This window comes from Rana temporaria, chromosome 5 (genome assembly GCF_905171775.1).
Source record: "Rana temporaria chromosome 5, aRanTem1.1, whole genome shotgun sequence".
In the NCBI taxonomy this organism is placed as follows: domain Eukaryota; kingdom Metazoa; phylum Chordata; class Amphibia; order Anura; family Ranidae; genus Rana; species Rana temporaria.
Window position 1 is genome coordinate 423,247,511 of NC_053493.1, and position 144,179 is coordinate 423,391,689.

Consider the following 144,179-nt stretch of genomic DNA (forward strand, 5'->3'; position numbering starts at 1 on the left):
TTGGATGAGGGCGAGTAGGAGACTGTCGCATCATCAGAGCGCTGCGCTCATGCACAGAGCAGACAGGAAGCGCTGAGAACAGAGGGGAAGCATGGGACAACACAGCCCAGCAAGCCTCCGAGGGAAAAAAGGTAGAAAATGTTTAAAACGATTTGTAAGCAACCATACAATGCATAGAAGGCACATATACAGGCATATAGACAATGAAAAGGCATACAGGAAGAAGGCTAGGCACAAATACCTGAAAAATAGGGAGACCCACTGCCAGACTTTTAAGCTCATTTAGAGCTTGTGTGATGCCAGGAATTTTGCCGGGATTTAGCCCCTGAGACCACCAGAGCGGGGATCCCCCCATATAGCTCTATTAGAGACTGTACAGGGGGGACTTCCAAACAGGAGAGGCTGAACCTGCTGGGGCGATAGCGGTAGGAGGCAAGCTGTACGTCCACGTCCTTGTCAGGTGAGGATAAAAAAAGAGAATGATGCCGGGTGTCTCCTCTTCGAATTTATAGCTAACCAATCCTGTCAGGTTGTGGGGGCGGAGTCACAACCCAGTGTGTGCTGCCATGAATGCGTCAGGAAACAACGTTTTCCCCCACACATGGTCAATTAAAGTGACGTTTTTAAAAACGTCATTTTTTTTCATCACATAAAGTGATGGTGTGTACGCCGCATCAGAGTTAATATAGGAAAAAGGTGTCTCCACTGATGCTTTATCACCAATCCTTGTTTCCCTAAAAAAAAAAAATGTTCAAAATCCAATTGTCATTGGGCCAGAAACGGGCACAGACAGCAAAACAAATGTTACAGGGGTGATGATAACCAAAAAGCTTAAAAATAGATTTTTTGGCTGGAGCTACACTTACAAAATGTACCTGTTCCAAATTACAAACAGATTCAACTTAAGAACAAACCTACAGTCCCTGCCTTGTTTGGACCGCCTGTATACTGCTGTTCAGAGTATATAGGGCCTGGGGGCCCCACGCCTTTTATTTTTTTTTATTTGGGTGCGGGGTTCCCCTTAATATCCATACAAGACCCCAAAGGCCTGGTAATGGGCTGGGGGGTACCCATGCCATTTTTCTCAATGATTTTCATCCATATTGCCGGGACCCGACATTACATTAAAGCCGCAAGCAGTTTTAAATTACTTTTATTCCTTTGGAAATGTCATTTTGTGCAGGGACAGTTCTAAACACGGGAAACACACGCCACTTCACAGGCATACTATAGACACCCCCCAGGTACGATATTTAAAGGAATATTTCACTTTTATTTTTCACTTTAAGCATTATTAACCACTTGCCGCCCGCCCATTGCAGATTGACGTCAGTCTGACACCCCGCAACACCGATCTAGGTAAAGAGTCTCCGTCCAATCACGGCTGATCACAATGTAAACAGGAAAAGCCGGTAATCGTCTTTTCCTCACTCGCGTCTCTCAGACGCGTGTAGAGGAGAGCCGATCGGCTGCTCCTATGACAGGGGGGTTTGCGCTGATCGATTATTAGCGCAGCCCCCCCGAGGATGCCCACACTGGACCACCAGGGATGCCACTAGACTACCAGGGATGCCCACCACAGGTATGACACCCTAGACCACCAGAGATGACAATCACAAAAAAAGGATGCCAATCAGTGCCCACAGTGGATGCCAATCAGTGCCCACAATGGGCATCACTGATTGGCAGGCATTATTGTTTGGCACTGATTGGCATCCATTAGTACAACACATACATTAGTACGTTAGTGCCACCTATCAGTGCCCATCTATGCCCATCCGTGCCGTGTATCAGTGCCCATCCATGCTGCCTATCAGTGCCCATCCATGCCGCCTATTCGTGCCCATCCATGCCGCCTATCCGTGCCCATCCATGCCGCCTATCCGTGCCCATCCGTGTAGCCTATCCATGCCCATCCATGCCGCCTATCCATGCCCATCCGTGCCGCCATCAGTGCCGCATATTAGTGCCCATCATCAGTGTCCATCAATGCCACCACATCAGTGCGACCTCATCGGTGCCCATCAGTGCCCGTCAGTGCAGTACCACCAGTGCCCATCAGTAAAGGAGAAAACGTTCTTATTTACAATGTTTTATAACAGAAACAAAAAAAACGTTTTTTTCTCAAAATTTACGGTAATTTTTTTTAATTTTTTTTGCAGAAAATAAAAATCGCAGAGGTGATCAAATACCACCAAAGAAAGCCCTATTTGTGGGAAGAAAATAATAAAAATGTAGTTTGGGTACAGTGTAGCATGACGGCGCAATTGTCATTCAAAGCGCAACAGCGCTGAAAGCTAAAAATTGGTCTGGGCGGGAGGGTGTATAAGTGACCTGTATGGAAGTGGTTAAAATCACTGCTCCCGAAAAAACAGCTGTTTTTAAAACTTTTTTTACATTGATACATGTCCCCTGGGGCAGGACCCGGGTCCCCGAACACTTTCTATGGCAATAACTTGAATATTAGCCTTTAAACTTAGCACTTTTGGTTCGAGTACCATAGACTTTAACGGTGTTCGAATGTTCACGTGAACTTTCGGTCCATTCGCATGTTCTAGATGCAAACCGAACCGGGGGGTGTTCGGCCCTTCCCTAATAGCCATGGCAACACAGTTTCTCACTAATTAGGTAGAGGATGTTTTGGTTCATTTGACCCCACCTCACAAAAAAACTGTCTGGTTGTACCCTTGGAAAGTTTTCAATATTGGGTGAGTTCCTATTGTGATTATATAAAGATGCCAATAATTATTTGTTTGTTGATTTTGTAGGTATACAAGGCACTCTTTCTATGGTAGAAGATTGTAAAATGTCTCTACAACTGAAACTAAACAAGTACCTGAGCAGCAAATACAAGGCTGGATTTTTGACCATTTACAAGATGGATATGGAGCGTGTGAAGAATCAGAAGATATGGGAATATGGAACAGCAAAGGCTCATAAGAAAAACAAAGTGATCATGATGGTTGGTGAAACCGGATCTGGTAAAACAACCCTGATAAACACTATGGTCAACTACATCTTTGGTGTGGGCTGGAAGGATGAACACCGGATCCAGCTTATTGAGGAGAGTAGTGAGAAGAGTCAAGCCCACAGCCAAACATCGAGTGTCACCATCTACCAGATCCACCACGAAGATGACTTCCAAATCCCGTACTCCATAACCGTCATTGACACTCCGGGGTTTGGAGACACCAGAGGGATAGATCATGATGAGAAAATCATGAAGAAGATACGAGAATTTTTTTATAAATGCAAATTCACTGAAATTGATGCGATTTGTTTTGTGGTTCAGTCATCTTTGGCTCGGTTAACTCCAACCCAGTCATACATCTATGACAACGTTTTGTCTATTTTTGGGAAAGACATCAAGGATAATATAGTCTTCTTCACAACCTTCGCCGATGCCCAGGAACCGAAAGTTCTCTCTGCAATTATGGAGGCTGAGGTTCCATGTGCCAAATCTAAAGATGGAAAACCTGTGTACTTCAAGGTCAATAACAGCATGGTGTACGCTAATAACCGCTCCGATGAAGAGGACGACTATGCCTGCATGGCTCATGAAATAGAATGGAAGATGGGGATGAAAAGCATTGAGAAATTTCTTTTACACTTTTTGCCTGGATTAGCCAGTAAAGATTTAAGTTTAACGAAGAAAGTTCTGTCAGATAGACTTGCTTTGGAGGTCGTTTTGGATGGGCTTGTCCAAAAAATTGAGAAGGCAATGTTTAAACAGCATGAACTGAAAGAAACAGAGAGAAATCTGGAAGAACACAAGACGTCCATTGAAAGGAACGAGCTTTTTAAATTTGAGGTGACAGAATCTGTGAAAACAAAGATAGACTCTGAGACCGAATACTCAACCAACTGCCGGGAGTGCAGCTCCACGTGTCACCGAGACTGCCTCGTGTATTTCGACTCCCTGGTTTATTTTTGTGAAGTTTTTAACGTCAAGGGAACTTGTCGTGTGTGTGGACATAAGTCTAGCGCGCATTTTTCTGAAACGTCTTACTGGCAAACTCTTGTTGACAAAAAAATGAAAAGTTATGACGAAGTAAAAGAAATATATGAAAAAGAGGAGAAGATGGAGATGACCCCAGAAATGGTTCTCAAAAAATTGAAGGATGACATTAAGACGACAGAGGATGAGGTCCTGAAACTTATTAAGAAGGTGGCCAAGATCCTAAAACGTCTCCAGGAGATCGCCTTAAAGCCAATTCCAATGTCTGTTGTGGATTACATGAAGCTGCTCATCGAAAAAGAGAAGCGGGAAGGAAAGAGTGGATTCATGGAGAGAATTAACATGCTGGAAGAAACCATAAAAATATGTAATATTAAGAGTACTATTCACTCTGATGGAGCAGGTGCCAGCTTTGACACAATTGCCAATCTGGAGTAGAGAACAGATAGAAGACTGGTGGGAAAAATATGTTTATGCCTTCAGCTACCGTATTTGCCAGCGTATAAGACGACCCCCTAATTATCCAGCTAAAATGCTGGTTTGGGGATATACTCACTGTATAAGACGACCCCTCACTGTGTCATTATACATGCCTCACTGTACCATTATACATGCCTCACTGTGCCATTATACATGCCTCACTGTACCATTATACATGCCTCACTGTGCCAGTATGCCTGCCTCACTGTGCCAGTATGCCTGCCTGCCTGGACGATCTTCCTACCTTCTCCTGTCTGCAGAGTTTCTCAGGCTGCGGGCATCCATTATTCAAAAGCTGCGCCTCCGCCTCAGGCTGTTCCGTGATAGGCGGAACACTAATTTTCCCAGCAGAGCCTCTGTCCAGTGTTCCGCCTATCACGGATGTCCTCTCGTCCGAGGCCGAGGATGAGAAGGCATCCGTGATAGGCGGAACACTGGACAGAGGCTCTGCTGGGAAAATTAGTGTTCCGCCTATCACGGAACAGTCTGAGGAGGAGGCGCGGCTTTTGAATAATGGATGGCCGCCGTGGACAGACAGATACCCGACTTTTGGGGCATGATTTTAGATGCAAAAAGTCGTCTTATACGCCGGAAAATACGATACTTACTGTTTTTGTTTTTTTTTGTCTTGACTCATACAAAAAATGACAAAAAAAATGTTTTATTATTGCATTTTAGTTCAAATATGAGGTCCCCAGATCTCATATATAAGAGGACCTGTCATGCTTTTTTTCTATTACAAGGGGTGTTTACATTCCTCGTAATAGGAATAAAAGTGACACAATTTTGTTTTAAAGAACAGTGAAAAAATTAAAAATATAAAGTAAAATAAATAGGAAAAATAAAAATGTAAACGCGCCCTGTCGAGCTCGCATGCAGAAGCGAACGCATACGTGAGCAGCGCCCCGATATAAAAACGGTGTTCAAACCACACATGTGAGGTATCACCGCGATCGTTAGAGGGAGAGCAATAATTCTAGCCCTAGACCTCTTCTGTAACTCAAAACATGCAACCTGTAGAATTTTTTAAACGTCACCTATGGAGATTTTAAAGGGTAAAAGTTTGTCGAGCGGGCGCAATTTTAAAGCGTGACATGTTGGGTATCAATTTACTCGGCGTAACATTATCTTTCACAATATAAAAAAAATTAGGCTGACTTTACTGTTGTCTTATTTTTTTTTTATTCAAAAAAGCATATTTTTTCCAAAAATAGTGCGCTTGTAAGACAGCTGCGCAAATACGGTGTGACAGAAAGTATTGCAACAACCGCTATTTTATTTTCTAGGGTGTTAGAAAATATATATATATATAGGGCCAGATTCACAGAGGAAATACGCCGGCGTATCTACTGATACGCCGGCGTATTTTCAAATTTGCTGCGTCGTATCTTTAGTTTGAATCCTCAAACCAAGATACGACGGCTTTTGGCATCGATCCGACAGGCGTACGGCTTCGTACGCCTTCGGATCGTAGGTGTAATACTTCGCAGGCCGCTGGGTGGAGTTTGCGTCGTTTTCCGCGTCGGTTATGCTAATTAGCTGTTGTAACAGACCTATGTATTCTGCCTGGACATTTATAATCTTCATGCAGGGAGGACTACAAGGAACTGCATGGCTTGTCACAATTGGATGTACCACATTGTATTCTGAGCTCAAAGGGTTAATTGGACAAGGGTCTCTTTCACTGCTGAATGCTAATGTTCCCTTTGCATAGCTAATGAACTCTCTTTTGTGTAGGTAACAGCCTCCTGTGAGGTGTATGCTGATGGGGATTATGTGTGAGTGATAATTGTTTTAAAGGTTAATTGAATTCTATTGTCTGATCAAGCTAAGTTTAGGAGCCAAAACATCTAGCGACTGATTGGCTCAAGGGAATGTCATTATTTCAAAGTATGTGTATTGAAGCCCCCCCTGGGTGGGGGGGGAGTGTCATTTGTTTCTGTACAGTTTGTAACCAGATATAAGGAGGTAAAATGTGGCATTAAAAGTCAGTCCTGCTTGACTCTGCAAACGTAGCCCGTCTCGTTTCTTGAAAGGGCGTTCGATGGGATATACCAGCGGTACTTGCATATCGCAGCTTGCCAGGGAAAAGGACGTCTCCAACGGCTGAGACCCTCTCACTAGCCCGGGTAGCCGTTACATTGGTTGGCAGCACTGGGATGGTCCTTTTATCCAAAGAGCAAGTGCTGAATGGAGTCGCAGTACGCCAGGCTGAAAAGATCCACACTAAAAGATCTATTGGAGAGTCGTGGTAGGAGCGCCAGCAACAGACCACGGAGGGAGCTGATAGCTGACCTGCTGGAGCTGGACGAAATAGATGGATCCATGGAAGGAACGGAGCCCCTTGCACCGGTCAGCGAGGAAGATGTAATTACTGGGATTGTACAGCGGAGATTATCCTTGTATCCAGAAACGTCCGTGGAACTAATCAACCAGCTGTTCCGGGAAGCAAGGGAAGAGATACAAACAAAGAGGGGACAAGAACTGGAACTGGTAAAAGCGAGACAGCCCATTACACATGCAGCTCCTACTCCCCCACCCGTGGCTACAGGAAAGAAAATACCGTTCACGGCATTTAAAGCTTTTGTAGAAAGTGAGGAGGAAATCGATGGATATTTGGCGGATTTTGAGAGGCAGTGCTCACTACACCAGGTACCACCAGACCAATGGCTCACTATTTTGTCGGGGAAATTGTCGGGCAAAGCCAATGAAGCCTTTCGGGCTCTCGCTCCAGAGGATATTTTGCAATATCAGCAAGTTAAAAAGGCGCTGCTAACCCGATATTCCGTAACGCCAGAAGCCTACCGCCGGCGCATCCGGGAGTCCAAGAAGATGGCTGTGGACTCCCACATGGAATGGGCCAACCAGTTACAAAGGGTGGCATCCCTTTGGGTCCATTCGCCTAGGGTGACGTGCCATCACTGCAGCGACACGGGACATATTGCTCGTTATTGCCCTTTGAGAGCTACAAATAACAACTGGAGACGCACAACACCCAACACAGAGGTCACTCCATCACGTCCCTCTGCGGCCCACTGCCTGGAGACCGAGGGGGGCCCTGAGGAATGTCTGGGAATTTGGTTTGAGGCAGACCCAATACAAGCTGCCTCTCCGGATAACCGTCAGCATCACCGTCAGGAGGTACGAGTGAATGGACAAGTAGCACAAGGCCTAAGAGATTCCGGGACTACTATCACTCTGATTCAAAAACATCTGGTAAAGTCAGAGAACGTGTCCACTCGCACAGTTGCCGTCCGGGTCGCAGGGGGTGCTGTATTTCGCGTACCCACCGCCAGGGTGCACTTAGACTGGGGAGCCGGGTCAGGAAAGACCACAGTTGGTATCATGGACAACCTACCTGCCGAGGTGGTGCTGGGCAACGACATTGGCCCTCTGACTTCGGCTTATTTACCTACACCTGCTGCTGCTTGTCCCGTGACCACCCGCGTTGCTGGAATCAACCCGCTTGCTGCTGAGAACCGGGTAAGACTACCTTCCCCGACATGTACTGTAGATCCGGCACAATATCACAGTCTAAAATGGGAATGTGACAAGTTGGCCAGTGAGAAATCAGAGATGCAACGACACTACGTCATGTATTATGAGATGTCCCGTGGCTTGAACATTGAAGTGCACAAACAGGCGGAAATTGTCAAAAGATTAAATGGGATTTGCATCCAGGTGGTGCCGTATCTGTCCCAAGAGCATCAGCAACAGGTTTTGGGAGCCTTCGAGAGAGCAAAGCAAGTGACTGTTCCAGAACTGAATTCTATTATTCACCCTCACCATCAGCTACCGACCTGGTAAGCCAATGGGAAGGCCGACGGACTGTCCAGGCAAACTGAACTTTTACCTTAACAGCAGACCGGACATCCCCAAGTTGACCCAAAAAGGATCAATCCGGGTCTGCCGGAGTGTTCCACAAAAGGGGTGTAGTGTAACAGACCTATGTATTCTGCCTGGACATTTATAATCTTCATGCAGGGAGGACTACAAGGAACTGCATGGCTTGTCACAATTGGATGTACCACATTGTATTCTGAGCTCAAAGGGTTAATTGGACAAGGGTCTCTTTCACTGCTGAATGCTAATGTTCCCTTTGCATAGCTAATGAACTCTCTAGTCTCGTTTCTTGAAAGGGTGTTCGATGGGATATACCGGCGGTACTTGCATGTCGCAGCTTGCCAGGGAAAAGGACGTCTCCAACGGCTGAGACCCTCTCACTAGCCCGGGTAGCCGTTACAGCTGTTTACGGCGATCCACGAAGATACGCCCGTTCGTCGCATTCTCTTACGTCGTCGCTAGTCGGCTTTTCCCGTCGCAAAGTTACGGCTGCTATTTCATGGCTTAGATTTAGACTAGCCATGTTAAAGTATGGCCGTCGTTCCCGCATCGAATTTCAATTTTTTTTTTTTGCGTAAGTCATCCGGGAATACGAAAGGACGTAACGCACGTCGCCATTCAAAAAATTACGTCGGGGCGACGTCATTTCGCGCAAAGCACGGCAGGAAATTTGAAAACGGAGCATGCGCAGTACGTTCGGCGCGGGAGCGCTCCTAATTTAAATAATACACGCCCCATTTCAATTAGGCGGGCTTGCGCCGGACGGATTTACGCTACGCCGCCGCAAGTTTACAGGCAAGTGCTTTGTGAATCAAGCACTTGCCCGTAAAACTTGCGGCGGTGTAACGTAAATGACATACGTTACGCCGCCGCAAAAGTATGTGAATCTGGCCCATAATGTTTGGGGTTCTAAGTAATTTTCGAGCAAAAAAAAACAGTTTTTAACTTGTAAACACCAAATCTCAGAAATAGGCTCGGTAATGTAGTGGTTAAACTGGGCTGGTTTTGTCCAAGTAGCTTTATCAGCTTTAACCACCTAAGGACCGGCTCGCGTGGATATACGTCGGCAGAATGGCACCGACAGGCAAATTAATGTATATTTATGTCAGTTTGAATTTGCCGCCGCAAGCTCTGTGACCGTGCCTGCGGGGCTCGATGTCCGCCGGTGTCCCGCAGTCAAGTCACAGAGCTGAAGAACGGCGAGATGTCAGTGTAAAGACAACATCTCCCCATCTTCCTAGTGACAGGTCACTCCTCTCATCGGGAGCGGTGATCAGTGACGTGTCACTCGTAGCTACGCCCCCTTAACCGTTAGAATCGCTCCGTAGGACACACTTAACCCCTTCCTAGCCCCTTACTGGTAAACCCCTTCACTGCCAGTGTCATTTACACAGTAATAAATGCATTTTTATAGCACTGATCGCTGTATAAATGTGAATGATCCTAAAATAGCGCCAAAAGTGTCCAACGTGTCCGCCATAATGTCGCAGTCACAATAAAAATCGCTGATCGCCGCCATTACTAGTAAAAATGTTTTTTTTATAAAAATGCCATAAAACTATCCCCTATTTTGTAGACGCTATGGCCGGGATTCACATACATCGGCGCATAGTTATGCCGGCGTAGCGTATCTTCTTTAGGCTTAGCAAAGTATTCACAAAGCACACGCTCCCACTCGCTGTTAAAGATACGCTGGGTTTCCTCGGCGTAAGCCAGCATAGGAGGTAGTGGGCGTGAGCCATACTAATGATGGGCCAAGCGTCATAGAAATATTTAAAACGAACGGCGCATGCGCCGTCCCGTGGACGTATCCCAGTGCGCATGCTCAGAATCACGTCAAAACTACTCCCTAAGATACGCCGGATCACTGCCTACGGCGTGAACGTAACCTACGCCCAGCCCTATTCACATACTACTACGTAAGCGACGTAAAATACGATGGCTGTTCCCTGGTCCATACCTTTGCACGAATTGCGCCTCATAGATGGGGAATAACTATACGCCTTATGTAAGCCTTACGCAAACCGCGTATACTATGCGCCGGGCGCAACTACGTTCGTAAATCGACGTATCTCCCTCATTTGCATATTTGCAATGAGGCGGCCAGCGTAAATATGCGACCACGATACGCCGGCGTAGGAAAGTTACGTTGGTCGGATGAAGCCTATTTTCAGGCGTATCTAGTTCTGTGGGCACGGCGCAGAGATACGACGGCGCATAGTTACACTTACGCAGCGTATCTCGAGATACGTCGACGTAAGTGCTTTGTGAATCCGGGCCAATAACTTTTGCGCAAAACCAATCAATAAACGCTTATTTCTATTTTTTTACCAAAAATATGTAGAAGAATAAGTATCGGCCTAAACTGAGTTTGGTTATTTTTTATATATTTTTATATATTTTTGGGTGATGTTTATTATAGCAAAAAGTTAAAAATATTGCTTTTTTTTCAAAATTGTTGTTCTTTTTTTGATTATAGCGCAAAAAAAAAAACGCAGAGGTGATCAAATACCAGAAGAAAGCTCTATTTGTGGGGAAAAAAAGGACGTCAATTTTGTTTGGGTGCCACGTCCCACGACCGCGCAATTGTCAGTTAAAACGACGCAGTGCCGAATCGCTGAAGGGCTGAAGTGGTTAAAGTTCATGGGCCAGATTCAGATACAATGGCGTATCTGTCCGGCCCGCGTAACGTATATCCGATACGTTACGCCGCTCTAACTTTGGGCTCAAGTTCTTTATTCAGAAAGAACTTGCGCCCTTAGTTACGGCGGCGTAACGTATGTGTTGCGGCATAAGGCCGCGTAATTCAAATGGGGATGTTGGGGGGCGTGTATTTTTTAAATCTAACTTGACCCCGCGCTTTTGACTTATTATTTGAACGGCGCATGCGCCGTCCGTAAAATATCCCAGTGTGCATTGCTCTAAATGACGTCGCAAGGACGTCATTGCTTTCGACATGAACGTAAATTACGTCCAGCCGTATTCGTGAACGACTTACGCAAACGACGTAAAATTTCAAAACTTGGCGCGGGAACAACGGCCATACTTAACATAGGATACGCGGCACATACCCCTCATATAGCAGGGGTAACTATACGGCGGAAAAAGCCAAACGCAAACAACGTAAAAAAAAAAGCGCTGGGCGGTCGTTCGTTTCTGAATCGGCGTAAATCCTCATTTGCATATTCCTCACGTAAAAATACGGAAGCGCCACCTAGCGGCCAGCCTGGAATTGCAGCCTAAGATCTGACGGTGTAAGACACTTACACCTGTCGGATCTTAGGGATATCTATGTGTAACTGATTCTATGAATCAGTCGCATAGATACGACCGGCGGAACTCAGACATACGATGGCGTATCAGGAGATACGCCGTGGTATCTCTTTCTGAATCCGGCCCCCTGTCTGTAAAGGCAGGTGTCCCAATACTTTTGGTAATATATATATATTAATGAATACAGCGCTACATTAATCTATGTCTTTTATATCTTTTTATAGCTTTAAAGTCATCCTTGAAATTTTATTGGACTTCCATTTTTTTATTATAACTATTTCTATACTAACATAAAAATTTTAAATAATTATTTGGAAAACTTGAACTGGGAGATGAATATGATGATGTTTTCCTCTCACGCTGTTGTGTAGCACAGGAAATGGAATTGATAATTAGCGGCTTTGTTTACTAACTAGACATGTGCAATTTGTTTAGTTACGAAATTCGTCTTTTAATGATTTTTGACAAATTCATTAATTCCGAAATTAATTAATTTAACATTTCCGAAGTTTACGAATTTCCGGATCATAAAATTTTCGATTTTCCGAATCTTCAAATTAGCGAATTTCCGAATTTTCAAAATCCCGAAATTTCGGAAACTCGGAAATGTGAAAATTAGACATTTTGGAAATTCGGAAATGTAAAAAACCAAAATTTCGGAAATGTGGAAATGTGAAAATTCAAAATTTCGGAAATTCAAAGTTTGGGAAATTCGTAATTTCGGAAATTTGACCATTTCGGAAATTCGAAATAAAAAAATTAAAAAAATCGGAAATTAGAAAATTCAGAATTCGAAAATTGGAAAATAGAAAATTCAGAATTAGAAAATTTGAAAAATTGGAAATTAGAAAATTCAGAATTTGAAAATTTGAAAAATAGGAAATTAGAAAATTCAGAATTAGAAAATGAGAAAATTCATAAATTAGAAAATTCAGAATGCGAAAAAGAAATAGAATATTAAAATTTTCGAATTTCCAAATTCCGAATTTTCGAATCATCAAATTTATGAATTTTTTAATTTTCTGAATTTCCAAAAAAAGCACTAAAAACGAATTAAACGAAAATGAAAATGAACACATTTTTCGGCAGTGCACATGTCTATGACTAACTAGACTTTGTTTACTATCAGCTGATCTAATACTCTGATTTATTATGTAGTAAATGTAAAGCAATGTTGTGCAGAACTGATTATTACTATAATGTTCTCTTTTTTTCTGTACATTAATTATAATAAAATAAACACTAATGACACAGTAATGGAGCTGATTGTGTTTATTAATTTTCAATAGCGTTGTAAAATCCTCTCAGGCTTTTTGGACATTTTTTATTTATTTGGGGAGATTTTTTCCTTTGCTTCCCGTCCGAGAGACACAACGGGAAGCGGGAGACAATCTGAGAGACAGTTTTCTAACTAGACATGTGCAATTTGTTTAGTTTACGAAATTCGTCTTTTAATGATTTTTGACAAATTTGTTAATTCCGAAATGAATTAATTTAAAATTTCCGAAGTTTCGAATTTCCGAATCTTAAAATTTTCGAATTTCCGAATCTTCAAATTAGCGAATTTCCGAATTTTCAAAATTCCGGAAATTCGGAAACTCGGAAATTAGAAAATTGGAAATTAGAAAATGTGGAAATTAGAAAATGTGGAAATTAGAAAATGTGGAAATGAGAAAATTTGGAAATGAGAAAATTCGGAATTAGAAAATTTGAAAAATCGGAAATTAGAAAATTCAGAATTAGAAAATGAGAAAATTCATAAATTAGAAAATTCAGAATGCGAAAAAGAAATAGAATATTAAAATTTTCGAATTTCCAAATTCCGAATTTTCGAATCTTCAAATTTACGAATTTTCTAACTTCCAAATTCCGAATTTTTTAATTTTCCGAATTTCCAAAAAAAAGCACTAAAAACAAATTAACCGAAAATGAAAATGAACGAATTTTTCGGCAGTGCACATGTCTATTACTAACTAGACTTTGGGGTAGATTCACGTACGGGCAATTAGGACAGCCTAGCCTACTCTTTTTAGGCTACACCGCCTTAAATTATTTAGGTTAAAAGTGATTCTCAAACCACTCACCTTCAAATTTTAGGCGGCGTAGCCTAAAACGAGCGGGCGTAAGCGCGCCTAATTCAAATGACTGGGAGGGGGGCGTGTATTATTGAAATGAGGCTTGACCTCACGTTTTTTTACGTTTTTTACACTGCGCATGCGCCGGGCGACTACATTTCCCAGTGCGCATTGCGGCTAAGTAGGCCGTACGGGCCTATTGATTTCGACGCGTACGTAAACAACATAAATCCCGATTCGCGGACGACTTGCGCAAACGACGTAAAAAATTCGAACCTCGCGGCGGGAACGGCGGCCATACTTAACATTGTTATTCCACCTCATAGGTGGAATAACTTTAGGCGGCCTATCGCGTACGGAAACGACGTAACTCGACGGTGTAGGCCCGGCGTACGCTCGTAAATCGTCGGGAATCGGCGTAGCCCCTCATTTACATAATCTAGGCCGGCCGCAATGGCAGCGCCATCTAGCGGGCAAAAGAAACATTGCAGCCTAAGATAGAATGGCGTAAGCCGGCCTATCTTAGGTATGTTTAAGTGTATCTCTGTTTGAGGATACACTTAAACATAGGCCGGCTTAGATTCAGAGTTAGGTCGGCTTATCTGTAGATAAGCCGGCCTAACTCTTTGTGAATCTACCTATTTTTTTACTATCAGCTGATCTAATACTCTGATTTATTATGTAGTAAATGTAAAGCAATGTTGTGCAGAACTGATTATTACTATAATGTTCTCTTTTTTTCTGTACATTAATTATAATAAAATAAATACTAATGACACAGTAATGGAGCTGATTGTGTTTATTAATTTTCAATAGCGTTGTAAAATCCTCTCAGGCTTTTTGGACATTTTTTTATTTATTTGGGGAGATTTTTTCCTTTGCTTCCCGTCCGAGAGACACAACGGGAAGCGGGAGACAATCTGAGAGACAGTTGTCCCCACTACCCAATTTCCCCATTAGAAGATTTCCCCTTCTATTCCTGTTCCAGAGAATGAACCGATCATGTGTGGGCCCCATCGGTTTGTTTTCCATCGGTGAAAAAAAATAGAACATGTTTTAAATTTTTCCTATGGATAAAAAAACGATAGAAAAAAACGATCGTCTGTGTGGAAGTCAAAAAATCCACGCATTCTCAGAATCAAGTAGACGCATGCTCAGAAAGCATTGAACTTCATTTCTTCTCAGCACGCCGTAGTGTTTTATGTCACCGCGTTTTGGCACGGTCGGATTTTTGACTGATGGTGTGTAGGCAAGACTGATGAAAAAGTCAGCTTCGGGGGCGTGGCCGGACAAGGATGGCGATGGACGCATTCCTGTACAGCTCCGTCTAGCTGAATATAATCTGGAGCCATCCGTTGCCGGTATTACCGTCTCACTCCCAAAAACCCCACATCCGGATTCAGGGACTATTCCTGACTAACCCTATGTCAGTATTGGGGGGCAGGACTGCGTACCCGTCCATTGTAGTGCACCGGATCTTCCTCTTCATACTGTGGCGTCATCGCCATTTTGAGGCCTGCGGATCCTCTGAAGACCCCGGACTCGAGTGGGGATCGTGAAGCCCATTGAGCAGCATCCGCTCCTTTGTCCACCCAGGAAACTCCTCTCTGGGCAGGGAGTCTGATACGGGCACCAGCTCGTGGATCACAGCTCGGATCTGCACCATTTATTGGAGTCCCGCCGGCGCCATCCTGAGGCCTAAGGTACATAAGACGCCGCTATCGAGTGGGGCTGGGACAGCGGACCAAACAGGTCACCCGATCTCATCCACCAGGACTATACTGATTTGAGGGGGGTGTCCGGGACAATTATCTGGCCAGTGACTGGGGGAGGCCCCCATACTTACCATCAGAGGCCCTCAGGCGTCCTTTGGAATCTACCTACGGAGGTACCGCCGCCATCTTGCGGCCTACGCATTTACTTAAAAATTATTTAAGCCCTTTTTTGAGGTGATAGCCGATGTACTTAGCCACTATCCTTATATAATCCACCTCAGGAGACTAAAGCTCAGTGTGGGGACAGAGGTTCATCATCCAGCAATATAGTTACATGGGCCAGATAATATCTTGAAACACCTTCTCCTCAGAAGTCTCATGAAACTGTTTGCAATCTATGAGATTCATGATACCACACCACTGTGCAGGATTTAGGGTCTGGACTGTTATTGTTATTATCAATATCTGTTACCTATCTGGTGATTTTTCATTTACTGATTTGCTTCCTCACAAACTGGCTACCAGACTGCAAGAATTGATTGATTGAGACGCACTTTGGAATTCATCCATTGACGTGACAACGCCATCTTGTGGCCTACACGTTTATTACAGCTTACTACCATTACCCAGCTATTTTCTTGTAAAATACTGACGGTGTCATATTAAATCTAATTGTCTGGACACCACAACATTTTGCTACACAAATGGTCCAAAATACCTCAGTTCTGTGATGGATATGGGAACAGGACTGTAAATAACAATATTGATATCTGACAACCTTGTGGTGTTTTTTTTTTTTTTTTCTTTTTCCTATACTGAAGTATATTTTTATATACACTGACCACCTGGCTGCATTAAGAGACTATCCACGGATATCAAAGTTAGGCTACCGACTGGATACAGTTCTCAGTGGCTGTCATATACACCATCGGATTATACTATGATTATTCCTACAATGGAAATTCACTGAGATGTTCCTACACACCGTCCGAAGTCTGTCGACGAAAGAAGCAAATTTGAATCTCCCTAACCACTAGTAGGATATCTGAATGATATATGATTTATGACATTCTCATAAAGAAGGTCTTTTCCTTTGCTTATATACTCAAAGCTGGGTTTTGGCTGTTCGCGAGATTAACATCCGCTGACTGATGAGCGTGGCGAGAGTGTTCTACCTAAGGGAGCTGATATAGGAGTATACTGCAGATTTCACAATATATTGCTAATTGAGTCCTGTTATCGAAAATTTATTTTGACACTTCATATATATGAAGAGGAAACCAAAAAAAAAACATACAATCATCAAAGAGTTTCTTTATGATATGGACTCCCCTCCTCATACAAGCCCTCAGACATCTGTTGGGGATACTAAGTTTGACGAACAATTCTCGTCCCTTCTGCTACCCACCTCATCACCTCCTTCTCTGGGTTCAACTAAGCCTCTGGATTTATATCCTTCCACAATTGGGGGAGCTCTCACGCCTGCAACGGCTGACCACGTGATTCCTATTGGGACCATCTCTCAAGGTCCTATACAGGTAACTGCAAATACTGAACATGTTCCGGAAGCTTCTTTCAATGTTACTGAGCTATACAACAAAATATCTGAAATGCTGGAAAGGGGTTTAGCTCATACTGCTGAGAAAATCACTAAAGATCTTAGGGCTGACTTTCAATGTCTTGGCAACAGGATCGATTCTATAGAACATAAGTTGGATATTAACGTTTCGAAAACTGAACAACATGATGAACATATACATTTCTTGCAAGATCAACTGGAGGCTGCTCAGGATAAGATCGATGACTTGGAAAACAGGTCAAGAGGGGAGAATTTTAGGGTCAGGGGGCTTCCTGAATCCATTGTAGACGTTCACTCAGCAATACAGGACATTATAAAAATCCTTCTTCCATCTATACCTGCTCCAAAAATGGAACTAGACAGGGCTCATAGATCATTAGGCCCACTAAGAAGGGATGGCTTGCCCAGAGATGTGGTGGTCAAGCCTCATTATTTCTCCACCAAGGAGGACGTTATGAAAAGATCCAGACAACAGGAGAATCTCCAATACCATGGTGCTACAATACAAATATTTTCTGACATCTCACCATACACCATTCAGAGAAGAAGAGCGATGAAACCGTTATTGTCGGCCCTCATTGACAATGACATCAAATATAAATGGGCCTTTCCCTTCGCCTTAAAGTTCAATCACAATGCCAGGCACCACGTGATACATAGTCTCCGCGAGGGTGAAAAACTCCTACTTGATCTAAAAATTATCTCTCTTGAACCAGCTATGGACACTACTTCACCTCATCTACCATCAGGCAAGAGGAACACGCCTACTAGTCCAAATCCGAATCCTTGGAACAAGGTCAAATACAGAAAAATTGGGAGAGATCCCATCACCTGAATATTGAATAGACTTACCCAGGAAGTATCTCTCAGGATTTCTTTCTGACACACATTGTCTGGGATGATTTTTTAGAGAATCTTATTAATCGAATACCATTATTCTTGAAATTGTTTTATGATGTAAAGTTTAATTTGTCGACGACTGACGACGGTGAGGTATTGAACCTCAACTTACCTCTTGGAGCGAAAGTTTGTCGACCCAATGGGTAAGAATATAGTCCCTTTAAGGGACTATGCTAGTGTTTTTTGTTTAAATGAGGGAGAGAGGATCTTTCTCTTCCCTCATTCTAGGTCACGATTTGACCTTACACAAATTTGTAACTTGTTGTGCAGTATGTATTTTTATTTTTATCCTTTTACCTCTTCTTTCTATTTCTTTTTTTCCTTCTCACCCTCTTCTTCTCTTCAGCCTACCTGCCATTGCTCTCTTAATAGGAGTTACAGATGTTACCCTTACGGTCATGCCTAGACATAGTGGTTGACGAGACTTATGGCTGGATCAAATGATGTATCTAAACCCCTTAGTGTTGTTACTCACAACACTCAGGGGTTGAATTCTCCTATTAAGAGACGCAAAGCTCTTCAAGTCTACAAGTCTCTTCGTGTAGACGTGGTTTTCCTTCAAGAAACCCACTCCCCTAAACGATACAACCCCACTTTTTTGCATGCTCACTTTCCATTATTTTTTCTAGCTAAAGCGGAAAACAAAACTAAAGGGGTGGCCGTTTTGTTCTCCAGATATTGTAGTTTTAACTTGATCAAGGAATACGGAGACCCGGAAGGTAGGTTTATCTTGATAAAAGGTACACTTGATGATAAAATGTACACATTCATTTCTTATTATGCACCTAACAGAGGTCAGAAGCGGTTCTTCACTCAGATGCTTGATACCCTCCGTCCATTTATGGAGGGTATCATTATTATGGGTGGAGACTCTAACTTGGCTTTCGACATTGGGTTGGATAAATCCAAACCTAAAGCCGATAAGGTAATCAGACCGACTAAAATTAGTTTGCAAGTAGCGCGTATTTTACATCAATACAGATTGACTGATATTTGGAGGGAATTAAACCCCAAAACTAAAGACTATACTCACTATTCTAACCCTCACCATTCGTACTCTCGTATAGATCATATATTACTTTCCAACCATCACGTCCCGGCAGCCATTAAATCCGATATAGTGGATGTTTCCTGGTCAGATCACTCAATGGTTCTTCTGTCAATGAGGAGAGAGGATACTTCTCCTAAAGTATCTCATTGGACACTTAATAGATCTATTTTGAAGAATCCTGTCCTAATAAAGGATATTGAGCGATCTCTTCTGGAATACTTTGAGCACAACGATACAGATGATGTATCCCCTGAAACTTTGTGGGCTGCTCACAAGGCTTCTATCAGGGGCAAAATAATACAAGTGGCCGCTAACCTCAAGAAACAGAAGAATCAAGACATAAAAAGACTGGAAAAAAACTATTTAGACCTGTGTAGAAAACATAAAACTGATCCTCATAACTTTCCTACTCAGGCACTTGATGCTGCCAGATCTGCTCTGAACCTAGTACTTACGACTAAGGCGGGGGAAGACATGAAATGGACTGGAGCTAATTTCTATAAATTTAAAGATAAAATAGGTCCAATGCTAGCACATAAATTGTCACCTAGATTTCAATCAAGAACTCTCCCTAAAATACGGATGATTGATGGTTCATTCACCCTGAATCCTAGGCGGATAATGGGGGCCTTCCATGACTTTTATTCTAAGCTTTATGCTTCCACTGAGGATTCATCTTCAGAGAGGATGGATGATTTTCTTGACAATTTGAATCTTCCTAAATTGTCTGATATGCATAAAGAGGTGATGGAGGCTCCCATATCGGCTGAGGAAGTATCGTCAGTGATTAAGCACCTAAAATTAGATAAAGCCCCGGGACCTGATGGATTTTCAAGTTCATATTACAAAACATTTTCGAGCGTTTTGACGCCCTATTTGGTGAGATTTTTCAACCACATGACCGAGGGAGTTCCTATAGACAGACAACTCAATTTGGCTTATATATCGGTAATCCCTAAGCCAGAAAAGGATCATAGCCTGGTGGAAAACTACAGACCAATATCTCTTATCAATAACGATCTTAAAGCGGAGTTCCGGCCACAATTTTAAAAATAAAAACTTTTTAAATATGAATACCCCTGTAATACACAAGCTTAATGTATTCTACTACAGTTAGTCTGTAAACTAAGGTCCGTTTTGTTAGGTTGTTACAGCATTTAGACACTTTATAAAACAGAAATTGACTGGGGCCATCTTAAGTGTGGGCATCATGAAGCCAGACTGTATGACTTCCTGGATTTCAGCCTTGCACATGCTCAGTGCTGTACAAGCAGTGTAATAGATTTCAGATCAGGTTTCAATAGCAACGGGAGTGTCAGAGGAAGTTACCGCCCCTTATCTATGCAAACCTCTCCTCCCCTCCTCCCCTCCTCCTTCCAGGAACCAGTAAATATAATAAATAATTTGTTCCTGTGCAGATATATCTACATAACAAGATGATATATATCTCTTGTTATATATGTGGTGTGTATACATATACCAGACATGTGCACTGTCAATAAATTCATTTTGTTTAGTTCCGTTTCGCATTAGCCGTTATTTCGTATTTTGTGCCCGAAACTCACTTTGGATTCGTACGCTCGTAATGGGCACAGCAGGAGTACAGCCACAGAAAGTCAGCACACAACAGGGATGGTGGGCACCCTTCATGAGGGATTCCCACCATCCCTGCACTGAGTTCCCGGGTCTGTACACCCGCTGTGCCCATTATGAAGGGTTCCCACCATCCCTGTGCTAAGTTCCCGGGTCTGTACACCCGCTGTGCCCATTATGAGAGGTTCCCACCATCCCTGTGCTGAGTTCCCGGGTCTGTACACCCGCTGTGCCCATTATGAGAGGTTCCCACCATCCCTGTGCTGAGTTCCCGGGTCTGTACACCCGCTGTGCCCATTATGAAGGGTTCCCACCATCCCTGTGCTGAGTTCCCGGGTCTGTACACCAGCTGTGCCCATTATGAGGAGTTCCCACCATCCCTGTGCTGAGTTCCCGGGTCTGTACACCCGCTGTGCCCATTATGAGGGGTTCCCACCATCCCTGTGCTGAGTTCCCGGGTCTGTACACCTGCTGTGCCCATTATGAGGAGTTCCCACCATCCCTGCACTGAGTTCCTGGGTCTGTACACCCGCTGTGCCCCATTATGAGGGGTTCCCACCATCCCTGTGCTGAGTTCCCGGGTCTGTACACCCGCTGTGCCCATTATGAGGAGTTCCCGGGTCTGTACACCCGCTGTGCCCATTATGGGGGATTCCCACCATCCCTGTGCTGAGTTCCTGGGTCTGTACACCCGCTGTGCCCATTATGAGGAGTTCCCACCATCCCTGTGCTGAGTTCCCGGGTCTGTACACCCGCTGTGCCCATTATGAGAGGTTCCCACCATCCCTGCACTGAGTTCCCGGGTCTGTACACCCGCTGTGCCCATTATGAGGGGTTCCCACCATCCCTGTGCTGTGCTGAGTTCCCAGGTCTGTACACCCGCTGTGCCCCATTATGAGGGTTCCCACCATCCCTGTGCTGAGTTCCCGGGTCTGTACACCCGCTGTGCCCATTATGAGGGGTTCCCACCATCCCTGTGCTGAGTTCCCAGGTCTGTACCCCCCGCTGTGCCCCATTATGAGGAGTTCCCACCATCCCTGTGCTGAGTTCCCAGGTCTGTACACCTGCTGTGCCCATTATGAGGGGATCCCACCATCCCTGTGCTGAGTTCCCGGGTCTGTACACCCGCTGTGCCCATTATGAGGGGTTCCCACCATCCCTGTGCCGAGTTCCCGGGTCTGTACACCCGCTGTGCCCATTATGAGAGGTTCCCACCATCCCTGTGCTGAGTTCCCGAGTCTGTACACCCGCTGTGCCCATTATGAGGGGTTCCCACCATCCCTGTGCTGAGTTCCTGGGTCTGTACACCAGCTGTGCCCATTATGAGAGGTTCCCACCATCCCTGTGCTGAGTTCCCGGGTCTGTACACCAGCTGTGCCCATTATGAGGGGTTCCCACCATCCCTGTGCTGAGTTCCCGGGTCTGTACACCCGTTGTGCCCATTATGAGGGGTTCCCACCATCCCTGTGCTGAGTTCCCGGGTCTGTACACCCGCTGTGCCCATTATGAGGAGTTCCCACCATCCCTGTGCTGAGTTCCCGGGTCTGTACACCCGCTGTGCCCATTATGAGGGGTTTCCACCATCCCTGTGCTGAGTTCCCGGGTCTGTACACCCGCTGTGCCCATTATGAGGGGTTTCCACCATCCCTGCACTGAGTTCCCGGGTCTGTACACCCGCTGTGCCTATTATGAGGGGTTCTCACCATCCCTGTGCTGAGTTCCCGGGTCTGTACACCCGCTGTGCCCATTATGAGGGGTTCCCACCATCCGTGCACTGAGTTCCTCGGTCTGTACACCCGCTGTGCCCATTATGAGGGGTTCCCACCCATCCCTGTGCTGAGTTCCCGGGTCTGTACCCCCGCTGTGCCCATTATGAGGGGTTCCCACCATCCCTGTGCTGTGCTGAGTTCCTCCTGCTTCCTTCTTCCCCCAGCACAGCACATTGCCACCATAACATTGCCCACCGCATCATCCCCGGCACAGCACCCCGCATCGGCCCCAGAACCACAACCAGACCCAAATGTCAGTGCCCACCAGTGCATTATCAGTGCCCATTAGTGCGGTGACACCAGTTCATTATCTGTGCAGTGGCACCAGTGCCTTATATCAGTGCGGTGACAACAATATTAGTGCCCATCAGTGCGGTGACAACATTAGTGCCCATCAGTGCGGTGACAACATTATTAGTGCCCATCAGTGCGGTGACAACATTATTAGTGCCCATCAGTGCGGTGACATTAGTGCCCATCAGTGCGGTGACATTAGTGCCCATCAGTGCGGTGACATTAGTGCCCATCAGTGCGGTGACATTAGTGCCCATCAGTGCGGTGACAATTAGTGCCCATCAGTAGAGTGACAACATTAGTGCCCATCAGTGCGGTGACAATTAGTGCCCATCAGTGCGGTGACAACATTAGTGCCCATCAGTGCGGTGACAACATTAGTGCCCATCAGTGCGGTGACAATTAGTGCCCAGTGCAGAGTGGGGGGAGGTACAGATGATCAGGCATACAGAGCGGATCTCGGTCTGTGTAGATCTGTATGTGAGTACATTGATCTGTATCAGAGAACACGGATCGTAGTACAGCCCCGCCTCCCTGCACTAGATATGTAACACACAGTGCAGAGCGATGTTTCTATGTACAGGGAGGCGGGGCTGTACTACATTCGGTGCTCTCACATACAGATCTATCAGACAGAGTGAGATCCGCTCTGTCTGTCTGATGATCTGTATCTCTGTGCATCGGAGACAGACGGCGGGGGGGGGGGCGGCGGTGACGGACGGACGGGGGTAGTGCTAGGACGGGGGAGGAGTTGGAGAGGGAGAAGAGGAAGGACACCACCTCTATGGGCGGCACTGCCCTCCCTCCCTCCCGCCCCCCGAGATGTTCATCCACGGCTGCGATGTTGAGGCCAGCCTCCTGGGATTGAAGACACACATCTCCCAGGAGGCATAGCAGCGCTGGATGCGGCGGGGGGGGGGGGGCCATTCCGCCGCGGCGGGGGAATAAGACACTCAGGGATAAAAACGTGAGTTTTTAAAAGAAAAAAAAAAGACATCCCAAATGTATTTAAAGGGGCAGTGTTAAAACTAATGCTGATAAGTTGAAAAATAGGGTGGAACTCCGCTTTAAGATACTTACTAAGATAATGGCCAATAGGTTATCTTCTTTTGTTGGTCAGTATGTTAGTAAAGATCAAGTAGGCTTCATTACTGGAAGGCAAGGTCCAGATCAGGTTAGGAGAGCTATTGATCTGATTTCTGTACTGAACTCAGGATGGTCTGGGGATACTAGTCAAACGGGTATGCTTCTTTCCATAGATCTTCAGAAAGCATTTGACTCAGTGTCTTGGCCTTTTATGTTCAAGGTGATGAACCGTTGGGGGTTTGGCACTAAATTTCTGGGTGTCCTGTCTGCACTTTACTATTCCCCTGAAGCTAAAATACGCTTTCAAGGTATTTTTTCGGAATCTATTGAGATCCGTAGAGGTACGAGGCAGGGATGCCCTTTATCCCCCCTGATATTTGCAATTGTGATTGAATCCCTGGCTATAGCTATTCGTGAAAACACAAACATCAGGGGTGTTCGATGTGCCAAAACAGAACATAAGTGCGCCTTATTTGCAGATGACCTTTTCCTTTTTTTGACCACACCAGAAGCATCCCTGCCCGAAGTATATTCTCTTATGGACAAATTCTCTTTGGTTTCAGGTCTTGCTGTAAACATAGCCAAATCCAGGGCCCTCAATGTTTCACTTTCTGAGTCCACGGTTTCTCTACTGAAAGAACGATATAGATTCAAATGGGACGCCTCTTATATTAAATACTTGGGTATCAATTTGACCCCCAATATTCAGAATTTATATTTGGCCAATTATCCCCCTATGTATAGAAAACTTGAGAAGGATCTGAAAGACTGGGGTACTCAAAATATAGGTTGGATTGGTAGAATTAATTCGGTCAAGATGACTCTTCTCCCTAGACTTTTGTATCTCTTTCGATCATTACCCATACCGATAATAAAAAGTCAACTAAAATCCTTGCAAGGCAAAATTACCAAGTTTATTTGGAACAACAAGGGTCCACGCCTTCCATCTCGTACTCTCTATAACTTACCTGAACAGGGTGGCCTAGGAGTACCTAATTTGATATGGTACTATCAATCAGCGAGATTGGCGCAATTATCAGAAATTTTTCTTAAAAATGATTGTCCTGATTGGATAGATATTGAAGAACAGGCGATTCCAAATCTAACGATAACGAGGATTTAATGTGGAGTCCTATCAAGAATAGGCCTTCTATATTATCTCCGACTCTATCTCAAACTTTAGTTTTATGGGATTCACTTAAAAACAATCCCTCTCTAATCTCTAAAGGTAGGCCTTTATCGAATATTTTCATAGACCCATTCTTTACTTCTAAAATTGATAAAGATTCCTTTAAATGGTGGCATGATAAGGGGTTGTATCGTATAGGACGCTTCTTTTCACGTTCAGGTCCCCTTCCTGAACAACATTTTGTTGACAAGCTGGGCCTTCCTGTTTCAGAAAAACTAAGATTTTCTCAACTACATGACTACGCTCAAAGCCTATGGGATAACGACTCGATATCTGGACTTTTGATACCTTATGAAAGTAAATGTGATCAGGGTTTGTTCAGGAAAGGGAATATTTCAATTATAGATAATTCGCTTGCTACTAATAGCACCAAATTGCCTCATATGCTGGCATGGGAAAAGGAACTTAATAACGAATGGGATTTGTCAGACTGGTGTACGAATTATACCAGATCCATTAAAGGTTATGTGAATGTTTCTCTTATAGAAGCTAACTTAAAAATTTATACTAGATGGTACTTAGTTCCCGTTAAACTGACCTCTATGTATCCGACAACTTCTCCCCTATGTTTCAGAGGCTGCCATGGATTGGGGTCTATGATACATATTTGGTGGGAATGTCCCAAAATTCGGGGATACTGGAATAAGGTGTTCAATATAATCAGACGAGTCACAGGCTGTAACCTGCATCAATCTCCTACTATTGCTTTACTTAACGGAATGTTGCCTCTAACTTCCAAAGTTACCAGAAAACTCATCTTATATATTATGACTGGTGCCAGGATTACACTCGCAGCTGCATGGAAAAAGACTAATGTTTCCATCCTATATATGAAAAGAAAGGTCACATGGATTATGGAAGGGAAAAGGGTGTGCTCCATGTTGGATAAGTCTACTCTTTTCTATGAAATCTGGGAACCTTGGTTGAAATACATGGGGATAACTTATACTCCATGAAGGTTTTGAAGACATCAGAGTCTTTAGGACGATGTTGGTTGATGGCAGGCAGGCTACTTTTCTATCTCTCCTGACTTTCCTCCAGCTATTCTTTTCTCACTTCCTCTTTTGTCTTTTGTCATTCTTTCTTTTTTTCTTTGATTCTTCTTTGGTTTTATCTCATTGTTTTTTCTCTGGGGATAGAATCCTTAATATTTTTCGTCCTCAGTTTGTTTTATTTTGAAAAAAATAGTTTATGTTAAAGCAATTGAAGGATTCTACCAAACCTTTGGAGTTATTAGGTTTGATGGGGATTCTGAAAATATATTTTCGGATACCGGTGGGTTCCAGTATTAGTTATTGGAGGGAGGGAGGGATGATTGAGGGTTTTGCTCAGCCTCTAGGACACAGAAAGTTCCCGTTAGGGGTGTCGGAGAGGTTGATGTACTCCGGTAATCTTATCATTTAATTGTTATATGTAATTTGGTCTGGTACACTCATTTAGTTTTATCCTTTATATAACTAACTGTGTGGTAACGATGGACCTAGGAATTCCTTGATATATAGAAATATTCTTTTTCTCTTTCAAGTATAAATTATTACTTTGAAATACTTTATCCTTTTTGCTTATGTGAACTGCCTTACTTTCACCATATGGTGATGAGCATATGGGATAGTTAGATATAAGTGGCAGTTGGTAAGACAGGAATGATTGATATGAATTGAAATGTATTTAAATTATTATATTTCTGTAAGCTATTGACTTATGTCCTGCTATTTTAATACAAATGTATGTATTTATTTTATTGAAAATAAACTTAAATTTGAATGAAAAAAAAGAAAAAGTCAGCTTCATCGGATATCCGACTAAAAAATCCATCGGATTAGATTCCATCAGATAGCCGATCGTGTGTACAAGGCTTTAGTCTTTGTTATAATGCTCACAAGAACAAAGGGCCAGATTCACAGAGATTAACGTTACTCCGCGGCGGCGTAACGTATCCCATTTACGTAACACCGCCGCAGGTTTACAGCGTAAGTGCCTGATTCACAAAGCTCTTACCTGTAAACTTGCGGCGGTGTAACGTAAATGCACTCGGCGCAAGCCCGCCTAATTCAAATGGGGCGGGCACCATTTAAATTAGGCGCGTTCCCGCGCCGAGCGTACTGCGCATGCTCCGTCGGGTAAATTACCTGGCCCAAAGAAAATAAAAGTGGAGGGTTTGGGACTTTAAATGAGGCCATAGACAGAGTGGAGGTATATGAATCAAGGTGCATATTTATTGATCATAAAAATAGTAAAAAGACATATCAAAGGGAAGGATTACATAGAAAAAGACATTATAGTAAACATCATTCCATATTGGTTCACACAGTCATATGTATGTGTGTGTGAACTATGGGCACCAAGGGCCAAATCCTCAAAAGGGATACGCAGGCGGAACTGCTGTTCAGCCTGCGTATCCCTGTGCCTATCTTTGGAACTGATCCTCAGAAGCAATTTTCCAAAGATAGGCAGAAGATCCGACATCTGTAAGAGACTTACACTGTCAGATCTTAGGATGCAGTACCGCATCCGCCACTGGGGGCATTTTGTGTCGAAATGCCGCCTAGCGTATGCAAATGAGGACTTACGGAGATCCACAAAGCTTTTCAGCTTTGTGTTTTCTGCGTAAGTTTACGTTTGCATACGTAAAATTAGTTCTGCTTTTACAAAGTGTAAACTAGTAACACCTTGTAAAAACAGACCTTTTTTCCGATCGCCGCGATTTTTTTTAAATTTAGATTTTTTTAAAATTTAGATTTTTTTTTTTCGGCGCGTAACTTTTTTTTTACCCGACGCAACTTTATTGTCCCGTCGCAATCCACAAAGCCCGGCGTAACGTAATTTCGCGCGCTGCCCGTCGGGAAAATGACGTCACGAGCATGCGCAGTACGGCCGGCTCGGGAGCGCGCCTCATTTAAATTGTCATCGCCACCTGTAGAAGAGGACCGCCTTGCGCCGGAGACATTTAAGTTACACGGCCTGAAATTTCTAGGTAAGTGCTTTGTGGATCGGGCACTTAGGTAGAAATTTTAAGTCAGTGTAACTTAAATGGGAAAAGATAAGTTAGGCAGGATCTTTGAGGATTTGGCCCCAAGAGTATATATGTATATAACAACTTGTGCTAACATAATGGACTATTTGATAAGTAGATACATTGAATGATACATATATTTACAAGAAACATAAGAGCAGCCTGTGCGGAAAAAAAAAAAAGTAATATACATTTATATACAAGTATTGACATTATAGATGGTGAGTGGGTAAATTGCTGAGTTGATGGTATAGTATAGACATATATCTGCATCCCGAAAATGCCCGACGCGTTTCGTGTAGGCAAAACACTCATCAGGGGCGGATGTTTCACAGATATCTACAAAATATAATAATATGATCGGTATGATTGTAATTCAAGATGACAGGGAAAGGCATTGCGGCCCGACCCATATACTCACATAGGGTCACTTGAGATGAGGATTGGTGAATGTATAACCAGGATAATGGTCCGTCCCGGGAACTGAGGTGATGGAGCGGCGTGCCAAGGAGGGTGCATACACAGAGACCCCCCCCCATATATTTATGTGTCATGCACGGAGTTCGGGTTGCTGGAGAGCATAATAGCATAATAGCATCAAATGTTGTGCCGAGAGGGACTGCCAAAAAGAGTCTAAAATAAAGGGATGTATAATCAGTATATAGTAGTGGACTGAAAAGATCCATGAGAGTAGTATAAAACTAATAACATGATACCAAACACCAGAGACTGTGCTCATAGATGAGAATGGAATGCAAGTGTGGATCACAGCCAGGTAACCATAGAGTAGGGTGTGTAGCAGGTTAGAGGAAGACAGTGACAATCCCAAATCACCAATGACAATTGGTGAAGGATAATGAACGGCTAGCAGGTGAAAAAGTGACAGGACCTGAATAGGAACTTACATACATCCCAGAGAGAAATAGAGTACTGGGAAAGAGCATGGCGTCTCCAGTCTCAGAACACCCCGACTATGTTGGGGGAGGCACCTAAAGTACCCACCCATGCAGGTGCACCCTCGCTCCCACCAGCGTCACGCAGCACTGCGTCAACGGGGAAGGGTTCCAAACATCGGCGGTAGACACCATCCGAGGCGGGAGCCCATGTCCCTCAGCTGACCGGCTCTGATGGATTGACACATGCCTCACGTGATGGCGCCAATGCTGACATCACACGTGAGGCTGGATGCGTGGCGCCGATGCTCCCTGTGTACCCGCCCAACCCCCCATGTGTCCATCCCGTCTAGACCAGAGCGGGAGGGAGGGGGAAGGGGGGGTGTGGCGCACAGGGCGCATCGCAACTCCTGGGAAACAGGCACAGATTAGACCCTGGAATATCAAACCAGAGCTCAATCAAGACTTGGTGACACTTCGCATTGGTGCTGCGTGCTGTCATGGACACAAGATGAGCGTGTCCAGACAGCATGGAAAACCCAGAGGGGATACGTTACCTATCTGGGGGTTAGAACTTCACACATGGGTGGCAGTGGCCTCCATCCCTTATTACGAGAAAATAATTATTTGGGACTAATAATAAAGAGAGAGGGTGAATCTCCCCCAAGTGGGGGCTCTAATCCCTTCCACATGCTAGAAAAACACCTTTGGCATCACATACACTTTAGTTCCCAAAAGGATGTTGAGTTGATATGAGCCTTCTATTTGGTTCTGATCTCTATGACCCGTGCAATAGGGCTGCATACATATAGCCGGATTCACGTAGACTTACGCCGACGTATCAGTAGATACGCCGTCGTAAGTCCGAATGTGCGCCGTCGTATCTTTGGGCGCATTCTTAAAATGACATACGCCTCACTGTTGCCAAGATACGACCGACGTACGTCTCCTACGCCGTCGTTTCTAGGGTGCATATTTACGCTGGCCGCTAGGGGCGTGTACGTTGATTTACACGTTGAATATGTAAATGAGCAAGATACGCCTATTCACAAACGTACGTACGCCCGTCGCATTAAGCTACGCCGTTTACGTAAGGCGTTTTCCGGCGTAAAGATAAACCACCAAAAAGATGGAGCAGCCCATGCAAGGTATGGACGTCGGAAGTGCCGTCGTATTTTACGTCGTTTGCGTAAGCCGTACGTGAATAGGGCTGGGCGTAGGTTACGTTCACGTCGAAAAGCATTGAGTATTTGCAACGTGATTCTGAGCATGCGCGCGCATACGCCTTACGAACGGCCTTCATTTACATGGGGTCACGGTTAATTTAAATGTAGCCCGTCCACTACATGCCTACTTTGAATTAGGCGGGGTTACGCCGGCCCATTTGCGCTACGCCGGCGTAACTTACAGAGCAAGTGCTTTGTGAATACTGGCCTTGCCTCACTATGTTACGTCGGCGTAGTGCAAATAGGATGCGCTATGCCGGCCAAAAGATACGCGGCTCTACGTGAATCTGGCCAATAGAGTTCAGCCTTATAGGCTCCTTATAGGCTCCTATCTGACTTGTCTGTCTAGCAATTGTAAAATCTGCATTTATAGGCCCGGATTCACAAAGCACTTACAACGAGTTATCTGGAGATACGCCGCGTAAGTGTAAATATGCGCCGTGCCCACAGAATTAGATACGCCTGAAAATAGGCTTCGTCCGACCGACGTAACTTTCCTACGCCGGCGTTTCGTGGGCGCATATTTACGCTGGACGTATTTGGCGCTCCCATTGATCTATTCACATATGCAAATGAGGGAGATACGCCGATTCACGAACGTACTTGCGCCCGGCGCATAATATACGCGGTTTGCGTAAGTCGTACGTCCGGCGTAAAGTTATGCCCCATAAGGCAGGTGTAAGTCAGCAGCATCCATGCAAACCAGGGAACAGCCGTCGTATTTTACGTCGTTCACGTAGTACGTGAATAGGGCTGGGCGTAGGTTACGTTCACGTCGTAGGCAATGATCCGTCGTATCTCAAAATCGCATCTCAAATCTGCGGCAATTGTCGGCAATGGCACTGTCCTAATCAGTGCGACGCCGCATCTGCGATTTCAAAAAGTAGTTCCTGTACTACTTTTTGCGATTTCGGGCCGCGATTTACATTAAATTGCGGCCGAAATCGCGGCAAAATCGCAGCCGCGAAATCGCGGTAAAATCGCGCATTTTGCTACGATTTTGAATTCGCAGCAGTGTGAACCTAGGCTCAAAGTGATTTTTAACTGGTTTTGTCCAATTAAAAACACCTGTATAGAGTCAGTATGGCACCCAGCTGCGTTAGATCAAACCCTCCTCGTCCTGATAAGACTTCACCAACTTCAAGGATAACAGATTTACGACTTTGGGAGAATGAACTTTCAATAACCCCACCTTATGTGTTAGGTCTTATTACATAATCCTATATGTATGTATTCATATATTGGTTCCACAGAAAGGTACTGTATCATTTACATTATATATTTGCATCCAGTAAAACCTTGGTTTGAGAGTATCTTGGTTTGAGAGCGTTTTGCAAGACAGGCAACATTTTTTAATACATTTTGACTTGATATACAAGCGATATACTTTGTTATGTCTGTTTTTTCCTTTTGACAAAAAAAAGATATAAAATGTGAACAAAAAAAAAAGATATACAAGCGATGTCTTGATATAAGAGTAGCGTCATGTCACAACCGAGTATAAAATAGAAGAAAGGCACCTCTAAAACCGTGTACACACGATCGGTTTGCCCGATGAAAACAGACTGTTTTCATCAGACAAACCGATCGTGTGTGGGCCCCATCGGTCTTTTTTCCATCGGTGAAAAAAAAATAGAACATGTTTTACATTTTTCCTATGGATAAAAAAAAAAAACGATAAAAATCAGATCGTCTGTGTGGAACTCCATTGTAAAAAAAATCCACGCATTCTAAGGCCTCGTACACATGACCGAACATGTCCGCTGAAACTGGTCCGGCGGCAGGGCCGTTTAAAGACATTTGGGGGCCCCAAGCAAAAAAAAAAAAAAAAAAGTGACATTTCAAGTTGAGAAGCAGGGGGGTCAGTCGTCTTACCTGTATCCTCCGCCTCACACGCACACGCCGGCATATGTTGGTGTCCGCACAGGGGCCCCAGCAGGGAGGGCCCTTGCCGCATCGCTGCGTCCTCCTGCAGTCCGGTCGGCCGTGTACCATAATACCATAATCGCGCGGTACAGGAGTTTCAGTTTGCTGTTCCCGGGGCCGGACTGAAAGGAAGTAAACACTCAGTGTGTGCACTTCCGGTCAGTCCGGCTGGTAACAGGAACCTGATTCTCCTGTACCGCGCGGTTATGGTACACGGCCGACCGGACTGCAGGAGGACGCAGCGGTGCGGCAAGGGTCCTCCCTGCTGGGGCCCCTGGCCAGCTCGGGGGCCCCAGGCAAATGCTTGCGAGCGGTTCAAGCCTCTCTTTCAGATTGCTCTACTGCAGGGTAGTCTTCCCGGTCACGATTGCAGACTGATAGCAATGAGAGCCGGTGGGGAGGATGACTGTCTATGTGGATCGCTTTACCCCGGATGCCTGCATACTTAGATGTGCCTGCATTGATGATCAACCATGTGAATTGCTAAATGCTGTACCTTCATTAAATGTAACCGTATTGCTATACTTGGAGGTGCCTCTCTTCTCTTTTATACTCTGTAGCTCCATAAAGATATGGAAGAGTGAGTTTGGGGTGGAGGAACTTGACTGGCCTGCACAGACTCCTGACCTCAACTCGATAGAACTGGTTAAGGTCAGTCAAGTTCCTCCACCCCATGTCTTTATGGACCTTGCTTTGTGCACTGGTCTGAATCATTTGGTGGAGGGGGGGGGGGGGTTGTGGTGTGGGGTTGTTTTTCAGGGGTGGGGTTTGGCCCCTTAGGTCCAGCAAAGGGAAATCTTAAGGCGTCAACATACCAAGACATTTTGGACAATTTCATGCTCCCAACTTTGTGGGAACAGTTTGGGGACGGCCCCTTCCTGTTCCAACATGACTGCGCACCAGTGCACAAAACAAGGTCCATAAATACACAGATGAGTGAGTTTGGGGTGGAGGAACTTGACTGGCCTGCGCAGAGTCCTGACCTCAACCCGATAGAACACCTTTGGGATGAAATAGAGCGGAGACTGTGATCCAGGGCTTCTCGTCCACATCAGTGCCTGACCTCACAAATGCTCTTCTGGAAGAATGGTCAAACATTCCCATAGGCACACGCCTAAACCTTGTGGACGGCCTTCCCAGAAGAGTTCAAGCTGTTATAGCTGCAAAGGGCGGGGCCGACTCAATATTGAACCCTCCAGACTAAGACTGGGATGCCATTAAATTTGATATGAGTGTAAAGGCCGGTGTAACAACACCCCGAGTATGAAAGAGGTTAAAGTAGCTTAGGATATTCCATTCCAGAACACAAGGCAGCTACCAGACACTCAGAGGCGGCTCTCTAATTAGGCAGATTAGGCGCCCGCCTAGGCCTCGCACTGCCAGGAATGTCCCCCGTAGGTGTTCGCAGAATCCCAGGGCCGTCCTTAATGCGGGACCCGCGTTGCCTGCGGATAGTTTTCTCTGGCCAGTGGCGGGCTGAGCGGCTGAGCACTGCCTGGATGGCTAGGAGGTACACCCTTCCTCCGGCTCCTCCTCTTTTGCCGCGCTCTGCGGATCTCTGCCATGTGCAGAGCACAGATAATGTCCGCAGGTTTATCGGGCATGCAGCTCCCTAATCTCCTCTCCAGGATGGACCTGTAACCTGCCAGAGCTGGTGCCGCAATCATCGAGGAGCCAGTCGGCCAGTCTGCCTGGATAGGAGAAGCTCCGGTGGATGGATCCCCTCCTGGAGCCTGCTGCAGCCTGGCCGACTGCCCAGAGAGAAGGTGAGTGCCCGGCTGTGCCGCCCTCCTGTGTGCCAGGATAGGAGGAGCGGCAGGGGCAGCTGAATATGGAGGAATTGATCTTTCCATATTCTTTCTGCAGCCAATGAACGCCCGCAGAAGAAGCTCCTGCCCAGTGCTCTCTCGTCCCCCACTGTGCTGTCCAGTCTCCCACACCCCCTGTGCTCCCCCACAGTGCTCTCTGGTCCTCTCTGTGCTCCCCCATGCTTCCCCCCCCACTGTGCTGTCTAGTTCCCCCCCCCCCAGTGCTCCTCAGCTCCCCCCCCCAGTGCTCTCTGGTCCCATCTGTTCTCCCTGGCTCCCCCCAGTGCTCTCTGGTGCCCTCTATGCTCCCTGGCTCCCCCATGCTCTCCCCCACTGTGCTGTCCAGTCATCATCCCCCCATAGCTCTTCAACTCCCCCCAGTGCTCTGTGCTCCCTGGCTCCCCCACACTGATATCCCCCCACAGTGCTCTCTGGTCCTCCCTGTCTCCCCCCCCCAGTGCTCTCTGACCCCCATACTCCCTGGCTCCCCCAACAGTGCTCTCCAGCCCCCCAGAGCTCTCTGATCCCCCCGTGCTCCCTAACCCCTCCCAGTTCTACCTGCACCCCCAGTGCTCTCTGCCCCCTATGCTGTCCAGTTCCCCCCAGGCGTTCTCTGCTCCCTGGCTGCCTCTGTGCTTTCAACTTCCCCCGTGCTCTCCAGCTCCCCCCCCCCCCACAGTGCTCTCCTGCTCCATCCCTTTTGCTTTCCAGCCCCCACTTTTCTCCCTGGCTCCCCCCCATGCTCTCAACCCCACTATGCTATCCAGCTCCCCCCAGTGCTTTTCAACTCCCCCCCACCCCCCCTGTGCTCCCTGGCTCCCCCCATGCTCTCCACCACACTGTGCTAGCAAGCTCCCCCGGTGCTCTCCACCCCCATCCTCCCTATGCTCTTCTGCCCCTCCCCCAGTACTTCTGTCTGCCCCACCAGGCTCTCCACTTCTGCCAGTGCATCCCCCTAGTGCTCTCCAGCTCCCCCAGCAGGCCCGTCGGAACCCGACAGGCAAAGCAAGCATTTGCCTGGGGCCCCCAAGCTGGCCAGGGGCCCCAGCAGGGAGGGCCCTTGCCGCACCGCTGCGTCCTCCTGCAGTCCGGTCGGCCGTGTACCATAACCGTGCGGTACAGGAGAATCAGGTTCCTGTTACCGGCCGGACTGACAGGAAGTGCACACACTGAGTGTTCGCTTCCTTTCAGTCTGGCCCCAGGAACAGCAAACTGAAACTCCTGTACCGCGCGGTTATGGTATTATGGTACACGGCCGACCGGACTGCAGGAGGACGCAGCGATGCGGCAAGGGCCCTCCCTGCTGGGGCCCCTGTGCGGACACCAACATATGCCGGCGTGTGCGTGTGAGGCGGAGGATAGAGGTAAGACGACTGACCCCCCCGCTTCTCAACTTGAAATGTCACTTTTTTTTTTTTTGCTTGGGGCCCCCAAATGTCTTCAAACGGCCCTGCCGCCGGACCAGTTTCAGCGGACATGTTCGGTCATGTGTACGAGGCCTTAGAATGCGTGGATTTTTTTTCCAATGGAGTTCCACACAGACGATCTGATTTTTATCGTTTTTTTTTTGTATCCATAGGAAAAATGTAAAACATGTTCTATTTTTTTTTCACCGATGGAAAAAAGACCGATGGGGCCCACACACGATCGGTTTGTCTGATGAAAACAGTCTGTTTTCATCGGGCAAACCGATCGTGTGTACACGGTTTTAGAGGTGCCTTTCTTCTATTTTATACTCGGTTGTGACATGACGCTACTCTTATATCAAGACATCGCTTGTATATCTTTTTTTTTTTTCACATTTTATATTTTTATTTTTTGTCAAAAGGAAAAAACAGACATAACAAAGTATATCGCTTGTATATCAAGTCAAAATGTATTAAAAAATGTTGCCTGTCTTGCAAAACACTCTCAAACCAAGATACTCTCAAACCAAGGTTTTACTGGATGCAAATATATAATGTAAATGATACAGTACCTTTCTGTGGAACCAATATATGAATACATACATATAGGATTATGTAATAAGACCTAACACATAAGGTGGGGTTATTGAAAGTTCATTCTCCCAAAGTCGTAAATCTGTTATCCTTGAAGTTGGTGAAGTCTTATCAGGACGAGGAGGGTTTGATCTAACGCAGCTGGGTGCCATACTGACTCTATACAGGTGTTTTTAATTGGACAAAACCAGTTAAAAATCACTTTAATGAACATATAGGAATTCTGGGAATGAATACGTTTGTCTGGTTGTAGGACAGGTGTCAGATTTATGGTTAGTTACATTGACGTAGATCTTAGCAACCAATCATATCTAGGAGAGATGGCTAAGATAAGGCTTGTAAAGGTTTATGGCCCAGATTCACATACATTGGCGCATATTTATGCCGGCGTAGCGTATCTTTTTTACGCTACGCCGAACCAGCGCAGAGAGGCAAGAACAGTATTCACAAAGCACTCGCTCCCAAATCTACGCTGGGTTCCCTTGGCGTAAGCCGGCCTAGGTGGAAGTGGGCGTGAGACATGCTAATGAGGCGTGACCCCATGCTAATGATGTGCCGAGTGCCGGACAAGTACTTAAATTGAATGGCGCATTCGCCGTCCCGTGGACGCATGCCAGTGCGCATGCTCAGAATCACGTCAGAACTACTCACTAAGATACGACGGATCACTGCCTACGACGTGAACGTAACCTACGCCCAGCCCTATTCACGTACTACGTGAACGACGTAAAATACGACGGCTGTTCCCTGGTGCAGCCATTTGCATGGATGCTGCTGACTTACACCTGCTTTATGGGGCATAACTTTACGCCGGACGTACGACTTACGCAAACCGCGTATATTATGCGCCGGGCGCAAGTACGTTCGTGAATCGGCGTATCTCCCTCATATGTGAATAGATCAATAGGAGCGCCAAATACGTCCAGCGTAAATATGCGCCCACGAAATGCCGGCGTAGGAAAATAACGTCAGTCGGATGAAGCCTATTTTCAGGCGTATCTAGTTCTGTGGGCACGGCGCACAGATACGACGGCGCATATTTACACTTACACGGCGTATCTCGAGATAACTCGGCGTAAGTGCTTTGTGAATCCGGGCCTATAAATGCAAATTTTACAATTGCTAGACAGACAAGTCAGATAGGAGCCTATAAGGCTGAACTCTATTGGCCAGATTCACGTAGAGCAGCGTATCTTTTGGCCGGCATAGCGCATCCTATTTGCACTACGCCGACGTAACATAGTGAGGCAAGGCCAGTATTCACAAAGCACTTGCTCCGTAAGTTATGCCGGCGTAGCGCAAATGGGCCGGCGTAATTCAAAGTAGGCATGTAGTGGACGGGCTACATTTAAATTAACCGTGACCCCATGTAAATGAAGGCCTTTCGTAAGGCACATGCGCGCGCATGCTCAGAATCACGTCGCAAATACTCAATGCTTTTCGATGTGAACGTAACCTACGCCCAGCCCCATTCACGTACGGCTTACGCAAGCGACATAAAATACGACGGCACTTCCGACGTCCATACCTTGCATGGGCTGCGCCATCTTTTTGGTGGTTTATCTTTACGCCGGAAAACGCCTTACGTAAACGGCGTAGCTTACTGCGACGGGCGTACGTACGTTTGTGAATAGGCGTATCTTGCTCATTTACATATTCAATGTGTAAATCAACGTACACGCCCCTAGCGGCCAGCGTAAATATGCACCCTAGATACGACGGCGTAGGAGACTTACGTCAGTCGTGTCTTGGCAACAGTGAGGCGTATGTCATTTTAAGAATGCGCCCAAAGATACGAAGGCGCTCATTCGGACTTACGACGGCGTATCTACTGATACGTCGGCGTAAGTCTACGTGAATCCGGCTATATGTATGCAGCCCTATTGCACGGGTCATAGAGATCAGAACCAAATAGAAGGCTCATATCAACTCAACATCCTTTTGGGAACTAAAGTGTATGTGATGCCAAAGGTGTTTTTCTAGCATGTGGAAGGAATTAGAGCCCCCACTTGGGGGAGATTCACCCTCTCTCTTTATTATTAGTCCCAAATAATTATTTTCTCGTAATAAGGGATGGAGGCCACTAGACAGGGTTGGCAGTTTTCCCCTGCCACCCATGTGTGAAGTTCTAACCCCCAGATAGGTAACGTATCCCCTCTGGGTTTTCCATGCTGTCTGGACACGCTCATCTTGTGTCCATGACAGCACGCAGCACCAATGCGAAGTGTCACCAAGTCTTGATTGAGCTTTGGTTTGATATTCCAGGGTCTAATCTGTGCCTGTTTCCCAGGAGCTGCGATGCGCCCTGTGCGCCACGCCCCCCCTTCCCCCTCCATCCCGCTCTGGTCTAGACGGGATGGACACATGGGGGGTTGGGCGGGTACACACAGAGCATCGGCGCCACGCATCCAGCCTCACGTGTGACGTCAGCATTGGCGCCATCACGTGAGGCATGTGTCAATCCATCAGAGCCGGTCAGCTGAGGAACATGGGCTCCCGCCTCAGATGGTGTCTACCGCCGATGTTTGGAACCCTTCCCCGTTGACGCAGTGCTGCGTGACGCTGGTGGGAGCGAGGGTGCACCTGCATGGGTGGGTACTTTAGGTGCCTCCCCCAACATAGTCGGGGTGTTCTGAGACTGGAGACGCCATGCTCTTTCCCAGTACTCTATTTCTCTCTGGGATGTATGTAAGTTGCTATTCAGGTCCTGTCACTTTTCCACCTGCTAGCCGTTCATTATCCTCACCAATTGTCATTGGTGATTTGGGATTGTCACTGTCTTCCTCTAACCTGCTACACACCCTACTGTATGGTTACCTGGCTGTGATCCACACTTGTATTCCATTCTCATCTATGAGCACAGTCTCTGGTGTTTGGTATCATGTTATTAGTTTTATACTACTCTCATGGATCTTTTCAGTCCACTACTATATACTGATTATACATCCCTTTATTTTAGACTCTTTTTGGCAGTCCCTCTCGGCACAACATTTGATGCTATTATGCTCTGCAGCAACCCGAACTCCGTGCATGACACATAAATATATGGGGGGGTCTCTGTGTATGCACCCCCCTTGGCACGCCGCTCCATCACCTCAGTTCCCGGGACGGACCATTATCCTGGTTATACATTCACCAATCCTCATCTCAAGTGACCCTATGTGAGTATATGGGTCAGGCCGCAATGCCTTTCCCTGTCATCTTGAGTTACAATCATACCAATCATATTATTATATTTTGTAGATATCTGTGAAACCTCCGCCCCTGATGAGTGTTTTCCCTACACGAAACGCGTCGGGCATTTTCGGGATGCAGATATATGTCTATACTATACCATCAACTCAGCAATTTACCCACTCACCATCTATAATGTCAATACTTGTATATAAATGTATATTACTTTTTTATTTTTTCGCACAGGCTGCTCTTATGTTTCTTGTACATATATGTATCATTCAATGTATCTACTTATCAAATTGTCCATTATGTTAGCACAAGTTGTTATATACATATGTACTCTTGGTGCCCATAGTTCACACACACATACATATGACTGTGTGAACCAATATGGAATGATGTTTACTATAATGTCTTTTTCTATGTGGTCCTTCCCTTTGATATGTCTTTTTACTATTTTTATGATCAATAAATATGCACCTTGATTCATATACCTCCACTCTGTCTATGGCCTCATTTAAAGTCCCAAACCCTCCGCTTTTATTCTCTCTTAGGTAGATTCAGTAAGAGTTAGGCCGACTTATCAGTAGGTAAGCCGGCCTAACTCAGAATCTACGCCGACGTATGTTTAAGCGTATGCTCAAACAGAGATACGCTTAAACATATCTAAGATACGACGGCCTGCACCGTCCTATCTTAGATTGCAATTTTTCGGATGGCCGCTAGGTGGCGCTTCCATTGCGGTCGGCGTAGATTATGTAAATGAGTTTGTACGCCGATTCACGAACGTACGCCCGGCCGCCGCAGTCGATTTACGCCGTTTCTGTAAGGCCTTAGGAGGCCTAAAGTTATTCCACCTATTAGGTGGAATAACAATGTTAAAGTATGGCCGCTGTTCCCGCCGCGAGGTTCGAATTTTTAATGTCGTTTGCGTAAGTCGTCCACAAATCGGGATTTACGTCGTTTACGTCCACGTCGAAATAAATAGGCCCGTATGGCGTACGTAACCGCAATGCACACTGGGAAATGTAGTTGCCCGGCGCATGTGCAGTGTTTCAAAAACGTCAAAAACGTGAGGTCAAGCCTCATTACTATTAAACACGCCCCCCCAACCCATTTGAATTAGGCGCCCTTACGCCCGCCGCATTTACACTACGCCGCCCTAAGTAAGGAGGCAAGTACTTTGTGAATCATGTACTTGCCTCTCTTACTTAAGGCGGCGTAGTGTAAACACGCTAGGCTACGCCAACCTAGATTTGCGTGCCCCTACCTGAATCTACCTATTTGTTCTTGTGAGCAATATAACAAAGACTAAAGCCTTGTACACACGATCGGATATCTGATGGGATCTAATCCGATGGATTTTTTCATCGGATATCCGATGAAGCCAACTTTTTCATCAGTCTTGCCTAGTCAAAAATCCGACCGTGCCAAAACGCGGTGACGTAAAACACTACGACGTGCTGAGAAAAAATTAAGTTCAATGCTTTCTGAGCATGCGTCGACTTGATTCTGAGCATGTGTGGATTTTTGACCAATTGGACTTCCACACAGACGATCGTTTTTTTCTATCATTTTTTTTATCCATAGGAAAAATTGAAAACATGTTCTATTTTTTTTCACCGATGGGGCCCACACATGATCGGTTCATCCGATTAAAACAGTCCATAGGTCTGTTTTCATCAGACAAACCGATCGTGTGTACAGGGCTTTAAAGTAAAGGGGAAATGCAAAATATTGTTTTCTCTGGAACAGGAATAGAAGGGGAAATCTTCTAATGGGGAAATTGGGTAGTGGGGACAACTGTCTCTCAGATTGTCTCCCGCTTCCCGTTGTGTCTCTCGGACGGGAAGCAAAGGAAAAAATCTCCCCAAACAAATAAAAAGGGCCAGATTCACAGAGCAAGTACGCCGGCGTATCTACTGATACGCCGGCGTACTTTCAAATTTCCCGCGTCGGTATCTTTAGTTTGAATCCTCAAACCAAGATACGACGACTTCTGGGTTCGATCCGACAGGCGTACTGCTCCGTACGCCTTCGGATCGCAGGTGCAATACTTCGGCGCCCGCTGGGTGGAGTTCGCGTTGTTTTCCGCGTCGGGTATGCAAATTAGGGATTTACGACGATCCACGAACGTACGCGCGGCCGTCGCATTTTCTAACGTCGTCTGTAGTCGGCTTTTTCCGGTCGTATAGTTAAAGCTGATATTTTTGCGGCGTATAGATAGACTTGCCATGTGAATGTATGGCCGTCGTTCCCGCGTCGAAATTAGAATTTTTTTTTGCGTAAGTCGTCCGTGAATAGGGATGGACGAAACTTACGTCTAAGTTCAAAAAAATGCGACGTCATTTTGCGCAAAGCACGGCGGGAAATTTCTGGACGACGCATGCGCAGTTCATTCATTCATTTAAATGAAACCCGCCCCCTACCCGCCGATTTGAATTCCGCCGCCAGAAATACACTACGCCGTCGTAACTTACGGCGCAAAATCTTTGTGGATTTGAAAGCACGCCAGGTAAGGTACGGCGGCGTAGCGTATCTCTGATACGCTGCGCCTGTCCATTTGTCTGTGAATCTGGCCCACAATGTCCAAAAAGCCTGAGAGGATTTTACAACGCTATTGAAAATGAATGAACACAATCAGCTCCATTACTGTGTCATTCGTGTTTATTTTATTATAATTAATGTACAGAAAAAAAGAGAACATTATAGTAATAATCAGTTCTGCACAACATTGCTTTACATTTACTACATAATAAATCAGAGTATTAGATCAGCTGATAGTAAACAAATAGGTAGATTCACAAAGAGTTAGGCCGGCTTATCTACAGATAAGCCGACCTAACTCTGAATCTAAGCCGGCCTATGTTTAAGTGTATTCTCTAACAGAGATACGCTTAAACATACCTAAGATAGGCCGGCTTGCGCCATTCTATCTTTGGCTGCAATGTTTCTTTTGCCCGCCAGATGGCGCTGCCATTGCGGCCGGCCTAGATTATGTAAATGAGGGGCTACGACGATTCCCGACGATTTACGAGCGTACGCCGGGCCTACACCGTCGAGTTACGTTGTTTCCGTACGCGATAGGCCGCCTAAAGTTATTCCACCTATGAGGTGGAATAACAGTGTTAAGTATGGCCGCCGTTCCCGCCGCGAGGTTCGAATTTTTTACATCGTTTGCGCAAGTCGTCCGCGAATCGGGATTTACGTCGTTTACGTACGTGTCGAAATCAATAGGCCCGTACGGCCTACTTAGCCGCAATGCGCACTGGGAAATGTAGTCGCCCGGCGCACGCGCAGTGTAAAAAACGTAAAAAAACGTGAGGTCAAGCCTCATTTTAATAATACACGCCCCCCTCCCAGTCATTTGAATCAGGCGCGCTTACGCCCGCTCGTTTTAGGCTACGCCGCCTAAAATTTGAAGGTAAGTGGTTTGAGAATCACTTTTAACCTAAATAATTTAAGGCGGTGTAGCCTAAAAAGAGTAGGCTAGGCTGTCCTAATTTTAGGCGCCCGTACGTGAATCTACCCCAAAGTCTAGTTAGTAATAGACATGTGCACTGCCGAAAAATTCGTTCATTTTCATTTTCGGTTAATTTGTTTTTAGTGCTTTTTTTTGGAAATTCGGAAAATCTAAAAATTCGGAATTTGGAAGTTAGAAAATTCGTAAATTTGAAGATTCAAAAATTCGGAATTTGGAAATTCAAAAATTGTAATATTCTATTTCTTTTTCGCATTCTGAATTTTCTAATTTATGAATTTTCTCATTTTCTAATTCTGAATTTTCTAATTTCCGATTTTTCAAATTTTCTAATTCTGAATTTTCAAATTTTCGATTTTTCAAATTTTCTAATTCTGAATTTTCTCATTTCCAAATTTTCTAATTTCCACATTTTCTAATTTCCACATTTTTTAATTTCCACATTTTCTAATTTCCACATTTTCTAATTTCCAATTTTCTAATTCTGAATTTTCTAATTTCCGATTTTTAAATTTTTTTAATTTCGAATTTACAAAATTTTCAAATTTACGAAATTACGAATGTACGGATTTCCGAAACTTAGAATTTCCGAGATTTCCAATTTTCACATTTCCACATTTACGAAATGCCGAAATTTTGGTTTTTCACATTTCCGAATTTCCAAAATGTCTAATTTTCACATTTACGAATTTACGAAATCCGGAATTTTTGAATTTTCACATTTACGAGTTTCCGAAATTTCGGGATTTTGAAAATTCGGAAACTCGCTAATTTGAAGATTCGGAAATTCGCTAATTTGAAGATTCGGAAATTCGAAAATTTTAAGATTCGGAAATTCAAAACTTCGGAAATTTTAAATTAATTCATTTCGGAATTAACAAATTTGTCAAAAATCATTAAAAGACGAATTTCGTAACTAAACAAATTGCACATGTCTAGTTAGCAAACTGTCTCTCAGATTGTCTCCCGCTTCCCGTTGTGTCTCTCGGACGGGAAGCAAAGGAAAAAATCTCCCCAAATAAATAAAAAATGTCCAAAAAGCCTGAGAGGATTTTACAACGCTATTGAAAATTAATAAACACAATCAGCTCCATTACTGTGTCATTAGTGTTTATTTTATTATAATTAATGTACAGAAAAAAAGAGAACATTATAGTAATAATCAGTTCTGCACAACATTGCTTTACATTTACTACATAATAAATCAGAGTATTAGATCAGCTGATAGTAAAAAAATAGGTAGATTCACAAAGAGTTAGGCCGGCTTATCTACAGATAAGCCGACCTAACTCTGAATCTAAGCCGGCCTATGTTTAAGTGTATCCTCAAACAGAGATACACTTAAACATACCTAAGATAGGCCGGCTTACGCCATTCTATCTTAGGCTGCAATGTTTCTTTTGCCCGCTAGATGGCGCTGCCATTGCGGCCGGCCTAGATTATGTAAATGAGGGGCTACGCCGATTCCCGACGATTTACGAGCGTACGCCGGGCCTACACCGTCGAGTTACGTCGTTTCCGTACGCGATAGGCCGCCTAAAGTTATTCCACCTATGAGGTGGAATAACAATGTTAAGTATGGCCGCCGTTCCCGCCGCGAGGTTCGAATTTTTTACGTCGTTTGCGCAAGTCGTCCGCGAATCGGGATTTATGTCATTTACGTACACGTCGAAATCAATAGGCCCGTACGGCCTACTTAGCCGCAATGCGCACTGGGAAATGTAGTCGCCCGGCGCATGCGCAGTGTAAAAAACGTAAAAAAACGTGAGGTCAAGCCTCATTTCAATAATACACGCCCCCCTCCCAGTCATTTGAATTAGGCGCGCTTACGCCCGCTCGTTTTAGGCTACGCCGCCTAAAATTTGAAGGTGAGTGGTTTGAGAATCACTTTTAACCTAAATAATTTAAGGCGGTGTAGCCTAAAAAGAGTAGGCTAGGCTGTCCTAATTGCCCGTACGTGAATCTACCCCAAAGTCTAGTTAGTAATAGACATGTGCACTGCCGAAAAATTCGTTCATTTTCATTTTCGGTTAATTTGTTTTTAGTGCTTTTTTTTGGAAATTCGGAAAATTAAAAAATTCGGAATTTGGAAGTTAGAAAATTCGTAAATTTGAAGATTCGAAAATTCGGAATTTGGAAATTCGAAAATTTTAATATTCTATTTCTTTTTCGCATTCTGAATTTTCTAATTTATGAATTTTCTCATTTTCTAATTCTGAATTTTCTAATTTCCGATTTTTCAAATTTTCTAATTCCGAATTTTCTCATTTCCAAATTTTCTCATTTCCACATTTTCTAATTTCCACATTTTCTAATTTCCACATTTTCTAATTTCCACATTTTCTAATTTCCAATTTTCTAATTTCCGAGTTTCCGAATTTCCGGAATTTTGAAAATTCGGAAATTCGCTAATTTGAAGATTCGGAAATTCGAAAATTTTAAGATTCGGAAATTCGAAACTTCGGAAATTTTAAATTAATTCATTTCGGAATTAACAAATTTGTCAAAAATCATTAAAAGACGAATTTCGTAAACTAAACAAATTGCACATGTCTAGTTAGAAAACTGTCTCTCAGATTGTCTCCCGCTTCCCGTTGTGTCTCTCGGACGGGAAGCAAAGGAAAAAATCTCCCCAAATAAATAAAAAATGTCCAAAAAGCCTGAGAGGATTTTACAACGCTATTGAAAATTAATAAACACAATCAGCTCCATTACTGTGTCATTAGTGTTTATTTTATTATAATTAATGTACAGAAAAAAAGAGAACATTATAGTAATAATCAGTTCTGCACAACATTGCTTTACATTTACTACATAATAAATCAGAGTATTAGATCAGCTGATAGTAAACAAAGTCTAGTTAGTAATAGACATGTGCACTGCCGAAAAATTCGTTCATTTTCATTTTCGTTTAATTCGTTTTTAGTGCTTTTTTGGGAAATTCGGAAATGAAAAAATTCGGAATTTGGAAGTTAGAAAATTCGTAAATTTGAAAATTCGAAAATTCAGAATTTGGAAATTCGAAAATTTTTATATTCTATTTCTTTTTCGCATTCTGAATTTTCTAATTTATGAATTTTCTCATTTTCTAATTCTGAATTTTCTAATTTCCAATTTTTCAAATTTTCTAATTTTTCTAATTCTGAATTTTCAAATTTCCGATTTTTCAAATTTTCTAATTCTGAATTTTCTCATTTCCAAATTTTCTAATTTCCACATTTTCTAATTTCCACATTTTCTAATTCTGAATTTTCCGAAATTTTCGGGATTCTGAAAATTCGTAAATTCGCTAATTTGAAGATTCGGAAATTCGAAATTTTTAAGATTTGGAAATTCGAAACTTCGGAAATTTTTTATTAATTAATTTCGGAATTAACGAATTTGTCAAAAATCATTAAAAGACGAATTTCGTAACTAAACAAATTGCACATGTCTAGTTAGTAAACAATTCTTAGGCTTCAATTCCAGGCTGGCCGCTAGGTGGCGCTTCCGTATTTTTACGCAAGGAATATGCAAATGAGGATTTACGCCGATTCCGAAACGAACGACCGCCCGGCGCTTTTTTTTGTTACGTTGTTTGCGTTCGGCTTTTTCCGGCGTATAGTTACCCCTGCTATATGAGGGGTATGTGCAGCGTATCCTATGTTAAGTATGGCCGTCGTTCCCGCGCCGAGTTTTGAAATTTTACGTTGTTTGCGTAAGTCATTCGCGAATACGGCTGGACGTAATTTACGTTCATGTCGAAAGCAATGACGTCCTTGTGACGTCATTTAGAGCAATGCACACTGGGATATTTTACGGACGGCGCATGCGCCGTTCAAATAATATGCCGTTCAAATAATACGTCAAAAGCGCAGGGACAAGTTAGATTTAAATAATACAACATCCCTATTTGAATTACGCGGCCTTACGCCGCAACACATACGTTACGCCGCCGTAACTAAGGGCGCAAGTTCTTTCTGAATACAGAACTTGCGCCCAAAGTTTGAGCGGCGTAACGTATCGGAGATACGTTACGCGGGCCGGACAGATACGTCATTGTATCTGAATCTGGCCCATGAACTTTAACCACTTCAGCCCTGAAAGAATTGGCTGCTGAATGAGCAGGCCATTTTTGCGATTCGGCACTGCGCCGTTTTAACTGACAATTGCGCGGTCGTGGGATGCGGCACCCAAACAAAATTGACGTCCTTTTTTTCCCCACAAATAGAGCTTTCTTCTGGTATTTGGTCACCTCTGCGTTTTTTTTATTTTTTGCGCTATAATCAAAAAAAGAACAACAATTTTGAAAAAAAAATGTAATATTTTTTACTTTTTGCTATAATAGACATCACCCAAAAATATATAAAAAATAACCTAACTCAGTTTAGGCCGATACTTATTCTTCTACATATTTTTGGTAAAAAAATCGAAATAAGCGTTTATTGATTGGTTTTGCGCAAAAGTTATTGGCCCGGATTCACAAAGCACTTACGCCGACGTATCTCGAGATATGCCGCGTAAGTGTAACTATGCGCCGTCGTATCTATGCGCCGTGCCCATAGAACTAGATACGCCTGAAAATAGGCTTCATCCGACCGACGTAACTTTCCTACGCCGGCGTACCGTGGGCGCATATTTACGCTGGCCGCCTCATTGCAAATATGCAAATGATGAGCAGCAAAATGTCTTCAACATTTCAGAACCAGCCCAGTTTAACCACTACATTACCGAGCCTATTTCTGAGATTTGGTGTTTACAAGTTAAAAACTGTTTTGTTTTTTTTTTGCTAGAAAATTACTCAGAACAAACATTATATATATATTTTCTAACACCTTAGAGAAAAAAATAGCGGTTGTTGCAATACTTTCTGTCACACCGTATTTGCGCAGCTGTCTTACAAGCGCACTATTTTTGGAAAAAATATGCTTTTTTGAATAAAAAGAAATAAGACAACAGTAAAGTCAGCCTAATTTTTTTTTATATTGTGAAAGATAATGTTACGCCGAGTAAATTGATACCCAACATGTCACGCTTCAAAATTGCGCCCGCTCGACAAACCTTTACCCTTTAAAATCTCCGTAGGCGACGTTTAAAAAATTCTACAGGTTGCATGTTTTGAGTTACAGAGGAGGTCTAGGGCTAGAATTATTGCTCTCGCTCTACCGATCGCGGCGATACCTCACATGTGTGGTTTGAACACCGTTTTTTTTATATGGGGGCGCTGCTCACGTATGCGTTCGCTTCTGCACGCGAGCTCGACAGGGCGCGTTTAAATTTTTATTTTTCTTATTTATTTTACTTTATATTTTTAATTTTTTCACTGTTCTTTAAAACAAAATTGTTTCACTTGACAGGTCCTCTTAAATATGAGATCTGGGGACCTCAGACCTCATATTTGCACTAAAATGCAATAATAAAACATTTTTTTTGTCATTTGTCTTTTTTTGTATGGGTCAAGACAAAAAAAAACAGTAAGTACCGTATTTTCCGGCGTATAAGACGACCTTTTGCATCTAAAATCATGCCCCAAAAGTCGGGTATCTGTCTGTCCACGGCGGCCATCCATTATTCAAAAGCCGCGCCTCCTCCTCAGACTGTTCCGTGATAGGCGGAACACTATTTTTCCCAGCAGAGCCTCTGTTCAGTGTTCCGCCTATCACGGATGCCTTCTCAGCCTCGGACGAGAGGACATCCGTGATAGGCGGAACACTGGACAGAGGCTCTGCTGGGAAAATTAGTGTTCTGCCTATCACGGAACAGCCTGAGGCGGAGGCGCGGCTTTTGAATAATGGACGCCCGCAGCCTGAGAAACTCTGCAGACAGGAGAAGGTAGGAAGATTGTCCAGGCAAGCAGGCATACTGGCACAGTGAGGCAGGCATACTGGCACAGTGAGGCATGTATAATGGTACAGTGAGGCATGTATAATGGTACAGTGAGGCATGTATAATGGCACAGTGAGGGGTCGTCTTATACAGTGGGGTAGATTCAGGTAGCTTTGCGCTTTTCTTACGGAGGCGCAGCGTACCGTTTTGCCGCTGCGCCTCCGTAAATTACCTGCGCTACGCTTGATTCACGGAGCAGTAGCTCCGTAATTTGCGTGAGCGCTCCGGAAAACTGCCCGGCGTAATTTAAATGATCCCATAGGGGGCGTGGATCATTTAAATTAGGCGTGTTCCCGCGCCGAGCGTAGTGCGCATGCTCCGTCGGGAAACTTTGCGGTAAATGACGTCGCAAGGACGTCATTTGCTTCTAAGTGAGCGTGAATGGCGTCCAGCGCCATTCACGATTCACTTACGCAAACGATGTCATTTTCAAATTTCGCGATGCGGGAACGACGGGTATACTTAGCATTGGCTGCGTCTGCTAATAGCAGGAGCAGCCTTACGCGGAACCCGACGAACGCAAACGACGTAAACTGCGTACGCAGGGCGCGCGTACGGTTGTAAATCGGCATTAGTATGCAATTTGCATACTCTACGCTGACCACTACGGGAACGCCACCTAGCGGCCTGTGTAAGAATGCAGCCTAAGTAAGATATGACGGCATAAGGAGCCTTATGCCAGTCATATCTTAGGCTGCAGTCGGCGTATCGAGGTTCCTGAATCAGGAGCATTCGATACGCCGGCGCAAGTAAGCAATTGCGCTGCGTAACTATGGTTACGCAGACGCAATTTCTTTCTGAATCTACCCCCGTGAGTATATACCAAAACCAGCATTTTAGCTGGAAAATGAGGGGGTCGTCTTATACGCCGGCAAATACGGTAGCTGAAGGCATAAACATATTTTTCCCACCAGTCTTCTATCTGTTCTCTACTCCAGATTGGCAATTGTGTCAAAGCTGGCAACTTCTCCTTGAGAGTGAATAGTACTCTTAATATTACATTTTTTTATGGTTTCTTCCAGCATGTTAATTCTCTCGAGGAATCCACTCTTTCCTTCCCGCTTCTCTTTTTGGATGAGCAGCTTCATGTAATCCACAACAGACATTGGAATTGGCTTTAAGGCGATCTCCTGGAGACGTTTTAGGATCTTGGCCACCTTCTTAATAAGTTTCAGGACCTCATCCTCTGTCGTCTTAATGTCATCCTTCAATTTTTTGAAAACCATTTCTGGGGTCATCTCCATCTTCTCCTCTTTTTCATATATTTCTTTTACTTCGTCATAACTTTTAATTTTTTTGTCAACAAGAGTTTGCCAGTAAGACGTTTCAGAAAAATGCGCGCTAGACTTATGTCCACACACGCGACACGTTCCCTTGACGTTAAAAACTTCACAAAAATAAACCAGGGAGTCGAAATACACCAGGCAGTCTCGGTGACACGTGGAGCTGCACTCCCGGCAGTTGGTTGAGTATTCGGTCTCAGAGTCTATCTTTGTTTTCACAGTTTCTGTCACCTCAAATTTAAAATGCTCGTTCCTTTCAATGGCCGTCTTGTGTTCTTCCAGATTTCTCTCTGTTTCTTTCAGTTCATGCTGTTTAAACATTGCCTCCTTGATTTTTTGGACAAGCCCATCCAAAACGACCTCCAAATCAAGTCTATCTGACAGAACTTTCTTCGTTAAACTTAAATCTTTACTGGCTAATCCAGGCAAAAAGTGTAAAAGAAATTTCTCAATGCTTTTCATCCCCGTCTTCCATTGTATTTCATGAGCCATGCAGGCATCGTCGTCCTCTTCATCGGAGCGGTTATTAGCGTACAGCATGCTGTTATTGACCTTGAAGTACACAGGTTTTCCATCTTTAGATTTGGCACATGGAACCTCAGCCTCCATAATTGCAGAGAGAACTTTCGGTTCCTGGGCCTCGGCGAAGGTTGTGAAGAAGACTATATTATCCTTGATATCATTCCCAAAAATAGACAAAACGTTGTCAAAGATGTATGACTGGGTTGGAGTTAACCGAGCCGAAGATGACTGAACCACGAAACAAATCGCATCAATTTCAGTGAATTTGCATTTATAAAAAAATTCTCGTATCTTCTTCATGATTTTCTCATCATGATCTATCCCTCTGGTGTCTCCGAACCCCGGAGTGTCAATGATGGTTATGGTGTACGGGATTCGGAAGCCATCTTCTTGGTGGATCTGGTAGATGGTGACACTCGATGTTTGGCTGTGGGCTTGACTCTTCTCACTAATCTCCTCAATAAGCTGGATCCGGAGTTCATCCTTCCACTCCACACCAAAGATGTAGTTGACCATAGTGTTTATCAGGGTTGTTTTACCAGATCCGGTTTCACCAACCATCATGATCACTTTGTTTTTCTCATCAGCCTTTGCTGTTCCATATTCCCATATCTTCTGATTCTTCACACGCTCCATATCCATCTTGTAAATGGTCAAAAATCCAGCCTTGTATTTGCTGCTCAGGTACTTGTTTAGTTTCAGTTGTAGAGACCTTTTACAATCTTCTACCATAGAAAGAGCGCCTTGTATACCTACAAAATCAACAAACAAATAATTATTGGCATCTTTATATAACCACTTAAGCCCCGGACCAATATGCTGCCTAAAGACCCAAGGTGTTTTTACAGTTCGGGACTGCGTCGCTTTAACAGACAATTGCGCGGTCGTGCGACGTGGCTCCCAAACAAAATTGGCGTCCTTTTTTCCCCACAAATAGAGCTTTCTTTTGGTGGTATTTGATCACATCTGCGGTTTTTAGTTTTTGCGCTATAAACAAAAATAGAGCGACAATTTTGAAAAAAATGCAATATTTTTTACTTTTTGCTATAGTAAATATCCACCAAAAACATATATACATTTTTTTCCCCCTCAGTTTAGACCTATTTTTGGTAAAAAAAAATCGCAATAATCGTTTATCGGTTGGTTTGCGCAAAATTTATAGCGTTTACAAAATAGGGGATAGTTTTATTGCATTTTTTTTTTTTTTACTACTAATGGCGGCGATCAGCGTTTTTTTTTTCGTGACTGCGACATTATGGCGGACACTTCGGACAATTTTGACACATTTTTGGGACCATTGTCATTTTCACAGCAAAAAAGGCATTTAAATTGCATTGTTTATTGTGAAAATAACAGTTGCAGTTTGGGAGTAAAACACAGGGGGCGCTGTAACATTTAGGGTACATCTAGTGTGTGTTTACAACTGTAGGGGGGTGTGGCTGTAGGACCGCCGCATGTACCGGGGGGGGTCCCGATCGGACCCCCGACCCACGTCAAGCAGAGGACGTATATATACGTTGATGTGCCTGCCTGTGCCATTCTGCTGACGTATATGTACATGAGGCGGTCCTTAAGTGGTTAATCACAATAGGAACTCACCCAATATTGAAAACTTTCCAAGGGTACAACCAGACAGTTTTTTTGTGAGGTGGGGTCAAATGAACCAAAACATCCTCTACCTAATTAGTGAGAAACTGTGTTGCCATGGCTATTAGGGAAGGGCCGAACACCCCCGGTTCGGTTTGCATCTAGAACATGCGAATGGACCGAAAGTTCACGTGAACATTCGAACACCGTTAAAGTCTATGGGACTCGAACCAAAAGTGCTAAGTTTAAAGGCTAATATCCAAGTTATTGCCATAGAAAGTGTTTGGGGACCCGGGTCCTGCCCCAGGGGACATGTATCAATGTAAAAAAAGTTTTAAAAACAGCCGTTTTTTCGGGAGCAGTGATTTTAACCACTTCCATACAGGTCACTTATACACCCTCCCGCTCAGACCAATTTTTAGCTTTCAGCGCTGTTGCACTTTGAATGACAATTGCGCGGTCATGCTACACTGTACCCAAACTAAATTTGTATTATTTTGTTCCCACAAATAGAGCTTTCTTTTAGTGGTATTTGATCACCTCTGGGATTTTTATTTTCTGCAAAAGTAAGTAAATATAATTGCGCGACAGTAATTTCACGTCTTATAGATTGGGTTAAAAATAACACAGAAAAAAGATGGGTACATCTAGAAATCACGATGAGTAAATTAGCATTAGGGAAATTTATTTGGGTTCCGGCACAGTATAGGGGAAATAATGCAGAAATTCACTATATCACGAGATATGCTTTAAAACTCTGTGACCAAACGCATAAAAAAAATAAATGGCATTATAATTCTCCCTTAATTCCTTTAACGGACACAAGATATTTCCCACCGGGGGAAAAAAATAGGTTTGGAAAATGGATATTACAAGAAAATATAAAATTAAAAGATGTCATGAAGTATAATAGGCTATTAACAATGCAGGAATTAAAAAATAAAAAGGAAATGATACATATTAACGAATGGCGGTACACACAACTAAAACATTTTTTCGACAGTCTTCCCCAACCGATTAGAGCAGGGACAAATCTTCTCCCCCTCGAAAAATTATGTGAAGGAAAAATTGAGAAGGGCATAATTTCTAAAATATATCAGATATTTAAACGATACAAGAACACAGAATACTCTACCATTTATTGAGAGATGGGAAGAGGAACTGGGCTCTCGGTTAAACGAGCTTGAGATTAACCAAATAATAACTAGGGTCCATGAAACCTCAATAAATAATGACACTAGAGAACTAAACTACAAGTGTTTGGTTAGATGGTATCTTACGCCGGATAAATTATATAAATTCTCAGGCTCTGCTTCACAACAATGCTGGAGGGATTGTGGTGAAGTGGGCACTATGGCCCATGTTTGGTGGACATGCCCCAAAATAAAAACATACTGGAGGGAGATCAGAAAAAAAATCCAAGAAATTACAAATAACGTACTCCCGGACGATCCCTGGGTATGTGTTTTGCATGGATCCCGAACTCCAACAAAACAATATCTGAAGACTCTGATCCCGGAACTTTTGAATGCAGCAAAACATCAAATAGCGCAGAACTGGCGGAAAAAAGAGAGTCCTTCATTGAGAGGGTGGTGTAGCAGGGTAGAAAAAATTTATAATTTAGAATCTTTAAGATTCACAGACGAAGAGAAATGGGAAGAGTGCATGGAAAGGTGGGATAAATGGAAAAGGTTTACACACACAATGAGTTTTTTTGACGCCATGGGTATTAATATTAATGATGCATGATGCATGGAAGAGAGGCTGGAGCTTTTGTAGTATACGGATTGGATAGGCTTGCACGGGGGACGACTGGTGGGGGAGAGGTCGAGCGGGCAGAGGTGAGCCCGAGCGGTCTCTCTCATGTAGTCCGGTGAGAGCTAGGGCGCAACAGATATGACGAAGAGAGGGGAGGGATTGCGCAATAATGGCATCTAAAAGGTACTGAAATTAGGGAAAAAGAAAAAGAAACTGGCAGGAGAGGTTTGGGTAGGAGGAGGAAGGGGAGTTGATGAAAGGGTATTTTTTCAACTCAGATTTGGAGTGTTTTGTTGTCCTTATGAAAATTAACATGAAAGATGAAAAGAAAGAAAAATATCTTAAATAGATAAAAAAAAAAAAAAAAAGGAAAAGAAATTATAAATTTAACTAAAACTATCGTGATCCACTTATGATGCGATACCATAGAGGAGATGATATCGGCAAGTGAAGTATGGGCCAGGAGCGTGGTCCTCTCCCCGCCCAATAGATCCTTTTTATCTTTGGTGGAGTCTGAAGTGGAAAAAAAAATGAAATTGCGCGGTCATGCTACACTGTACCCAAACTAAATTTTTATTATTTTGTTCCCACAAATAGAGCTTTCTTTTAGTGGTATTTGATCACCTCTGGGATTTTTATTTTCTGCAAAAAAAATAAAAAAATGACCAAAATTTTGGAAAAAAACTTTTTTTTGTTTCTGTTATAAAACATTGTAAATAAGAACGTTTTCTACTTTACTGATGGGCACTGATGGTACTGCACTCACGGGCACTGATAAGGTGGCACTGATGGGCACCGATGAGGTGGCACTGATGTGGTGACATTGATGGGCACTGATGATGGGAACTAATATGCGGCACTGATAGGCGGCACGGATGGGCATGGATAGGCGGCAAGGATAGACGGCATGGATGGGCACGGATATGCGACACGGATGGCCATGGATAGGCGGCATGGATGGGCACGGATAGGCGGCATGGATGGGCACGGATAGGCGACACGGATGGGCACGGATAGGCGGCATGGATATTTAAACCAATTTCCCGACGTCAATCTGCAATGGACGGGCGGCAAGTGGTTAATAATGCTTAAAGTGAAAAAATAAAAGTGAAATATTCCTTTAAATATCGTACCTGGGGGGTGTATAGTATGCCTGTGAAGTGGCATGTGTTTCCTGTGTTTAGAACTGTCCCTGCACAAAATGACATTTCCAAAGGAATAAAAGTAATTTAAAACTGCCTGCGGCTTTAATGTAATGTCGGGTCCCTGCAATATGGATGAAAATCATTGAGAAAAATGGCATGGGTACCCCCCAGCCCATTACCAGGCCTTTTGGGTCTTGTATGGATATTAAGGGGAACCCCGCACCCAAATTAAAAAAATAAAAGGCGTGGGGCCCCCAGGCCCTATATACTCTGAACAGCAGTATACAGGCGGTCCAAACAAGGCAGGGGCTGTAGGTTTGTTCTTAAGTTGAATCTGTTTGTAATTTGGAACAGGTACATTTTGTAAGTGTAGCTCCAGCCAAAAAATCTATTTTAAGCTTTTTGGTCATCATCACCCCTGTAACATTTGTTTTGCTGTCTGTGCCCGTTTCTGGCCCAATGACAATTGGATTTTGAACATTTTTTTTTTTTTTTAGGGAAACAAGGATTGGTGATAAAGCATCAGTGGAGACACCTTTTCCTATATTAACTCTTACAGGAGAGAATTTCCCTTCCCTGGGGTAGATTTCCTCTCACTTCCTGTTGTCTCCCTCCCTTTGTAAGTAGGAGTCGTTTGTAAAACGGCTGTTTGAAAGTAGGGGACCGCCTGTGTATATATATATATATATATATATATATATATATATATATATGTAACGGCTACCCATGTAGTGAGAGGGTCTCAGCCGTTGGAGAAGTCCTTTTCCCTGGCAAGCTGCGATATGCAGGTACCGCCGGTATATCCCATCGAACGCCCTTCCAAGAAACGAGACGGGCTACGTTTGCCGAGTCAAGCAGACTGACTTTTAATGCCACATTTTACCTCCTTATATCTGGTTACAAACTGTACAGAAACAAATGACACTCCCCCCCCCACCCAGGGGGGGCTTCAATACACATACTTTGAAATAATGACATTCCCTTGAGCCAATTAGTCGCTAGACGTTTTGGCTCCTAAACTTAGCTTGATCAGACAATAGAATTCAATTAACCTTTAAAACAATTATCACTCACACATAATCCCCATCAGCATACACCTCACAGGAGGCTGTTACCTACACAAAAGAGAGTTCATTAGCTATGCAAAGGGAACATTAGCATTCAGCAGTGAAAGAGACCCTTGTCCAATTAACCCTTTGAGCTCAGAATACAATGTGGTACATCCAATTGTGACAAGCCATGCAGTTCCTTGTAGTCCTCCCTGCATGAAGATTATAGATGTCCAGGCAGAATACATAGGTCTGTTACACTACTCCCCTTTTGTGGAACACTCCGGCAGACCCGGATTGATCCTTTTCGGGTCAACTTGGGGATGTCCGGTTTGCTGTTAAGGTAAAAGTTCCGTTTGCCTGGACAGTCCGTCGGCCTTCCCGTTGACTTACCAGGTCGGTAGCTGATGGTGAAGGTGAATAATAGAATTCAGTTCTGGAACAGTCACTTGCTTTGCTCTCTCAATGGCTCCCAAAACCTGTTGCTGATGCTCTTGGGACAGATACGGCACCACCTGGATGCAAATCCCATTTAATCTTTTGACAATTTCCGCCTGTTTGTGCATTTCAATGTTCAAGCCACGGGACATCTCATAATACATGACATAGTGTCGTTACATCTCTGATTTCTCACTGGCCAACTTGTCACATTCCCATTTTAGACTGTGATATTGTGCTGGATCTACAGTACATGTCGGGGAAGGTAGTCTTACCCGGTTCTCAGCAGCAAGCGGGTTGATTCCAGCAACACGGGTGGTCACGGGACAAGCAGCAGCAGGTGTAGGTAAATAAGCCGAAGTCAGAGGGCCAATGTCGTTGCCCAGCACCACCTCGGCAGGTAGGTTTTCCATGATACCAACTGTGGTCTTTCCTGACCCGGCTCCCCAGTCTAAGTGCACCCGGGCGGTGGGTACGCGAAATACAGCACCCCCTGCGACCCGGACGGCAACTGTGCGAGTGGACACATTCTCTGGCTTTACCAGATGTTTTTGAATCAGAGTGATAGTAGTCCCGGAATCTCTTAGGCCTTGTGCTACTTGTCCATTCACTCGTACCTCCTGACGGTGATGCTGACGGTTATCCGGAGAGGCAGCTTGTATTGGGTCTGCCTCATACCAAATTCCCAGACATTCCTCAGGGCCCCCCTCGGTCTCCAGGCAGTGGGCCGCAGAGGGACGTGATGGAGTGACCTCTGTGTTGGGTGTTGTGCGTCTCCAGTTGTTATTTGTAGCTCTCAAAGGGCAATAACGAGCAATATGTCCCGTGTCGCTGCAGTGATGGCACGTCACCCTAGGCGAATCCCGGGGGTAGTTGCTAGGCCCCTGAGGACGTGGTGGGACTGGAGCCCGAAACTCTGGGCGTGGGGTGACGGTTGGAGTACACGGTTCTACCTTCTGAGCCAGCCGCATAGTACCCTGGCTTACTTTCCTTGTCTCCGCGTACTCATCTGCTAGCCGAGCCGCCTTGTTTAAGTTAGCGGGACGGCGATCTCGTACCCAGTCTTGTATGTCTGCCGCCAGGTCTTGGAAGAAATGTTCCATTAGGAACAGCTGCAATACTTCCTCCCCGGTGTTGGCCTTGCACCCTTGGACCCAAAGGGATGCCACCCTTTGTAACTGGTTGGCCCATTCCATGTGGGAGTCCACAGCCATCTTCTTGGACTCCCGGAAACGCCAGCGGTAGGCTTCTGGCGTTACGGCATATCGGGTTAGCAGCGCCTTTTTAACTTGCTGATATTGTAAAATATCCTCTGGAGCGAGAGCCCGAAAGGCTTCATTGGCTTTGCCCGACAATTTCCCAGACAAAATAGTGACCCATTGGTCTGGTGGTACCTGGTGTAGTGAGCACTGCCTCTCAAAATCCGCCAAATATCCATCGATTTCCTCCTCACTTTCTACAAAAGCTTTAAATGCAGTGAACGGTATTTTCTTTCCTGTAGCCGCGGGTGGGGGAGTAGGAACTGCATGTGTAATGGGCTGTCTCGCTCTTACCAGTTCCAGTTCTTGTCCCCTCTTCGTTTGTATCTCCTCCCTTGCTTCCCGGAACAGCTGGTTGATTAGTTCCACGGACGTTTCTGGATACAAGGATAATCTCCGCTGTACAATCCCAGTAATTACATCTTCCTCGCTGACCGGTGCAAGGGGCTCCGTTCCTTCCATGGATCCATCCATTTCGTCCATCTCCAGCAGTTCAGCTATCAGCTTCCTCCGTGGTCAGTTGCTGGCGCTCCTACCACGACTCTCTAATAAATCTTTTAGTGTGGATCTTTTCAGTCTGGCGTACTGCGACTCCATTCAGCACTTGCTCTTTGGATAAAAGGACCATCCCGCTGCTGCCAACCAATGTAACGGCTACCCATGTAGTGAGAGGGTCTCAGCCGTTGGAGAAGTCCTCTTCCCTGACAAGCTGCGATATGCAGGTACCCCCGGTATATCCCATCGAACGCCCTTCCAAGAAACGAGACGGGCTACGTTTGCCGAGTCAAGCAGACTGACTTTTAATGCCACATTTTACCTCCTTATATCTGGTTACAAACTGAACAGAAACAAATGACACCCCCCCCCCACCCAGGGGGGCTTCAATACACATACTTTGAAATAATGACATTCCCTTGAGCCAATTAGTCGCTAGACGTTTTGGCTCCTAAACTTAGCTTGATCAGACAATAGAATTCAATTAACCTTTAAAACAATTATCACTCACACATAATCCCCATCAGCATACACCTCACAGGAGGCTGTTACCTACACAAAAGAGAGTTCATTAGCTATGCAAAGGGAACATTAGCATTCAGCGGTGAAAGAGACCCTTGTCCAATTAACCCTTTGAGCTCAGAATACAATGTGGTACATCCAATTGTGACAAGCCATGCAGTTTCTTGTAGTCCTCCCTGCATGAAGATTATAGATGTCCAGGCAGAATACATAGGTCTGTTACAATATATATATATACACTATACAGCCTGCACTATGTACTCTGCAGAAATTGGGCCTTAGGTGTTGGTGGTACCAGAACACTGTAAGCCCTCACAGTTACTCTTGGTGGGCACTGGAACAGGCCCTGCTGTGAAATAGTAGATTAAAAATTCTAATTACACGCCCCTGTTAAACAGGGGCAGAAAAATTGGGTCTTAGGCACTGGTGCCACAACACTGCAACCTCTCACAGATACTCTATCAGTGGCGGCTGGTGCTCAAAATTTTTGGGGGGGCGCAAATGAAAAAAAAAAAGAAAAAAAAAAAGCATCACTGTGCCCATCAAATGCAGCCACTGTGCCATGCCATCAAATGCAGTCACTGTGCCATTCCATCAAACGCAGCCACTGTGCCATCAATTCGCACCACTGTGCCATGCCATCAAACGCAGCCACTGTGCCATCAATTGTCACCACTGTTCCATGCCATCAAATTCAGTCACTATGCCATGCCATTAAACGCAGCCACTGTGCCATCAATTCGCACCACTGTGCCATGCCATCAAACGCAGCCACTGTGCCCATCAATTGTCGCCACTGTACCAATTGTCACCACTGTGCCCTTTAATTGTCGACACTGTGCCCATTGTCGCAACTGTGCCCATTGATGTCACTGTGCCCTTTAATTGCCGCCACTGTGCCCATTGTCCCCACTGTGCCAATTGTCCCCACTGTGCTAATTGTCCCCACTGTGCCAATTGTCCCCACTGTGCCCATTTTCGCCGCTGTGCCCTGTAAAATGCCCCGCCCGGCACTTACCTTTCTGGAAGTCAGCCATCCTCCTAGTCCTTCCACGTCCCTCGATGTCTTCTCCCGCCATCGATGACGCTTCAGCCAATCAGGTTACCGATAACCAGAACCGGTGAACCTGATTGGCTGAGACGCCTGTCAGTCTCATCCAAGGAACGCACCTCCTGTACGTTCCCTGGATAAGCATCCGGAAGGCTGAGGGCTGTACTCAGAAAGCCTATCAGAGCCGCTGGCTCTGATAGGCACTTCCGCACAGCCTCAAGTTCCGGCCATCTGAATAGACCAGCGGCCGGCAACAATAACATAGATTCATGCAATGCATTAATGTATGTTATTTCAGTGGCGGTGCGAGAGCCAGAGGGGGCGGCGCTCCAGCGCCCTCTATAGACGCACCGCCACTGTACTCTATTTGAGTGCAAGAACGAGCCCTGCTGCAAAATATTACAGCAAAAATTGTAATTACACGGCCCTGTTAAACAGGGGCAGAAAAATTGGGCTTTAGGCACTGGTGCTGGTGCCACAACACTGCAAGATACTGTAGATGAGCGCAGAAATGAGCCCTGCTGCAAAATATTACAGCAAACATTTGAATTACACGCTCTGTTAAACAGGGGAAGAAAAATTGGGCTTTAGGCACTGGTGCTGGTGCCCAGAACCAAAAATATTCTTAGAAGCTATCAACATGAACATTGAGGAGGAATAGGATAGTCACTCTGCATTACAGGATATTCACTCAGCATCAGCATAGGCAGTCTTAAAGGGATCTCATTCATAATAAAAATAATCGGTTACATCAGCATCAGGTGCTTGGTAGTTACATAGTTATAGTTACATAGTTAATCAGGTTGAAAAAAGACACAAGTCCATCCAGTTCAACCACAAAAAAATAAAATAATAATAATATCATACAATCCCATATACCCAATTCTATACCCACAGTTTATCCAGAGGAAGGCAAAAAACCCCAGCAGAGCATGTTCCAATTTGCTACAGCAGAGGAAAAAATTCCTTCCTGATCCCCCGAGAGGCAATAGGCTATTCCCCGGATCAACTATACCTACAAATCTTAGTACCCAGTTATATTATGTACATTTAGGAAAGAATCCATGCCCTTCTAAAAGCAATCTACTGAGCTGGCCAGAACCACCTCTGCAGGGAGTCTGTTCCACATTTTCACAGCTCTTACTGTGAAGGAACCTTTACGTATTTCGAGGTGAAATCTCTTTTCTCTAGACATAAAGAGAGCCCCCTTGTCCTTTGTCCTTTGTGTTGACTATAAAGTGAAAAACTCAAAACCAAGTTCACTATAAGGACCCCTTATATATTTGTACATGTTGATCATATCTCCCCTTAATCTCCTCTTCTCAAGAGTGAAATAAATTCAGTTGCTCTAATCTTTCCTCATAGTTGAGCTCCTCCATGCCTCTTATCAGTTTGGTTGCCCTTCTCTGCACTTTCTCCAGTTCCCCAATATCCTTTTTGAGAACTGGGGCCCAAAAGTGAACTGCATATTCCAGATGAGGTCTTACTAATGATTTGTAGCTGGTGATCAAAGACTGATTCATTTTTATGAAGGTGAGCCGATCACCCGAGTCGGTGGACAGGCACCCTCTGTAATCGGTTACAAAGCTTCCAACAGCACTGAAAATGCGTTCCAAAAGAAGGTTGGATGCAGGACAGGCCAGTAGCTCAATTGCATACTGTGCAAGCTCTGGCCAGTGATCCATCCTCAAGACCCAGTAAGCCAGTGGATTTTCAGTCGGAAAGGTCTCCAAATCTGATCTTGCCCCTAGGTATTCCTGCACCATGTAAATCAGACGCTGGCAATGGTTGCTGGAACCGATCAGACCTTGGGGCTGCGGACTAAAAAATTGTCTGACGGCCACCTTCTCCACCGCTCCTAACCTCCCAGGCTCTGGAAACGCATTGCACAAACCTTTCTGCAAGGCCTTCCGAAGATGTTTCATCCTCTGCTCCTTCTGCGAATGCTGGATAAGTTCTGCAACCTTACCCTTGTAATGTGGGTCAAGAAGGATTGCCAGCCAGTAGTGATCCCTCTCCTTGATCACACAAATCCAAGGGTCCTTTCACAGGCTTTGCAGGATCAGGGAGGCCATGCAGCATTGGTTTGCTGAGGCATTTGAACCAGAGTCCTCTGGGTCACTAAGGGTGACATGTTCCGCAGCCACCTCCTCCCAGCTACGTACATGTCCATGGGTTTCTGGGGACTGTAAACGATCCCTTGAAGACTGCTGCTGATGCTGAGTGCTCCATGCTGACACAATCCTCCTCCTCCTTCTTCTCCTCCTCTTCCTGTGTGAGGGGCGGGCCCGCAGGAATACTGTCTGGATAAAGGGGGCCTTGAGAGGTTCTGCCTTAAGTGCCCTGTCCATTATACCACGCAGCATGTGCTCCAACAGGATGACAAGAGGGACAGTATCAGTGATGCATGCACTGTCACTGCTCACCATCCTTGTGGCCTCCTCAAATGGTGACAGGACAGTGCATGCATCCCTGATCATTACCCACTGGTGTGGCAAAAAAAATCCAAGCTCCGCTGACCCTGTCCTGGTGCCATAGTGGCACAGGTACTGATTGGTGGCCCTCTGTTGTGTGTGCAACTGCTGCAGCATTGCCAATGTTGAGTTCCACCTGGTGGGCATGTCACAGATGAGGCGGTTCTTGGGCAGGTTGCATTCATTTTGGAGGTCAGCCGAGCACTGGCATTATATGACCGGCAAAATGCCCACAGACTTTCCTGGCCTGCCTCAGGAGATCCTGTAAGCCCGAGTACCTGCACAAGAACTGCTGCACCACCAAATTAAGGACGTGAGCCAAACAGGGCACATGGGTCAAGAGTCCCTGTTGGAGGGTGGAGAGGAGATTGGTGCCATTGTCGCAAACCACCATTCCTGGCTGAAGCTGGCGTGGCATCAACCACCTCTGAGCCTGCCCCAGAGCTGACAGAATCTCTGCCCCAGTGTGGCTCCTGTCCCCTAAGCAGACCAACTCAAGCACTGCATGGCATCTTTTTGCCTGAGTGCTTACGTAGCCCCTAGAAGGCCTACGGAGCACTGCTGGTTCTGAGGACAAATCTGCACAGGAAGAGGCCATGGAGGAAGAAGAAGAGGAGGAGCGGAGGAGAGAGGGGTGGCAGAATCACCACTACCAGCATTTTGGAGGCGTGGTGGCAGACAATACTGCACCCTGTCCTGCATCTTTCCCAGCTGCCAGCAGGGTTACCCAGTGCGTGGTGAAAGAAAGGTAACGTCCCTGTCCATGCCTGCTGGACCATGAGGCCAAGACATTGCCTTCCACATGTCGGTAGAGAGCTGGAATGGCCTTCCGATAAAAAAATTGGCGTTTGAGAACCTGCCACTGAAGTACCGCACATTCAACAAATTCTCGAAAGGGGGCAGAGTCTACAGCTAAAAAGGCAGCAATTGAAGTGCTAGCAATTTAGTCAAACTAGCATTCAGTCGCTGAGCATGTGGATGGAACAGTAAATGAACAGTAATGATAGGGGGATAGCCCTTACTTACACAGCTAGTCCAGATACAATCCAATTTTTAGATTTGGAGATCAGCATAGTGGATAGCCGGTTCCATTTCAAAACATTTTTTTTAAAAACTGATCGGAACAGCTTCATCCCAACCGATAGCTGCCACCATCCGTCATGGCTCAATTCCATACCTCAAAGTAAATTTCTCAGGTTACGAAGGAATTGCACAGATCCTGATATCTTTTCTGTGCAGGCCAATATTCTTAAAGAGAGGTTCATTGATAAGGGGTATGATCCTGTCAATATAGAACTGGATCTTAAAGCCACTTTAGAGATTGATAGGAGTTCCCTACTTGAGGTTAAGCCCAAAAGAGAACAGGACGAAAGTTTTAAATGGGCCTTACTTACGTCATTTTCAACTCAACATAAACTGGTTAAATCCATTATCTCCAAACATATTGAGAAATGATCGAGTTTTGGGGACTGTTCTACCAGAACGGGCCAAAGTGGTATTCAGAGGTGCCCCCACACTTCAGAGTAAAATTGCCCCGAATATTATTAACCCCCCAACACGTCCCTCTTTCTTTTACCAGTTAGTTGGATACCATCCTTGCAAAAAATGTACAGTACGCAAATACAACATCTCAGGTAGAACAAAAAGCCTCGAGTTTCGTTCCACAGTAACTGGGAAAGTCTATCCCATTAAGCACTTTTGTACCTGTGCAACTAAGTACGTGGTGTATCTCATCACTTGCCCGTGCGGCCAACAATACGTTGGTCGCACTATTCGGAAATTTTCCGTTAGAGTTGCAGAGCATATAGCTCTCATTCTGGCTGGGGATATTCATCACACGGTACCAAGGCATTATAAGATGCACCATGCCAAGAACCCTAGCGGTACACAGTTTCTCATCATGGAGAGGTAGCCCCAAAACTCGTGGGGTGTCCCAACTTGAGACCTTTTGGATCTATGAATTGGGTACACATACGCCATCAGGTCTCAACATAGAGTGGGATATTAATTCCTTTATTAATAAATCCTAGGAATAACAGGGTCATCTATTTTTATATTTCTTTTTCATCCAGATTCATATTCATTTTAAATTCACTTTTAATTCACACTATTTATTTATTTATTTTCTTTCATTTGCATATGTTTCATATGTTTTACTTTGTCTCTCTTTTTTATATATATAACACATGTTGCTGTATAACCCGCCTGGACGTTATCGTCATGGGGGTTCGTCCAAAGAGATGTCACTTTCTGGACCCGATACATGTTTTTTTATATATACATGGGTTTTTAATCAAGCATATAATTTTAACGATAAATATAAAAAAAAAACATTTCCCCTTTATGTTTCTCCCCTTTTTTGGGGGTACATAAACAGAGATTTTCAATATTGTGGTATACTTGCATCTTAATCAATGCAACATTATATCATATTTATTTGATTTCTCTATTTGTGTGTGATTTTGTAATACACTATAATTAGATTAGATATACTTACCTTTTATTTTTTTTTTATACAAGTTCATCAATGTATTTAAATGTAATATGATCTATAGATATTTACCACCCTTGATTAAATATCATATCTGGGCCAATTGGTCCCTTCATGTGGCCAATTTCCCTGTTTTTTTAGTTCACATCGTGCTGGCTGTAAGCCATATCCGGTTTAACCACCCTGGAGCGCAGCGGGCGCATGCACGTACACATGCACGCACGCACGTGCCCGGGCATGACGGAGGACCTTGGACGCACGCCTACCCCATGCGTCACTCCATTAAGTCATGTTATGGAGGACATTTGAGTCAGGCGGCGCGTCAGATGACGCTTGTTTATGCGCCCGTTCCCGCACAGTCATTTGACAAGTGCGCAGGGTGACGCATGCGCCTCTTAACCCATACCCGTCCAACTACGGCGCTGGGTTATGATGCAACGCCACTGTTATGCCCCTCACTACACGTGACTGATGTGTATTCGGGCACACTGATAACTCTTCTCATACTAATGCATTCCAGTAGGCGCAGAATCCTTATGAACTTTTATTAGCACAAGACAGAGTAAAACTGTAATAGATACAACCAGATTACAATTAATAAACAATAATACAATTAGAGCCTCCCTATCTATCTATCTAGAGAGACAAAGTTGCACGTACCGTAGATGCATCGATATGGCTGACGTGAGATAGAACTCAGCAGACATGTGCTTGCTTCCAAGGAAAAATGGAAAAGAAGGCTCTGGAGGTGCTGCAAAGCCTCATGGGATAGAAATACGGAAGCTTGCATGGACCAAACTAATGAACTATTCTAGCTGACTATATTAAAATAGAACTGGTGCAGTTAAACAGAAAGTCCACTAGATGGCAGCATTGATTTAATTCAAACTAAAGTCAAAACTATGAAGACGATGAGCCTTATGAATGAAGGCATGACACTCCTCGCCTGGTTTCCCATGGATACCACACATCATGGCACTCCGGAGGAGAGTAACAAAACAAGTTCGGAAACAGGTCTGAGGAAAAGTTTAGGCTGGCCTTGCCTAATGACTTTGAGTTCAACTTTCCTGACGTGTCCATCTTCACTGGGAAACACTTGGGTTATCAGACCCAAAGGCCACTCATTTCTCCTTGATTGAGAGTCTTTCATGAGAACAATGGCACCAGGGTCTAAGTTGGGCTTGCTGTCTTGCCATTTCTTCCTGGTCTGTAGATTAGACAAGTATTGTTTCTTCCACTTGTTCCAAAAGGTGTCGGCTAACACTTGTACTCTTTTCCATTGACACCTGTATAAGTCCTTTGGGTCGAGATTGACTGAAGGAGCTGTGATCACCTCGACTTTCTGAGTGAGCAAAGTGGAAGGTGTTAGCAAGAAAGGATCTTCAGGATCATTGGGTATAGATGTCAAGGGTCTGGTGAACAAACGTCCTTGATGTTTTGTCTGTGTGTGGTAGTGTTCCACAAGTAAAGAAGCAACATGGTTATTTGGTATTATGACAGGATTGCTTTCACCACTATCAAGTCCTGCATTTGAGATGCGCCCTCCAACTCTTAACAGTCCTTCATTGTCTATAAAGGGGTTGAGTTTCCTTAGAGGACAGTTCTTTGGAATGCTCTTGTTATAGTGAAGGCATTCTAGTGTTAGTGCATAAGTCTCTTGTTGGATACAGCGGATGATTACATTTTTTGCTTCTGTGAGCTCATCTACTGTATATGGCTTGTGACAATAATGCCAACCTTTGCAACAACTTGGTATTGTAGGGGTGCCTTTAAAGGATGTGGCTATGTGAACCAAGCAAGCTGTAGGGATCTCTGTAAGGATTTCCAAGTAGAGAACTTATCGAAGCAATTGGATCTCAACAGTTGGTTAGAAATTGTTGTATGTAGTGTGGAAACCTGAGGACAGATGTCTGAGTCAGATTCAGGTTCTAACAGTTCATAAGTCTCCCTTTGTGGAGTGGTAGGCACTGACTTGTACAGGAAGGGTGGTCCTCTGAGCCATGTAGTGTCTTTGAGACGGGATGCTGGCACAGACCTTGTGGCATGATCTGCTGGGTTATGATCAGTTGAGACATAATGCCACTGGGTGGGCTGTGTAGACTTCCTGATCCTTAGGACTCTGTTGTGTACATAGACATAGAATCTCCTACTTTCGTTGTAAATATAGTCCAACACTACCTTGCTGTCTGTGTAAAACTCTGTATCCTCGAGTTCTATATCCATCTCAGTTGTAATAAGTTCTGCTAGTTCTACTGCTAATACAGCAGCAAACAGTTCCGATCTTGGAATGGTGGTTTCAGGACATGGTGCTAGCTTGGCCTTGCCCATAACGAACCCAATATGAATTTGGCCCTCGATGTCTACTGACTTGAGGTAGGTTACTGCTCCTATTGCTTTGACTGAAGCATCGCAGAATACACATAACTTTCTAGACTGAACCCTTTCAGGAGGAAAGTGGGTGTATGGTCTATGTATGTGTAGGTTAGATAAAGTCTTTAAAGAGTCTCTCCATGTTACCCATAATTTCTCTTTCTCAGGAGGTAGTGGAGAATTCCAATCACATGTGTCTGCAGAAAGCTCTCTAAGCAGAATCTTACCTTGGACGGTCACCGGTGCTGCAAACCCGAGTGGATCATACAGGCTGTTGATGGTGGATAGGACACCTCGCCGAGTGAAGGGTTTCGGCTCTTGGTCGACCTGAAAGGTAAGAGTGTCAGTCTTGAGGTCCCAGTTGAGTCCTAGGCTGCGTTGCATAGGAAGGGAGTCTGTAGCTAAGTCCAGATCTTTGAAGTCACTGGCATAATCTTGAGAAGGAAAGGCCTCCATGACGACCTTGCTGTTTGATGCTATCTTATGCAGTCTAAGATTTGAAGAGGCAAGTGTGCTTTGAGTCCTCTTGAGTAGACTTATTGCAGCTTCAGGTGAAGAAAGTGATTTCAGACCATCATCTACATAAAAGTCTCTTTCAATAAACTGTGTAACGTCTTTCTCACCTTCTTGAGCAGATAGCTTAAGTCCGTAGATGGCAACAGCAGGGGATGGACTGTTACCAAAAACGTGCACTTTCATGCGGTATTCTGTAATGTCTTTAGTAGGGTCATTGTCTTTGAACCATAGGAATCTCAAGAAGTTCCTGTGTTCTTCCTTGACTTGGAAGCTGTGAAACATTTTCTGTATGTCTGCAACTGCTTCCTTGCGGAACCTGATGAGAACACCAAGAAGTGTGTTGTTGAGATCTGGTCCCTTTAGGAGGACATCATTTAGTAAGACCCCTTCGTGCTGAGAGCTGGAGTCAAACACAACCCGGATTTTACCTGGCTTCTTGGGGTGGTAGACACCGAAGATAGGTAGGTACCAGCGCTCTTCATTGTCTTTTAAAGGTGGGGCTATCTCAGCATGGTCATCCTCAAACATCTTACTCATGAATGAGAAGAAATGCCCTTTCATTTCTGGTTTCCTTTGAAGATTGCGTTTAAGGGAAGAAAAGCGCTTTAAAGCTTGTTCTCTGTTGTTAGCAAGGCAGGGTCTCTGTGCTTTGAAAGGCAGGGGTGCTACTCAGCTGTTTTCATTGTTTTTGTGGAATCCCTGTCTCATTATTTCCAAGAAGATATGATCTTCAATTGATGGGGCAAGTTTGTGATCTTCTTTAGTCCCTTGGAAAACTGAGCATCCTAAACGATCTAATCCCTTCATCACAAAGAAGATTAGCGGTGTAAGGGTTGGAATGAATTACACTGGCAGGCTTCTCTCTTACGAGGAATCTGTTGGTGCAAGGCTGAAATAAGGATGGACGCCCACCCTCTAGTGTCTTTGTAAAGAGAGAGTTCACGCTGGTTGGTTTGTGAACACTCCCTAGGCATACGTTGCCTATGATGACCCATCCGAGATCTAGCTTCTGGGCATAGGGGGAGTTGTGGGGACCATTAATTTGTTTTCTCACCTTGTGAACTCTGATGATGTCCCTCCCAAGGAGAAGTGCTAACTCAGCCTGGGGATCCAGTTCAGGGATGAGGTGTGCTATGCCCTTCAGATGTCTGTGATGAAGTGCACCTCTGGTGTAGGGATCTCCTCTCTTTCAGTTGGGAACTGATTGCACTCGATTAGAGTTGGCAGAGGCAGGGTTGTCTGACCATCAAAGGATTCGATTTGGTAACCGATGGCTCTTCTCCCAGTTTCTTCACTTACCCCTGTACAGGTCTTGAGTAAGTATGAAGAGTTTGCTTCCTTGATTTTAAAGGTGTCAAAGAAGGTTGAGCTGGCGAGTGATCTGTTGCTTTGATCGTCCAGGATCACGTATAGCTTCACTGCTTTTTCTCTGTGGCCTGTGGGGTAAACTGTAACAAGACAAATCTTAGAGCAGGATTTGTTAGACGAACCTTCTCCACATACTTGGGTGCACTGGGGTGTAACTACAGGAGGTACTGTGTCTTGTTGCTCCCCGCCGTGCTCTTCCACCTGGAGTGAGGGGGTAAGAGTCCATGGCGCTGGCCCTGGATGTAGAGCTGTGTTGTGTTCTGTGCTGTTACACTCGGAGCAGTTGATGCTCACCTTGCAGTCTTTACCGATGTGAGAAGTTGATGCGCAGCACCTGTAACAAATTCTGTTTTCTTTGAGGAAGGTTCTGCGATCTTGGAGAGTCTTTTCTCTAAAACCTCTGCACTTTGACAATGAATGAGGCTTCTTGTGAAGAGGGCACTCTCTGCTTGGATTCTCAGCTGGAGATACACTTGTTTTGCGTACTGCAACAGGTGTGACTTTGAAGTTGCGGGTTAGAGCAGGCTTACTTGGCCTAGGGAGAGCAGAGTCAGATGATGAGATGTCAAAACTAGGATCATTTTTAACCTTTGCTTGATGGCGAATAAAGTCCACAAAATAAGAGAATGGTGGGAAGGGAACGTTGTGCCTTTGCTTGTAGTTGTAGCCTCGTGTAATCCAGGTTTCTTGAAGGCTGTAAGGTAGCTTCTGCACCAGGGCCGGCCTTTGGGGTGTGCGAGCTGTGCGGCCGCACAGGGCGCCATGGGCAACAGGGGCGCTGTGCGGCCATCACAGCTCACAGAATGTGAGTCGCAGTCAGTTACTCACATGTTCATCACAGGAGTCCGACTCCTACGAGTCGCAGCAGCAGGCACTGCCAGGTCCCCCTGCCCTGGAACTGGGTGAAGAGCAACGCATCGGCTGCGGCACCTGAAAAAAATGGCTGCTGCCGACCTCGACAGGCACACTGCGCATGCGCCGCCGCTGCTCGGGAAAGCCTGAAAACTCTCGGCGCCACAGGATTAGCTCGCACAGGGCGCCTGAACACCTAAGGCCGGCCCTGTTCTGCACTATAGGGTTAACACCATGGGCTGTGTCCAGAAAGGCAAGGCCTGGCAAGTCTCCTTCTGATTTGGCTATTTGGGGTTCTGTCACTAGGTCACTCAATTCTCTCAGCTTCTGGTAGCCTTTGTTAGAAATCTTGGGAAAGTCCTCTATTCTTTTAAAAAGAGAGTTTTCTAGAACTTCTGGGGAACCGTAACATTCATCAATCCTCTCCCATATCATGCTCAGCCCTTTGGTTGGGTAATTAATGTTAATGTCTCTGATTCTCCTTGCATGCTCTGATGACTCGTTCCCCAGTGATTGGACTAAGAGATCGGCTTCCTCACTTGCTTTAAACCCAAGATCCTTAATTGCATTTTTGAAGGACGAACACCATGCTCTATAACTTTCGGGGCGATCGTTAAACTTTGCAAGTCCTTTTGCTAACAGTTCACATCGTGCTAAGAGCTTGAAGAAATCTGACATACCTTGATCGTTGTGTGAGTAGCCAGGGGGCGCTTTGTTGTGCCAGGAACTTGTGGAGTAGATGCGGTCATCAGAGATGCTGTCGCTGGGTCTTTTAACCTGTTGTTCTTCATTTTCGACTTGGTCAACTGTGGCGTAGTGCTTTGATAGCCTGGATGCAGAATGTGCTGAAAACTGACTAAGTGCAGGTTTACTTTTTTTGCTTGATATAAGGCGTGTGAATGGCGGGAGTTGATTCCGCTCTTGGCGCTGTAAGCGGGCAGTTGTCTGGTTTGGCGTGTCGCCGCACATATTCTGAGGTACGCTCTGTACTGTCATGAGGAACGGATTCTTCCCCTAGCACCTTGCTGCGCCGCTCACTGGTGGGCTTTGCAAGTTCTTCTAGGATGTCTGCCTCGGCTGCAGCAGTCGCTGACTCCTTCTCTGCAGCTAGTTTCTCTAATGCAGTTTCCATGCGTAACTTCTCTAGTGCAGTTTCCATGCGTAACTTCTCAGATTCAGTTTCCATGCGTAACTTCTCTAATGCAGTTTCCATGCGTAACTTCTCAGATTCAGTTTCCATGCGTAACTTCTCTAATTTGATTTGCATCTCTTTTTCAGCAAACCCAGCCTTTACTCCGGCCTCTTTTGCTGCAAAGTCAGCTTTCACCTTTGCAGATTCTGCTTTTGCGCGGGCAATGGCGATTGTTCCCCTTTTACTGACCTCCTTGAGCTCGTGGAGTAAACTTCTGACCTTGTCACGAGGTGCTCTGATTTTGTCTGCGACATGGTGTCTAGCTGTATATGGAAGCTGATAACTCTGATGTCTCTTTGGCGTTCTATGTGGTAGCTGTGCTTAGAAGCCTTGGTTTCTATGGCGTTCTGTATGCTGGCCGTGCTTAGAAACCTTTGTTTTGCTGGAAGTTCTGTATGCTAGCCATGTTTAGAAGCCTACGTTTTACTGTTATGCCCCTCACTACACGTGACTGATGTGTATTCGGGCACACTGATAACTCTTCTCATACTAATGCATTCCAGTAGGCGCAGAATCCTTATGAACTTTTATTAGCACAAGACAGATTAAAACTGTAATAGATACAAAAAGATTACAATTAATAAACAATAATACAATTAGAGCCTCCCTATCTATCTAGAGAGACAAAGTTGCACGTACCGTAGATGCATCGATATGGCTGACGTGAGATAGAACTCAGCAGACATGTGCTTGCTTCCAAGGAAAAATGGAAAAGAAGGCTTTGGAGGTGCTGCAAAGCCTCATGGGATAGAAATACGGAAGCTTGCATGGACCAAACTAATGAACTATTCTAGCTGACTATATTAAAATAGAACTGGTGCAGTTAAACAAAAGTCCACTAAATGGCAGCATTGATTTAATTCAAACTAAAGTCAAAACTATGAAGACGATGAGCCTTATGAATGAAGGCATGACAACTATACTAAGGAATTTTGGGTGAAGCAGGCGGTAAAGGGGTACAGGAAGGGTCGCAAGGTTACGGATCATCGTCGGCCAGTTTTGTTTGGGATGCTGCAGAACTTTTTTCTGCATTTACACGCAGTGTGCTCGTCGGTGTATGAGTGTGCACTTTTCAAGGCCGCTTTTGCACTGGCCTTTTTCGGGGCGCTGAGGGTGGGTGAACTGGTCAGTTCTTCGAGAAGGGTGCAAGGTGGTCTGTTGGTTCAGGATGTGAAGTGTTTGGAGGGACCGGTAGGAGTTTGGGTGCGTAGGTCGAAAACGGATCAGGGGGGTAAGGGCATGCGGCTCCAGATGTTTAGCGTTCCCGGAGCAGAAATCTGTCCTGTACGGGCGGTGGAATCCTTTCGTTCCATGTGTCCTGGACTGGCAGGGTCCTTTTTGATGCATCAGGATGGGTCGGCGTTGTCTAGATTCCAGTTCGTAGCTGTGTTTCGAAAATGTTTGGTGGGGGCAGGGTATGACCCAAGAGATTATGCTGCGCATTCGTTCTGGATTGGGGCTGCTACGGAAGCCGCTCGGGCTGGTTTGAATGCAGACATGGTTAAGAGGATCGGGCGATGGGACTCGGATAGATTTAGGATCTACATTCTTCCACATTTATGAGTAGGTGGGAGCCATGGGAGTTTATTGGTTTGACAGGTTCTTTATGTAAAAAAAAAAAAAGGGGGGGGGGGGTCCTCTAGAAGTTTGATGTGTGTTCTGTTTGATGTTTTTGAGGTGGTGAGAGCGGCCTGGTTTGGTTCCTTGGCCACTCATACGTTTTTTGGGGGGCCAGACGGGCTGATGAACAGCCCAATGGGAGGCAGCTAGGTATCCCCTTACGAGAAGCCCAGGTCAGATGGGTTGGGGTACCGGGGATGGTTTGGAGCAGGGTCATGCCGGAGGTGCAAAAATGTGCGCGCCTGGACAGAGCACCCAAAGTCTTGGTTCTCCATGCGGGAGGTAATGATATGGGGGCCAGGTCTATGCACCAATTGATAAGGGACGTGAAGTACGATTTCCTCAGGCTATGCTCTTTGTTCCCGGGGATGCTTATTATTTGGTCCGACATGGTGGGCAGAACGGCTTGGAGGTGGGCTTGGTCGGTGGAGAAGGTTAATAAGGCCCGGGTAAAGGTTAACAAGGAGGTGGGGAGGTTCTTTATTCGGAACGGTGGTTTGGTGGTGCGCCACAGGGAGCTGGAGGTGGATACCTGGCGGGATCTGCGGAGGGATGGGGTTCACCTCAATGACGTGGGCATTGATCTGTGGGCTCTGGGATTGCAGGAGGGAATCCAGATGGCCCTGAGGGTTTGGAGGTGCTTGCAAGGATCAGGCTTTACCCTTGTGAGCTGTGGTGGTGTTGGGTATATGGAAGACGAGGAAAGGCTGGAAGTTGGGGTAGGAAAAAGGTTGTACCCATAAGTGGTATAGGGGTTATTGGGTACCTTTCGGTTAACGAGGGTTAACCAGGAAGGGGTTAAAATGTTAGGTCACTGCTGACGGTTATACTGCCTCTCGGTCGGTGTCTTGCGACTGAGGCCTAGGTAATAATTGTTGTCCCAGTGTCCAAGTTGCGAGGGGTGGTCTTCTAGACCACCAAGTAAATAAAGTTATTTAAACGGTTATTTATGTTACATTTTGAAATGGTTAAATAAAAAAGGCCGGAAGGCCAATTTTACTCCACAACGTGGTCCCTTGTATCATTGGGGTTTTGTGGGGTAAGGTATAAGTAAGGTGTCACTAAGATCGGTCCTTAACATGTCAATGGAGTCACGGAGCAAACGAAGTTGGGGGAGGGACGGCATGACAGGGTGAGACTGGCCGTAGGAGATTGGCGCCTGTTGGGTAAGGGGAGGGGTAGCCTGTTAGTGGGCGGGGGCGGCATAGGCTGTTGGCGCGGAGGAAGTGACGTTTCGTCACTCCTCCATTTGTAACAGAAAGAGAAGCTGCCCACCCACCCTCCCTGGTTTTAGGCTTTCTGTGGGTGGTGTTGGGTATATGGAAGACGAGGAAAGGCTGGAAGTTGGGGTAGGAAAAAGGTTGTACCCATAGGTGGTATGGGGGTTATTGGGTACCTTTTGGTTAACGAGGGTTAACCAGGAAGGGGTTAAAATGTTAGGTCACTGCGGACGGTTATACTGCCTCTGAGTCGGTGTCTTGCGACTGAGGCCTAGGTAATAATTGTTGTCCCAGTGTCCAAGTTGAGAGGGGTGGTCTTCTAGGCCAGGGGTCTCCAAACTTTTCAAGCAAAGGGCCAGTTTACTATCCTTCAGACCTCAGGGGGGCCGGATTCCGACCAGTGGGAGTAGAAAATGCCTCGGGCCAAGCATCAGTGAGAATAAGCACGGCCTCAGTGTTGGTGGTCAGTAGGAGGAGGAATAGTGCTCCATCATCGGTGTTAGGGGAAGAAATAGTGCCCCATTGTTGGTGTCATTGGGAGGAATAGTGCCTTTATATCATTGGGAGCAATAGTGCCCCAAGGGCCGAATGAAGGCTACCAAAGGGCCAAATTCGGCCCTCGGGCCGCAGTTTGGAGACCCCTGTTCTAGACCACCAAGTATTGGAAATGTGTATAAAGTTATTTAAAGCGGAGGTTCACCCTAAAAAACAACTATGTACCATCCAAACCAGCATACTAGCGTCAGCTACAGTATGCCTTTTTTTTTTTTGCGCTGTACTTACTGTTTAATCCGTCACTTTCATTTCAGACTCCCGCGGGGAGTAGGAGTTCCTATGAAGAGGGGAACATGATTGACGTCCGGCTATGGCGCGTCACGCGTTCCGAAAATAGCCGGAGTAGGACTCGGCTCTTCACGGCGCTATACGGCGCCTGCGCACAGACTAGGAGCTGACTGCGCAGGCGCCGTATATGTCCGAGTCCTATTTCGGCTTTTTTCGGAACGCGTGACGCGCCATAGCCGGACGTCAATCATGTTCCCCTCTTCATAGGAACGCCTAGAGTCTGAAACGAAAGTGGACGATTAAACGGTAAGTACAGCGCAAAAAAATAAATAAAAAGGCATACTGTAGCTGACGCTAGTATGCTGGTTTGGATGGTAGCTAAAGAAAAATTGTTTTTTAGGGTGAACCCCCGCTTTAAAGTTATTTAAACGGTTATTTATGTTAAATTTTGAAATGGTTAAATAAAAAAGGCCGGAAGGCCAATTTTACTCCACAACGTGGTCCCTATCATTGGGGTTTTATGGGGTAAGGTATAAGTAAGGTGTCACTAAGATCGGTCCTTAACCACTTCCCGACCGCCGCATGTATATGTACGTCCACAGAATGGCACGTACAGGCAAATGGGCGTACATGTACGTCCTTGCCTTTCCGCGGGTCGGGGGTCCGATCGGGACCCCCCCGCTACATGCGGCGGTCGGGTTCCCTCGGGGAGCGATCTGGGACGACGGCGCGGCTATTCGTTTATAGCCGCTCCGTCGCGATCTCTCCCCGGAGCTGAAGAACGGGGAGAGCCGTATGTAAACACGGCTTCCCCGTGCTTCACTGTGGCGGCGCATCGATCGAGTGATCCCTTTTATAGGGAGACACGATCGATGACGTCAGTCCTATAGCCACACCCCCCTACAGTTGTAAACACACACTAGGTGAACCCTAACTCCTACAGCACCCCCTGTGGTTAACTCCCAAACTGCAACTGTCATTTTCACAATAAACAATGCAATTTAAATGCATTTTTTGCTGTGAAAATGACAATGGTCCCAAAAATGTGTCAAAATTGTCCGAAGTGTCCGCCATAATGTCGCAGTCACAAAAAAAATCGCTGATCGCCGCCATTAGTAGTAAAAAAAAAAAAATAATAAAAATGCAATAAAACTATCCCCTATTTTGTAAACGCTCTAAATTTTGCGCAAACCAATCGATAAACGCTTATTGCGATTTTTTTTACCAAAAATAGGTAGAAGAATACGTATCGGCCTAAACTGAGGGAAAAAAAATGTTTATATATGTTTTTGGGGGATATTTATTATAGCAAAAAGTAAAAAATATTGATTTTTTTTCAAAATTGTCGCTCTATTTTTGTTTATAGCGCAAAAAATAAAAACCGCAGAGGTGATCAAATACCACCAAAAGAAAGCTCTATTTGTGGGGAAAAAGGACGCCAATTTTGTTTGGGAGCCACGTCGCACGACCGCGCAATTGTCTGTTAAAGCGACGCAGTGCCGAATTGTAAAAACCCCTTGGGTCATTTAGCTGCATATTGGTCCGGTCCTTAAGTGGTTAAGTAACTGTTTAGTTTACTTATTGTACATGCTTATTTTGGTAGAAAAGGATAATTGGATTTTCTGCTTAGTAAAGCACATTAATACACTACAGAAATCGAAGTTTCCTTGAATTTTACCGCAAGAATCTTTAAAATGACGTAAGCAAAACACAAACACATAACAGCCTTCTAACAACAGAAGGTATTTGCATGTCTCACTTCCCTCAAAGAATTAGAAAAAGGGTATATAAGCCATGAAATCTTTGCAGAAACAACAAACACATATAAGTATAAGGGTTATGCCGCGTACACACGCTCGGAATTTCCGACAACAAATGTTTGATGGGAGCTTTTGGTTAGAAATTCCGACCGCGTGTAGGCTCCATCGGACATTTTCTGTCGGAAATTTCCGACAACAAAAATTTGAGAGTTGGTTTCCCCAATTTTCCGACAACAAAATCCGTTCTCGTAAATTCCGATCGTGTGCGGACAATTCCGACGCACAAAAAAATTCCACGCATGCCCTGAATCAAGTACGAGACGGAAGCGCTCAGTCTGGTTAAACTAGCGTTCGTAATGGAGATAGCACATTCGTCGCACTGTAACGGACTGTAAAGCACGAGACTAAAAAGGGCAAATCGACTCTGAGGCCCCGTACACACGACCGAGGAACTCGACGTGCCAAACACATCGAGTTCCTCGTCGAGTTCAGTGTGGAAGCCGCCGAGGAACTCGGCGGGCCGACTTTTCCCATTGACTAACGAGAAAATAGAGAACATGTTCTCTTTTCGGCCCGACGAGTTCCTCGACAGGTTCCTCGCTGAAAAGTGTACACACGAATCCAGCTCCGACCGAGTTTCTGGCTGAATTCTGCCGAGAAACTCGGTCGTGTGTACGGGGCCTCACCAAACTTCTACTAACACAACTGGTATTGAACTGTTTTCTAGTGCCGTCGTACGTGTTGTTGGAGTTTGGAATTTCAGACAACATTTGTGTGACCGTGTGTATGCAAGACAAGTTTGAGCCAAGTTTTGTTGTCGGAATGTCCGATCGCCTGTACGCGACATTTGGAATATGATAGGAGAGCACAAGATCCATGCTCGTCTATACAGTAAATATAAAAGACTATTTAACCTCTAAAAATATTGGGGTAGATGCAGGTACATTTGCGCATTTTTTACGGAGGCGCAGCGCACCGTTTTGCCGCTGCGCCTCCGTAAATTACCTGCGCTACGCTCGATTCATGGAGCAGTAGCTCCGTAAATTGCGTGGGCGCTCCTGAAAAATGCCCGGCGTAAGAGCGCGCAATTTAACCACTTAAGCCCCGGACCAATATGCTGGCTAAAGACCCAAGGGGTTTTTACAGTTCGGGACTGCGTCGCTTTAACAGACAATTGCGCGGTCGTGCGACGTGGCTCCCAAACAAAATTGGCGTCCTTTTTTCCCCACAAATAGAGCTTTCTTTTGGTGGTATTTGATCACCTCTGCGGTTTTTATTTTTTGCGCTATAAACAAAAATAGAGCGACAATTTTGAAAAAAATGCAATATTTTTTACTTTTTGCTGTAATAAATATCCCCCAAAAACATATATAAAAAAATTTTTTTTCCTCAGTTTAGGCCGATACGTATTCTTCTACCTATTTTTGGTAAAAAAAATCGCAATAATCGTTTATCGGTTGGTTTGCGCAAAATTTATAGCGTTTACAAAATAGGGGATAGTTTTTTTGCATTTTTATTTTTTTAATTTATTTTTACTAGTAATGGCGGCGATCAGCGATTTTTTTTCGTGACTGCGACATTATGGCGGACACTTCGGACAATTTTGACACATTTTTGGGACCATTGTCATTTTCACAGCAAAAAATGCATTTAAATTGCATTGTTTATTGTGAAAATTACAGTTGCAGTTTGGGAGTTAAACACAGGGGGCGCTGTAACATTTAGGGATCACTGTGTATGTGTTTACTAGTGTAGGGGGGTGTGGCTGTAGGATTGACATCATCGATCGAGTCTCCCCTATAAAAGGGAACACTCGATCGATGCGCCGCCACAGTGAAGCACGGGGAAGCCGTGTTTACACACGGCTCTCCCCGTTCTTCAGCTCCGGGGAGCGATCGCGACGGAGCGGCTAAAAACAAATAGCCGCGCCGTCGTCCCGGATCGCTCCCCGAGCGGACCCGACCTCCGCATGTACCGGGGGGGGGGTCCCGATCGGACCCCCCACCCACGTCTAGGCAGGCACGTACAGGTACGTTGATGTGCCTGTCCGTGCCATTCTGCCGACGTAAATGTACATGAGGAGGTCGGGAAGTGGTTAAATGATCCCATAGGGGGCGTGGATCATTTAAATTAGGCGCGTTCCCGCGCCGAACGTAGTGCGCATGCTCCGTCGGGAAACTTTCCCGACGTGCATTGCGGTAAATGACGTCGCAAGGACGTCATTTGCTTCAAAGTGAACGTGAATGGCGTCCAGCGCCATTCACGATTCACTTACGCAAACGACGTAATTTTTTCAAAAACGCGACCCGGGAACGACGGGTATACGTAGCATGGGCAGCCTTACGCAAATACCGACGTACGCAAACGACGTAAACTGCGTACACAGGGCACGCGTACGGTTGTGAATCGGCGTTAGTATGCAATTTGCATACTCTACGCTGACCACAACGGGAACGCCACCTAGCGGCCTGCGTAAGAATGCAGCCTAAGATATGACGGCATAAGGAGCCTTATGCCAGTCATATCTTAGGCTGCAGTCGGCGTATCGAGGTTCCTGAATCAGGAGCATTCGATACGCCGGCACAAGTAAGCAATTGCGCTGCGTAACTATGGTTACGCAGACGCAATTGCTTTTTGAATCTACCCCATTGATATCATCGACTCCTACTACTATTCCTAAAGACCCTTACTACTTCCAAACTGAAATCAATATAACCACAAGAAGTAAAAGGCAAAGAGGGGGGGACAGGAATGGTGGGGCCAGAGAGAAACAAAAAGACTAAAGCCTCGTACACACGAACGGATTTCGTCAGACTTTTGTCCGAAGAGCGTGTGCCTGAATATTGTCTTGCATGAAAAATGGCACACAATTGTCCGGACGGGACCCTCTTACAACCCACAGAGGTGTCCTGGACAGGAGGAGCAAGAGAGGACCGTGGGAGAACACTGCCAGGCAAGTCTCCAGGAGTTCCACAGAGGCAGCCAGGAGGGCCGGTGAGTGTACACACAGGCCCGGATTTCCCACAAGGCCACTGAGGCCATGCCTTGGGGCGGCAGGGCGCCAAGGGGCGGCAGTGGCATGGAGTCCCCCGACGCCCGGAACATACAGTTAAGGGCGGTAAGTTATGGGGGAATCCGCTCGCTCGTTAACAAGTGATTGCGGCGATGTCGCCAAAATCACTTGTAAAATGTGTGCTTCCGTCCGTCCTCCCCTCTCCCCCCCACCCCACATACCTCTCTCTGCTGGCTCTGTCTTCGGGACTCCGTCCTCCCCCCCGGCCACCAAGTCTGTCTCCTGTCCCTGCTGCCGATGTACACAGTGAGAGGGGGGAGAGCTGTGCTCTTCCCATCTCAGCTGTGACAGGAGTTCTAGCACAGTGCTAGGACTCCTGTTTTGGAGGTGACAGGGTCAATAAAGAGAACATGTCGCCTCCAATTGCTATCACACAGGGAATTGTTTTCTCCTGTGTGATAGCAAAAAAGTTAAAGCGGTAGTTCACCCCCCCCCCGACACATTTTACCATCGAGACAGGCATTGTAGCGCGAGCTACAGTATGCCTGTCCCGATTTTTTTAACCCCAGACTCACCTTGTAATCGGACATCGTAGATTTCGGCTCCCGCGGGAAATGGGCGTGCCTATAGAGAGGGAGGATGATTGACGGCCGGCCCTGGCACGTCACTCTCCCCGAAGACAGCCGGAGTAGGTCTCGGCTCTTCACGGCGCCTGCGCACAGGCTATGCGCACGCGTCGTGAAGACCAAGCCTATTTCGGCTATTTCCGGAGAAGCGTGACGCGCCAGAGCCGGCCGTCAATCATCCTCCGTCTCCATAGGCACGCCCATTCCCCGGTATCTTCGATGTACGATTACAAGGTGAGTACGGGGGTAAAAAATTCGGGACAGGCATACTGTAGCTCGCGCTACAATGCCTGATTTTAAGGTAAAAGAAAAAAAAAAATTTTTTTTTTCGTCGATAGGGTGAACCCCCGCTTTAAGTGAAAAAAAAATTGATAAAAAATAAATAAATAATAAGAAATAATAATTAAATTAATAAAATAAAAATGTAAAGAATAAGAAAAATAATAAGGAAAATAATAAGAAAATTATACAAAAATTTAAAAAAAGTAAGTGACAAGCTACAAAAAAAAGTGATAAAAAAGTAAAAAAAAATAAAAATTTAACTAACCGTGCCGCCCATTCTCCGTTGATTTGGGGGGGGGGTTCGGTTGGCAGGGAGGGGGTGCATTGCGGAACCTGGCCTTGGGGCGGCAGGGAGAACAAATCCGGCCCTGTGTACACACTGTCGGGAGGACTGGGAGGCACGCCTGAGAGGACTGAGATGCAGCAGTCTGGAATGGCTGCAGAGCCAGTCTGGGGGATTGTGCTGGCACAGTCAGTGGAAAGGGGCAGCTGCAGTGCCTGAAGAGGTGATACTAGGAGCAGTAGCCACAGGGACAGCTAGCGCTGGAACTTTCTATTTCTGCTACACCACAGGGGCCCACGGCCCCTGCCTGTAAAAGGCATCTGCTTTAGTCCTGGCTGAGCCAGTGTCAGGCCTACAGTGCTAGCTGGTCCAGGAAATGCAGCAAGTGATGTGCGGGAGGAGAAGAGGAGAATGTATATACTGAGGTGTATATAGTTTGTCCCAATATTGACTTTTGATTACCTGGGCCTCTCATACTGTAAGTTCCCCCATCCCTATCCAAGTTTAATTCCCCTCAACAAAACATAAAAAACAAGCGCAAGGACTGCTTTCATGTCTCTTTCATGTCTCGAGTAAAAAGTGTGTGCCTGGCTGGGCAGGGTGATAGACGGACTACTACACTCAGCAGCCCCTACGGTGGTACAGATAGATTTGGGGGCTCATCCGGGACGTCTGTTCACGGGTAACCTGCCAGCCGCTGCCCCTAGCAACCGAATGTGACCGTGCCTGGGAACTGCACTTTGTTCCACCAATTGAGGAATTGAACTCAGGGGAAGGATCTATGGGCCAGATCCACAGCCCCGCAGCGCAACGTAACTTAACAGATTTAAGTTACACTGCCGCAAATTTCCTAAGTTAGGTATCGATCCACAACACACTTACCTGGAAATTTGCGGCGGTGTAACTCAAATCCGTCCGGCACAAGGCGTTCCTAATCTAATGGGGCGAGTTCCATTTAAATTAGGCGCGCTCCCGCGCCGGACGTACTGCGCATGCTTGTGACGCAAATTTCCCGACGTGCTTTGCGCGACGTGACGTCATTTTTTGATCGGCGCGTAGCGTATTTCCGTATTCCCGTACGGCTTACGCAATCGACGTAAAATTTAAAAATTTGACGCGGGAAGGACGGCCATACTTTACACAGCAGTACGCCTGCTGTGTAAAAGTAGGGCTGGTTTACAAAAGTGTAACTAAGCGACGGGAAACTAACGTAGCGGCGACGTAGCGAACGCGAAAAAGCTTTGAGGATCGACGTAACTCCTCATTAGCATACCCGACGCGTAATTTCGACGATGAATGCCCCCAGCGGCGGTCGCGGTACTGCATCTTAAGATCCGGCAGTGTAAAACTATTACACCTGCCGGATCTTCTGTCTATCTCTTGGAAACTGATTCTGCGGATCAGTTCCAAAGATAGAAACAGGGATACGCCGGCGTATCCCTTTTGAGGATCTGGCCCTATGTGCTTTGCCTGCATTCAGTACTACAGCATCGAGTGCCGTTGCCCATAGCAACCAGCGGGAGCTGCTTGCCAAGTTATTGCTTCCCTGCTTACCCAGTTGCCCAACTGTCAAGTATCCTGGTAGGCCAGTCCGGCCCTGGTGAGAGGAAATCCCTAAAAATTAGGGGAATTTCTTAGGGACCCCCCAAGTCACCAGAACTAGTGTCCCCATTGGAAGGTTTCCCCTCCGTCAATTTTCTGGGGACAACACAAAATTTGGGATTTTCTCTTATTTTTACTTTCAGTGATAATGGTAAACAGGACAAATGGAGAGGGTGAACCTCCCTAAAGGGGGCACAGGCAGAAATAAAAATTGTCAGATGTTAAAATCCCTCCTCCACTCTCCACTTTTGCCTTTAGATATACTTAAAAAAAAAAAATCCTTTGTTACTCAGGATATAAAATGTTAAAATTTTCACATTAGACCCAAATAAAGGGATACCACCAACAATGTGATTAATGAAGACTCCACTCTGTTGTTGATGTCTTTCCCCCCGGCTATGAATCTCCCATAATATCACCCTACAATCCCCCCCTCTGTACCAACCGCTCTGTCTCTGCTACTCCCCTCTGTCAATCCCTCCACTGGATTCCGCTCACCCAACAAATTAAATTCAAACTAGTAACAATTACCTACAAAGCCATCCACAACTCTGCCCCCAGCTACATCACTGACCTAGTCTCTAAATACCAACCTAATCGTTCTCTTCATTCGTCTCAGGGCCTCCTACTCTCTAGCTCTCTCATCACCTGCTCCCATGCTCGTCTCTAGGACTTTTCCAGAGCCTCTCCAAGCCTATGGAATTCCTTACCCCAACCTCTCCGTCTATCTCCTTCTCTATTAGCTTTTAGAGGATCCCTGAAAACCCTCCTATTCAGAGAAGCCTACCCTACCCACACGTAACAACTGTATTTTCATTTGAGTTCATATGATCATTCCCCCACAGCTAACTACCCTTTGTTCCACTTGACCCTCCCTTCTAGATTCTAAGCTCTAATGAGCAGGGCCCTCTGATCCCTCCTGTATTGATTTGTATTGTGACTGTACTGTCTTCCCTGATGTAAAGCGCTGCGCAAACTGTTGGCGCTATATAAATCCTGTATAAAAATAATAATAATAATAATAATAAATAATAATAATATGTAGTCATACCCGTCCTTGGAGCACCAGCCATGGTCCCTCTCTGTGTTCTGTTTGCTTCCTCCAAAGTCCTGGCTCCGCTCTTATATACTCTTTAACCTCCTTCGATTTTCTTTCTTTTGGACTTCCTCATTCAGGAACATTCTACCCTGAACTTGCACGTCTCTCTCCAGAAAACAAGAAGTTTCGTCACTCCTCCATTTGTAACAGAAAGAGAAGCTGCCCACCCACCCTCCCTGGTTTTAGGCTTTCTGTGGGTGGTGTTGGGTATATGGAAGACGAGGAAAGGCTGGAAGTTGGGGTAGGAAAAAGGTTGTACCCATAGGTGGTATGGGGGTTATTGGGTACCTTTCGGTTAACGAGGGTTAACCAGGAAGGGGGTAAAATGTTAGGTCACTGCGGACGGTTCTACTGCCTCTGAGTCGGTGTCTTGCGACTGAGGCCTAGGTAATAATTGTTGTCCCAGTGTCCAAGTTGAGAGGGGTGGTCTTCTAGGCCAGGGGTCTCCAAACTTTTCAAGCAAAGGGCCAGTTTACTGTCTTTCAGACCTCAGGGGGGCCGGATTTCGACCAGTGGGGGTAGAAAATGCCTCGGGCCAAGCATCAGTGAGAATAAGCACGGCCTCAGTGTTGGTGGTCAGTAGGAGGAGGAATAGTGCTCCATCATCGGTGTTAGTGGAAGAAATAGTGCCCCATTGTTGGTGTCATTGGGAGGAATAGTGCCTCATATCATTGGGAGCAATAGTGCCCCAAGGGCCGAATGAAGGCTACCAAAGGGCCAAAATCGGCCCTCGGGCCGCAGTTTGGAGACCCCTGTTCTAGACCACCAAGTATTGGAAATGTGTATAACGTTATTTAAAGCGGAGGTTCACCCTAAAAAACATTTGAGTCCATATGATCATCCCCCACAGCTAACTACCCTTTGTTCCACTTGACCCTCCTTTCTAGATTGTAAGCTCTAATGAGCAGGGCCCTCTGATCCCTCCTGTATCGATTTGTACATTTGACATGGGCCACTTGGCCCGCAAGATGCACTCTGGACAAGGCGCTTCTTCCTCCTTCTATTTCCTTTGGAGCTCCAACATCCCCCAAAGCACTGTTGTTCGGGGAACCGCGGCTCAAATAAGTGGTCAGGTAGATCGCCACCATCCGTCTGGGAGCCCTCTGACCACAGGTCAAGCTCCGAAGAACCCTCGGCCTCAGAGGGAAGATAAACCCTATCTCGGGCTGAAGCAGTGGCCTCGTCAGGCCGATGAAGCTTCGTCAGTTTATCCCAATCTATGGGCCGGGCAGGTCTTCCTTCAGTAGGCACGCATCGAACAGAGGCCGCGCCAACTGAAACGACCTCGCGGGCGGCTCCGGCCTGTATGCAGGCCGTGCGGGCCACAAAGTCGCTCAATTCTCTCATCTCGCCCAATGGGCTTACCTCCTGGGGAGTAGTGATCCAGGCAGCCGGTAGCGAAGACTTTTGGGACGGGCCGACAACTCTCTCATCACACAGGGCCTCTGGCTCCGCGTCCTCCCTGGAGGGGATAGCTTCCAGCCACGAGGCCTTCTCCTCGGCGATGACGGCTCCCGAGGACCTGTTCACGTGGTATTCCCGCCGGGGTCCCACCACAGGCACAGTGGTGAACAAGGGTGCCCGGCATCGTTGGCATCAGGCAAAGAGCAAGAGGTGGACGGCCGCACGCACGCCCAAGCTCAACAGGTTAACTCCCTCGCGGCCGGACAGTTCTAGCACACAACACCGGACACTTTTCGCTCTTTAATAAATAGCCATCCACTTCTTGTTGTCAATGGTAACAGCCGAATCCCGGACGAGTCCCCACGTGTAGCGCTTACCCCCGAAGGAGCCACTGATTGATTTGGGATCGGCAAATTAAGTTACCCTGACATGGCTCCAGGGGGGTGCGGTGGTAGAACAAATAGTGAGCGAAAGTCCAGACAGTGATTGAAGAGTTTTCAATGCTTTATTTCCAGGCCAACACGGCCAACATCAACATCAGTTTGGAAGGACAAGGTTGATGAAAGGATAGAAGGAGAGAACCTTGCAGTATCAGGCCTGGATATCAGTGGAGCAGTCAGTACTGCTCTGTATAGTACCAACTTCTGTAATTCGTCGCCATTCTACTTGGAGTGGGTAAAGTGCCCCCGGACAGACCCCTATGATAGGCCTGGCAGCCGAAGTGTCACTCTGAACTATCTGGCAGGAACAGGTCTGCCTCACAGACCTGGCTCTGGGGCCCCCGCAATAGGCCAATTTCAATAAAGGACTTAGGTGAATAAAGAGCAACTCCTCCCAGCAGACTTTTTCTTAAACAGGCCCCCGGATGACAGCAAGCATATCTGTCAGCAGTCCGGACACCCGATCCCAGACTGGGATCCTCTCAGTAGATTCTGGAACCCAGTGAAACGCTGGAGTCCCCTTTCTCCTCAGGATGAGGGTCAATGCAGTCCTGAGCTTTGGCCAGGTGGGCCGCGCTGGCGGGGTCCATGGATGCGCGTATCCTGAAGGTGGGTACCGCACCTGGAACGGGGACCCCGCAAAGGTTTTGGAACACATGACACCTGTCCCAGATATACCCTCCCCCAGCATGCCTTGCGAGGGAAAAACTCCTCTGATTGGCTGCTGGGAAAGTGTGCTCCGCCAGAACCCCTCTAGTGCCAACTGCCGGCCAGGGATGCCACTGCATCCCTGGACCACAGACTGACCCAGCGGACAATTCTGGAATGACAGAGGTCCCGGAATTTGAACAAATCATGAATGGGAGCAACGTAACTCTCCCATTCCCCATTAACTTTAGCAAGGGGGCGCTACACATATGTAGCGCCCCCTTTTACTTTCAGTAAGGGCACTACGCTAAAGTTAGTGGCCCAGATTCAGGTAGAATGGAGCAATATTTGCGTGGGCAAAGAGCAAATATTTTTCTCTGCGCCCACGCAAATATTGCGTTTTGCCCGCGATTCACGGAGCAGTTGCTCCGTAAATTGCGCGGGCAATGTGCTAAACAGCCGGGCGTAAGGCTGCCTAATGTAAATGATCCCGCCGGGGGCGGGAATCATTTAAATTAGGCGCGCTCCCGCGCCGAGCGAACAGGCAATGCTCCGTCGGGAAACTTTCCCGACGTGCATTGCGGCAAATGACGTCGCCAGGACGTCATTTGCTTCTAAGTGAACGTGAATGGCGTCCAGCGCCATTCACGGTTCACTTACGTAAACGACGTGAAATTTAAATTTCACGAGCGGGAAGCGCAGCTATACTTTAGCATTGGTTGCCCCTGCTATTAGCAGGAGCAGCCTTATGCTAAAGTCGCCGTACGGAAACTCCGTACCTTGCGTGCGCAGGGCCCGTGCAACTTTTGTGAATCGGTGGTAGTATGCAATTTGCATACTATACGCCGATCACAATGGCCGCGCCCCCTAGCGGCCAACGCAAGAATGCAGCCTGGGATGTGAAGGCATAAGGAGGCTTATGTCTGTCACATCCTAGGCTGCAGTCGGTGTAACGAGGTTCCTGAATCAGGAGCACTCGTTACACTGGAGCAAGTAAGCCCTTGCGCGGGCGCAAGTGCTTCTTGAATCTGGGCCAGTGTGAGAATGAGAAAGATACGTTTTTCTCATTCTTAATTTGTTAAATTTGTCTGTCGCCAAATCTGGATTGTCCTGTGGGTAAGTCTGTGCTCCAGAGATGCAGTCTCATCTCTGGGCGGCAGGTGGCGCCAGAGGGGTCCAGGCGGAGCCGCTTCTTCCCAGCAGCCAATTGGAGGAGCTTTCCCTCGCGGGGCACGCTGGGGAGGAGTATTTCTGTGGCGGAGGCCGTTGTTCGGTTCTGGTTCTTCGCAGGTTCCTGGTGCGGCACACAGAATTCCAGACTCTGGGCCCTCCTGGTCTGGAGCAACTGATGCTACCAAGGGGCCCCAGTGACTTACTGGGTCCCCCTTATACTGAGGAGATCCCAGGCTGTATGCCGTTCTGTGGGGTATCGGCTTGAGGAGAACCTGGAGGCAGGTTATCCAAAAGGGCTTGAACGAACCATCGGGGATCTGGTGACCGGAACATTGACAGGTACACTTACACTGTCAACCGGTGACCCTAATGTCCCGTACACACGATCAATTTTTCCAACTTCATCATTAAAAATGATGTTGCCCACACACCATCGTTTTTGAAAAATTATGAACAAAGCGACGGCACTCTAAAGGGGAAGTTCTATTCGCCTTGAGGCTGCTTTTAGCTGGTTACTTGTTAGTAAAAGACGATTCGTGCTTTTTTGTCTGTTACAGCGTGATGAATGTGCTTACTCCATTATGAATGGTAGTTTTACCTCCCGTCTCATAACTTGCTTCGGGGCATGTGCGGGTTTAAAACGTCGTTTTTGCCCACACACGATCATTTTTTACGACACAAAAAATGACATTTTAAAAAATTACATAAAAAATTGAAGCTCGTTCAAATTTTTTTTTGGTCGTTTTTCAGAAGACAAAAAACGATGTGAAGCCCACACACGATCATTTTAAATGACGTTTTTAAAAATGTCATTTTTTTTTCATCACAAAAAGTGATCGTGTGTACGGGGCATAAACGTAGATTTACTGGGAGGATTTGCTCAACCATTTAGCTTATCCAAGTTCTAGGCCTGTGGCAGAGGTCTCACCAGAGCCAGGCCTGTGGCAGAGGCCTTCTCCTCCCAGCAACCTTAAAGTGGCACTCCGGCTGCCAGGCCTGTGGCAGGGGTCTGTCCGGGGATGTTTCACCCACTCTGGCTAGAGTGGCTACAAAATGCACTACTACTGAAAGCAGGATTGCTTTCCTTCTATCCAAAGCCTGATACCGCAAAGTTCCTTTACTTCATCAACCTTTCCTGTCTACCTCAAGTTGATGTTGGTCGTGTTGGGCCAAGAAATGAAGCATTCAGAAAACCTTATCTACGAATTGGACCTTCACTTATTGCTCTACTCACTACCTTCAACCCTAGACAACACATAGAGGAAACTCAATACGCCGATCCCAAAACAACCAGCGGCTCCTGAGGGGGTAGCGCTACACGTAGAGGCTCGTCCGGGATTCGGCTATTACCTCTGGCAACAGAAATTGTGAGTACAAGATTTACTAAAGAGCGAAGAGTGTCGTGTTTTGAACTGTCCGGTAACGAGGGGGAGTTAACCTCGCACAGCTAAGCTTGGGCGTACGTGCAGCAGAGCACGCGCCTGAAACGTGCATGGACAAGTTCTTCAAGTGGGAGGAGTCACCCACCCCTGCGTGAGACGTATAACAGAGTCTTCGCGCCATTTCAGCAGAACACCGCCCACCAGCAAGAGAGAAGGAGAAACCACGTGGTGATGTCTGCTATTCTGCAACCGAGCGTGGTTGCCCAGCGATTGAGGCCCCCTGCTACTTCATCGGGGGTCTCCAACATGTTTACCCCACCTGGAGTGCCAGTGACGGACACAGGGATCCGTATGTCCACCAAGGGACAGTTTGTGCTCCTGTCGAGCGGAGGATCGGAGATGCTGGGACTGTCCTGTCCTCGTTGCGAGGAGCTGTCCGTCAAGATCCAGCCCTTCGCCCGATGCCAGAAATGCCAGGCCTACTTATTTGCGGCAGCATCACCCCCGAAAGCTCCCCGGGAGTACCGGGTGAATTTTGTTACTGCAGTCGTCACCGCGGAGGAGGAGGCCGCATGGCCAGAACCATCCCCGTCGGTGGAAATTGTGGAGCTGGAGTCTTCCAAAGTTGAGGTCATCTCAATCTCATCCACTTTGACTCTCCGAACGGCTACCCCACCATCCTGGTCACCTGAGGTAAGCTCTATGACCGAGCAAGACCGAGAAGATGACCCGACCAGTGTAACAGATGTGACCAGTACCAAGGCAGAGACCACATCAGAGAATACTACTTCCACAGCTATCTCTGTGTGGCGTGCCTCTTTAGGAGAAGGTCCGGCTCAAACCTCCCGCAGCCGCGGTCGAGGCCTACCTCCCTGCCGCTCCTGGCCCGGGATGGCCGGGAGACTCTCCTGTATACAAACCCTGCAGGTTTTTGCCAGCGGAGGAGTTGAACTCCTCGGTCTTTGACTCTCTGTCAGATGACGGCGACCTCCATGACCACATGTTCGAGCCTATGTTCCCGGAGTCGCAAGGGTTTGGAGGATCCCGTGCCCTTTATGGTACCCGGAGGAGGAAGAAACGGCCGGAGCGCATCGCGTGGGTCTCAACAGCCGTCCATGGACGTTCCGCAGCTGACCTGGGGAGTCGGTGAGTCTCTTTCTGCTGTTTCACTCACCACCCCCGTGCCCCTTGTCGTTTAAAAAGGGCACCGGACGCTATAGTGCTGCCGGGACGCGGAGACCCACGAACATTGCCTAGTTTGGCCAGGCTGCAGCGCCTGGTGATCCAGAAAAATGCTGCCAGCCATGGCTATGAGTATCCTTATGTGCCACCTTCCCTCTTGAAGCAAATAGACCAAGAACGGGAAGCTTGGTGCCAGGAAGCTGTTTGGTCGCACTTGAAGATACCCTGCATCTTGGAGGGTGCGGACTTAATATTGTCCTATTTGAATACCAAGTTCGAACGCTGTCACCGCGACTGGAGCTGGGGTCGGCACATATACAGCGACCGGGTCGTGCTGAAATCTCCTGGGAGAGAGGACCAGGTATTTTCAGTTACTACGACCACTGCAGATGGTGACATTGTTATTTTGCCAGACCCGCGCTTCTACAAGTGAGCTGCATGTCCGTTTGGTCTGGCATACGTACTTTTAAGAAGTTTTGGACAAGGGTTCTCGCCCCCACTCAAGTTGTTTTTCTCCCTTTTCCCTTTTCCCCCTGGCCTCTCCGGATCCACATCAAGGCTTATGTGAAGAACTTTGGAGGGGTTGGGTTCAGTCAGTTAGAGGGGGTCCTTGCCAACTTCTCCACAGCACTGGAGGAAGATTCAGCGAGAAAATAAATGTTTTATATTTTTACTTCCTTTTTGCTGCTATTTCTTTGCTACTGAACTTGGACTGCCGTAGTACCAGCGCACTGACCGCTAGGGGCAGTGTTCTGCAACGTTTTATTGCAGGACAGAAATGTATATATATAGCTAGATTCAGGTAGGGGCGCGCAACGTTAGGCAGTCGTAGCGTATGGCATTTACACTACGCCGCTGTAAGTTAGATAGGCAAGTGCTGTATTCACAAAGCACTTGCCTCCTAAGTTACGGCGGCGTAGCGTAAATTGGCCGGCGTAAGCGCGCCTAATTCAAATGAGGATGTGGGGGGCTTGTTTTATGTATATTAACTGTGACCTGGCGTGATTCACGTTTTTTACGAACGGCGCATGCGCCGTCCGTGTACATATCCCAGTGTGCATTGCGCCAAAGTACGCCGCAAGGACGTTTTGGTTTCGACGTGAACGTAAATTACGTCCAGCCCTATTCACGGACGACTTACGCAAACGACGTAAAATTTTCAAATTTCGACGCGGGAACGACGGCCATACTTAACATTGACTAGGCCAGCTATTTGATGGAATAACTTTACGCCTGAAAACGCCTTACGTAAACGGCGTATCTTTACTGCGACGGGCGCACGTACGTTCGTGAATAGGCGTATCTAGTCATTTACATATTCTACGCCAAACTCAACGAAAGCGCCACCTAGCGGCCAGCCTAAATATTGCACCCTAAGATACGACGGCGCAAGCCGTCGTATCTTAGATAGGTTTAAGTGTATCTCAGTTTGAGAATACACTTAAACTTACGACGGCGCAGATTCAGAGTTAAGTCGGCGTATCTACTGATACGCCAGCGTAAATCTTTATGAATCTAGCTAATAGTTTTTTTTTTTCTCTTGCAACAGAGTAAAAGTAAATTATGCTCAGCACTTACGTTTAAACTTAGACTGTTCTCTTTGGGAGGAAGGGAAATTTCATGCTCGGGCCTGAGTGTGCAGTTTCACTTCTGACCTTGGGGACTTGTATATAGAAATGTTCTTAATATATTAGGATATGTATATTTTTGTGTATGTTCTCTTTTATATTCCCTATGCAGGTTATTGGACCCACCTACTATCAACACTGCGGAGAATGGGCAGCATAGATAGATAGGGTTGTGTATGTTATTGTAATGTCATGTCATATTTAAAGGCACTAAGATTTGTAATCCAATGTTTCCAATTATGTTTTTCTCTTTTCCTACTTTCCTTTACTGTTTAGCAGGTATCAGGCTGGCATTCAGGCTTGAATGCCTTAGGACACTGGGGACAGTGTCATTTCAAGTGGGGGGGAGTGTGTAGTGCCCCTTTACTTTCAGAAAGGACGCTATGTTAAATTTAGTGAGGAGTGAGAGAGTTATCTTGCTCTCATTCTTGATTTTGTTAAATTTGTCTGTCGCCAAATCTGGATTGTTCTGTGGGTCAGTCTGCGTTCCAGGGATGCAGTTTCATCTCTGGGCGACAGGTGGCGCCGGAGAGGTCCAGGCAGAGCCGCTTCTTCCCAGCAGCCAATTAGAGGGGTTTCCCTTGCGGGGCATGCTGGGGAGGGGTATTTCTGTGGCGGAGGCCGTTGTTCTGGGTTCTTCGCGGGTTCCTTGTTCCGGGTGCGGCACCCACCTTTAGGGTGTGCGCAGATCACGGGCCCCACCACTATGGCCTACCTGGCCTGGGGTCGCGTGCTACGCAGAGTTTCTGACTCTGGGCCCTCCTGGCCTGGAGCAATTGATGCTGCCAAGGGGCCCCAGTGACTCACTGGGTCCCCACTCTACTAAAAAGATCCTAAACTGTATGCTGTTCGGTGGGGGATCGGCTTGGGGAGAACCCGGAGGCAGGTGATCAAAGGGGGCTTGAACGAACCATCGGGATCTGGTGACCGGACATTGACAGGCACAATTACACTGTCAACCGGTGACCCAAACGTGATTTACTGGGAGGATTCGCTCTATCATTCAACTTAACCTTGCACTAGGCCTGTGGCAGAGGTCTCAACATTCAATCAGAGCCAAGTCTGTGGCAGAGACTTGTTCCTCCCAGAAACCTCAAGTGACACTCTGGCTGCCAGGCCTGTGGCAGAGGTCTGTCCGGGGGCACTTCACCCACTCTGGCTAGAGTGGCGACGTACTGACGCAATTACAGAAGGCAGAGCGGCTTTCTTTATCTAAAGCCTGATACTGCGAAGTTATTCTATTTTCATCAACCTTTCCTGTCCACCTTAAGTTGATGTGTTGGTCGTGTTGGACCAAAGAAATAAAGCATTCAGAAAAAATTCAATTACTGCTCTACTCACTACCTTCACCCCTAGACACTACATAGAGGTGACTTAATACGCCAATCCCAAATCAATCAGCGGCTCCTGAGGGGGTAGCGCTACAGTTATAATGGTCAGATTGTTGTGTTCAGGACTTTTCCCTCCATAGAGAAGGACATGACGTGAACTCTGGTTGCTATGGGTTACTGTGCTGTGGAAAAGGGGCCCTGTATGGAATTGTGAAGCTCTCATATTGTTTCTATCACTTTTCACCATTGTTGTCAGCACAGCAGCCATATTGTTATTGTTTTGTTAGTTATAATGGTCAGTCATAGTTGTGTTCAGGACTTAGAAGGACATGGCGCAGACTCTGGTTGCTAATGTGTTACTACTCTGTAGAACAAGGGCCCTGTATTGAATTGTAAAGCTTTTATATTGTTCTATCACTTTTCACCATTGTTGTCAACACAGCAGCCATATTGTTATGTTATAATGGTCAGCATGGTTGTGTTCAGGACGTTTCCCTCCATAGAGAAGGACATGACGTGAACTCTGGTTGCTATGGGTTTCTGCGCTGTGGAAAAGGGGCCCTGTATGGAATTGTGAAGCTTTCATATTGTTTCTATCACTTTTCACCATTGTTGTCAGCACAGCAGCCATATTGTTATGTTATAATGGTCAGCATGGTTGTGTTCAGGACGTTTCCCTCCATAGAGAAGGACATGACGTGAACTCTGGTTGCTATGGGTTACTACGCTGTGGAACAAGGGCCCTGTATGGAATTGTGAAGCTCTCATATTGTTTCTATCACTTTTCACCATTGTCGTCAGCAAAGCAGCCATATTGTTATGTTATAATGGTCAGCATGGTTGTGTTCAGGACGTTTCCCTCCATAGAGAAGGACATGGCGTGGACTCTGGTTGCGATGGGTTATTACGCTGTGGAACAAGGGCCCTGTATTGAGTTGTAAAGCTCTCATATTGTTTCTATCACGTTTCCCCATTGTTGTCAGCACAGCATCCATATTGTTATTGTTTTATTAGTTATAATGGTCAGAGTGTTGTGTTCAGGCCTTTTCTCTCCATAGAGGACATGGTGTGGATTCTGGTTGCTATGGGTTACTGCGCTGTGGAAAAGGGGCCCTGTATTGAGTTGTAAAGCTCTCATATTGTTTCTATCACTTTTCACCATTGTTGTCAGCACAGCAGCCATGTTGTTTTATTAGTTATAATGGTCAGATTGTTGTGTTCAGGACTTTTCTCTCCATAGAGGAGGACATGACGTGAACTCTGGTTGCTATGGGTTACTGTGCTGTGGAAAAGGGGCCCTGTATGGAATTGTGAAGCTCTCATATTGTTTCTATCACTTTTCACCATTGTTGTCAGCACAGCAGCCATATTGTTATTGTTTTATTAGTTATAATGGGTCAGATTGTTGTGTTCAGGCCTTTTCTCTCCATAGAGGTCATGGCGTGGACTCTGGTTGCTATGGGTTACTACGCTGTGGAACAAGGGCCCTGTATTGAATTGTGAAGCTCTCATATTGTTTCTATCACGTTTCCCCATTGTTGTCAGCACAGCAGCCATGTTGTGATTGTTATTTATTGTTTTGTTGGTTATTATGGTGTGTGTGAGACTGTTGTGTTCAGACTCTTTCCTCCACAGAGGACTCGCTGTGACCCTCCATAGAGGAGGAGGGGAGGACATTTCCCTCACAGAGGAGCGGGATTCTCTCCCCTCACAGCAGAAATGGCGGGAGAAGGAATAGAAGGTTCTCTCCAGCATGAGGAGAGGAGGAGGAGGGGGCGGGGCCGAAGACGAGACGAGAGCCGCTCACAGGAGGGGGGCGGAGCCGCAGATGAAGGGAGGGGCGGGGCCGTGGACGAGGAAAGCGCGGCGCTGGTTGGACGAGGGACCCAGGAGAAAGGGAATCGGCGGAGGGGGCGGGGGCAGCGGTGACACGTGACGCGAGGCACATCCGGTGCGGCGACTTCCGGCGGCGCTCTGGCTCTTTTCTGGCGGTATCGGCGCGGCAGGCGGAGTTGCGGTGTGAGGAGGCCTGACCGGGAGGGCGGGAGACGTCTCCGGCCTCTCGGTGTCTTGCGGTAGATAGGTGTGTGTCTCTATGATGGACGGGGGGAGGGGAGGAAAAGGGGGCGCTATGTTCCGCTGTACGGGGCGCGGCGGCCCGGGGAGCCTCATCGGCGCGGGGAGGTCCGATGGAGGGGGGGCCTTGGATTCCTCACCGGGGGGGTCCTACAATGACAGATTGGGCCTCACAATGCCTGGATGAGCCCCCAAATCATGGAGGGGCCTGCGGACCACGAGGAGGCCTGAACACAGACTGAGGGGGGGGGAGGGGTGTATAATGGGGGGAATTCGCTACATCTGGAACAGCCAATCGGATTCTAGATTCAGATTGTTTACTTAGGTTTTATAAAAAGGAAGCTGGACGCTGATTGGCTGGCTGCACAGCTGCTCTGGACTTTGTAATTCCCTCCCATTGTACTGGTGGGGGGAGGGGGGTCCCCCTGGCTGTGATTGGCTGGTATGGGGGTGCAGATGACGGGGTGTTCTCTATCCTGGGGGTCTCCCTGGCTGTGATTGGCTGGTATGGGGTGCAGATGACGGGGTGTTCTCTATCCTGGGGGTCCCCCTGGCTGTGATTGGCTGGTATGGGGTGCAGATGACGTGTTATTAGCGGAGGTACCAGGCAAGTCACTTCTGTGATTGTAGTTTTGTTTACATTGTGAATTTCTATAGAAGGGGGTGTGCAGGAAGTTTCCCTTCATTGGGGAAGTTTGTAGATTTTGGGTTGGGTGGGGGGGGGGTCTGAGGTTGTCAGGCAGTGGGGGGAGGTCTCTGAGGTTGTCAGGCAATGAGGGGGGGGTCTGAGGTTGTCAGGTAATGGGGGGGGGAGGGTCTCTGAGGTTTTTAGGCAATGGGGCGGGGGTCTGAGGTTGTCAGGCAATGGGGGGGGGTCTGAGGTTGTCAGGCAATGGGGGGGGGGGTCTGAGGTTGTCAGGCAATGGGAGAGGGGGTCTCTGAGGTTTTTAGGCAATGGGGGGGTCTCTGAGGTTGTCGGGCAATGGGAGAGGGGGTCTCTGAGGTTGTCAGGTAATCGGGGGGGGGGGGCGCTCTGAGGTTGATGGGGGGGGGGGCTCTGAGGTTGTCAGGTAATTGGGGGGGGCGCTCTGAGGTTGATGGGGGGGGGGGGTCTCTGAGGTTGTCAGGTAATTGGGGGGGGCGCTCTGAGGTTGATGGGAGGGGGGCTCTGAGGTTGATGGGAGGGGGGCTCTGAGGTTGATGGGAGGGGGGCTCTGAGGTTGATGGGAGGGGGGCTCTGAGGTTGATGGGAGGGGGGCTCTGAGGTTGATGGGAGGGGGGCTCTGAGGTTGATTGGAGGGGGGCTCTGAGGTTGATGGGGGGGTCTCTGAGGTTGTTGGGGGGGGTGTCTCTGAGGTTGTCGGGTAATGGGGGGGGGGTTTGTGGTCTGAGGTTGTCAGGTAATTGGGAGGGGGGCTCTGAGGTTGATGGGAGGGGGGTCTCTGAGGTTGTCAGGTAATGGGGGGGTCTCTGAGGTTGTTGGGGGGGGGGGTCTCTGAGGTTGTCAGGTAATGGGGGGGTGTCTCTGAGGTTGTTGGGGGGGGGGGGGGGGGGTGTCTCTGAGGTTGTCGGGTAATGGGGGGGGGGGGGTGGTCTGAGGTTATCGGGTAATGGGGGGAGGGTCCCCTAAGTTGTGGGGGGGTGCAGCGAGTAGAAGGGATGTGAAGGATATATTCCTCATCCTGTAGAAGGAGCGGCTTTGTAAATGTTTCTCTGAATTGGCTTTGTTTACATTGATGATTACATTGTTATACCGAGGTATAGAGGAGACACCCCCCCCCCCCCACCTTATGTTACATCATTCATTGTCTACATTTTTTTTTTTTGTAATATAGGGAGAGAACTCCCAGCCACCGTGTATATTATTATTATTATTATACAGGGTTTATAGAGCGCTGACAGTTTGCGCAGCACTTTACAATGTAGAGGATAGACGGTACAAATACAATTGGAGACAACAAACTGGTAATGGGGGGGATTTGGGGTCCCGGGTGAGGGTATTGGGTATTGGGGGGGGGCGTGCTGCCAGTGGAAGGGGTGTGGAGAAGGATGGATAGAGTTGTACATTGTCTCCTCCTCTATAATATGAGGGGGAGGAGCCGCTTTGTAGAACTTTCTCTGAATTTGCTTTGTTTACACTGATGGCTGCATTGTTACATAGATACACGTGCGCTGGGAATACTCACCGTATATTGCAGAAGGTTTTTATTGTGTAATATATGGTGAGTACTCCCAGCCACTGTGTAACAATGTAGCTCACTATGGAAACAAAGCAAATTTCAGAGAAAGTTCTACAAAGCTGCTCCTCCCCCTCATATTATAGATGTGCTGTACAAATATACCCATCATTCTCCACCCCCCCCTTCCACTAGCAGCACGCCACCCGCACCCCCTCTTCCGCCACCCGCACCCCCCTTCCACCACTTTCACCCCCCTTCCACCACTCGCACATGCTTTCCCGTCCCACTGGGAGGCCCGAGCAACCAACCGGCAAGGTCCATCGGCTGGCCAAAGACCCTAACATAGCCGATGCTTCATTCGGGTCTCGGATCTGGCAACCCAGAAGCGATGTCATGACATTATCACTTCCCAGTTTACTGGCATCTTAAAGGCGCCAGTTTTAGAAAATAAAGTATTCAAAAATGCCGATCTTGACGTTTTTGAGTACTTTTAAGCAGTGGATACCAAACTGTGGCCCCGGGTGCGGCCCTTTGCTTGCTTTGATCTGGCCCTTGGGGCACTATTTCATTCACTAATACCAATACCAATTCCCCCTCACTGACCCCAATCAAGGGGCACAGTTCCTCCCAGCGGGGCACAAGTCCTCCCAGTGGCACCAACAGCGGGGCACAAGTCCTCCCAGTGGCACCAACAGCGGGGCACAAGTCCTCCCAGTGGCACCAACAGCGGGGCACAAGTCCTCCCAGTGGCACCAACAGCGGGGCACAAGTCCTCCCAGTGGCACCAACAGCGGGGCACAAGTCCTCCCAGTGGCACCAACAGCAGGGCACAAGTCCTCCCAGCGGGGCACAAGTCCTCCCAGCGGGGCACAAGTCCTCCCAGCGACGCCAACCGTGGGGGCAAAATTCCTCCCAGTGACGCCAACAGTGGAGCGTTGTGTTTTTCCCACTGACATTGGGACCTTTTTTATTCTTAATACCCACTGCTCGGCCCCCCCAAAAGTCTGAAGTACAATAAACTGGCCCTTTGTTTAGAAAGTTTCGAGACCCCCTGCTTTAATGCACAGGAGAGGGGTTTGGGGTCTTATAGACCTCCGATCTCTCCATAAAGAGTACCTGTCACATGGGATGTTTTGCATTTGTTGTGACAGCAATAACAGTGATCAGAAAATGTAAATGGCGCTGTTAAATTTTTTTTTTAATGTGCAAAATATCGTCAGGATACCCGGGGGGGGGGGGCACTTGCGCACCTTCCTGCCCAATTTTCAGCGCTTTCACACTTTGGATGACAATTGTGCGGTCATGCAACACCGTACCCAGACAATGTTTTTATAATTTTGTTCCCACAAATGGAGCTTTATTTTAGTGGTATTTGATCACCTCTGCGTTTTTTTTCTGCGACAACTAAAAAAGATCGAAAATTTAGAAAAAACGTTTTTTTTGTAAAAAAATTATGGGCACCGATGAGGTGACGCTGATGTGCACCGATAGATGGCACTGGGCACTCATGGGTGGCACTGGGCATGGATGGACACTGAGGGGTGGTACTGATGGCATTGCTGGGCATCACTTGTTTACTAATTTTTGCCAGTCAGTGCCCATTTGTGGGCACTGATTGGCATCTATTGTGCTTATTTTTTTTTTACATGTGGATGGCCATGGGATGTACCTGGCCATGGGGGATGTACCTGGCCATTCACATGTTGCCCCTTTCCCTGGTGGTCCAGTGTGGGCATCCGAGGGGGTGCTGCGCTGATAAACGGCGAAAAAAAAAACCTTCCCAGTTAGGAGAGCCGCCGATCGCCTCTCCTCGCGTCTTGTCAGACGCGAGTGTGGAAGAGTCGATCAACGGCTCTTCCTGTTTACAATCGTGATTGGACGCGGCTGATCACGTGGTAAAGAGCCTCCGCCGGAGGCTCTTTATCGAGATCGGAAATGCAGTGTGTCAGACTGACCCCCCCCCCCCCCGCATCACTGATCGATGAGCGCCAGATTATTATCCTGCACATGGGTTAGTCTGGTTGAAAGAAAGACAAGTCCCTCCAGTTCAACCATTTCCTGCACCGCGTTCAAAGCACACCGCCCTTCTGCAGCGGGTGCAAATGTTAACACCCCCAATCCCACGTCGCAAGCGCAGCACGGTTTGCCCGCATTGCATGGTACAAAAGTACCAGCGATCTCTAGTTGCAGCGCGATTCCTAAAGTAGTGCATTCGTTTTGGTGCGCAGAACTGCCCGATAATCGTACCACATTCCTGTAAGATCCCTAGTGTCATCTGGCCCTTAAAGGTTCACCCAAATCACATTTTTATCAGAGCAACGTCTTTAGACTTGTAACATGTAAAGTCCGCCATTTTTTTTTCTTCGTTTTTTTGGCTGTACATACCGTATAACAGGGATATGCAATTAGCGGACCTCCAGATGTTGCCAAACTACAAGTCCCACGAGGCATAGCGAGACTCTGACAGCATCAAGCATGACACCCAGAGGCAGAAGCATGATGGGACTTGTAGTTTGGCAACAGCTGGAGGTCCGCTAATTGCTTATCCCTGCCGTATAATGTATATTTCCAATCTGGCTTCCGGGTACTTCTCCCCTCGGGAGTAGGTGTTTTCTATTCTGAGGAGGCGTGCCACCTGGGAGGTCGCCCAGATGATTGACGTCTTTCAGGAAAAAGTACCCCCCCCCCCCCCCCCCCCCGGCGGTTAAGGCCCCACCCCCCCTGTATTGTGTAGGTGCGTCCGAGTCACGGCGTTTCCGAATAGAGTCGACTCGCAGCTCTGCATGTTCGGCTTCTTTCACACTGCCGGACCGTCCCATTCTTCTCTATGGAGCGTCGGATGTCAGCGGTGACGTGCGATAAAATCAGACGCATGGCGATACGTCCCCATCTGTCCATGGCGCATTGGATCAGGTGAAAACGGACTTGCGGTTTTTGTTCAATCTCTCCATAGGAGACAGCGGCGCTTGATAAGCCCCTCCCCGCTCAGTGCGCAGAGAGGGACCTGTCATCCATCGGCTCAGCGGCAAGATCTCCTGCTGAGCTGATGGGCCGCTGCAGACGGGTCCATCCCCTGTGTGGAAGGGGCCTAAGGTGAGCTCATACTTTGAGGTTCTATAGAGGTCAGGCTTGGCGGGGTCATGGGTGTATATGGGGGTGAATACTTGGATTACAGGGACAGCCGGGGTGCAGAGAAGGTTTCATAGAGGTGCATTAGGGACCACCTTGTGTTGTATCTCCAGCATCTGTAATGTGGCCCTCAGGGGCCTCTGGTCACAAAGGAGGCTGGTCATCTCTACCTGCTCTGCCCTCTACAGTCCTTTTGCCAAAACTCTCCTGTGCCCCATTCATTAAATGAGGGGCGTGTTCTCTGCACGACACTGAAGAAAGTACCGCTCATTGGAGGAGAGCCCGGTCACTGACCAATCATGTGACTGGGATTCCATCACGCCCCTTTTTTTTCATTAAAGAGAAACTTCACTTGAGAGATGTGTGTATTACACATACATAAGTAAAACCTTGGTTTTCAAGCCTAATTCGTTCCAGAAACATGCTTGTAATCCAAAGCACTCGTATATCAAAGCATTTTTGTTTTACAGGGTATAAGAGAGAGAGGCGCCTTTAAGTGTAGTAATATGTTGCTAAATATTGTCCCTTCATTAAGACATTAACCACTAGTCCACCGGGCCTATTCTGGCACTTCTCTCCATGTAAAAATCACATTTTATTTGCTAGAAAATTAATCAGAACCCCCAAACATTATATATATTTTTTTTTTAGCAGACACCCTAGGGCAGGGGTTGACAAATTTGCTTGGAATCTAGGAGCCAGGTAAAAAAGTTAGGAGCCAGAAAACGCGCCCTGTCCCGACGAGCTTGCGCGCAGAAAGCGAACACATACGTGACCAGCGCCCCCATATGTAAACGGTGTTCAAACCACACACGTGAGGTATCGCCGCGATTGGTAGAGCGAGAGCGATAATTCTAGCCCTAGACCTCCTCTGTAACTCAAAACATGCAACCTGTAGATTTTTTTTAAACGTTGCCTATGAAGATTTTAAAGGGTAAAAGTTTGTCTGCATTCCACGAGCGGACGCAATTTTGAAGCGTGACATGTTGGGTATGAATTTACTCGGCGTAACATTATCTTTCATAATATTAAAAAAAAAAAAAATGGGGATAACTTTACTATTGTCTTATTTTTTAATTCAAAAAAGTGTAATTTTTTCACCAAAAAAGTGCGCTTGTAAGACCGCTGCGCAAATACGGCATGACAGAAAGTATTGCAACGTTTGCCATTTTATTCTCTAGGGTGTTAGGATAAAAAATATATATAATGTTTGGGGGTTCTAATTAGAGGGAAGAAGATGGCAGTGAAAATAGTGAAAAATGACATTAGAATGGCTGTTTAACTTGTAATGCTTAACTTGTAATACCAACGGCCACCACCAGATGGCGCCAGTTCACATCTGGTGGTAATAACTTGTAATACCAACGGCTCACCACCAGATGGCCCCAGCTCAAAAAAAAAAAATTTTTTTTTTTTTTTTGCCCCCCCTTCCAAGCCAAGTCGCCAGGGCCCCATTTCTAGTCGCCATGGCGACCTGGTGCCCGGGATTTGTCGAGCCCTGCCCTAGGGAATACAATGGCGGTGATTGCATTTCTAGCACGGTATTTGCGCAATAATTTTTCAAACGCCTTTTTTTGGGGGGGGGGGGGAAACGGTTTCATGAATTAAATAACCAAACAGTAAAGTTAGCCCAATTTTTTTTGTATAATGTGAAAGATGTTAAGCCAAGTAAATAGATACCTAACATGTCACGCTTTAAATTTGTGCACATTTGGTACTTAAAAATCTCCATAGGCAACGCTTTAACATTTTTTACAGGTTACTATTTTCGAATTACAGAGGAGGTCTAGTGCTAGAATTGTTGCACACGCTCTAACGCACGCAGCGATACCTCACGTGGGGTTTGAATGGCGTTTACATATGTGGACGGGACCTGCATGCGTGTTCGCTTCTGTGCACGAGATAACGGGAACAGGGGTGTTTTGAGAAAAAAATATATATTTTTATATATTTATTTTTGTAAACATCCCTTGTAATAGGAATCAGTGTGACAGGTCCTCTTTATGGAGAGATGCGGGGGGGGGGGGGTCAATAAGACCTCCCATCCCCCCACATCTCTCCTCCAGGCTTACAAGCATAAAATCGGTAAAAAAAATCACTGATCACATGCCGACAGCGGCGATTGCGGCTTTGTTTACTTCCGGGTACCAGGTGTAACGTCGCGCCCGGTCCTCCGACGATCATAGAGATGACTGTGACCGTCTGGTCACCAGTCATCTCTATGGTTCTGCAGCGAGCGCCGGCCGATTCGCTCTCCGGGCCCCAGATGGCACGGGAGAGCCCGGAGAAGCACCGGAGGGGAGGGGTGTCCCCTCCCGCCGCCTATAAGAACGATCAAGCGGCGAAACTGCTGATTTGATCATTCTTATGGTGCAGAGAATCGGCGGCTGAAGACGGTGATATCTGAATGATGCCTGTAGCTGCCCCCATCATTCAGATATCGCCGCGCAAAGCCGAGGACGTCCTCGGTCAAGAGGTTAAATGTAACCATATTGCTACACTTAGATGCTCCTCTCCTTTTTTTTTTTTTTATACTCTTATATCAAGACGTCGCTTGTATATCAAGTCCAAATTTATTAAAACATTTTGCTTGTCTTGCAAAACGCTCTCAAACCAAGGTTTTAATGTGTGTGTGTGTGTGTGTGTGTGTGTGTGTGTGTGTGTGTGTGTGTGTGTGTGTGTGTCTCTAAATATCTATCTCTATATATCTATCTCAGCTGGTCTATGCACCAAATACTTACCTGTCCAGTGTTGTCCGCTGGTCAGGTGTAGCAGCCTGGGATCCGATGCTGGAGATACAACACAAGGTGGTCCCTAATGCACCCCCATATACACCGATGGCCAAGCCTGACCTCTAACACATCTGTGTTTTATAGAACCTGAAAGTATGAGGCCCCTTTCACACGGGGACAGACCCGTTTGCAGCGGCTCATCAGCTCAGCGCGAGATCTTTTTCCGCTGAGCCGGTGGATGACAGGTCCCTCTCTGCTCACTGAGCGGGAGAGGGGCTTGTCAGGGGGGGGGTCTGTGTTTGAGTCAAAAAGGGGGTTAGAAATCGGTAGTGAAGCAAAAAGGGGTGAGAATTTGTATTCGTGGGGAATCCGTAATTGGGGGTGGGGGGGTCTGTATTTGACCAAAGGGGGTCCGTATTGAAGGGGAATTGTATTTGAGCAAAAAAGGTGGGGTATTGGTATTCAAGCGGAAAGGGGGAGAACAAATTGGTATCGGAGTGAAAAAGGGGGGGACCAGTATTTAAGCAAAAAAGAGGGGGGATTTGTATTTGTGCAAAGAAGGGGGGGGATTTGTATTCATGGGCAATCCGTAATGGGGGGGGGGTCTGTATTTGACCAAAGGGGGGTCCGTATTGAAGGGGATTTGTTTTTGTATTTGAGCAAAAAAGGTGGGGGGGTTCAGTATTGGCGGAAGAAAGGGGAGAACAAATTGGTATCGGAGTGAAAAAAATGGTGGGGGGGGGGTGGGAATCTGTAATGGGGGGGGGGTGGTATCAGTATTCAAGCAAAAAGGGGTTCTGTATTTGAGCGGGGGGGGGGGGGCTGTTTTTTTTTTTTTTTTTGGAGCGGAAAGGGGGAGAACAAATTGGTATTGGAGTGAAAAAGGGGGGGAAACGGTATTCAAGCAAAAAAGAGGGGGGGGGAATTGGCATTTGTGCAAAGGGGGGTGAATCAGTGCTGGCACAAAAAGGTGGAAAATATCAGTATTGGGGGAGAAAAATCATATTGGAGCAAAAAAGGGGGGGGGGGTATAAAATCAGTTCTGCTGCAGCAAAAAGAGGGAAATAAAATTTGTATTCCAGCAAAGTGTTGGATTCAGTCGTGTGTTGAGCTCTTGTAGTGGGTGGAGTTCTCAGTTGGGGGTGGAGTCTCAGGCGTTTTGTGTTCCATGCTGGACGGGTTAATATTCAGAATTTTGTCTAATCCCCCCCCCCCCCTTTTCTCTTTTTCTGCAGATAATCCCCTTGGCGGGTTCTTTCAGGAGTCTCTGGCCGTTCCTTTCAGTCCGCCTTGTAAGTATCTCAGGATATTGTTTCCTATAAAGATAATGATTGGTTTCCGGTAGTCCGGAGGAGCCGCCATCTTTGCTGAAGACCCTTCCAGCTGCCCTGAAGGTTCCCTAATAAAGTCTGGGAAAATACGATTTGGGGAATTTGCCGGGAATCACACTTTCCCTGCTGTGAGGGCTGCAGTAACGGGAAGCACCTCGGCTGCACCGACACACCCAACTTCCCCATCAGACATGCTCCCCTTGTGATGGGCAGATCCGTAGCCAATAGAAGAGAGCATTTAGGTTGGCTATAGTATCTGAAACCACCTGCTACCAATCACAAGGGGGGAGCAGAACTGATGGGGGATCTCATGTCTGAATCCCCCATCATGCTTCACCCACTGGCGGTGTCTCTGGTTGCCAGGAGACCGTCCACTGAAGCAGGCAGCGTCCTTAAGTGGTATTCAAACTTCTTGGGCCCCCCCCCCAGGTGGCCCCTCTGGTGCCAAGCCGCTTGAGCAGGGGGGGTGGCCCCTCTGGTGCCAAGCCGCTTGAGCAGGGGGGGTGGCCCCTCCGGAGCCAAGCTGCTTGAGGGAGCGGGGTGGCCCCTCCGGAGCCAAGCTGGGGGGGGGGGGGCCTCCGCTGCTTGAGCGGGGGGCCCCTCCGCTGCCAAGCTGCTTGAGCGGGGGGGGGCCCCTCCGCTGCTTGAGAGGGGAGGGTCCCCTCCGCTGCTTGAGCGGGGGGCCCCTCCGCTGCTTGAGCGGGGTGGCCCCTCCGGTGCCCAGCCGCCTGTTCTTGTGGCAGTTGTGCTTCTGAGCGTCCATAGAACACACAACGGGGCTCAGCTCCACCCCCAGCTTCCTCCTTGCTGTGATTAACGGCCATGGGAGACAATGGGTCTTGCAGCTGTCTCTCAGCCAATGAGGAGAAAGAGACCCAAGAGAGCAACAGCTGTTATTATGCACATCACTGGATCAGGTAAGAATTCGGGGGGCTGGGGGGGAAGCTGCACACAGATTTATTTTTTTCCTTCATTCATAGTATGCACCTCCCCAGTTTTTACAACAACTTTAGGATAAAAAAAATAAACGACTGTGTACAGCCCCCCCCCCCCATACTTGAGCCCCATCTAACTCTGTGCATGAAGGCAGCTGCTCTCCTGGGTGTCTCTCCCCTCATTGGCTCACAGCAGTGGGAGCCATTGGCTTATGCTGCTGTCAATCAGACAGTAAGCCAATGAGGAGAGCAGGGACGAGGCCGAGCCAGTGTGGAGAGATTGGGGGCGGGCCCAAGCCATGCTCTTTGTTTTGATGGACAAAGTCCATTCGCAGGAGCGCATCTTGGGTGTGAGCCTGCTCAACTGCCCCCATAACCAAACCAAAAGGATTGCTATGGGGGGGGCAGGAGCCCCCCCATTAAGTCTGGCGCAGTCCATTTTAAAGGGCCATACCGCCAGAAACATGTTCCTGGATTTCCCCTAATTGCATTTTGGCCTTAAAGGGGTTGTAAAGGTAAAAAAAAATCCTAAATAGCTTCCTTTCCCTTAGTGCAGTCCTCCTTCACTTACCTCATCCTTCCATTTTGCTTTTAAATGTCCTTATTTCTTCTGAGAAATCCTCACTTCCTGTTCTTCTGTCTGTAACTCCACACAGTAATGCAAGGCTTTCTCCCTGGTGTGGAGTGTCGTGCTCGTCCCCTCCCTTAAGGGGGCGAGCAGGAGAGTCAGGATGCCCACTAACACACAGCTCCTTTGTCTATCTGCAACGTAGTGAGCGTCCTGCTCGCCCCCTCAAGGGAGGGGGCGAGCGCGACACTCCACACCAGGGAGAAAGCCTTGCATTACTGTGTGGAGTTACAGACAGAAGAACAGGAAGTGAGGATTTCTCAGAAGAAATAAGGACATTTAAGGGCAAAATAGAAGGATGAGGTAAGTGGATGAGGACGGCACTAAGGTAAAGAAAGCGATTTAGGGCAAAACATTTTTTTTTTACCTTTACAACCCCTTTAATATTTCGTTTTCAGAATTCTGTTACTGAGTTATTGTGTGGACTGTTTACCATAGAGCTGACCGAGGACCAGATGGTCCCCTGCCATCTCTATGGCCTTCGGAGGCCAGAAGCCACTTCTGGCGAGGTTGTGGGGTGTTTTTGTTTTTGTTCCAGCCTAGAGAAGAATCGTGGGGGCTTGTAGACCTCCGATCTCCCCATAAAGAGGACCTGTCACCCCTTATTTCTATTACATGATCTCCCCATAAAGAGGACCTGTCACCCCTTATTTCTATTACAAGATCTCCCCATAAAGAGGACCTGTCACCCCTTATTTCTATTACATGATCTCCCCATAAAGAGGACCTGTCACCCCTTATTTCTATTACATGATCTCCCCCATAAAGAGGACCTGTCACCCCTTATTTCTATTACATGATCTCCCCATAAAGAGGACCTGTCACCCCTTATTTCTATTACAAGATCTCCCCATAAAGAGGACCTGTCACCCCTTATTTCTATTACATGATCTCCCCATAAAGAGGACCTGTCACCCCTTATTTCTATTACATGATCTCCCCATACAGAGGACCTGTCACCCCTTATTTCTATTACATGATCTCCCCATAAAGAGGACCTGTCACCCCTTATTTCTATTACATGATCTCCCCCATAAAGAGGACCTGTCACCCCTTATTTCTATTACATGATTTCTCCATAAAGAGGACCTGTCACCCCTTATTTCTATTACATGATCTCCCCATAAAGAGGATCTGTCACCCCTTATTTCTATTACATGATCTCCCCATACAGAGGACCTGTCACCCCTTATTTCTATTACATGATCTCCCCCATAAAGAGGACCAGTCACCCCTTATTTCTATTACATGATTTCTCCATAAAGAGGACCTGTCATCTCTTATTTCTATTACATGATCTCCCCCATAAAGAGGACCTGTCACCCCTTATTTCTATTACATGATTTCTCCATAAAGAGGACCTGTCACCCCTTATTTCTATTACATGATCTCCCCCATAAAGAGGACCTGTCACCCCTTATTTCTATTACATGATCCCCCCATAAAGAGGACCTGTCACCCCTTATTTCTATTACATGATCTCCCCCATAAAGAGGACCTGTCACCCCTTATTTCTATTACATGATCTCCCCATAAAGAGTACCTGTCACCCCTTATTTCTATTACATGATCTCCCCATAAAGAGGACCTGTCACCCCTTACTTCTATTACATGATCTCCCCATAAAGAGGACCTGTCACCCCTTATTTCTATTACATGAGATCTCCCCATAAAGAGGACCTGTCACCCCTTATTTCTATTACAAGATCTCCCCATAAAGAGGACCTGTCACCCCTTATTTCTATTACATGATCTCCCCATAAAGAGGATCTGTCACCCCTTATTTCTATTACAAGATCTACCCATAAAGAGGACCTGTCACCCCTTATTTCTATTACATGATCCCCCCATAAAGAGGACCTGTCACCCCTTATTTCTATTACATGATCCCCCCATAAAGAGGACCTGTCACCCCTTATTTCTATTACATGATCTCCCCATAAAGAGGACCTGTCACCCCTTATTTCTATTACATGGTATTTTTACATTCCTTATAATAGGAATAAGTGATTAAAAAAAAACAGGGCAAGTGTAAAAATAAGAGGCAATAAAAAAAATTGACCGTCTCCTCGTGCTTGCACGCAGAAGTGAGCGCATACATAGGGCATGTCCACATATGCAAACGACGTTCAAATCGCACGTGAGGTATCTGCAGGAAAGATGTTGAGCAAGAATTCCAGCACTAAATCACCTCCAAGTCAAAACTGGTAACCTCCTAAAAAAAATGTTAAAATTCCCCATAAACAAAGTACCGAAGTTTGGCGCCTTTCCAAAGTTTGCGCAATTTTAAACCGAACGTAAACGCATGCGCTGGCGGTGCCTACAGGCAAAAACATCCATTGCGATACACATGCTACTTATCGCTGCGCACTCTGGACTGAGCAATAATTCTAGCTCCAGACCTCCATAACACTAAACTGCTGAAGTTTGACGCCATTTCACGGGCGCACACAAATTTAAGGTTTGATAGGTTGGGTTTCGAATTACTCAGTGCAGCCTCGTCTTTTATATTTTACTAACAATTTTGGGTAGGTTTTTTTTTTTTTTTTGCATTTGAGTTTTTACTGGAATTTTGCGTTCCCTAGACCTTTTTCAGATAATATCAGGTAACGCAAAAAATTGGAACTACCGTTGTTTTATTCTCTTGGGCAGGGATCTCCAAACTACGCCCCTCCGGCTGTTGAACTACACGTCCCATGAGGCATTGCAAAACGCTGACATTCAGACATGACTAGGCATGATGGGAATTGAGCACCTCACATTTATGTCCAAATCAGAGCCCCTCTGCATATTTGTCCCCATCAGAGACCCCTGCACAATTGTGTCCCCCTTCCACATTTATACCCCAATTAGAGACTCATGCACAATCCTGTCCCCCTAAGAGCGCCCTGCCGCACATTTGTTGCGCCACCAGCAGTCCCATTTGTTGCACCACCAGCAGTCCCATTTGTGTCCCCGTCACCACCGACAGTCCCATTTGTGTCCCCCTTGCGTCAGTGTCCGGCTTCAGTGCTGTTCTGCTGCACTTTCCGACTTTTGCCCGGCTGTTACAGATACGTTGTAGCCAAAAGCACAGCCGTAAAGGACACCGGATAACGGAGCGGTGGGACCCGGGGGGTGCAGTAGGTACTAGCAAATCAACAGCTAGTGAGGCGCTGTATTTGGCAGGCTCTGTGGGATCTGCTCTGCATACTGTCATGGGGTGATTATGCAGCGCAGTTCCTGCTACCCGACATGGTTTGAGCAGGAACCGACCATGCAAGCGAGTCTGACGACTTAACTTGCGCGCCGGATGTGGCCCACGTGCCATACTTTGGAGACCCCCTGCTCTAGAGCAGTGATGGTGAAACTTGGCGCCCCAGATGTTTTTGGAATTACATTTCCCATGGTGCTCATGCACTCTGCGGTGTCAAGGGAAATGTAGTTCCAAATCGTATAAGGTGCCAAGGTTCACCATCACTGCTCTAGGGCATGGGTCTCTAAACTGTGGCCCTCCAGTTGTTGTGGAAATACAAGTCCCATGAGGCATTGCAAAGCCACTGACGGTTAACAAACATGACTCCAGAGGCATGATGGTTGTAGTTTCGCAGCAGCTGGAGGGCCACAGGTTGAGCCCCCCATGCTATAGGCCAGGAGTCTCCAAACTATGGCTTTCCAGTTGATCAGGAACTACAATTCCCATCATGCCTAGCCACTTTCCATCCGGGCCAATTCTGACACTTCGCTCCTACATGTAAAAATCATCTTTTTTTTTTTGCTAGGAAATTACATAGAACCCCCAAACATGTTTTCAGCAGAGACCCTAGAGCAGGGGTGTCAACTCCATTCCATGTTGGGCTGCATCAGCATAATTGCCCTCCAAAGGGCCGGTTATCTGTAAGATTAGATGTCCAGTGCATCCCCCTCCCCTTTACGTTGGATGTCCAGTGCATCCCCCTCCCCTTTACGTTGGATGTCCAGTGCATCCCCCTCCCCTTTACGTTGGATGTCCAGTGCATCCCCCTCCCCTTTACGTTGGATGTCCAGCGCATCCCCCTCCCCCTTTACGTTGGATGTCAGCGCATCCCCCTTTACGTTGGATGTCCAGCGCATCCCCCTCCCCCTTTACGTTGGATGTCCAGCGCATCCCCCTCCCCCTCCACGTTGGATGTCCAGCGCATCCCCCTCCACGTTGGATGTCCAGCGCATCCCCCTCCACGTTGGATGTCCAGCGCATCCCCCTTTACGTTGGATGTCCAGCGCATCCCCCTCCCCCTTTACGTTGGATGTCCAGCGCATCCCCCTCCCCCTTTACGTTGGATGTCAAGAGCGCATCCCACCATCAGAAATTGAGTCCCCCCACCCTCCCTTACATCACAGTGAACCCCCTTTCCTTATGCTGCTGCTAGGAAGAAGCCAGATGCATTGCTTGAAAGCAAGGGTCTGGATTGGACCAGAGGAGAGGTGTGAGGGCCACATGAAATGGCCTGGAGGGCCGATTTCGGCCCACGGGCCTTGTGTTTGACACCAATTTTTTTTTTTTTTTTTAAGGTTATTAACCCATCGAAACAATAATCGGCCAACTAATCGATTGGTTGCAGCCCTAGCATGTGCGCAGCAATTTTTCGAACGCGGTTTCATGCATTTTACATTAAAGTTTAGCCCAATCTTTTAGCATAATGTGAAAGATTAAGTTACGCCAAGTAAATAGATGCCTAACGTGTCACCCTTCAAAATTGCACACACTCGCGGAATGGCAGCTTTTTTTTTAATGCAGAGGCCGGGCGTGACGTCGTAACATCGCGCCCGGCCTCCGAACGATCACAAAGACTCTGGCGACCAACTGGTCTGCAGGAATTCTCTATGGTAGGAGGAAATCTCTATGGTAGGAACTCTGGGCCAGCGGATCTGTTCTTCGACTCACCGATCGCAGCGGTGAGTCGGTAGTAGCACCGGAGGGGGAGATGTCCCCTCTCACTGCCTGTAAGAACGATCAAGCGGCGGAACAGCTGCTTTGATCATTCTTACGGTGCACAGAATCGCTGGTGATCTGACAATATGGTTCCGGCTATCGAGATGGTTCCTGTAAGGACTGCGCAGGCGCAATCCTTGCCGACGGAAATCTCCGAACCTCGGCCGGCATCCAGGGCGACGTGGAATTTGAGGAAAGTGGCCAGTCCGCTCGCTCGGCCTCCTAGCTCTTCTTCTTTTTTTTTTTTTTTAACATCCTCCAATCCACGGGCATGTTAAGGAATGAGCCTGGATGCCGGCCGAGGTTTGGAGATTTCCGTCGGCAAGGATTGCGCCTGCGCAGTCCTTACAGGAACCATCTCGATAGGGGAACTTTAACGACAAGTCACCGGCTCTAAAAACGATATCTGAATGATGCCTGTAACTGCACCCATCATTCAGATATTCCCGCTCAAAGTCAAGGATGTCCATAGATGGCCCTTGGGCGGGAAGTGGTTAGTCATGTCTGTGATTGTCAGTTTTGCAATGCCTCATGGGACATGTAGTTCCCCAACAGCTGGCGGGTCGTTATTTGGAGATCCCTGACTTTGGGCTGTCTGCTTTCAGGGAAATCTATCATGTTTGGAGGTTTTATGTAATCGTTAGGCCTAAAATTAGTGCTTAATTTTTTTTTCTCATGAATTGGGTAATGTTGGGTTTTAATTCTCTGCTTTAAATTCTCCTTTCAGTTGTTGGCATAATAGATGACAAATTTTGATCACAGAACTTCAGTGAATTTGCAAGATGGCAGCAGCAGAGCCCTGACTTGGGGCCATAAAGGTTCTTTGAAAAGACCATCACCATGACAAATGCTACCTGCCTGCTGCTAGTCCTCAAATGAAGTCCTCATTGGTCCATTTTATTTATGTTTTTAACAGGCTTTGGTTGAAGAGATATGGAGGATCAAGAAGACAGCCCAGTGGAGACCATTGATGTCTACCTTGAGCCTGACCCAGTAGAGGAAGAGCATGTACGCAGCAGAAGAACGGTAAAAAGGATCCGGGTTGAGGAAAGCCCCGATGAAGAGGATGATGATGAGAGCGAGCAGGAAGATGGAAATGACAGCGATTACTCTCCTCCTACACACGGGAGGAACCTGAGGAGGCGCCGGCAGTATTACTGCGCAGAGTGCGAGAAGTGTTTCAAGCATAGTGCCGCCCTGGAAGCCCATCGCCGGATCCATAAGAGCGACGTAGGCTTCCCGTGTGACGTCTGCAATGCCCGTTTCTCTTTGAAATCCGACCTAATGGTTCATCAGAGGCAGCACGCGCCAAAAAACAGCTTGGAAAGTCCACAAACGAGCCGGACACCCACCGAAAGCTCCAACTCGAGCGCCAGTAATAGCCCTTCACTGGAAGAAAAGCCTCACCAGTGCAACTACTGCGAGAAGAAGTTCCGAGACAAGACCATCCTGGAAGCCCATCAGAGAATCCACACCGGAAAACTTGCCTATCCCTGCCCGGTGTGCGACGAGAGCTTCTCGAAGCCGGCTCTGCTCGCCGCTCACAGCAACATTCACCGAGAGGGCAAACCCTTCCACTGCGACCAGTGCGATAAAAAATTCAACGATCAGACGCTCTTGGTGGCCCACAAGAGGACCCACACCGGGGAGAAGCCTCAGAAGTGTAACCACTGCAACAAATGGTTCCCTAACCGCAGCAGCCTGGAAGCCCACGGCGAGTGCCACCTGAAACCCAAGCCGTACAAGTGCCGCCATTGCGAGAAGAGCTTCAACGATAAGTCCCTGCTCATCACCCACGAGGGAGTGCACACAGACACTAAGCCCTTCAAGTGCACTCAATGCAGCGAGAGCTTCTTCCTGAAGACGCAGCTGATGGCGCACCAGGCCACCCACGCTCCCGATAAACCCTTCCCATGCAACCAGTGCGAACGGAGCTTCAACAAAGAGGAGACCCTACTGGCTCACATCCGGGTGCACAACATGCAAAACGCTGAGAAGCCAAAAGCCGTCAATTAAGTTTTTAATGATTTAGAAAATTTACGACTTTTTACATTTTCAAGATCTGCCTTTTCCAACCTTCACCCGGAAAGTTTATCGGCTATATCCAAACGCTTTCTTTCTCGCCAATTTTTTTTTTTTTTTTTTTTGTACGAGTGGCTTCATTGCCATGCTCATTTACGGAAAGGGATTCTGTACACACATTTATATCGTGCGTATTCTCATGTATATACTATGTTACCAGTATAGAATGTTTAAAAAAAAAAAAAAAATCCCAAAAAAACAAAGTTTTGTGAGGCGATCATCTCTCGCACGTAGTCTTGGAAATTTCTGCATGCAAGTCACAGCAAGAACGTTCGGCATCTTTTTTGATCTAGATGGACTGAGACTAATGGATACGCGGATGGAAATCGCAGAAGCCAGACCTTTTCTTTTTTTTTTAAGATGGGGGAAGGTTCGTGATGTCCCATCACCCTGCACAGGAATATACCGCTATGTAAGATGTTAGCAGTTAGTGTGGTCCTGAGTAAATGATACTTTAGTGGTTGGAAAGGGTCCATTTTTTTTTTTTTAATGTTTTAAAAATTGTCATTACAATCCAAATAAAATTAGAAAAAATGCCATGCGGCCTGTGTTTGAGGTTTTTCTCAAGTTTAAACTGACTTGGGGTTTGGCTTAGGATGCTAGTGTCGGCCATGCTGCAGAGGACATCCCCACAGACAAGGCCCTCCACTTCTCATCCTTCAAGGCAGGTACCCCATTTTTTCATTTACAGGAGGCAGGCTCTCTGCTTCTTATCCTCCAAGGCAGGTACACCACAAAGCAGGTGTCCCATTTCTCATCTACACAAGGCAGGCTCTCGGCTTCATTCTCCAAGGCAGGGACCCCACAAGACAGGCTCTCCACTTTTCATCCTCTAAGGCAGGTGCCCTGCTCCTCATCCACCAAGGCAGGCTCATCTCATCCTTCCAAGGCAGGTGTGCACTAGGCAAGCACCCCCTGCTCCTCATCCACCAAGGCAGGCTCTCCTCTTCTCATCCTTCAAGGCAGGTGCCCCATTTCTCATTTACAGGAGGCAGGCTCTCTGCTTCTTGTCCTCCAAGGCAGGGACCCACCAAGGCAGGCTCTCCTCTTCCTTCAAGGCAGGTGCACTGTTTCTCATTTACAGGAGGCAGGTTCTCTGCTTCTTATCCTCCAAGGCAGGTACACCACAAAGCAGGTGTCCCATTTCTCATCTACACAAGGCAGGCTCTCTGCTTCTTGTCCTCCAAGGCAGGGACCCCACAAGACAGGCTCTCCACTTTTCATCCTCTAAGGCAGGTGCCCTGCTCCTCATCCACCAAGGCAGGCTCTTCTCATCCTTCCAAGGCAGGTGTGCACTAGGCAAGCACCCCCTGCTCCTCATCCACCAAGGCAGGTTCTCCTCTTCTCATCCTTCCAAAGCAGGTGCCCCACTTCTCATTTACACGAGGCAGGCTCTGCTTTATTCTCCAAGGCAGGCCCTCTGCTTTTCATCCTTATCAAGGCAGGTGCACCACTAGGCAAGCACCCCCTGCTTCTCATCCTCCAGGGCAGGTTCCCCACTTCTCATTTACACGAGGCAGGCTCTGCTTTATTCTCCAAGGCAGGCTCTCTGCTTTTCATCCTTATCAAGGCAGGTGCACCACTAGGCAAGCACCCCCTGCTTCTCATCCCCCCGGGCATGCTCTCCGCTTTTCTCCCCCACCCCCCCAAGGCATGCTTTCCGCTTCTTTCTCCCCCCGGGCATGCTTTCCGCTTCTTTCTCCCCCCGGGCATGCTTTCCGCTTCTTTCTCCCCCCCGGGCATGCTTTCCGCTTCTTTCTCTCCCCCCCCCCTCCAGGGCATGCTTTCCGCTTCTTTCTCCCCCCCCCCCTCCGGGCATGCTTTCCGCTTCTTTCTCCCCCCCCCCCCTCCGGGCATGCTTTCCGCTTCTTTCTCCCCCCCTCCAGGGCATGCTTTCCGCTTCTTTCTCCTCCCCCCCCCCCCCCCCCACAGGGCATGCTCTCCGCTTCTTTCCCCCCCCCCCCCACAGGGCATGCTCTCCGCTTCTTTCTCCCCCCCCCACAGGGCATGCTCTCCGCTTCTTTCTCCCCCCCTCCCTCCAGGGCATGCTCTCCGCTTCTCATTCCTCATATTAAGCAGTAGGGGTCGCTTCCTTGGCATTAGTAGAAGACATGGCCAGAGCATGTAGGACTGGGTGGAGTACTCGAGCATTTAGCCAATACAAAGTGAGGTGGGGGGAACCCTTGGTTCTTCCAGCCAATCCAGAGTTGTGAAGGAGTGAATACTCTTGTTTCATCTTTCATGTATTTGGAAATGGATATCGGCACTTGGCAGCAGTGAAAACCTTCCCTGGTAATGTCATGTTTGTGAAGCAGGTACTCCTAAAGCATTCAGCCGATTATGAAATTTATTTTTTTCTTATAAGAAATTTTATTTTCTTTGAAAAAGTTTTTTCGATTATGAAATGAGGTTGGGGACATTTGAGGGCCAATCCAGAGTGGATAAAGGAGAGCAGTTTTTCCCATTCTATGTTTTTTGTAAGGTAAAAAGTTAACTTGACACTATTGGTCTAAGCTGCCATTTCGGTGGATGTATTTCCAGACCTTGGCAGTCGCACAGCCGCCATTTTTGTGAAGGCCTCTGGGGGTTGATTTACTAAAACTAGAGTGTAAAATCTGGCGCAGCTCTGCATAGAAACCTTCCACATTTTGTCAAAGCTTAACTGAACAAGCTAAAGTTCGAAGAGTATTCGGTACCATGCCGATCTCCACCAGATTTGGTGAAAGGGACTCCAATCCCTGTTAGATTGGTCTCCTTAGTCCTGTGAGGTAAGCAATAGTGGGAAGCGTTACAGGGGTTTGGTAGTCCAGCTACAGTGGGGAAAATATTTTCGTAAGTTTGCCCACTTCAAAGAAATGAAGGGTCTATAATTTTTTTAATCATAGGTGTATTTTATATGATAGAGACAGAATATCAACCAAAACTCCAGAATAAACACATGATACAAATACTAGACAAGTGCAAATCATTTAGTTCTGAATTAGTTTTCTAATGAATTTTGACAAATTGGTTAATTCCGATTTTATTTTTATTTTTTTATTTTTTTTAAGAATTGGAATAAGGGCCTCCCCAAGAGGTCTAATGTCAGAATGCAGGTTCCCAGAGGTCAAATTTGATGGCCGATCCAGAGTGGAGAAAGGAGAGCAGTTTTTCCCATTCTATGTTTTTGTAAGGTAAAAAGTTAACTTGAAGACACTATTGGTCTAAGCTGCCATTTTGGTGGATGTATTTCCAGACCTTGGCAGTCGCACAGCTCCCATTTTGGCCTCTCCCAGAGGTCAAATGTCAGAATGCAGGTTCTCAGAGGTCAATGGTCACAAGGCAGGGCTGACCCACCCCCACCAAAGTTTACTGCCTACCCCCACCTAAGTCGAGGAATGAACAAGTCTGAATACCGAAATTTTGAAAATTAGGAAATTCCAAATTTCGGAGATTTGAAATTTCAAATTTGTCTGTTGGTGAACGTAACGAATACATGCCAAGTTCCGAATTATCCTAAATAATGAATGAAACGTAACGATCTAATAATATGTTTGTTTTATTTACCGGCGTAAAACACGCACCCCAATTTTGAGAGAAGTTTCAGGAAAAAAAACTTTCAACGGCCCAAAGCCCCCCTGCACATTACACAGACCAAAACTGATCCACCGGGTGATGGTTATATGGCTCTGTGTCACCTGTCCCATCAATTGCCGGACAAGGCAGCACACTCGTTTTCCAACTGCCTGCACTGCTTCCAGCCTGGAACTGCAGGTGAGTGCTGAGGGGGGGGGGGGGGGGATACTCTGCCCTCCTACCTGCTTCTCCTGTCCCAGCATGAGCCGCTCCACTCACCCAGCTTTGGCGCCAGCGTCTGTAGTCCGGATAACATCGGGTGTTGATACCCTGTTCAGGACAGCGCCGGATTGGGTCCCTGCTAAGCTAGTCAGGATCCCCCGCTCAAACCACAGTCATGTGACCGCTCTCCTCCAATCTGAAGCTACACTCGGAGGGGGAGGAGGAGCAAGAAGAATCTTTTTAGTACGCCGGCGGGTTGTCCCAGGAGAGGTGGGACGGCCGGCACGACCCCCCCATTGGTAAACAAAAATGACATTGGCGTATAGCGCGCACCCACTATTTCCCCCTGATTTTAAGGGGGAAAAAGTGAGCGTTATACGCCGATAAATACAGTATTTTGTTCCATTTCATTGGTTTAGATGTTCCATTCGTTATTTTTGTATAATTCGTAACTTCGGATAAATTTGTATTAGTTACGTTCACTAACAGACAAATTTGATTTGCAATACCTGTAATTTAATAGTTATTAGTTATTGAAATTTTACAGATTTTCTTAAATTTTTTTTTTTTTTCAGATTTTTGAAAATTCAAAACTCCAAACTTCAAAAATCTAAAATTCGAAAATGGGTAATTTTGGATTTCCGAATTAAGCAAAAAACAAATGAAACGGATAAAAAAAAATGAATTTTTCGGCAGTGCAAATGTCTAATAAATAGTTGCAGTTCAGGGGGGTAAAATAAGTATTTGGTTCCCAAGCAAAACATGACAGCAATTGGTGGAGAGTTCCTTGTTGGGACGCACAGAGGTCAGGAAGTTTCTTGTAGTTGGTGATCAGGTCTCCACACATCTCAGGAGGGGTTTTCTCTTCTTTACAGATCTTCTCTAAATCCTGAAGGTTTTTAGTTTCAGCTCCTTCCATACATTTTCTATAGGAATAAGGTCCACTCCATGACCTTGGTGTGTTTCTTCAGCCACTCCTTTGTTGCCTTGGCGATATGTTTTGGGTCATTGTTATGCTAGAAGACCCATCCATGACCCATCTTCAGTGTTCTGGCTGATGGAAGAAGGTTCTCATCCAAGATTTTACAATACATGGCCCCGTCCATTGGCCCCTCAATACAGCAAAGTGGTCCTGGACTGTTAGCAGAGAAACAGCCCAAAGCATCCTGTCCCCCCCCCCCCCCCCCCCCCCCGTGTGACTGTAGGGATGGTGTTCTTGGGGTCATAGTCTGCATTTTTCTTTCTCCAAACACGGCAAGTCGAGTTGATGCCAAAGAGCTAAATTTTGGTCTTATCTGACCACAGCACTTTCTCCAAATCCTCCTGAATCATTTAGATTAGGGTTGTCTCGATACTAGTATCGGTACCGAGCATTTGCCCGAGTACTTTTACTCGGGCAAATGCGCCGATGCTTCACCCGATATTTGGACAGTCAGGGTGATCAGTGCTGTGGGGGAGTTACAAGCACTGATCACCGCTGACTGTCCTCCGCCAGCCCCCCGCTGTGTCCCTCCATGCTGCCGTCTTTTTCCTTGCTGCCGCCGTGTCCCCCCTCCGTTCTCGACACCCTCGATCAGTCAGGATGGAGAGCGGCGGTAGGAGCCGGTAAATCCGGCTCCTACCTTTTCCGAATGACTTGTACTCGGTCCTAAAAAAAAGTGGTATCGGGACAACCCCAATTTAGATATTTGTTGGCATGACACATGCCTGATGAAGGGGTCCTGCGTGATGCCGAAACGTTGCACCTTTCTTGTGATCATGCAATAAAACTACCAACTACGCAACTTTTTACTGATCCTAGGTGTACTGGAAAATATCTACTTTGTGACTTGAACCAGTATCCAGCTGGTTGTTGCTGCAGTTCCCAAATTTTGAGAGCTTATACCAGGAACGTGTGCGATGGGAATATGAAGTCTTTTTTGAGGAGGGGGACTTGTGTTTGGAGGAAGAAAATGCTGACTATGACCCTAAGAACCCCATCCCTACAGTCACACACGGAGGGGGAAACATGATGCTTTGGGGAAGTTTCTCTGCTAAAAGTAAGGGCCCACTTTGCTGTATTGAGGGGCCAATGGACGGGACCATGTATTTATTGTAAGATCTTGGGTGAGAGCCTTCTTCCCTCAGCCAAAGCATTGACGATGGGTCTTCCAGCATGACAATAACCCAAAATATACTGCCAAGTCAACAAGGGAGTGGCTCAAGAAGAAGTCATGGAGTGGTTTAGCCATACGTAAGAAGGTGCTTCTAAGTGCAGAAGTAAAACGCTTCCATGACGAGGAAGGGATGCCACCTAGGAGTAAAGACAGCTGCTGGTTCTTGGTTTGAAGAAGGAGCTACTGGGCATGCTCCGAAACGTGTCCCACCAACTCCGATGTCCCTTCTGGTTGCCTGGATTCCATGCTGGGCCTGACGACACAGCTCTCCATCTTGGATCGGAGGCCCAGTGTTTACCACCGCTGGTCGGCTGGAACTTCTACCTGCAGCGGTCATTACTCCCAGGAGGCATCTCACTGGACGTTTTGGATTCATTGATATGCCTGTTTTTCACTTCCATCTTGTAAGTGTTTTTAACCCTTCCTTGTCATTAAAGTTTTATTACTGCACCTTCCTCTGCTTTTGTCTTTTCATGCGACTCTACACAAATTATATTAATGTTCTTTTTTTTCCCCACAAATAGAGCTTTCTTCTGGTGATATTTGATCACCGCTGCGTTTTTTATTTTTTTGCGCTATAAACAAAAAATGACCAATAGCTAGATTCAGGTAGAGTTAGAATCTGCGCCGACCTATGTTTAAGTGTATTCTCAAACAGAGATTCGCTTAAACATATCTAAGATACGACGGCTTGCGCCGCTAGGTGGCGCTTCCATTGCGGTCGGCGTAGAATATGTAAATCAGTAGATACGCCTATTCACGAACGTACGCCCCGGCCGCTGCAGTACATTTACGCCGTTTCCGTAACGCATTATCAGGCCTAAAGTTATTCCATCTAATAGATGGAATAGTGATGTTAAAGTATGGCCGCCGTTCCCGCTTTGAAATTCGAAAATTTTACGTTGTTTGCGTAAGTCGTCCGTGAATAGGGATTTACGTCCACATCGAAATCAATAGGCCCGTGCGGCGGACTTAGCCGCAATGCACACTGGGAAGTGTAGGCGCCCGGCGCATTCGCAGTTAAAAAAAAAACGTCAATCACGTCGGGTCAAGCCTCATTATCCTAAAACACGCCCCCTTAGACAAATTTGAATTAGGCGCCCGCCCGCTTTAGGCTACGCCGCCGTAACTTAGCAGGCAAGTACTTTGAGAATCAAGTACTTGCCTCGCTAACTTACGTCGGCGTAGCCTAAACACGCTACGCCGCCGCAAAGTTGCGGCCATCTCTCTGAATCTAGCCACAAGTTTGAGATTTTTTTTTTGTACAACACATCCCATAAAAAAAAAAATCGAATTTCTTCATCAATTTAGGCCAATATGTAATCGGCTACATATTTTTGGTGACAAAAATCCCAATGAGTGTGCAGTGGAACCTCGGATTACGAACATAAACGCTCGTAATCCAAAGTTACTCGTATATCAAAGCGAGTTTCCCTATTGAAGTCAATGGAAACTAAAATAATTTGTTCCGCATTGACTTCAATGGCATGCAATACTGCATGCGGCATGGGAGGGATGCCGTAGAGCCTTGCAAACAACCGGTAAGGCCTGAGGACAGCTCGGCAAACCTCGGAAAGGCTCTTGAACGTAGTATTGCTGATCGGCTCTGGTCCCCCCCCCCCAGGCCAAATGTGGTACTACACTGTTTTGGCCTGAATACTGCTCATTTTGCGAGACAACATTCGCAGACAGGATTTTTCAAAATACAGTGCTCGCATTGCGAAACGCTAGTTAACCGCGTTACTCGCAATCCGAGGGTCCATTGTATATTGATTGGTTTGCGCAAAAGTTATCGCGTCTACAAACCATGGGATAGATTTATGGATTTTTTTTTTACTAGTAATGGCTGCGATCAGCGACTTAAAAGCGGGACTGAGACATTGCAGCGGACGCTACGTGACACTTATTTTTGGGAACCAAAAATATGCACTGTCACTGTACTAATGACACTGGCAGGGAAGGGGGTTAACATCAGGGGCGATCAAAGGGTTAAATGTGCCTAACAATGTGCTCACTAACTGTGTGCTGTACAATGGCAAGGCAGAGATCCGTGTTCCTGATTTGCAGAAAAACAGGATCACCATCTTCCCTACTGCTAGAATGGCGATCTGCCTTGTTTACCTAGGCAGACCGCCGTTCTGCTTCTGTCCTGAAATATCCTTCCGGCCCTGGTGAACATCAAATGATTGAACACAGCGGGAGCAGGTCGGCGGCGCGTATGCGCACGCCACAGACCTAGAAGTGTCAAATCAATTACTGGGTATGTGATCCGGCACAGAGCGGCCGCCCTGCCACAGTAAGGCCACGTTCACACTGAGTCGCTTTACAGGCGTCTGCACTAAAAATGGCGCCTGAAAACTGCCTCTTCTACAGCCCCCAGTGTGAAAGCCCGAGTGCTTTCATACTGAAGTGGTGCGCTTGCAGGACAAGGAAAAAAAAGTCCTGCAAGCAGCTAGAGCTGTGCGATTTTGTCCCCAAAAAAATCACGATTCGAATCAAGTTTTTTTTCTTCTGATGGACACCGCGCCTAAGGAGCTGCGGGTAGGAGTTTTTAGGCAAGGCCGCGGCTTCGGCCTAGTCCACCGCGATCCTGGGAAAAGGCCGCGGACTAGGCCGCAGCCTCGCCTACAAAATCCTGCCTGCCGCGATCCGTGGACTAGGCCGCAGCCTCGCCTAAAAAAAATCCTGCCTGCAGCTCGCCGCGTTCCTGGGAAAAGGCCGCGGACTGGGCCCAAGCCGCGGCTTCTCCTAAAAAAATCATGCTCGCCGCGATCCTGGAAAAAGGCAGCGTTTTCGACCTAGCCTTTTCCCAGGATCGTGGCGAGCTGCGCGCTGGATTTTTTTAGGCGAGGCTGTGGCTTCGGCCTTGTCCTGAGCGCCGGTCCTATGGGGAAAAAAAAAATCGGTTTGGTCAAAATCTGAATCGATTTGACCTCCCCAACTCGATTCAAACCGATTTTTTTCCCCAGCCCTACAGGCAGCATCTTTTGGGGGTGGTGCTGGACCGGTGTATACAGCAGCTCCTAAACTGCCCCTGCCATTGAAATCAATGGGCAGTGCTACCAAAGTGCTTCGGCAGCGTCTTTTTTCGGGCGCATTTCACCCTTTCCTCAGCCGCTAGCAGGGGTTAACAGCGGTAAAGTGCCACTAAAATTGGCAGTGTTTTACCGCTATCGCCACAGTGCGAAAGTAGCCTAAATGTACGTGGGGCGGCCACTAAGCAGTTAATAAATACTTTAATACAAAATCAGAGGAACGCTCTTCAAATATCTCGCCCAGAGGTGATTTAGTTTGCATGTGCCGCGCTATATAAGTTTTTTTTATTCATTCATTCATTCTCTGGTGATGGGCAAAGACTCCGCCTCCTGCTTAAATAGGGGTCCTGGGAATTTCTTGAATGTTCTGGGGGGGGGGGGGGGGGTGTCAGGTGTTTTTAAAGGGCCTATTTTAGAAGACCTCCCAGAAGGTCCAGAACAACATTCCCGGTCAGCTGGCTTTTTTTTTTTGGATCTACCATAAACACTAGGGATGCACCGATATATCGGCGCCAATACATATCGTCCGAAAACAGCTGTTTTGGCGACATGCTGAAACAGCTTAAAAATTGCCGATATGGGCATCGGGTGCCCGTAAAAATGATGGCCGCTGGGCTGTCACGGCTCCGTCCTCTGGCGAGTGTCACTGCCAGTGTCCCTCCTGACTCGATCGGCTATTCAAAAGTGGCGCCATTACGTATATGTGCATGCGCCGCCCAGCCGAGCTTTCCCGAGCCCGGCCGGCTTTTTCCATCTATTGAATGTCTCTAGTAAAGCGCAGTGCTCTATGTTGGGCAGGTGTAGCCAACATAGCTCATGTTAATTTGCCGGAGAAACACTCGTGAGGAAACAAGTGGTCAGTTTTATGTCCCAAAAGTCAAGGAGAAGAACGTAGTAATTTTTATACATTTGGCACGTCCAAAAGCCATCCAGCTTGAAGGGTGGGAAATAGCCACTGGGAGTTCCAATAGGTGCGGAAATCTAAACACAAAGGGCTAGATTCATAGAGCTGCGCCTGATCTTACGGCGGCGCAGCGTATCGTATTTACGCTACGCCGCCGCAACTTACAGGAGCAAGTGCAGTATTCACAAAGCACTTGCTCCGTAAGTTGCGGCGGCGTAGCGTAAATGGGGCCGGCGTAAGCACGCGTAATTCAAATGTGTAAGGGGGGGCGTGTTTTATGTTAATGTGTGTTGACCTGACGTGATTGATGCGCCGTCCGTGTACATATCCCAGTGTGCATTGCTCCAAATGACGTTGCAAGGACGTCATTGGTTTCGACTTGAACGTAAATTACGTCCAGCCCTATTCGCGAACGAGTTACGCAAACGACGTAAAAAATAAAAAGATCGAAAGCGGAAACGACGTCCATACTTAACATTGAGTGCGCCTCATAGAAGCAGGCACAACGTTACGCTGAAAAAGACTTACGCAAACGACGTAAAAAACGAACGCCGGGCGCACGTACGTTTGTGAATCGACGTAACTAGGTAATTTGCATATTCTACGCCGAAAACAACGGAAGCGCCACCTAGCGGCCAGCGTGAGAATGCACCCTAAGATACGACGGCGTATGTCGGCGTATCTAGCTTTCTGAATACAGAAAGTAGATGCGCCGGCGCAGCTTTGAAATTACGCGGCGTATCTATGTATACGCCGGCGTAATTCTTTGCTGAATCTAGCCCAAAAGAATATATGAAGTGACCACGACCTAAACAAAATCTAGTCAAGGCAAGGCCAACCAAATATTGACGTGTGGAAGACACCAAGGATCAACCCAGTGCTCCAGAACAGTATAGATAACCACCACTAAGGGGAAATTGCTACCTAAATGAATGTGAAGAACAACCAATCAGCCACCATAAGAGAAATAAGTGAAACAACTAACTGAGCAGAAGAAAATAAACCTTACAACAGGGGTGTAAAACTTAATTTACTTGCGGGCAACATCAGGAATTATGGGCCCCTTTACCTGGAGCAGAGAACCGGGGGGTGCCGTTGTGAATTGAGAAGCAGGGGTTGCCGCCATACATTGAGAAGTGGGGAGGTGCCAGGAATTGGGGGGGGTTGCCCTGGGGACCTCTGGGCCCCTTACAAAAAAAAAAAGGATTTTTGTACTCACCGTAAAATCCATTTCTCTGAGTTCATAGACGGACACAGCCTTCATTGACCTTAGGGTTATGCTTCTTCCTACCAGGAGATTTAGGCAGAATTCTACAGCACTTAAGGTGTTAAAAACTTTCCTTCATGCTGCTCCTCCCAGGGGGCGTGGCTCCCCCAGGCATAACCCACACCCTGCTTTAGCAGCCTCAGTTCGTAACAAGCAGTACAAACAAAGGAGGGGTGGGTGCTGTGTCCGTCTATGAACTCAGAGAAATGGATTTTACGGTGAGTACAAAAATCCTTTTTTCTCTTTCGTTCATAGACGGACACAGCCTTCATTGACCTTAGGGACGTCCCCAAGCAGTGTCAAAAAAATTTGAGGGGTGGGAAAAATAACACAGCAAAAACAGGTTACACCCCAAACAAAAACCGGAGTTACTCAACGGAGGAACTCCAACCTTAAACTGCCGCCTGTAACACCCTGCGGCCAATGGAGGCATCCAAAGATGCACTCACATCCACCATATAAAACTTTGAAAAAGCGTGGACTGACGACCAGGTCGCAGCCTTACACACCAGTAACACAGAGGCTTGGTGTCGGAAAGCCCAAGAGGCCCCGATCGCCCTGGTCGAATGCGCCATGACCCGAAAGGGGGGCGCCCGCCCTTCAGGGCATAGGCCTGAAGCACAATCCGTCGGATCCACCTGGAAATGGTGGCCGACGAAACTGCCAGGCCCTTACTGGGACCGGACACAGACACGAACAGCGAGTCCGACATCCGGAACGGAGCTGTCGCCGACAAGTAAACTCGAAGGGCCCGAACCACATCCAAAGAATGTAAAGTGGCCTCCTTCGGGTTCTTCGGCTGAGGACACAAGGATGGAAGAACAATGTCCACATCCAAGTGAAAAGCCGAAACGACCTTAGGGAGAAAAACGGCTGCGGCCGCAGCACCACCTCATCCTTACGGATGACCAAGCAGGGAGCCTTGCAAGACAAGGCCACCAGAACAGACAGACACCCGTCTGATCGAGGTAATTGCTACCAGAAATAAAATCACCTTTTGTGACAATAAAACAAAAAACCTCCCGAATGTCCTCAAAGGGAGCATCCCGAAGCACTGAAAGGACTAAATTCAAGTCCCATGGGGGTAATGGAGGGCGCACCGGAGGGGCCACCTGCCAGACCCCCTGACCCAACGCACGCACCCAGGAGTGCTATGCCAAGGGTCGCTGCAAGTAAAAAACAGCCAGAGCAGAAATCTGGCTCCTAACCGTACGTAAGGCGAGAGCCTGAACCACTCCCTGCTGCAAAGACAGTAGAATCCTGTACATGTACGAGAGTGCCAGTTCATCTCCCCACACACAGAGAAGTAGGCCTTCCATGTATGAGGAAAAAACCTACGTGAGGTAGACCTCCGTGCAGGCAGCACGGTAGAGACCACCGAGCCCAATAGGCCTCGGTCCTTAAGCCCCTGGCTCTCAACAGCCACGCCGCTAAGGCCGGTGGCTGTGAAACAGGGTGGAAGATTGGACCCTGTAACAGAAAATCAATTCCCAGGGGAAGACGCTAGGGGGCGTCTGCCAGCAGACGCACCTGGTCCGCGTACCAGAAGCGACGCGGCCAATCTGGGGCAATCAGGACCGATAGAATCCCTACAGCTTCTACTCTGCGCAGCAGGCGAGGAAGAAGCTTCCGAGGAGGGAAGGTGTAAAGTAGGCGACAGCGACCCCAAGGAGCCACCAACGCGCCTGACGCGTCCGCCCACGGGTCCTTAAACCTGGCCACGAACCGTGGCACCTATCGATATAGAGACGGGACGCTAGAAGGTCCACGTCCGGAGTGCCCCACTTTCGGCACAGACCCCGAAACACCTGCGGGTGGAGAGACCACTCTCCTTGGCCCAGTGCAGTGCGACTTAGGTAGTCGGCTAGCCAATTCCGTATTCCCGGAATGTACCCGGCCGATAGAGCCGGAACGGACCCTTCGGCCCACCGAAAGGATGCGCGCGACCCCCGTCGCTGCAACAGAACTCCGTGTGCCTCCCTGATGATCAACCTACGCCACGGACGTGGTGTTATCGGACAGGATCCTGACCGGTCGGCCCTGTAGATCCAGGGACCACCTGGTAAGGCAAAGCTTGATTGCTCGGAGCTCCAGAACGTTGATCAGTAGGCAGGACTCCACCTGAGTCCAGTGCCCCTGGGCTGACTGGGTGCCCCAAGCGCCCCTCCCCAACCGGAGAGGCTGGCATCCGTCGTGACCACTGTCCAGTGGCCTGCAGAAAAATGACTTTCCGCCCCGAAGCACCGGAAACGCCAGCCACCATACCAGGGGAGACATGATCAGATGACTCAACTGAATCTGGTAATCCAGAGATGACGGAAGCTAGTCCCATCGTGACAGCAGTTCCCTCCGTAGTACCCTGGCGTGGAATTGGGCATACGGAACCGCCTCGAAAGAGGCTACCAACTGACCCAGAACCTTCCTGCAGAATCGCAGAGATGACCGCTTCTGGGTCGGCAACTGCTGCACAGCAGATAGCAGAGTCTGAAGTTTTTCCGCTAGGAGAAAAACACTCCCGCCCCGGAGGAATCCAGGACCAGTCTCAGGTATCCCTGAGACGGAATCAACCCTGATTTCAGGACAATCCAGAAACCAGCCGAACACTCAGAGAGCCTGACACGTGATAGACACGGCTCCACCAATGCAGAGCTCGAAGAAGCTCGTAGGAGAATGTCGTCCAGACATCCCATGATAACAAACCCCCGCTGTCACAGCCGGGCCAGTATCGGTACGAGCACCTTGGCGAAAACCCGCCGAATGGGAAGGACACCATTGAAAATGGTCCCCCCCGACCGCAAAGCACAGAATCTCTGGTGGTTTGAGGATATGCAGGTACACGTTCATGACATCCAAGGATGCCAGAAAAACCTGACAAAACAAAACGAGGGACTTGAGGCCCAGGATCGACCGGGCCCCATCCTCCATGGGGACACAAACAGAATGGAGTAAAACCCCGAGACCGTTCCAACGAGGGAACTGGCACAATCACTCCCCTGACCAGAAGATCCTGGACAGCCCCTGACGGAGTCAACCGGCGAACCGGAGGAGGCCAGAAGCCGGAGGGAAAAAACCTGTTTGGCAGACAAGAGAGAAACTCAATCTTGTACCCCAAGGAAAACACTTCGCAATGCGAAGCCAGTCTCCCACCCGAGACACGGGCGGGAGCAGACCTTCAGGCGGAAGCAGGTATGTCCGCAGACTTGTTAGGCATGCGGTATCCGGTGCGCTGCTACCCCGCAGCGGGGATTCAAGCACCATGTAGACCTACCCCCACCGCACAGAGGTAGGCTCGGAGGTAGGCAAGGAGGGTCCTTGCACAGGGCGAGGTCCCTAGCCCTTCCCAAACCGTGGGAACAGCATGCGCTTACCACCTGTGGCATCCTCAATGATGCCAGTCAGGGAAGACCCAAAAGGACCGTTCACCCTTAACGGTGATCACCAAGGCCACCTTAGAGGTCCTTCTTCCAGCTCCTGCAGCAGGAGCTACGCCCTTTTAGTCGGGGCCTGCCAGGGCCCCGGCCAGAGCCGGCCTCACCGCCGAACCCACCACCGTGAATAGGGAGCGGGCCACGGCCTCCACTCTCCTATCAGCGGGATCCTGAAATGCAGGAGCCCCTTCCACAGGCAATGTGGTGGCCTTGCGCAGTCTGGACACAGGGGGGTCCACTGGCGGAGGAGAGACCTACTTTTTTTTTTTTTTTTAAAGCCCCCCTCAAGGGGGTAACGGGTTGCAAAGTTTTTTGACAAACTTTTTGCGGTGCATCCCATTCCTTGTATAACATATAGTCCAAATAAGGAACACAAGGAAACACTTCAGCGATGCGTGGTAGTCTGCTGGTACTGACACGGAGGTGTCTCCGCCACATCCTCAATTTTTAGAGCCTCACGCACCGCAGAAACAAGAGCTCCAACAAATTCTTGCCAGCAACTGACTGCAGCAGAGTCATCCTCACTATCCATAAGGGTTAAAACCCGCAGCCTCTGGCATAACAGAACCAGAAAAAAACAGCGATTCTGTGTCATCCCCAGAAGCAGGCTTCAGGGAGGGGGCGCTTTTTTACCCCCCATCCGGGCACTAGCTGCTTCAAACCTGGCAAGAAACCCAGGACAGCCAACATAACAGATGTGGCAGGGGGAGGGGCGGTAAGGGTTAACTCAGGCATAGCTTGAGTTCCATAGTGTCAGCGCTGAGTCACCCACCCTGCAAGGCAGGACAAAAAAAAAAAACCCACTGGTCACCTCCTTGCTGCTATTGCAGAGCATGGGGGCCCCCGGTATTCACCACCCCACCCAGCTGCAGAGGGAGCTGAAAAACCTCAGGTGTGCTCTGATGTGCTGACTGTGATGTGTATTCACCTCATGGAAGATTCACAGCACTAAAACTGTAACAGCACTAAAACTGACCAGAGGCTGTGCCGAGTCATCTCAGGGAAGAATCACATCGTTACCAAGGAGATTTCCAAGACGGCCGCTGTCTGAGGTAAAAATTACCTCATAGAACACAGCAGCCCTGACTGCTTTTTCTGTTACCTCAGAAAAGAATCACAGCGTTACCAAGGAGATTTCCAAGACGGCCGCTGTCTGAGGTAAAAATTACCTCATAGAACACAGCAGCACCCCCCAGAGTAACAACACAGTCCCCCTAACAACACACGGGCCCCGGTGGTAACAAAGAAAACCCAGGAGGCCCCCTTCACAGCCACTACCCAGTCAGGGGAAGGAGGGAGAGGAAGGGGAGAGAGGAAAGCAGGGCGGACCCTCAGTCGACCTCCCCAGGGAAACCACCAGCCAGACCACTTACCTGAGTAAGGGGCCACTACTTACCTGTCCTGCGACTACCCGGCTGGAGGTATCCCAGACAGAACCAACGTCCGTAAACGGCATGGCTGTCGGCCAGACACACTGTGACAAAGCCATAGAGACCGGTCATATGTGTGCCCTAGAACCGAAGTTCCCCCGGCCGCCCCTGGAGCAATGGGGCCTGTCGTGGACGTCCCAAAGCTGAGCTGAGGGCCGGCACACGCTCGAAGGCCGAACATGGGGGGACTACAAGGGTCGAGGACCCAGCCTGTCACCCAGTCGGCTGTTGATAGAAGAATCGCAGGATTCAAAAATGCAGGAACAAAATAATAAAAAAAGCGAGAAAAATCGCCAGAAAAAAACTCCAGAGTCCAGGAACTCCAGAGATAGCCTTGACCTCCTGTCGTTAGGCAGAAAACAAACTGAGGCTGCTAAAGCAGGGTGTGGGTTATGCCTGGGGGAGCCACGCCCCCTGGGAGGAGCAGCATGAAGGAAAGTTTTTAACACCTTAAGTGCTGTAGAATTCTGCCTAAATCTCCTGGTAGGAAGAAGCATAACCCTAAGGTCAATGAAGGCTGTGTCCGTCTATGAACGAAAGAGAAAAGGGGGTAGCTATACAGTCGGGGACCTCTGGGCCCTTTAATAAAAAAATATATAACAAAAAAAATTATATAAAAAAAAAGGGGGGGTTGCCATCTGGGGACCTCTGGGCCCTTTAATAAAAATAAATTAAAAAAAATGTTATAAAAAAAAAAGGGGGGGTTGCCATCTGGGCCCTTTAACCACTTAACGACCCCTTCACGCCGATATACGTCGGCAGAATGGCACGGCTGGGCACATCAATGTATATGTACGTTGTCCTTTAAGCTCCTGAGAAGAAAAAAAATAAAAACCGCAGAGGCGATCAAATACCACCAAAAGAAAGCTCTATTTGTGGGGAAAAAGGGACGTCAATTTTGTTTGGGAGCCACGTCGCACGACCGCGCAATTGTCAGTTAAAGCGACGCTGTTCCGGAAGCTGAAATTTCGCCTGGGCACGAAGGGGGTTTATGTGCCCAGTAAGCAAGTGGTTAATAAAAAGAAATAAAAAAATATATATAAAACATTTTTTTTATAAAAAAAGGAGGGGGTTGCCACCCGGGGCCCTGGGGACCTCTGGGCCCTTTAATATAATAAATAAACGAATATATATATATATATAAAAAAACAATTGTATAAAAAAAAAAAGGGGGGGTTGTCATCCGGGGCCCTGGTGACCTCTGGGCCCTTTAATAAAAATGAAAATATATATATATATAAAAAAGGGGGGTTGCCATCTGGGGACCTCTGGGCCCTTTAATAAAAAAAATATATATAAAAAAAAATTAAAAAATGTTTCTTATAAAAAATAATTATAAAAATAAAATAAAAAAAAGGGAGGTTGCCATGCAGGGCCCTGGGACATCCGGGCCCCTTACAGGTGTACTGTCTGTACCCTCCTGATGGTGGCCCTGCAGGCAATGGATGGTAATGGGCTGTAGTCATTATATTTGCCTTTTAAAAGACATATTGCTCCGTATAGCAGGAAAACAACTGGGCCCAAAGTGAGGCACAGCCTCGCATTCTCACAAACCCGAGCAACTGTTGCTGAAGAGGGTTGCAGATGGCCCAAGGTGACCATGTCACTGTGAGCAGGTGGTGGCAAGAGACCTTTTTATCCACTTAGCACTTCAGAAATGAGAACATCAGTGGGCAGGTGCTTCCTCTAGGTCAGGGGTGTCAAACTCAGTTTCATGGTGGGCCACATCAGCATTATGATTGCCCCCCAAAAGGGCCAGTTGTATCTGTAATATTAGATGTCCAGCGCATCCCCTCCCGTTACATTAGATGTCAAGAGCCCCCCCACCATCAGAAGTTGAGTCCCCCACTCTCCCTTACATCAAGTGTACCCCCACCTTTCCTTATGCTGCTGCTGGATGCATTGCTTGAAAGCAGAAAGTAAGGGTCTGGAGGAGGGCTGGAGCTCTCCTGCAGCTGCAGGAGAGGTGCGAGGGCCACATGAAATGGCCTGGAGGGCCGGGTCCGGCCTTCGGGCCTGATGTTTGACACCTGTGCGCTAGGCTAAATGGCATGAGGAGTACACATATGTAACAGTCCACCTGGTGAATGACATCAGCACTCTGGTGACCAGTAATGCTGTAAAATGGCAGTTGGGGTTAATTTAAAATGGCGCCCAAACAGTGAGGTGCTTCAGGCCAAGTCGCCATACTCGCTACGGGAGTCTTCAGAGACTTGAGTCGCACCAGAAGCTGTTTCACAGCTCTGGGACCACAAAACACTCTGGTTAATAAACACAGTTCAAGAGATGTCCGGAGCTAAATACAGCGTATAGGCAAAGGGCTGGCATGACTAAGTAGCAGGGAACCGGAGAAGGGGTTAAAAAGTAGGGAGGGCCATTTTCAGCTTGGAGGGGGTGGCCAGAGTTAATATTTCCCGGAGTAGGAGGGGCTTGGGGGGCAGTTCAGTTGTGGGCAGCACAGGAAGAGGAAGCTCCCACCCTCCCGCCCTATTATGTTGGGATTGTATGTGTTGTGTTGGGTTGGGTTGGTTTTGGCGGTTGGGGAGTTTTGGAGGCAGTAGACATTTTGACCAATTTGGCATAAGTGGGGAACCATCAAGGTATGGGATCCTCGGTTGATGCCAGCTAACCGTGGTTTAGCTGGCATCGGTTGATGGGTATCAGCATGGGGAAGGTTCAGAGTGCTATAGTCCTTGAGTCGGCGCATTGCGACTGGGATCGTGGATGGCCACGCTGGTACGGGGGGAAATGTGGTCAATGCCTTCAATCCTCTCCTAACAGGGTGGCAATCGTATCTGTGAAGGATTGTGTAGTGAAATAAAGATGTTGGATTAATTTTTTATGGTTAATTTGTTAATAAAATGGCCAATTTTACTCCAAAATGGATGTCGCCTGGTTATTTATGGTAATGGGAGGTTTATCCGACTTACTATAGTCATGAAGGTCTGGAAAGCAACACAATGCAGAGCCTAGTGCCCAAAAGGTCCCATTCCAGGTTAGTCTTGACACGTCCAGAGGCCTACTCACAGAGTGAGTCGTTAGAGACCGGGAACCACCTCAAACTGTGCCAAGAGTCCGGACCTGTACAGTGCTCTGCCGTTAACTAATGTGGTCCACAAAAGCCTGGAAAGCCCTACAATGCAAAGCCCAGTGCCTAAATGTCACATTCTAGGCTAGCCTTGCAATTGTGCACTCCAGCAGGGCTTGGATATGACTACGATCTATAATTCTATTGATGAGGACACCCCGATCCTGATGGCTGCTGTGTAGAGACTAGCTCAAGCAGCATTTTTTTAAGTTACTGAAGAAAAATGTATCTGCAACACACTTAGCATCATCAAGCGCGCCACAGTCATTAAGGGCCCCAACATAGCCAGCAGAAGACTAACACTGAAAACTGAACAAAGTTCAATCATCCAGACTATTACCCACTTAAGGACCGCCTAACGCCGATATACGTCGGCAGAATGGCACAGCTGGGCACAATCACGTACCTGTACGTCCTCTTTAAGTACCCAGCCGTGGGTCGCGGGGCGCGCGAAAGAAACCCTGGGAATCCATCACCCCATCCCTGAGGACCCTTCAATGGCTAACAGTAAAGGATCGGGTCACATTCAAGACCCTCTGCCTCACCCACAAATGCACACAAGGAAAGGCTCCTCAATACTTATGCGAGAAAATAAAACGCTACACCCCCAATCGCACTCTCCGATCGTCTAACCAAAACCAACTTTACATCCCCAACCCCTGCTACAAATCGAAGGGAGAACGAAAGATTTGCAGTCCAAGGACCACGGCTATGGAACGCTCTACCAACAAACATCCGCATGGAAGAAAACCATCGGGCCTTCAGGAAAAATTTAAGACCTACCTCTTTTGAAGGATAAGGAAGACACCTGATGGAATAAGCGCCTTGAGGCGATTTAGTTTGCATGTGTAGCGCTATACAAGTTATTCACTCACTCACCATAAGCCTTGGATGCTCAGACAGCCACAACATTAATATCACAGACCATTCACTTAAACATTTCAGATTTTTTTATTCAAATTGCACAAAGTACAGTCTAGAAACATTGCTGCCGAGTGCTTATTTAAAGGCAGGGCCGGTAGTAAATTCTACAGGCCGTTCATTCCAGACTTTAAAAGTTTGTTCGCTTTCCTTCTATGTGCCCGTGTTGACCTTCGGCGTGGAAGGAAAGTTGAGGGGCGTTCCAGCAAACTCCTCCTTCTCCTCTTTCTGGAGCAATAAACGGAAGTCGACTGTTTTTGGTTTCTCCAAGCTCCTCTTGGTTCTCTTCCGGTAGAGATGGCGGTCTGTTTGGGTTTTGTCCAAGCTCCTCCTGATTCTCTTCTGGTAGAGATGGTGGTCTGTTTTGGTTTCTCCAAGCTCCTCCTTGTTCTCTTCCGGTAGAGATGTCGGTCTGTTTTGGTTTTGTCCAAGCTCCTCCTGGTTCTCTTCCGGTAGAGATGGCGGTCTGTTTTGGTTTTGTCCAAGCTCCTCCTGGTTCTCTTCCGGTAGAGATGTCGGTCTGTTTTGGTTTTGTCCAAGCTCCTCCTGGTTCTCTTCCGGTAGAGATGGTGGTCTGTTTTGGTTTTGTCCAAGCTCCTCCTGGTTCTCTTCCGGTAGAGATGGCAGTCTGTTTTGGTTTCTCCAAGCTCCTCCTGGTTCTCTTCCAGTAGAGATGGTAGGCTGTTTCGGTTTCTCCAAGCTCCTCTTCCGGTATAGATGGCGGGTCCATCTTTGATATCTCAATGTGGGCGGCCCTAGAATGAACATTCTGATGTTTAAGTAAACCCGATAAGCGTATGTAACTTTTCATACAGACGTCGCACGTGTATATCTGCTCCCTGGAGTGTTTATGGCGGTGAATCCAGAATAGTTTCATATTGGTGAAGACCTCTCCACACAGAGTGCATCTGTAGGGCGTCCTGTGATCCTTCATGTGTTTTACTAGTTCATCATAAGACTGGAAGATCTGCCCACATTGCAAACAGTTGTGTGTCCGTTCCTTGTGGACCCTCCTCATGTGTTTCTGTAGCACTGCGCCTGTATCAAAGCTTTTTCCGCACAAAGTGCACATGTAGAGCGATTCCTTGAAGTGTGACTTCTGGTGTAAAAGCAGGTTTACTTGCGGCCTGTAAGATTTTCCGCAGTCCTCGCACACGTATGGCTTCCATAGCTTTTTTTTCAAATTGTTGCAGTAACAATTTATGATCCCCTCACAATCGAGGCATTGTGGTTTTAGGCTGCGAAACATTCGCCTTGTGAAAGAGATAAAAAAGTAGCGCAACTCCAGAAGATTCCATTTTGCGTTCGGGCCTGAGAGTTCACAGCCTACAACAGGATGACAAAATGATCACAATTATGACATCATCCAGATTGAGGTCAGGAAAAGGACAACATGGGAGGTAAAAGGACCACCTAAAGTGGAACTTTAGTCAGGAAATTAAAGCGGGGGTTCCACCCGCAATTGTTTTTTTTTTTTTTTTTTTTTTAAGTCAGCAGCTACAAACACTGTAGCTGCTGACTTTTAATAAGGACACTTACCTGTCCTAGGCACCCGCTATGTCGCCCCCCGAGGCCGATCGTGGTAGGTCCCGGCGTCGCCATCCTCACTGAGGGAAACAGGCAGTGGAGCCTTCGGCTTCACTAACCCGTTTCCTACTGCACATGCGCGAGTCTCGCGGCGCTGTAAGAATGGGCGGCTGCTCTCTGGGATACACACAGTTCCCAGAAGGCAGCGCGCCCCATTCCATAGAAGACAACGCAAGGAGGATGAAGACCAGGAAGAGGTAGATTAGGAAGATCCACCTAGCAACCGCAATTTCTGGTAAATACATTTTTTTTTCTATTTTTTTTGTAGCACTTTGGTGTAAATTTTTTTTTTTTAGGGTGGACCTTCACTTTAACCACTTAAGACCCGGACCATTATGCAGGTTAAGGACCTTGCCCCTTTTTGCGATTCGGCACTGATTTGCTTTAACTGACAATTGCGCGGTGGTGCGACGTGGCTCCCAAACAAAATTGGCGTCCTTTTTTTCCCACAAATAGAGCTTCATTTTGGTGGTATTTGATCACCTCTGCGGTTTTTATTTTTTGCGCTATAAACAAAAACAGAGTGACAATTTTGAAAAAAATTCAATATTTTTTACCTTTGGCTATAATAAATATCCCCCAAAAATATATATATATAAAAAAAAATATTTCCTCAGTTTAGGCCGATACGTATTCTTCTACCTATTTTTGGTAAAAAAAAAAACGCAATTAGCGTTTATCGATTGGTTTGCGCAAAATTGATAGCGTTTACAAAACAGGGGATAGTTTTATTGCATTTTTATTAATATTTTTTTTTTTTTACTACTAATGGCGGCGATCAGCGATTTTTTTCGTGACTGCGACATTATGGCGGACACATCGGACAATTTTGACACATTTTTGGGACCACAGCAAAAAGTGCTATAAAAATGCACTGATAACTGTGAAAATGACAATTGCAATTTGGGAGTTAACCACTAGGGGGCGCTGAAGGGGTTAAGACGGACCTCATATGTGACCTTTTACCTGCTTAATTGATGAAGAAATAACGAAGGAGTAGCCCACACCTGGCCATGAAACAGCTTTTGATTCCATTGTCCAATTACTTGTGGTCCCTTGAAAAGGGGGGGGGGTGGCTATTCTTAAGTTGGATGTACAATTAAACCTGAGAGTGTAAATACCTTTAACCACTTGAGGACCACCTAACGCCGATATACGTCGGCAGAAGGGCACAGCTGGGCACAGGCACGTACAGGTACGTTGCCCTTTAGGTGCCCAGCCGTGGGTCACGCGCGCCCGCGACCCGGTCCGAAGCTCTGTGACCGCGCCCGCGGGACCCGATCGCCGCCTGTGTCCCGCGATCGGGTCAAATGAGCTGAAGAACGGGGAGAGCTGTGTGTAAACAAACCTTCCCCGTTCTTCTCTGTGGCTTGTCACTAATCGTCTGTTCCTTGTTATAGGGAACGACGATCAGTGACGTCACACGTCCAGCCACGCCCCCCCCCCCCCCTAGAGTAAGAATCACTTTCTTAGGGCACACTTAACCCCTTAGCGCCCCCCTAGTGGTTAACCCCTTCACTGCCATTGTCATTTTCACAGTAATCAGTGCATTTTTATAGCACTTTTTGCTGTGAAAATGACAATGGGGTAGATTCAGGTACAGCTGCGCGCTCCTTACGGAGGCGCAGTGTACCCCTTTTTACCCTGCGCCTACGCAAATTATCTGCGCTACGCTTCATTCATGAAGCAGTAGCCACGTAATTTGCGTGGGCGCTGCTCAAAAATGCCCGGTGTAAGGGCGCCTAATGTAAATGATCCTGTAGGGGGCGGGAATCATTTAAATTCGGCGCGTTCCTGCGCCGAGCGTAGGGCGCATGCTTCGTCGGGAAACTTTCCCGACGTGCATTGCGGCAAGGACGTCATTTGCTTCAAAGTGAACGTGAATGGCGTCCATCGCCATTCACGAATCACTTACGCAAACGAGGTAAAATTTAAACTTTGCGACGCTGGAACGACGGGTATACGTAACATTGGCTGCCCCTGCTATTAGCAGGAGCAGCCTTACGCGAAACCCGACGGACGGAAACGACGTAAACTGCGTACGCAGGGCTCGCGTAACGTTGTGAATCGGCGTTAGTATAATTTGCATACTATACGCTGACCACTACGGGAACGCCCCCTAGCGGCCATCGCAAGAATGCAGCCTATGATACCATGGCATAAGAAGCCTTATGCCGCGCATATCTTAGGCTGCAGTCAGCGTAACGAGCTTTCTGAATACAGAACACTTGTTACGCCGGGGCAAGTAAGCAATTGCGCTGCGTAACTATGGTTACGCAGGCGCAATTGCTCTTTGAATCTACCCCAATGGTCACAAAATGTGCCAAAAGTGTCCGACGTGTCCGCCATAATGTCGCAGTCACGAAAAAAATCGCAGATCACCGCCATTACTAGTAAAAAAACAATTATTAATAAAATTGCCATAAAACTATCCCCTATTTTGTAAACGCTATACATTTTGCACAAACCAATCGATAAACGCTTATTGCGATTTTTTTTACCAAAAATATGTAGAAGAATACGTATCGGCCTAAACTGAGGAAAACATTTTTTTTTAATGTATTTTTTGGGGGATATTTATTATAGCAAAAAGTAAAAAATATATAGCTAGATTCACATAGCTTGCCGTAACTTTGCGGCGGCGTAGCATAGCTTGTTTACACTACGCCGCCGTAAGTTAGCGAGGCAAGTACGTGATTCTCAAAGTACTTGCCTGCCAAGTTACGGCGGCGTAGCGTAAATCGGGCGGGCGTAAGGGCGCCTAATTCAAATGTAGCTGAGGGGGCGTGTTTTATGTCAATGGGGCTTGACCTTACGTTTTTGACGTTTTTTGGAACGGCGCATGCGCCGTCCGCCTACATTTCCCAGTGTGCATTGCGGCTAAGTACGCCTCACGGGCCTATTGATTTCGACGTGGACGTAAATGACGTAAATCCCTATTCACGGACGACTTACGCAAACGACGTAAAATTTTAGAATTTCGACGCGGGAACGGCGGCCATACTTAACATTACTATTCCATCTATTTGGTGGAATAACTTTAATGCTAATGCGTTACGTAAACGGCGTATCTGTACTGCGTCGGCCGGGCGTAAGTTCGTGAATAGGCGTATCTACTGATTTACATATTCTACGCCGACCGCAATGGAAGCGCCACCTAGCAGACAGCCTAAAAATTACACTTTAGGATACGACGGTGTAAGACACTTACGCCGCTCGTATCTGAGCCTAATTTAAGCGTATCTGGTTACCAGAATACGCTTAAATTAGCGCTGACGCCAATTCTGACTTGGGCTGGCGTATCTACTGATACGCCAGCCTAAGTCTCTCCGAATCTAGCTAATAGAATTTTTTTTCGAAACTGTCGCTCTATTTTTGTTTATCGCGCAAAAAAAAAAAATCGCAGAGGTGATCAAATACCGCCAAAAGAAAGCTCTATTTGTGGGGAAAAAACTACGCCAATTTTGTTTGGAGAGCCGCGTCGCACGACCGGCGCAATTGTCAGTTAAAGCGACGCAGTGCCGAATCGCAGAAAGGGGGCCTGGTCCTTTACCTGCATAATGGTCCGGGGCTGAAGTGGTTAAAGGACATCTCGTTCGTTTCATTTCAAATCCGTTGCGGTGGTGTAGAGAGCCAAAAAGATCAGAATTGTGTCCCAATATTTATGGACCTGACTGTACTACTGGCTAATTAAGGTAACTGCATGGCACCCTAATGTCCTGCACCTACTTCCTCCGTGACGGCGGCCACCAAAATCCCCAGTGTCAGGGGAGGGAGGTCTCCCCCTTCTGTTAGGACTGTGCATTGCAACATGGGAGGAGGTCCCCCCTCCCGTACTTGGAAGCACCCGGTATTTTGTGGTGGTGACCACTGAAGACGTATCTCTGGCCTCCATCATGTTTATTAGGCATGTGCATTTCGTTTCGTTCCGAATCAAAATTCGGACGAATTTTTCATTATTCGGACATTCGGATGCATACGAATTCCCGAATTGCAATATTAATGAATTTACCGAATCCGAACGAACGTTTTTGATTCCGAATCGAAAACCCGCGGACGAAATTCGATCGGAATTCAATTTTTTTTTTTTTTTTTTTTTTTTTTCGATCGAATTTCGTCCGCGGGTTTTCGATTTGGAATTCGAAAAACATTTTTTTTTTGGAATTCCGATCGAATTTCGTCCGCGGGTTTTCGATTTGGAATTCAAATTTTTTTTTTTTTGAATTCCGGTCGAATTTCGAAATTAGATTCGAAGAGAGAATTTTCGAATTCGACCGGATTTTTCGAAATTCGGTCGAAAACGAACGAGTTCCGAAAACGAATTTAACACATGTAACGAACCTAACTTAACGAAATTAATTAAATAACAAATTAAAACGAAACAAAACGAAATTTTCCCTTTTGCACATGCCTAACATGGCTTTGGTGTAGCTGTAGTCAACCTATCTGTGTGCTGGGTGTCACACTGATGTTTTTAGATACTGAAAGGCAGGGCAGCCATCAGGAATTATGGGACCCCTTACACAGCTTCAGGCATGGGCCCCCTGCGGGGGGGGGGGGGGGGGGGGGCTGCTGCGAATTGAGAAGCGGGGGGGGGGGGCCTTTACAAAAAAAAGAAGAAATAAAGAAAAATATATATAAAGAAGGGGGGTAGCCATGCGGGGCCCTGGGGACCTCTGGCCCCTTTAATAAAAAATAGATAAATAAATATTATATATATATATATATATATACATATATACATATATATATATATATATATATACACAAATTATTATTATTTTTTTTATAAAAAAAAATACATAAAAGGGGGGTTGCCATCCGAGACCTCTGGGCCCTTTATTGATAATAATAAAAAAAAGAAACCTCTGAGCCCTTTAAAAAAATAAAAAAATATATAAAACAAAAAAAAAACATTTATTAAAAGAAAAAAAAGAAAAAGAAGGGGGGTTGCCATCCAGGGCCCTGGGGACCTCTGGCCCCTTTAATAAAAAATAAATAAATAAATACAAATTTATTTATTTTTTATATATAAAAAATACAAAAAAGGGGAGATGCCATCCGAGACCACTGGGCCCTTTAATAATAATAATAAAAAAAATAAACCTCTGGGCCCTTTAATAATATATATATATATATATATATATATATATATACACATATATATATATATAAAACAAAAAAAACATTTATAAATTTTTTTTAAAAAAAATGGGGGGTTGCCATCCAGGGCCCTGGGGACCTCTGGGCCCTTTAATAAAAACATAAAAAATAAATATATATAAACATAAAAATAAAAAAATAAACATTTATAACAAATAAAAAAGGGGGTTTGCCACATGGGGCCCTGGGGACCTTTGAGCCCTTTAATAAATAAAAAAAACACACACATATATATATATATATATATATATATATATATATATATAAAAGAAATAAAATAATATAAAAAAAATATTTTTTTTTATAAAAAAAGGGGGGTTGCCATCCGGGGCCCTGGGGACCTCTGGGCCCTTTAATAATAATAAATATATATACATATATATATAATAAATAAATAAATATATAAAAAATATTTTTTTTTATATAAAAAAAGGGGGGGTTGTCATCCGGGGCCCTGGGGATCTCTTTAATAAAAAATAAAATAAAAATATATTAGAATTTTTTTTTATAAAAAAAAATAAAAAAAAGGGGAGTTGCCATATGGGGTCCTATGGGCCTCCGGGCCCCTGGGGACCTCCGGACCCCTAAAAAAAAAAAAAAAGGGCCCCTGGGGACCTCCGGGCCCCTTACAGGTGTACTGCCTGTACCCCCCCTAATGGCGGCCCTGTTGGTGTGTATTGATGTGATATGGGGGGGGGGGGGGGGGGGTCAGCATTAGCAGATCGGAAAATGAAAGTTTTGGCCCCTGTGTGTCCATCATGTAAAGAGATGCGTCATTACCCAGGGACCGGAAACCGGCATCGTTTCCACTCATGGCTTTCATGTACAGTTCCAGTTACACGCGGTTCCTCCTCCGTCCAACACGCAGCGATGTCGCTGAACGTCACGTGCGTCTAGAGAAGAAGAATGACAAGTCAGTGGAAACACCCCGCTAACAACCCCCATGTCACCTCCTAGAAACAAGCCATGACATGGGGGGGGGGGGGGGGGGGTTGCTAATTGGGAGTTTTCAGGTCAGGCTTCTGAGGGGACCCTCTTGGCTTCCAGGGGTGACATATTTACAAAGCTGCACAGTCTTTTAATATCCACTGGGGCCACCTTTTCTTCAAGCCAAACCCGAACACTTTAGTGGCCTGTCACCAGGGCCGCCATCAGGGGGGGTACAGGCAGTACACCTGTAAGGGGCCCGGATGGCAACCCCCTTTAAAAAATATTTTTTTTAGGGGTCCGGAGGTTCCCAGGGGACCGGAAGGCCACAGGGCCCCAAATGGCAACCCCCCCCCCCCTTTTTTCTTTATTTTTTATAAAAAATATATATATTTTTAATATATTTTTATTTTATTTTTTATTAAAGAACCATTTTTTTTAAAGGTCCGGAGGCCCCCAGGGCCCCGGATGGCAACCCCCCCTTTTATTATTTATTTTAAAAAAATATATATATATATTTTTTTTTATATATTTTTATTTTATTTTTTATTAAAGGGCCAATTATTTTTTTTAGGGGTCCGGAGGTCCCCAGGGCCCCGAATGACAACCCTCCTTTTTTTTATAAAAAAAAAATCTTTTTCTTATATATTTTTTTATTTCTTTTATTTTTTTCTTTATAATATTATTATTATTATTATTATTATTATTATTATTAAAGGGCTCCGAGGTCCCCATGGTCCCATGTGGCAAACCCCCCCTTTTTTTTTATATAAATGTTTATTTTCTTATTTTTGTTTATATATTTATTTTTTATTAAAGGGCCCAGAGGTCCCCAGGGCCCTGGATGGCAACCCCCCCTTTTTTTTTTTATAAATGTTTATTTTATTTTATTTTTATATATTTTTTTATTTTTATTTTATTAAAGGGCCCAGAGGTTTCTTTTTTTTTTTATTAAAGGGCCCAGAGGTCCCGGATGGCAACCCCCCTTTTTTTGTAATTTCTTTTTATAAAAAAATAATAATAATTTGTGTATATATATATATATTATTATTAAAGGGCCCAGAGGTCCCCAGATGGCAATCCCCCTTTTTTAAAAAAATATATATATTTTTTTTATTTCTTTTTATTAAAGGTCCCCAGGGCCCCGCTTTTTTTTATATATATTTTTCTTTATTTCTTAATTTTTTTGTAAAGGGCCCCCCCCCGCTTCTCAATCTCAGGCGGCAGCAGCACCCCCCCCCCCGCTTCTCTGCTCCAGGAGGGCCCATGCCTGAAGCTCTGTGTAAGGGGCCCCACAATTCCTGATGGCGGCTCTGCCTGTCACACCTTTGGGTGCCCCAAGGAGAGTAGTAATGCGGTGTGCATAGCGTGCTGCGGCGAATGGTGGGTGTGGCCAAATTTCTCTTGCTGACATCATCGCCCCATCATTCGGCATCACCCGGTGTTGCCGAAACCTCCCCCCCCCCCAGACAGCCGCTCGCAGCTCCCGGACGACAACAGATTTGTGTGCGACTATCTTGGTTACTTGGGGAGCCAACGTTTGGTCTGAATAATGTGTCCGGGGTTTCAGTCTGCCTGAAACCCGGACACGTGATTCAAAAACCCACGGACTGTCCAGGAGGGAATCCCGGACAGGTGGCATCCCTACTGGGGCCCCTTTACTACATAGACATTTTCCAGGAGACTTCCCCGGCAACAACAGACCCCCTTCCTCCACAACAGACCCCCTTCCTCCACAACAGACCCCCTTCCTCCACAACAGACCCCCTTCCTCCACAACAGACCCCCCTTTCCTCCACAACAGACCCCCTTCCTCCACAACAGTAGACCCCCCCTCTAGCTGCCATAGATTCCCCAGCAGCCAGCAACAATAGACCCTCCAGCATCCCCCACCAGTATATACATTCAGTTCTGGAGTTGCTGGAGCTGCGTTCCCCCTGAAAAAAAAAAACCCTGTATATATATCACAAATTTTGGGGCCCCTTACACAGCTTTAGGCAGGGCCCCCCTGGAGCAGAGAACCGGGGGGGGGGGTGGCTGATAAAAAAAAAAGTGTAATCTCTTCTCTCCTGACGCAAGATAATAAGCGGGGGGGGGGGCCTGGGAACCTTACAGGTGAAATGCAATAAAAAGTATAAAAAAAAAACCGGGAGGGGGCCGGCCGGGCCTGTAAGGGGCCCTGGGGACCATCGGGCCCCTTACAGGTGTAATGCAAAAAGAAAAAAAAAATATTTAAAAAACGGGAGGGGGACCATCGGAAGGGGGACCTTACAGGTGTAATTAAAAAAAAAAAAATGGGAGGCTGACCAACCGGGCCTGTAAGGGGCCCTGGGGACCATCGGGCCCCTTACAGGTGTAATGCAAAAAACAAATAAGTAAAAAATAAAAAAAATGGGAGGGGGGCCAACCGGGCCTGTAAGGGGCCCTGGGGACCCTTTGGCACCTTACAGGTGTAATGCAATATATAAATAAAATAAAAAACGGGAGGGGGGCCAACCGGACTCCTGGGGACCATCGGGCCCCTTACAGGTGTAATGCCTGTACCCCCCTGATGGCGGCCCTGTCTACACACACACATACACCTCCTGCTCGGAGGGGGGGACCCCACTCAGCCCCCCACAAAGAGCTTTACACACCCAAAGCCTAGACACCTTACGTTTGGGGGGGGTCAGCGGCCCAAGTAACAGCCATCTTCTATGGGAGGTCACTGGGACTGAGGAAGCCCCCAACCTGAGGTGTCACCCTGCAAGGCAGTGCGGCTACCATTAAATAAAATGGCATTCACAGGAGGGGCTGGACTGTGTCATACATACCTAATCAATGGGGGGGCGACCATCCCAGCATAGCCTTCTTCTCCAAAGCTGAAGAGCCCCCTTGTGTTCATTTGCAGCACTGCTGAAAAACCGATGAAAACCGTTGGGACGCCAACTGCCAGCTTTGCAGGTTTGAAAACCAACAGTTTTTTTTGTGCCCTGGGCAACAAGGCAGGACATGGCGGTTGGCTGACTTGGGAGTTTCCAGGCCAAGGCTTCCGAGTCAATCCAAATAGCCAACAATGTTTTAATATTAACTTTATTGATCATTTTACAAAGCTACACAGTTATTTTTTTCTTTTAATATCTGATTGCATAGGACATTTTCTGGAAAAGGTGAACTTCGCCTTCATTGTAATTCAAAATGGTCTCTTCCCATTTCAATCTCCATTCCCTAAGACAGTGATGGGGAACCTCGGCACCCCCTCAGATGTTCTGGAACTACATTTCCCATGATGCTCATGCACTCTGCAGCAGGGCCCATCCTAGGGTCACAGGCGCCTGGGTGCAGAAATATTTCTGGCGCCCCCCACATGGGCGTGGTCATCTTACCAACTCCTCCCCTTTACAAATGTTACTATGGCAACGACTCAAACACAGAGATGCTCCCCTAACACGGACAAAGAGAACACGTTAGGCACGGACCGCCCCCCAGTGACGTCACTGCATGGCTGGTCTCTCTCCACACAGAGACAGTCGCTGCTCCTCTGACAGGAGGGAAGGGCTTGGGCAGGAAACACAGTGACGGCGGCGGTGACCAGCGGAGAGAGCCGCCTCTGGACACGGACAAGGAGAGGAGGAGGGAGGGGAGCACTCTGGTGCTTCAGTGCCCCCACCTTTGTGGCGCCTGGGTGCACTGCACCCCACGCACCTGCCTAGGATCAGCCCCGCTCTGCAGTGTAGTTGAGCATCATGGGAAATGTAGTTCCAAAACATCTGGGGGTGCCGAGGATTCGCCAGCACTGCTCTAAGACATGGCACTTACTTGTCAGTATGGAATCATAAGATATATATATATATATATATACTATATACAGCGGGCAGGGCCGCCATCAGGGGGGTACAGGCAGTACACCTGTAAGGGGCCCGGAGGTCCCCAGGGGCCCGGATTGCAACCCCCTTTTTTTTCTTTTTTTTTTAGGGTCCGGAGGCCCACAGGGCCCCAGATGGCAACCCCCCTTTTTTTATCTTTTATATAAAAAAAATATATTTTTTTTATATATTTTATTTTTTATTAAAGGGCCCGGGATGGCAACCCCCCCCCTTTTTTGTAATTTTTTTTTTATAAAAAATAAAATACAATTTTTTTTATATATATTTTTATTTTATTTTTTATTAAAGGGCCAATTTTTTTCTTAGGGGTCCGGAGGTCCCCAGGGGCCCGGAGATCCCCAGGGCCCCGGATGACAACCCCCTTTTTTAATAATAATAATAATAATATATTATTAATACTAATAATATAAGGGCCCAGAGTTCCCCAGATGGCAACCCCCCTTTTTTTTATAAAAAAATATTTATTTTTTATATTATTTTATTTCTTTTTTTTCTTTTTAGTTCTTTTATATATATATATATATATATATATATATATATATAT

At 46.7% G+C, this 144,179-nt stretch overlaps 3 protein-coding genes across 4 annotated transcripts in view; 2 read left to right on the forward strand and 1 right to left on the reverse strand.

The window, feature by feature from the left end:
* Positions 1 to 4,396, forward strand: part of LOC120941386 — a 4,954-nt gene extending 558 nt beyond the window's left edge. The window contains exon 2 of the mRNA XM_040354726.1: positions 2,769 to 4,396. Within this exon, the coding sequence (XP_040210660.1) occupies positions 2,769 to 4,396 (1,628 nt within the window). The remainder of the gene's footprint in view (positions 1 to 2,768) is intronic.
* Positions 4,397 to 49,008: 44,612 nt separating this feature from the next.
* On the reverse strand, positions 49,009 to 82,917 carry LOC120941708. The gene is made up of 2 exons (XM_040355297.1): positions 82,807 to 82,917; positions 49,009 to 50,751 (listed from the first exon to the last, which is right to left on the reverse strand). The coding sequence occupies exons 1-2, from the start codon at positions 82,826 to 82,828 to the stop codon at positions 49,124 to 49,126; spliced, it is 1,650 nt and encodes a 549-aa protein (XP_040211231.1). The 5' UTR covers positions 82,829 to 82,917; the 3' UTR covers positions 49,009 to 49,123.
* Positions 82,918 to 93,970: 11,053 nt separating this feature from the next.
* On the forward strand, positions 93,971 to 112,625 carry LOC120941709 (zinc finger protein 525-like). Of its 2 annotated transcripts, XM_040355299.1 has the most exons (4): positions 93,971 to 94,125; positions 103,395 to 103,451; positions 110,732 to 110,822; positions 110,921 to 112,625. In XM_040355299.1, the coding sequence occupies exon 4, from the start codon at positions 110,938 to 110,940 to the stop codon at positions 112,018 to 112,020; it is 1,083 nt and encodes a 360-aa protein (XP_040211233.1). In that variant the 5' UTR covers positions 93,971 to 94,125; positions 103,395 to 103,451; positions 110,732 to 110,822; positions 110,921 to 110,937; the 3' UTR covers positions 112,021 to 112,625. The 2 variants fall into 2 exon arrangements, with proteins under 2 accessions (XP_040211233.1, XP_040211232.1); XM_040355298.1 differs by lacking the exon at positions 110,732 to 110,822.
* Positions 112,626 to 144,179: the final 31,554 nt, after the last annotated feature.

Excerpts from the sequence above, each read along its gene's own strand:
- LOC120941708 (XM_040355297.1), bottom strand. The coding sequence starts at position 82,828 with ATGGCTGGTGCTCCAAGGACGG. Across the intron at positions 50,752-82,806 it reads GGCTGGTGCTCCAAGGACGG|GTATACAAGGCGCTCTTTCT; the intron begins GTATGACTACAT and ends TTGATTTTGTAG.
- LOC120941709 (XM_040355299.1), top strand. The coding sequence starts at position 110,938 with ATGGAGGATCAAGAAGACAGCCCAGTGGAGACCATTGATGTCTACCTT.